This window comes from Aquarana catesbeiana, linkage group LG01 (assembly GCF_042186555.1).
Source record: "Aquarana catesbeiana isolate 2022-GZ linkage group LG01, ASM4218655v1, whole genome shotgun sequence".
Taxonomy (NCBI): Eukaryota; Metazoa; Chordata; class Amphibia; order Anura; family Ranidae; genus Aquarana; species Aquarana catesbeiana.
Genome location: NC_133324.1, coordinates 213,932,162 through 214,076,340, shown reverse-complemented (window position 1 = coordinate 214,076,340; position 144,179 = coordinate 213,932,162). Strand labels below are relative to the sequence as shown.

General features: G+C 45.2%; 1 protein-coding gene across 1 annotated transcript; it reads left to right on the top strand.

Annotated features, from left to right (window-relative positions):
- The first annotated feature begins 59,245 nt into the window (after positions 1-59,245).
- Positions 59,246-129,246, top strand: ALDH7A1 (aldehyde dehydrogenase 7 family member A1). Its single transcript, XM_073624791.1, has 18 exons — positions 59,246-59,497; positions 73,853-73,906; positions 83,448-83,513; positions 87,422-87,502; positions 101,029-101,152; positions 102,310-102,442; positions 104,542-104,586; positions 106,753-106,830; positions 109,741-109,838; positions 114,291-114,332; positions 115,241-115,335; positions 115,418-115,502; positions 116,358-116,464; positions 116,546-116,662; positions 124,474-124,571; positions 124,798-124,871; positions 127,298-127,373; positions 128,795-129,246. The coding sequence occupies exons 1-18, from the start codon at positions 59,306-59,308 to the stop codon at positions 128,847-128,849; spliced, it is 1,620 nt and encodes a 539-aa protein (XP_073480892.1). The 5' UTR covers positions 59,246-59,305; the 3' UTR covers positions 128,850-129,246.
- Positions 129,247-144,179: the final 14,933 nt, after the last annotated feature.

Here is a 144,179-nt window from a genome sequence, read left to right as displayed (position 1 = left end):
CCCATACACACTGAGCCTAGTCACTTAACAATGTATTTTGTCAGCTCCATAGTAGTGCTTTAACCTAAACACCCCCTAAAATGTGCACAAATGTTATTTGTGTCTTTAAATTCACGCAGAGTGCAAGAGGCTTTTTTTTGGGGTTCCAAAATCATTTTGAACCCTCCCTCCTCCCAACCGCTAAATCAACCGATACCAACCCTCTATCTGCTGACTTTGCCAAACCCATACACACTATATCTACCTCTTTTGTGGTCATATTTATGGATGAATTCACCAAAGCATGTAGTGCGAGCGCCTGCCTGAATACTTTCAAATGGTACTGTTTAAGGTTTTGTTCTCCTATTATCTTGATAGGTAATTGCAGAATGTAAAAAAGTGCTTCAGTTTGTACAGTGTGTATTCATATTTTTGTATTATGACACGTCTTACCTGTCCAGTGGACTGCCAATAGTGTAAGTAAGGAGGGCCTGGCCAAAGTAACACACATTATTATGTATGTATTCAGCTCTCAATGAAGTGGAGAGGGTGACCTGTCCAAAACACCCCCCCCCCCTAAAATTTTACAATGGACCATCAGAGGGGGTGATGAATCTAATAAGTGGACCTTCTTTTTTGTCTTTAAATACTTCTTCAAATAAATGTTAATACTGATTTTGGCCAAGAATGTTTGTGTTTAATCTGCTTGCAATGTTTATGTGCAAAATGACTAATTTTTTTTTCTTGTTTGACTCCCCAGTTTCTTTCAATGCCACAGGAATGGCAGACTGTGGCCTCCAAGTTTGCCCAGCGGTGGGACTTTCCCAACTACGGGGGGGAAATATATATATAGCAAAAGGGAGTACCAGAATCGTAGTCAAGCCAGGCCAGGGTCATATACAGGAGATCAGCAAATGGGGGGCCAGGAGTAAACAGACAGGGAACAAGATGGAAGGAATTAGGCTGCAGGGCAAGGATCCAGGGATACAGGAACAGAAAAAAACAGGTTCTGGGTTCAGAATACAGGATACAGGAATCAGGGTTAAGGTCCAGGATCAGGGTCACAGATAAACAGGCTGCAGGTCAGGGCACAAGGTCAATACCAGGGCAAGGTGTGTGTGCACTTGCCGGGTATTTATACTATAGCTGCTAACAAAGTCAGGTGATGCCTAATTGCAGAAGGTAATGCCTGCTCCACACTGCCAGGATCCATCCGTTGGTGGACGCCAGTACTGCGACCCAAAGATGACATATTACCAGCAGGAAAAAGCTCTGACAGTTCCAAACTGCCAGGAGATACCTGCTGGTGGACCTTAGTACTGCATGCCAAATGATGGATATAACCAGCGGAGGGAACCTTTCCTGACACAGACAATTAGTATGTCCAAACTGTGTTGATGTTGCCTTCATCAGATGGGGTGATGTCACCCCTGTAAAAGCCACATTTTGAAGATGCACACAAATTGTGATTCAAACTGGGGATTTCCCTCCTGATCCCATGCCTAATGTCAACATGTGCTAGCTCCCATCATGGGGGATCAATGGATGTGTTTTGGGGGTGCAACCCCTTCCTCTCACCTACTTGAGTTGCGAGGAATGGGTTGCACCCACAAAGCATGTACATTGATATCCCGTGATGGCAGATAGCACATGTTGACACACCGTGTGCATCTTCAAAATTTGGCTTTTAAAATACTTTCAAACTTGTTTTTAAAATCAAAAATACACGATAAAATGGTACAATTTTTGTGTGTTTTTATATTCTGCCTAAAACATCAATGATGTTCTTCATTTTTTTTTGAACATCATTGATGTTTTCCTTTATATTTTCTACAATTGTCTGTTTTGGCAGAGTTCCAAGCTTAAGAAATTTTTTGTTGCTTTTTAAAGCTGGAATACTTCCCTTTTTTGTACAATTTTCACACATGGAGACACCCCTAGTATCCACTGGAGCACCTGTGTAGGACACCCTAAAAAGTTTGTTATGGTGTCCCACACTAGTTCTCCTGCATCCAGATATGTAAACAGCTGCTGAGTGTCATCTCCTTACACTGAATCAAGTTTCCATTTCATTCTAATTACAAACCCATCTAGACAACAAATGTAGTTAACCTGCACCTGCCAAAAACATCTTATAAGTGGGCGAACGAACGATATTTCCTACGACCGATTACTGAGCCCATGAACATGAAAGTTGCCATTTTAAACTGTACAACAGTAAAGAAAAGCACATGGAGCAGCATGCAAGTAATAATAATAATAGGAACACACAACAACTACTTACTTTTTTGAAGAACTCTCTTGATTTTTCTGTACTGATCCTGCTCCCTCAATTTGAGGTCTGACCAGCGTTTCCTCAATTGATCCTTGGATTGTCGTACCCCAAAATTCCTATGCAGACGTTTCACAACTTTAGTCATGATCTTGGCCTTTTTCACATTTGGGTTTAGGTACGGTCCATACTTCTCATCATAGTCGGCCCTCTTCAAGATGTCCACCATCTCTTCAAAGGACATATTCGGGACGTTTGTGGCTCTGGGCTTTCGTTGTTGCTGCTCTCCTCTGCATGCACCTGTTGTGTCTCGCCCATGTTCTCTACCCACTGCGCTGAAAGACAAGGGGCGGGGAATAGACTAGAAAGAACGCCAGGGGCGGGCGGAGTTTCACGCATGCGCAGTGTATATAAAGTGTAACAAGTGTGCGTCGTACGTACGATCTGTGGACGGAGTAGCGGAAGCGACGATTGTTATAACGAAGGTACAGTTTTACGTTGGTGCATCAGTGGCCTATACTGCTTATAGATTGAGGCCTATATTGGGTCAAGATTCGGAGAGTTTTGCCTGACATTAGGGTTTGTCTTGTGTTGTGTCTTGCAGAGAAAATGGATGGGTTCAAAGACCACAGTTTCCTCCCAATATTGGTAGATAAATACAGGGAGCTTCCCTGTCTGTGGCAGGTCAAACACCCGCATTATAATAACAAAATAAAGAGGCATGCAGCGATGGAGAAACTGCTGGAGTTGGTGAAGCCACAGGTTCCCCACGGCAGACATCACCTATTTAAAAAAAAAATTGGTGGCCTGAGGAGCACATATAATCGTGAGCATACTAAGGTCCAGAAATCCATGAGATCAGGAGCAGCAGCAGATGACATTTATGTACCCAGGCTGTGGTACTATGAGAGACTTCATTTTCTGGCAGACCAGACTGAAGTCAGGGAATCCCTCTTAACCCTACCTTCCAGGCTTCCTTACACCCCAGCTGAGGCTTCCAACACCCACCCTGGGCCTTCCAGCCAGGAAGAAGTGGAGGAGCCCAGCTTGAGCCAGGTATAGCATTGTTTAACATATTTCTTGCCGTAAAATAAATGATGTGAAATAGATGTTATTATTGATCACTAATTGCTGATTTAATAAAGTGTTTTATATATCAATAGACAGTAGTGGCCAAAAATGTAACTACCGTATTTATAGGCGTATAACACGCACTTTTTTCCCTTGAAAATCAGGGGAAAATCGTGGGTGCATATTATACGCCGATCCCCCGCCGATTGTAAGCTTTTCGGCCGCTCTCAGGGCTTTTAGCTTTTCTCGGCGGCTTTGAAAATGGCGCCGCCGTTCTCGGCTGCTTTCGGCCATTCTCGGCGGCTCTCGGCCGCCTTCGGCCATTCACGGCGGCTCTCAGACGCTTTCGGCAATTCTCAGCCGAGTGCTTCCGAGAGCGGCCGAGAGCCGCCGAGAATGGCCGAAAGCGGCCGAGAATGGCGGCGCCATTTTCAAAGATGCACAGACTACAGATGGACACTAACAAGGCTGCAATGGGGGACAAGGCTGCAATGGGGGACAAGGCTGCAATGGGGGACAAGGCTGCAATGGGGGACAAGGCTGCAATGGGGGACAAGGCTGCAATGGGGGACAAGGCTGCAATGGGGGACAAGGCTGCAAAGGGGGACAAGGCTGCAAAGGGGGACAAGGCTGCAAAGGGGGACAAGGCTGCAATGGGGGACAAGGCTGCAATCAAGGACAACACTACAGATGGACATTGACAAGGCTGCAGATGGACACTGATGAGGCTACATTGATGGGCATTTAAATGTAAGTTTTTTTCCTTAAACTTTCCTCCTAAACTTGGGGTGCGTGTTATACGCCGGCGCGTGTTATACGCCGATAAAGACGGTAACAAGAATTTAAAATGCTGGGGTCCGAATGAAAGTCTTTTCTATTTCTTAAAATTCTATTTGCAACAGTCATGAGTTGAAAATTGTGTGTGATTGATGAACAGTAAACTAAAACTATGTCCCTTTTTTAGACACAGGAAAGCGTTTGTGCCGTTGCTTCAGCTAGTGTGCCATTACCGGTGGATCCCGCGCGCATGCGCGGGAGTGACATCATCGCGGCTCCGGCTAATCACAACACTGGAGCCCGCGATACCTGGAAGTAAAGCTGGCCATACACCTATAGATTATCTGCAGATTTTCTATGGTTAGATGGAAAAAGTGGGAGATTCCTCCATCCACACAGTTTAGCGAACATGGAGAAATCTGTTGCACTTTTTCCATCTAACCATAGAAAATCTGCAGATAATCTATAGGTGTATGGCCAGCTTAACTCCAAGCGATGTCGCCGGCCAGAGCGGTGTACGGGGACCACTACGGGGGGCTTCGATCTAAGGTGAGTATTTCATAATGAGCTAGTATGCTATGCATACTAGCTCATTATGCTTTTGTCTTACAAATTTTTTTATTTTTTTTATTTTTTTTTTATTGTGAGTTTACAACCACTTTAAGGTTTTGCAACCCATGCTCTAGTTAAATAATGCCTACTACAGCCTATTATTAATGCAATCCTTAATCCAGGTTACATAGTTAATCTGGTTACAAAAAGACATAAGTCCATCCAGTTCAACCAACTCAGGAAAAAAAAAAACACACACAAATAGAAAACCTCTTTATACACTATCCAATACCCACAGTTGCAGTATATTATTACTGCCTCGAGGTGGAGCTACTTACTGGTTTCAGTGCGTAGAAAAATGAAAATCAATAAAAATAGAGAACAAACTGAACCAAAATCAGATACAGCTCAACCGATAATCTATCAACAGTAGATAAACTTTACAGTTTCATTGTATCACTCACTGAGGTCTGTAAGCATTTTATTTTTAATGTAAATCTTTGGGCCTTTAAATTTAAAGCAGTTGTATACCTTTTTTTTCCCTAAAATAAAAAAAAATGTTATACTTACCTGCTCTGTGCCAATGGCTCCCACTGCTGTCAGAGTCTCCTGTGAATACAGAAAGAGGGGTGAAGAGCTGCTGCAGACTGCTAGACAGCGCTGGATCAAAAATGGACTCAGGTAAGGGCCCTTTTACATGGGACGGATCCGTGATGATCCACCCCATGAACATCTGCTTGCTCAGTGGGGATCGCTCCGTTGATCCCCGTTGAGGCGGCGGATGACAGGGCGGTCCCTGCACACTGTGCAGGGACCGCCCTGTCAGATCTCTGCTCTGCCCTATGGGGGATCGGATGAACACGGACCGTCTGTCCGTGTTCATCCGATCCGCTCTGCAGACAGATACAAAAATAGTATTTTCCTCCGTCTGCAGAATCGGACGATAGTGGGGACGGATGATATCGGGTGTCAGCGGATATTCATCCGCTGACACCCGCTATCCCATAGGAATGCATGTATGTCCGTATTTCATCCGAAAACAGATGGATGAGAAATACGGACATACTGTCCGCACATGTGAAAGGGGCCTTAGTGTTTAATGGGGGAGGGAGGTCTGCTATTGAAACTTTTTTTTAAACTTTAATGATGAGAATGCATTAAGGTAAAAACCCCTTTGCCTTTAGAACCACTTTAACTGCCGTTTGATCAAAAGCAGGTGCAAAGTTAGAAATAATGCAAAACAAAAAAAAAAAAGAGCACACATACACTGCACAATAATGCAGAACAGATTATGGAAGCTGCACAAACATGGACTCTTCACAGCAATGTACATTTGGCTCAACTGGGGTAGCATTTGGCTGCATAACACAGTTCAGGAAGATTTACTAAAACCTGGGCACTCAGAGTCTGGTGCAGCTGTGCCATGTAGCCAATCAGCTTTTAACTTCAGCTTGTTCGAATTAGTCTTTGGCAATAACACTTGGAAACTGATTGGTTTTTATGCAGAAATGCTGCAGATTTTGCTCTCCCCAGTTTTAATAAATAACCCTCATACTTTCTCTATGACTCTGTAACAGCTGGGAGTCTGGGTGAGAATCACGACTTCAGTAAAAGAGTCAGAACACAAACAGGAATTGTGCTTATCCTTAGAAACAGTAAATTCCAGGGTAGCTCTGGTAACACAGGTAAACAGCTGGAATTTAAAGCCCAAGTACATGAGGGGGCAACCCACTGGAACCGGAGTACACTGGTAGCTGGGTCTTCTGGAGAAGCTGTGTGCTATTAGGCTTCGGCCTGTCTGCCTGCACTCTGGATATGACAGTGGAGGGCTGTTCACCTGGTTGCAGATCACTTGCCCAGCTACCTCTGCCTCATTGGAAATGGCCTTTCTGTGCTGCTGAAGAAGGGAACCTGAGCAATGTATCATCCCTGGTTATGTCCAGGAAGCTAGGGATTTGTGGGGAAAGGAGTTAAAGGGGGCCTGAGCCTGCATTTTTCTGCTGCAGGGCCAGCTGTTTATTAATGCATAATCTGACTACCCTTAGGCTCAGTTCACACTGTACACGTCATGTGAGTCACACAGGAACCACACAGTTTTCCTGTGCAATTCACATGCGATTTAGTGTGGCGCAATTTGAGCCCAGTCATTTTGAATGGGCTCAAATCGTACTGCATCGTACCAAAGAAGGGTATGCACCTTTTTTGGACCTGCATTAAACCAGATTGCTTGGTTGCTTTGTACCATGTGACCCCGTGTGGCAAATGCACTGTATATGTGACTTATTTTGGCAATGTCGTTAACTTTGTATTGACACCCATAGCAGATCGCAAGGGCATTGCAATTGCAATGTGGTGCAGGAAATGCGCATGGATTGCGGCGTTTCCCGCACCACATAAGTGTAAACTTAGCCTCACAGCAAGCTGTATATATGGAATGCTCCACTATTGCTTTTTTCAGGTGAAACAATAGCAAACAGCATAGATTCTATAACCTATTCTATTAGTTCTTCCTCCTAACTGCAGGCATAAAATTGTTGCCTAATCTTGCTGTTGTGTGCCCTATGTCTACAGAGACCTTTAGGTATGCCCTATTATGCCTACAGGTACCTTTAGGTATGTCGTTTTATGTCTATTGGTACCACATATTCACACTCAATTCAATGTTAAGGCCCGGTTCACACTGGCGTGACATGCGCACCGTTCTAATAGCGACTTGAGTCGCTCTGACCTAGAAAAAGTTTCCTGCACTACTTTTGGTCCGACTTTGGCACGACTTGCATTGACTTCTGTTAAAGAAGTCATATGCAAGTTGTGCCGGAGTTGTGCTGGGATGTCAGCTTCAAGGTCACGCAACTTTGAAGTTGTGGTAGTGTGACCCGGGCCTATGTCATCCAGCCTACAGACAGATAATTAGCTACTGAGGGTATTATTGCAGCACATGACTCTTTTACAGAACAGCTATGGGTGTTTATGCTGCAAATTTCATAGGTCACAGTGCTTTCCATGGTCCACGCAATTTAAAATTTATACTCAAGCGATTTGCACTTTTTGTTGTTTGCTTTGTTGTAATAAAGAATAGTTAGTCAGCAAACAGAAAAACTCTGGTTACATATTCAAGAGAGAGTTGTATAATGCTTTACTCAAAATGTGTTGTCCTTTTAGACTTTGATTTTCCTTCCCCTTGATGTTACACAAGCGCCTTTTCACAGTCTCCTTTTTTACTTAGAGTGATACTAAAGGAGATTATATATATATATATGAGAGAGAGAGAGAGAGAGAGAGAGAGAGAGAGAGAGAGAGAGAGAGAGAGAGAGAACACACAACCACTTTAACTCTGTATGCCTTAAGCCAGCCATTGATGGATTGAATCTCGGCCAGTTTAGCAGGAGCCGGCTGAGATTCAATTAATCTATGGGCAGGCTGGTTGTAGTGAAGTCAATCCATTGATTGTTTTGAATATGAATACTTTCTGAGGCTATAGCCGCTAGCAGTAATCATTGTGTTCTGCTGGCAGGGAAGGCTCCCCACTGGCAGAACACAATAGCGCTGCTGGAGGGATTCCTCCATCAACAGACTGACTGTGTTGATAGGGGAATCAAGCAATTTTCTTTCCTGCAACCAAATAACATCGCATCATCTATGGCTTGCCTAATACAGATAAAAATCCCAGAGTTATACTAGCTTACCCACCATAGGACCTCATACCAGAGTAAATGGGAACAAGATGTGAATCAAAGTCTCACAGTTGAGCAAAGGGACTACATCTTCAATTTTGCTTTTCTATCTCAAATAGAGTATGAGAAATTGGCTGTTGTCAGGTTTCTGTGGTAGTGAGCTCTTGAAAAAAACACCAAATCGGGGTTCTCCTGGGCGTGGAGTCTAAGCCCCAGCCTGTTTCTTCACCAGGGCCCCTGATATTGTGAATGGACTTGACGCAAGCTGAAACCAGGTTGCAGCCCCCAGGTACGCCCAGCTGATTATACAGAGACCACTTGCGTATGCAGAGTACAGATGGCAAGAGACAGAAGAGGATTCAGGAGGAACAAGCTGAGGTCAGGGAGGGTGGCAGGCAAGCAAAAATGGTAGATAAAGCCAGGGTCGGTACATTGGAAGTCAGACACTGAATATAAGTGTAGTGCACGACCCCCGTAGGAGCTGCAATTTGTGTGTTCTATCCGTAAATCACATTCACCACCTAGCACATTGCAGTCCATAGAAATAGAAACTGTCCATATTGTACTTTTCGCTTGCTTTTTATTTGTATAACATGAACTGGGATAGGAAAAGGGGTTTTCTGAGCTGCTCTTTTGCTGCTTCATAATCTTTCCTTTGCTTTCTTATGCAAAGACTTAGAACAATGTGGATAATGGAAAGTTACTCTAAATAACTTCTCTTTGGGAAGACTGGAGTAGTCTGGTCTTTGAGAACAATGAAAGCGAATAGCAAAGAGCCACTCTGAATAACTCTTTGCATATAGACTTGGGTAGATTTACTAGAGAATACATAGGCTGTTGTAGTGAAGAGTCACTCTGAATAACCTCTTCACCCGTAGACCTTTTTAGTATCTCTATTTGTGCTCGGAGCTCTACCACCGCCTTTTGACCACTACTTCCCGTCTGTATAGTACTTCCAATTTGAGCTAAGGAAGAGATTACTCTGAATAATTCCTCCCGCCTGACTGATTGGAATCCTGGGGGTATTGTTGAACCCAGAGTCACAGGCCATCACCACCTGTTTCACTGACTTGTGTACCAACATCCCTCAGCCTCTGGTAGTACCGTTCCCCTGGGCTTTTACTCACTTGATCAACAGTCCATGTGCCACTCACAAACTGTCGATCGCCCAGTTTTCTTCCGCTTAGTTACTACTTCTTCCGAATGGTTTCTCCATCCCTTCTCTCCAGTCTGGCACGCTCCCCTCGCCGCAGGGGGCATCCAGCGACACCAGCGACTACATGCTGTCCGGTGTCTCTAACTCCTTTCCTCCATGTGACCTGGTCCCCCCCTTCCCCGTGGGCGGGGGGGGGCTCTGCTTGGCTCCCTGCAGGGGGCCCTCTCTCTGATCTCTCACTCTCTGAAACTCCCAAGCAGCATGTGACCCCAGCTTATATGGGAGTCCCCGCCTCCTGCCAAACAAATTAATGATTGGTAACAAGACACTGGTCACCGCCCACACCCATAACTGGCCTTCACAGTAAGGAGCACATGGAGGGCATATACATACAAGAAAAAGACAATTCCATAGCTCAACTCACCAACCAGTCTGCTGACCAACCAAATTTACCTGTCTAACCGTATGTTAAAAGCAGGGGTTTAGTTAGCACACATTTGCAAACGCATGTGAAAGCTGCAAGGCCTCGTCAAGGCACCCTGTATTACTTGCAGTCCTAACACTAAATTTATAAGTGTCTCCACAGTGGAAGCACATGCATTGAATGGATAGGTGTGAGACAGGTGAGCCAGGAGGCCGCCCTAGCCCCCTTAAAGGGACAGGACACACACTGGACACCCAGCAGTAGCAGCAGAGGCGTCCAGTGTGTCCCCGACCCAAATATACAAACGGTAACAAGACACTGGTCACCGCCCACACCCATAACTGGCCTTCACAGTAAGGAGCACATGGAGGGCATATACATACAAGAAAAAGACAATTCCATAGCTCAACTCACCAACCAGTCTGCTGACCAACCAAATTTACCTGTCTAACCGTATGTTAAAAGCAGGGGTTTAGTTAGCACACATTTGCAAACGCATGTGAAAGCTGCAAGGCCTCGTCAAGGCACCCTGTATTACTTGCAGTCCTAACACTAAATTTATAAGTGTCTCCACAGTGGAAGCACATGCATTGAATGGATAGGTGTGAGACAGGTGAGCCAGGAGGCCGCCCTAGCCCCCTTAAAGGGACAGGACACACACTGGACACCCCGCAGTAGCAGCAGAGGCGTCCAGTGTGTCCCCGACCCAAATATACAAACGGTAACAAGACACTGGTCACCGCCCACACCCATAACTGGCCTTCACAGTAAGGAGCACATGGAGGGCCAGAACTCCACACATGAGCTGCCTGTCACTCAGATCCCAAGTCCAACCTCTCTTCCAGAACCATTTCCACTGAAAGCAAGAAGAGGCATCTCTGGGTCCAAGCACAGGTGGCCACACCTTACACTACACTGACACTCCCAGTTCTCAAAATAAACAACCAGGCCTGGAATAACAATGCAAGTCTGCCTAAATTTACCTGAAACTGTACTTTGTCATTGTGACAGACTCACCCGGGATAGAGGCTTTTGGAGGGGACTGAATGCAAGCCTCTTGCCGACCGATTATGGGCCCTGGCATTTGGGGGAACGGTGCTCTTTGTGAGCTGTATGCCTGGGGACCCTTGAGGTGGTATTACTGTGGATTCGGGTCCTGGTCCCCCAGGACACACAGACTCTGGGGACCCTGTGTATGCCATATGGGAAATGGTGACTTGGAGGGTATGTCTTGGATTGCTTAAAATGGGACAGTAATAGTTATCCCCAATATCTCCCAGGATATATATGTAAAGACTATTATTGGTTTGTTTGATTCTGAACTCAACATGTTAATTGAGTGAGCTGATCACATTGGCCTCCAGGACTGGCTAGGAGATGAACAGTCTACTCCTACTATAGTTTATTGATGACTAGGCTGAGGAGGGGGATTCCTCCAGCAGCCCCCCTGCTGATAAGACTGATTCATACTGTTGGGACACATACTGTGAGGAGATGCTGGTGTCATCAACTCCAACTACCTCTCTTGTTGTCTGCTATAATATGTTTAATGTAAATGAGTCTAGTCTGGCTTACCACAGGTTCTAAGGGTATTCCACACATTGTTGTTTGTTCTAATTAACCCTGTGTTGATGGTTATGGTAATGTGTATTGAATAGTCACCTAGTCTGGGTAGATGATTTAGTAAACTAGCTCATGTTAATTAGGTTACAGTTGTATTGTTAAAGGAGGTTCCAACGGCATATAAAGTCTTGTAATTTTGATTCTAAATAAAACAGTCCATGTTAGCAATGAAACAAGTGTCGCCTTGTTTTGTGCTTGGGAGCAGTTGGAATATCTGATATCTGTATCCAGACTGGGAGGAAGTGGTATACTGGCGGAAACACTCAAGCGGAGTGTGGGACGTTCCGTGACATTGGCAAGCAGCGGGAAGCTTCCTGCAGTGTGGGAAATCTAAACTTCCACCTGGATCCAAGATCAGGATAGCAGACTTCAGTCACTTCAGATATGGACCTGGCATCAGAGATCCCGGGGCTGCTGCAGATCATCCTTTCAACATACACCAGGACTGTGTCGGAGGATGAATACCTGGAGCTCAGGCAGCAGATTCGGGTGGAGCTCTGGATTGAAGCCCCCCAGCTCGCTGGTATAAAACCGGGCAAGTGCTTTCCAACCCAAGAGCAACGAGCCAGTGACCAACGGGCATTGCGGATGGCATTCCTGGGAGAGCGGCTCCAGGAGCAATGGGTGACTGAGTTGGACAGGCTGGTCCAGCAGGAGATAGAGCTGGACAATCATTATCGTGCTCTGCAATGGCAAGCAGAGCAGGGATATTTAAGGGAGACAACAGAATGCTCTCTGGAGGGATATGACTTTGGAGGCCCTGGATTGCTGTGGGAGAGCCTTATAGATCGTTTTGTGTTTGGCGATGAAGGGGAACCTGCTCTTGAGGACCTGCGAGAATATAGAGAGGCTATGCTCGGTCTTGCAGGGGTCTCAGAGCTCAAACCTGATCTGGACTATTTGCTAAGGAAGGAACAGCATCTGGAAAGGGCATACAGGAAACTGCTAGAACACGTTCAGCAGCATGCCAGAGAATCGGCAGTGGAAAATCTGAAGATTGCCGTTCCCAAACCTGAAGTGCTGACAACAGGGCAGAGCTCTGCTAACCTCTGCTCAGCACTGATAGCATCTTCTGGGTTCCATGGACAGGAGATGGTGAACCTCTATCCCCAGACACCAGTTATAGAGGTAGGGGATTTAATAGACTTTTCTGCTGAGGAAGAACAACCTGATGAGCCTCCAGCTGAAGATCTGGTAACTGAACAGAGGGTCCAAGACCTCTGCCCCACACTTTTAGCAATTCCAGAGACTGTGGATTTAATAGACGTTTCTGTAGAGGAGGAACCACCTAGCAAACCCCCAGCAGAAGTGCTGGCAACCGGACAGAGGGTCCAAGACCTCTGCCCCACACCTGTGGCAGTTTCAGAGGCTCAAGGTGGCTCAAGGTGAGAAGGTGGCAATCACTTCCCAGCAGCAGATACAGGGGGAGAAGGGAGAGGAGGTGGTTGTTGTCCCTCCCCAACAGTTGGCCAGGGTGGAGGAAGCGGCCTTTCCTCCCCAGCAAAGATCCGTGCACCTGGGAGACAGTACCATAGACATGTCGCCCCAGCAGCCAGATGAGGGAATGGAAAAGGAAGCAGCCGGCTCACTTCCCCAATGGCAGCTACACAGTTTGGGAGTGGAGGAAGCCAGCCTCCTGCCCCAATGGTTAGCAAGAGCGGAGGATGCGGAGTCCCCAGCAGAAGTGCTGGCAACAGGGCAGAGTGCTCTCTCCAGCGACAAGCTGATGTTGTAAAGCTGTTACTCCCAGCTGAATCACTGGCAACAGGGCAGAGCGCCGCTGGCCTCTGCCTAGCACCTACAGTGTCTCTACAGTTTCAGAAAGCTGGGGCGATCGGCCCCTCTGCCCAGCAGCAGACCGAGCCCCGGAATGTTAAAAACCACCCAGCTGAAGCACTGGCAGCCGGACAGAGAGTAAATGACCTCTGCCCCACACCTACTGAGATCAATTATTCCTTGCAGCCAAGAAAGGAGATCATGCGGACAGACTATATGAGTTCACTCTGCCTGACTAATGCATGTCCAGACCAGGTGGAGGTCTGGGACCTTGTTAGTCAACCTTTGATGGGGGAGAAATGTGACAGACTCACCCGGGATAGAGGCTTTTGGAGGGGACTGAATGCAAGCCTCTTGCTGACCGATTATGGGCCCTGGCATTTGGGGGAACGGTGCTTTTTGTGAGCTGTATGCCTGGGGACCCTTGAGGTGGTATTACTGTGGATTCGGGTCCTGGTCCCCCAGGACACACAGACTCTGGAGACCCTGTGTATGGGAAATGGTGACTTGGAGGGTATGTCTTGGATTGCTTAACCACTTGACGACCGCCTCATGCCGATATACGTCGGTAGAATGGCACGGGCAGGCAGAATCACGTATATATACACGTGATCTGCCTCCCGCGGGCGGGGGGTCCAATCGGACCCCCCCCCCGTGCCCGAGGCGGTCGCCTTGTGACTGGGAGCGATGAGAGGTGAGGGGGAGACCATCTGTTCATGGGGCCCCCCCTCGTGATCGCTCCCAGCCAATGAGAATCTTCCTTTGCTGCTGTATACTAAACAGCAGCAAAGGAAATTGTGTCATCTCTCCTCGGCTCGGTATTTTCCGTTCCGGTGCCGAGGAGAGAAGACATCATTGTGAGTGCACAACACATACACACACAGTAGAACATGCCAGGCACACATTACACCCCCGATCCCCCCCCGATCGCCCCCCGATCACCCCCCAATCACCCCTCCCCCCCCACTGTCACACTGACACCAAGCAGTTTTTTTTTTTCTGATTACTGCATGGTGTCAGTTTATGACAGTTAGTGTGGTAGGGCAGTTATTGTTAGCCCCCTTTAGGTCTAGGGTACCCCCCTAACCCCCCCTAATAAAGTTTTAACCCCTTGATCACCCCCCATTGCCAGTGTCACTAAGCGATCATTTTTCTGATCGCTGTATTAGTGTCGCTGGTGACGCTAGTTAGGGAGCTAAATATTTAGGTTCGCCGTCAGCGTTTTATAGCGTCAGGGACCCCCATATACTACCTAATAAATGTTTTAACCCCTTGATTGCCCCCTAGTTAACCCTTTCACCACTGATCACCGTATAACTGTTACGGGTGACGCTGGTTAGTTCGTTTATTTTTCATAGTGTCAGGGCACCCGCCGTTTATTACATAATAAAGGTTTAGCCCCCTGATCGCCCGGCGGTGATATGCGTCGCCCCAGGCAGCGTCAGATTAGAGTCAGTACCGCTAACACCCATGCACGCAGCATACGCCTCCCTTAGTGGTATAGTATCTGAACGGATCAATATCTGATCCGATCAGATCTATACTAGCGTCCCCAGAAGTTTAGGGTTCCCAAAAACGCAGCGTTAGCGAGATCAGCCCAGATACCTGCTAGCACCTGCCTTTTGCCCCTCCGCCCGGCCCAGCCCAGCCCACCCAAGTGCAGTATCAATCGATCACTGTCACTTACAAAACACTAAACGCATAACTGCAGCGTTCGCAGAGTCAGGCCTGATCCCTGCGATCGCTAACAGTTTTTTGGTAGCATTTTGGTGAACTGGCAAGCACCAGCCCCAGGCAGCGTCAGGTTAGCGCCAGTACCGCTAACACCCACGCACGCACCGTACACCTCCCTTAGTGGTATAGTATCTGAACGGATCAATATCTGATCCGATCAGATTTATACTAGCGTCCCCAGCAGTTTAGGGTTCCCAATAACGCAGTGTTAGCGGGATCAGCCCAGATACCTGCTAGCACCTGCATTTTGCCCCTCCGCCCGGCCCAGCCCAGCCCACCCAAGTGCAGTATCGATCGATCACTGTCACTTACAAAACTCTAAACGCATAACTGCAGCATTCGCAGAGTCAGTCCTGATCCCTGCAATCGCTAACAGTTTTTTTTGGTAGCGTTTTGGTGAACTGGCAAGCACCAGCGGCCTAGTACACCCCGGTCATAGTCAAACCAGCACTGCAGTAACACTTGGTGACGTGGCGAGTCCCATAAGTGCAGTTCAAGCTGGTGAGGTGGCAAGCACAAGTAGTGTCCCGCTGCCACCAAAAAGACAAACATAGGCCTGTCGTGCCCATAGTGCCCTTCCTGCTGCATTCGCCAATCCTAATTTGTGAACCCACCACTTCTGCAGCGCCCGTACTTCCCCCATTCACATCCCCAACCAGTCGGCTGCATGAGAGGCATTTTTATGTCCTCCCGAGTACTCCTACCCAACGAACCCCCCCAAAAAAGATGTTGTGTCTGCAGCAAGCGCGGATATAGGCGTGACACCCGCTATTATTGTCCCTCCTGGTCTTTGCATTGGTGAATGTTTTGAACGCTACCATACAATAGTTGAGTATTAACGTAGGGTACAGCACTGCACAGACTAGGCACACTTTCACAGGGTCTCCCAAGATGCCATCGCATTTTGAGAGACCCGAACCTGGAACCGGTTACAGTAATAAAAGTTAGTTACAAAAAGAAGTGTAAAAAAAAAACACAAACAAAAATATAAAATAAAAAAAAATAGTTGTCGTTTTATTGTTCTCTCTCTCTATTCTCTCTCTATTGTTCTGCTCTTTTTTACTGTATTCTATTCTGTAATGTTTTATTGTTATTATGTTTTATCATGTTTGCTTTTCAGGTATGCAATTTTTTATACTTTACTGTTTACTGCGCTTTATTGTTAACCATTTTTTTGTCTTCAGGTACGCCATTCACGACTTTGAGTGGTTATACCAGAATGATGCCTGCAGGTTTAGGTATCATCTTGGTATCATTCTTTTCAGCCAGCGGTCGGCTTTCATGTAAAAGCAATCCTAGCGGCTAATTAGCCTCTAGACTGCTTTTACCAGCAGTGGGAGGGAATGCCCCCCCTCCCCCACCGTCTTCCGTGTTTTTCTCTGGCTCTCCTGTCTCAACAGGGAACCTGAGAATGCAGCCGGTGATTCAGCCAGCTGACCATAGAGCTGGTCAGAGACCAGAGTGGCTCCAAACATCTCTATGGCCTAAGAAACCGGAAGCTACGAGCGTTTTATGACTTAGATTTCGCCGGATGTAAACAGTGCCATTGGGAAATTGGGGAAGCATTTTATCACACCGATCTTGGTGTAGTCAGATGCTTTGAGGGCAGAGGAGAAATCTAGGGTCTAATAGACCCCATTTTTTTCAAAAAAGAGTACCTGTCACTACCTATTGCTATCATAGGGGATATTTACATTCCCTGAGATAACAATAAAAATGATTTAAAAAAAAAATGAAAGGAACAGTTTAAAAATAAGATAAAAAAGCAAAAAAATAATAAAGAAAAAAAAAAGCACCCCTGCCCCCCCTGCTCTCGCGCTAAGGCGAACGCAAGCGTCGGTCTGGCGTCAAATGTAAACAGCAATTGCACCATGCATGTGAGGTATCACCGCGAAGGTCAGATCGAGGGCAGTAATTTTAGCAGTAGACCTCCTCTGTAAATCTAAAGTGGTAACCTGTAAAGACTTTTAAAGGCTTTTAAAAATGTATTTATTTTGTTGCCACTGAACGTTTGTGCGCAATTTTAAAGCATGTTATGTTTGGTATCCATGTACTCGGCCTAAGATCATCTTTTTTATTTCAGCAAACATTTGGGCAATATAGTGTGTTTTAGTGCATTAAAATTTAAAGTGTGATTTTTCCCCAAAAAATGCGTTTGAAAAATCGCTGCGCAAATACTGTGTGAAAAAAAAAAAAAAATGAAACACCAACCATTTTAATATTTAGGGCATTTGCTTTAAAAAAATATATAATGTTTGGGGGTTCAAAGTAATTTTCTTGCAAAAAAAATATTTTTTTCATGTAAACAAAGTGTCAGAAAGGGCTTTGTCTTCAAGTGGTTAGAAGAGTGGGTGATGTGTGACATAAGCTTCTAAATGTTGTGCATAAAATGCCAGGACAGTTCAAACCCCCCCCAAATGACCCCATTTTGGAAAGTAGACACCCCAAGCTATTTGCTGAGAGGCATGTCGAGTCCATGGAATATTTTATATTGTGACACAAGTTGCGGAAAGAGACAAATTTTTTTTTTTTTTTTTTTTTGCACAAAGTTGTCACTAAATGATATATTGCTCAAACATGCCATGGGAATATGTGAAATTACACCCCAAAATACATTTTGTTGCTTCTCCTGAGTACGGGGATACCACATGTGTGAGACTTTTTTGGAGCCTAGCCTCGTACGGGACCCCGAAAACCAAGCACCGCCTTCAGGCTTTCTAAGGGCGTAAATTTTTGATTTCACTCTTCACTGCCTATCACAGTTTCGGAGGCCATGGAATGCCCAGGTGGCACAACCCCCCCCCCAAATTACCCAATTTTGGCAAGTAGACACCCCAAGCTATTTGCTGAGAGGTATAGTGAGTATTTTGCAGACCTCACTTTTTGTCACAAAGTTTTGAAAATTGAAAAAAGAAAAAAAAAAGTTTTTTCTTGTCTTTCTTCATTTTCAAAAACAAATGAGAGCTGCAAAATACTCACCATGCCTCTCAGCAATTTCCTTGGGGTGTCTACTTTCCAAAATGGGGTCATTTGTGGGGGTTTTGTACTGCCCTGCCATTTTAGCACCTCAAGAAATGACATAAGCAGTCACAAATTAAAGGCTGTGTAAATTCCAGAAAATGTACCCTAGTTTGTAGGCGCTATAACTTTTGCACAAACCAATAAATATACACTTATTGACATTTTTTTTACCAAAGACATGTGGCCGAATACATTTTGGCCTAAATGTATGACTAAAATTTAGTTTATTGGATTTTTTTTATAACAAAAAGTAGAAAATATTTTTTTTCAAAATTTTCGGTCTTTTTCTATTTAAAGCACAAAAAATAAAAACCGCAGAGGTGATCAAATACCATCAAAAGAAAGCTCTATTTGTGGGAAGAAAAGGATGCAAATTTCGTTTGGGTACAGCATTGCATGACCGCGCAATTAGCAGTTAAAGCGACGCAGTGCCAAATTGGAAAAAGTCCTCTGGTCTTTAGGCAGCCAAATGGTCCGGGGCTGAAGTGGTTAAAATGGGACAGTAATATTTATCCCCAATATCTCCCAGGATATATATGTAAAGACTATTATTGGTTTGTTTGATTTTGAAATCAACATGTTAATTAAGTGAGCTGATCACATTGGCCTCCAGGACTGGCTAGGAGACTAACAGTCTACTCCTACTATAGTTTATTGATGACTAGGCTGAGGAGGGGGGATTCCTCCAGCAGCCCACCTGCTGATAAGACTGATTCATACTGTTGGGACACATACTGTGGGGAGATGCTGGTGTTATCAACTCCAACTACCTGTCTTGTTGTCTGCTATAATGTGTTTAATGTAAATGAGTCTAGTCTGGCTTACCACAGGTTCTAAGGGTATTCCAAACATTGTTGTTTGTTCTAATTAACCCTGTGTTGATGTTTATGGTAATGTGTATTGAATAGTCACCTAGTCTGGGTAAATGATTTAGTAAACTAGTTCATGTTAATTAGGTTACAGTTGTATTGTTAGAGGAGGTTCCAACGGCATATAAAGGCTTGTAATTTTGATTCTAAATAAAACAGTCCATGTTAGCAGTGAAACAAGTGTCGCCTTGTTTTGTGCTTGGGAGCAGTTGGAATATCTGATATCTGTATCCAGACTGGGAGGAAGTGGTATACTGGCGGAAACACTCAAGCGGAGTGTGGGACGTTCCGTGACAGTCATTTAAACACAGAAAGCTCACCTACTTGAAAGTAGGTGACCGCTACATAAGTAATACTAGGCAAACAGGAGCTCAGAGAACTAGGAAGTTGCTCAGGCAACACGGGCTGTGCTGAGCCTGTCTTATGTAGGGAAGAAAACTGGGAGCAGTGTTGCCAACCGTCAGTATTTTTACTAGCAGCCAGTAAAAAACAGGCAATTTTCTCCTGCCAGTAAATGCCATTAAAAAGAAAAAGTTGCCAGTAAAAAATATGGCTGTGATGTTCGTTCGGTCCAGAGCTGGCCGAGACCATCCGAGTCCCTGCTACAGTGTGTTCGGCACTGCCTCGACCAGAGCTGCCTGAAGCGTGTCGTGTGATGTCATGGTGCAAGGGAGCCAAGCAGAGTGGCCAGAGCATGGTGTGCGGGTCTGCAGGACAGGAGCAGGGCAGGTCAGGAGCGGGACTGCCCAGGTTGTTTAGACTGGAGTGGACTGAAGGGACCAAGAGTCAACTTCGTGTGTGTGTGCCTTCCTATTCTAATTTCTTGCCCTCTTGAGTCCTGTCCCTGAGCTGCTTACTTACTATATCGAAAATAAAATAAGAAATATGTTTTTTGCCCTAATATCTACCTTAAATCACATTGCTAATTGCATATTGTACTTGTTTGTAGCCTAAATAGTAAAATTTGCACTTAAAAATGTAATTCTGTAACTTTTGGAAATGCCAGTAAAAACTTGGCTGTGCCAGGAAATTTTGGGTGTTGTGTCAGTAAACTTCAATCTGGTAGGTTGGCAACACTGACTGGGAGGTGGGCCAGGAAGTAATAGAAGGTAAAAGAATATACTGTAAATCCACAGCAGAGCAGGCCACACCCAAAAGTGAAGCCAGCAGCACATGTGAATGGAATCCCAGATCTTGGCAGAACAACTGCAGCAAGGAGATGGGAATTTCACAGGCTGGGAATGGCAGGCTAAACAGTGACAGTTATAAGATATTAACTAGGTGGTATTGGTAAAGACTCCACAAGATATTTTCTGCTGTTTCATGGCTGTGTTGGAGATATAGTCAATAAATAGGCACCCTTCTCCACATCTTCTGGTCATGCCCAATCCTGCAGTGCTTTTGCAGAACTGTGTCTGTAAAACAATACTGGATCTTCCTGGGATTAATTTAGTGGGCAGCCCTGCAGCTTTACCCTAGCTCTCATCTGTCCCTGATTTTGAGGGACTATCCCTGATTTGGAACAAAGTGCCTTTGTCTCTCTGTCCTCCTTATTTGTCTCTCATTTTGGTCTGATCTATATAGTTGTATATAAAACGCACTATTTATCTTTCAAAAAATGTTTCACAGTGCTAAACCTTTCATCCATTTTCTAAATTGCTGCACTTGTAAATGTCAAAAGTCAGTATAAAGGAATAATAGTGGTTAAAAAAAAAGCACTTGTGGATTTAACTAATTAATTTTTTTTTTGTATAATTCTCCTTTAAGGGGCCGTGGCATGGGGTGTATCCTATGCCTACATACTTTTGCTAATAGGTGTCCCTCTTTCCCATTTCAAAAAGTTGGGAGGTATGGCTTTACTCCTACATCTCAGCCCAATCCCAAGGAAACAATATACACATTACTTGCTAATTTGCTTAGTTAATGCAGCAAGGGCTTGCATACGGGTTAAACGGAAAAACAGTAACTCTCCCATGGTAGGTCAGTGGTTTTTAACAGTTGATGAGCTCATGAGAATGTTGGCCTTCACTCTCTCCCTCAGACACCAGGAGGATAAATTCAAAAAGACATGGTTTACTGACACTAATTCAGATTTTCTTCAGAATACAGGTACAAAGAAGCTATAGAAAATCATATCAATTCTTTATCAATTCTTTGCCCACTTTTGAGCCTATGCCATTCTTTCCGCCGCTCTTTTCCTGCTCTCCCTTCTCCCCTAAACTCCTACTTTCCCTATACAAACCTTAATATCTTCCCTCACTTTTTATCCCCTTCTTCCCAAGCCAAATTTGAACATAAAGGTGGAAATATTCAAATCAGGGTTCATAAATGTTTCCCGTACACATAGAGCTATGAATTCTTTGTGTGTGGGAATAACCCTATTTGGAGCTTATGAGACCATTGACCTTTGTTAAATATGTAGCCCAATGTTCTGGGCGTAAAGATACATATTTGATTCTCAACTTTTAAGTTCAAAAGTTACTGGGCCAGTGATAAATCAACAAGTCTTCTACAATATTCAACTTCAAGTTTCTCCTCTGCTAAAACCTTATAGGACATCTGATATCCTTATAGATATTAATATTGCTAATATAACTAAAACTTTTATCCATGACACTGGTCTCTTGAAGAGACCTGATTATGCTGACAGCTCTCCTGCTACCTGTCCTTGATTTAGGAATACTATATTAACCACTTGTTGACCACCTCACGTAAGAGTATGGCTGCAGAACTGCTCTCCGGTGCTGGATCACGTATCTAGTATGTGATCCAGCACTTCCGGGTAGGGCACGCTCAGTGGATGCCGGCCAATGATTGACCGCTGGCACCCGCTGATTGGAGAAGAGGATGACAAGACAGAGCTCTGTGAATATAAACGATACAGAGCTCTGTCCTGTCAGCGGGGATGTGCTGGTATTTGTTTCCCTCCAAAGCAAGGAATAAATACCGGCACATCACTTAGTGAAAGCACCTCACAGTGAATGCACCAAGCACTGTTAGGCACACATTTAATCCCCTTCCCAGCCATTGTCATTAATACAGTGACAGTGCATATTTTTAGCACCGATCACTGTATTAGTGTCACTGGTTCTCACAAAGGGGTTTATTTACTAAAGCTAGAGAGTGCAAAATTAGTCACACTTCTGCAGAGAAACCAATATAGTGCCAAAAGTGTCAGTTAGTGTCAGATAGCAAGCCATAATATCACAGTCTCACACTGCGAAAAAATGGCCTGGTCATGAAAGGGGGTAAATCTTCCAGATAGCAAGTGGTTAAGATTAGTGGCATGCATTGTCACAGTTGACACTGTCAGCTGCTACAGACAGATTTAGCCACAGGGCGCCCCATCAAAGCTTTGTTAGGGGGCCCCATAATTCATAGTTATGCCCCTGCTGTGAAGGCAGGACAAAGCAGGCAACATGACACTGCTGAATAGTGTAGAAAGGAGTGCAGAATGGACATGGTGCTGGAGGGACGAGGAAACCAGAAACATGGCACTACTAAATGGAGGAGGAAAGGGGGACATGGTACCTTGGAGGCAGGATGAGGCAAGGGACATGATACTGCTGAACAGTGAAGAAAGGTGGAAATGAGGGGCATGGTACTACCTGGAGAACAGAGGAGGCATAGGGCATGATACTGCTAAATTGTTGAGGATGGTGGATACATAGGTCATGGTATTGCAAGGAACTTTGCATGCACTGTGACAAAGAACATAATGCATCTGTTGGTTAAAGTGTTACTAAACCCAGGACCCTGCATTTACTATATCTGGTCTCCCACAGTACACAGAACATGGAAATGCAATTATTTTAGTAAATATAAACCGCTAAATACCTTTTCTCATCAGCAGTATATAGCACACTTGTGACTTCTATCAGTGTCTGGTTAAAGCTTGTAGGAGGAGTTTTCATTCTCCTCTGACTGTCCTTTGAGGCTGCATCACCCCTGACCCTCTGTCTGGACAGTGCTGATTGGCCATGTGCTGATCACATGCACCCTTCCAAAAAAAGAAAAAAAAAACTCTCTAGCTATACACACCAAACTGAGCATGTGCAGAGTAACTCCATAGCTCTGTACTATCAGGAGATGGATTGGGGAATGTGGAAGAAGGGAGAGAAGACAGGATCAAACAGCCTTTTTACACAATGCAGAGGATTAACTCTTCAGGTTGCACAGTGAGTATAACAAGCATGCTTTACTGCATATACAGACTGATTTTACTGCAGTGGGTTTAGTGACAATTTAACCACTTGCCGACCGCCTCACGCATATATACGTGAGCAGAGCGGCACGGGCAGGCAAAATCACGTACCTGGTACGTGATTGCCTTCCCGCGGGCGGGGGGTCCGATCGGACCCCCCCCCCGGTGCCATCGGCGGTCGGCGTTTTCTTGGAAGCGATCAGAGATGAGGGGGAGACCATCCGATCGTGGCCCCCCCCTCGCGATCGCTCCCAGCCAATGAGAAACATCCCCTGCCTCTGTATAGTACACACAGGCAGAGGATGTGATGTCATCTCTCCTCGGCTGGCCAGTTTCCGTTCCAGCGCCGAGGAGAGAAGACATGTAAGTGCACAACACTACACACAACACAGTAGAACATGCCAGGCACACTAAACACCCCCGATCCCCCCCCAATCACCCCCCAATCACCCCCCAATCACGCCCCCCCCCTGTCACAAACTGACACCAGCAGTTTTTTTGTTTTGTTTTGTTTTTTTCCTGATTACTGCATAGTGTCAGTTTGTGACAGTTAGCAGTGGTAGGGCAGTTAGTATCAGCCCCCTGTAGGTCTAGGGTACCCCCCTAACCCCCCCTAATAAAGTTTTAACCCCTTGATCACCCCCTGTCACCAGTGTCGCTAAGCGATCATTTTTCTGATCGCTGTATTAGTGTCGCTGGTGACGCTAGTTAGGGACGTAAATATTTAGGTTCGCTGTCAGCGTTTTATAGCGACAGGGACCCCCATATACTATCTAATAAATGTTTTAACCCCTTGATTGCCCCCTAGTTAACCCTTTCACCACTGATCACTGTATAACTGTTACGGGTGACGCTGGTTAGTTTGTTTATTTTATATAGTGTCAGGGCACCCGTCGTTTATTACCGAATAAAGGTTTAGCCCCCTGATCGCCCGGCGGTGATATGCGTCACCCCAGGCAGCGTCAGATTAGCGCCAGTACCGCGAACACCCACGCACGCACCGTACACCTCCCTTAGTGGTATAGTATCTGAACGCATCAATATCTGATCCGATCAGATCTATACTAGCGTCCCCAGCAGTTTAGGGTTCCCAAAAACGCAGTGTTAGCGGGATCAGCCCAGATACCTGCTAGCACCTGCGTTTTGCCCCTCCGCCCGGCCCAGCCCAGCCCACCCAAGTGCAGTATCGATCGATCACTGACACTTACAAAACACTAAACGCATAACTGCAGCGTTCGCAGAGTCAGGCCTGATCCCTGCGATCGCTAACAGTTTTTTTGGTAGCATTTTGGTGAACTGGCAAGCGCCAGCCCCAGGCAGCGTCAGGTTAGTGCCAGTACCGCTAACACCCAAGCACGCACCGTACACCTCCCTTAGTGGTATAGTATCTGATCGGATCAATATCTGATCCGATCAGATCTATACTAGCGTCCCCAGCAGTTTAGGGTTCCCAAAAACTCAGTGTTAGTGGGATCAGCCCAGATACCTGCTAGCACCTGCGTTTTGCCCCTCCGCCCGGCCCAGCCCAGCCCACCCAAGTGCAGTATCGATCGATCACTGTCACTTTTTTTTGTAGCGTTTTGGTGAACTGGCAAGCGCCAGCGGCCTAGTACACCCCGGTCGTAGTCAAACCAGCACTGCAGTAACACTTGGTGACGTGGCGAGTCCCATAAGTGCAGTTCAAGCTGGTGAGGTGGCAAGCACAAGTAGTGTCGCGCTGCCACCAAAAAGACAAACATAGGCCTGTCGTGCCCATAGTGCCCTTCCTGCTGCATTCGCCAATCCTAATTTGTGAACCCACCACTTCTGCAGCGCCCGTACTTCCCCCATTCACATCCCCAACCAAATGCAGTCGGCTGCATGAGAGGCATTTATATGTCCTCCCGAGTACCCCTACCCAACGAACCCCCCCAAAAAAGATGTTGTGTCTGCAGCAAGCGCGGATATAGACGTGACACCCGCTATTATTGTCCCTCCTGTCCTGACAATCCTGGTCTTTGCATTGGTGAATGTTTTGAACGCTACCATTCACTAGTTGAGTATTAGCGTAGGGTACAGCATTGCACAGACTAGGCACACTTTCACAGGGTCTCCCAAGATGCCATCGCATTTTGAGAGACCCGAACCTGGAACCGGTTACAGTTATAAAAGTTACAGTTACAAAAAAAAGTGTAAAAAAAAAAAAAAAAAAAAAAAACACAAACAAAAATAAAAAAAAATAGTTGTCGTTTTATTGTTCTCTCTCTCTCTATTCTCTCTCTATTGTTCTGCTCTTTTTTACTGTATTCTATTCTGCAATGTTTTATTGTTATTATGTTTTATCATGTTTGCTTTTCAGGTATGCAATTTTTTATACTTTACAGTTTACTGTGCTTTATTGTTAACCATTTTTTTGTCTTCAGGTACGCCATTCACGACTTTGAGTGGTTATACCAGAATGATGCCTGCAGGTTTAGGTATCATCTTGGTATCATTCTTTTTAGCCAGCCGTCGGCTTTCATGTAAAAGCAATCCTAGCGGCTAATTAGCCTCTAGACTGCTTTTACAAGCAGTGGGAGGGAATGCCCCCCCCCCACCGTCTTCCGTGTTTTTCTCTGGCTCTCCTGTCTCAACAGGGAACCCGAGAATGCAGCCGGTGATTCAGCCAGCTGACCATAGAGCTGATCAGAGACCAGAGTGGCTCCAAACATCTCTATGGCCTAAGAAACCGGAAGCTACAAGCATTTTATGACTTAGATTTCACCGGATGTAAACAGCGCCATTGGGAAATTGGGGGAGCATTTTATCACACCGATCTTGGTGTGGTCAGATGCTTTGAGGGCAGAGGAGAGATCTAGGGTCTAATAGACCCCAATTTTTTCAAAAAAGAGTACCTGTCACTACCTATTGCTATCATAGGGGATATTTACATTCCCTGAGATAACAATAAAAATGATTTAAAAAAAAAAAATGAAAGGAACAGTTTAAAAATAAGATAAAAAAGCAAAAAAATAATAAAGAAAAAAAAAAAAAAAAAAAAAAAAAGCACCCCTGTCCCCCCTGCTCTCGCGCTAAGGCGAACGCAAGCGTCGGTCTGGCGTCAAATGTAAACAGCAATTGCACTATGCATGTGAGGTATCACCGCGAAGGTCAGATCGAGGGCAGTAATTTTAGCAGTAGACCTCCTCTGTAAATCTAAAGTGGTAACCTGTAAAGGCTTTTAAAGGCTTTTAAAAATGTATTAATTTTGTTGCCACTGCACGTTTGTGCGCAATTTTAAAGCATGTCATGTTTGGTATCCATGTACTCGGCCTAAGATCATCTTTTTTATTTCATCAAACATTTGGGCAATATAGTGTGTTTTAGTGCATTAAAATTTAAAAAAGTGTGTTTTTTCCCCAAAAAATGTGTTTGAAAAATCGCTGCGCAATTACTGTGTGAAAAAAAAAAATGAAACACCCACCATTTTAATCTGTAGGGCATTTGCTTTAAAATAATATATAATGTTTGGGGGTTCAAAGTAATTTTCTTGCAAAAAAAAATAATTTTTTCATGTAATCAAAAAGTGTCAGAAAGGGCTTTGTCTTCAAGTGGTTAGAAGAGTGGGTGATGTGTGACATAAGCTTCTAAATGTTGTGCATAAAATGCCAGGACAGTTCAAAACCCCCCCAAATGACCCCATTTTGGAAAGTAGACACCCCAAGCTATTTGCTGAGAGTCATGTCGAGTCCATGGAATATTTTATATTGTGACACAAGTTGCGGGAAAGAGACAAATTTTTTTTTTTTTTTGCACAAAGTTGTCACTAAATGTTATATTGCTCAAACATGCCATGGGAATATGTGAAATTACACCCCAAAATAAATTCTGTTGCTTCTCCTGAGTACGGGGATACCACATGTGTGGGACTTTTTGGGAGCCTAGCCGCGCACGGGACCCCGAAAACCAAGCACCGCCTTCAGGCTTTCTAAGGCCGTAAATTTTTGATTTCACTCTTCACTGCCTATCACAGTTTCGGAGGCCATGGAATGCCCAGGTGGCACAAACCCCCCCCAAATGACCCAATTTTGGAAAGTAGACACCCCAAGCTATTTGCTGAGAGGTATAGTGAGTATTTTGCAGACCTCACTTTTTGTCACAAGGTTTTGAAAATTGAAAAAAGAAAAAAAAAAAAATTTTTTTCTGGTCTTTCTTCATTTTCAAAAACAAATGAGAGCTGCAAAATACTCCCCATGCCTCTCAGCAAATAGCTTAGGGTGTCTACTTTCCAAAATGGGGTCATTTGGGGGGGGGTTGTGCCATCTTGGCATTTTATGGCCTTCAAAACTGTGATAGGTAGTGAGGAGTGAAATCAAAAATGTGTGCCCTTAGAAATCCTGAAGGTGGTGCTGGGTTTTCGGGGCCCCGTACGCGGCTAGGCTCCCAAAAAGTGCCACACATGTGGTATCCTCGTACTCAGGAGAAGCAGCTGAATGTATTTTGGGGTGCAATTCCACATATGCCCATGGCCTATGTGAGCAATATATCATTTAGTGACAACTTTTTGTAAATTTTTTTTTTTTTTTTTTTTTTTTTGTCATTATTCAATCACTTGGGACAAAAAAAATAAATATTCAATGGGCTCAACATGCCTCTCAGCAATTTCCTTGGGGTGTCTACTTTCCAAAATGGGGTCATTTGGGGGGGGTTTGTACTGCCCTGCCATTTTAGCACCTCAAGAAATGACATAGGCAGTCATAAACTAAAAGCTGTGTAAATTCTAGAAAATGTACCCTAGTTTGTAGACGCTATAACTTTTGCGCAAACCAATAAATATACGTTTATTGACATTTTTTTTACCAAAGACATGTGGCCGAATACATTTTGGCCTAAATGTATGACTAAAATTTAGTTTATTCGATTTTTTTTATAACAAAAAGTAGAAAATATCATTTTTTTTCAAAATTTTCAGTCTTTTTCCGTTTATAGCGCAAAAAATAAAAACGGCAGAGGTGATCAAATACCATCAAAAGAAAGCTCTATTTGTGGGAAGAAAAGGACGCAAATTTCGTTTGGGTAGAGCATTGCATGACCGCGCAATTAGCAGTTAAAGCGACGCAGTGCCAAATTGTAAAAAGTGCTCTGGTCAGGAAGGGGGTAAATCCTTCCGGGGCTGAAGTGGTTAAGGAATAAAGTAAGGGACATGACACTGCTGAACACTGACAATGTTTCCTGCTTTTCATATAGTAGGTGTACTTTGTTATACTGCAAGAATAATACAGCTCTCTGGAGTTGCCAGTTTGCATGGGCAGCAATTAATATTTAGCTTTTTTTGGCAAACGTCTTTGTTCTGGGCTCCATTTGTTGAAATGCTGTGGCTGCAATGTTTAAGCCAATATGTCTGTTGGCTTATTTATTAAACTGTTTACAGCTTACTGCTAATAAAGCAAGTTCAATCCCTGGATAAATTATTTCCTTGGTAAATAATAATTTTTTTCAAGCTGTATGCAAATGCTTGCAGGTGAACTTAAAATATTTTAAGAAGTGTGATCTATTAGCATTTACTGTATATTTTACAGCATTTAGGGTGAAGGAGTAGTAGTCTAAGGTTAAATGGTAGCAGGACTACACTGATGTGGACATGTATTATAGCATAGATGGTCTGTTACGTCTTAAGTAGAGCCAAAGCAGCATATTTTAATAAACAAACTAAAATATTTTCTATACTATTTCACATTTAAAATCCCATTGAACAGTGGCGCCTGGTGCTCAAAATGGGGGGGTTTGCAAACAAACTGAAAGATTCTGAAAAATTCCGAAAAATACTGAAAAAAACCCATCAATTGCAGCCTCTCTGTGCCATCAATTGCAGACACTGTGCCCATCAAATGTAGCCACTGTGCCGTCAATAGCAGCCACTGTGCCCCATTAAATGCAGCCACTGTGCCTATCAAATGCAGGCATTGTGCCTCATCAAATGCAGCCCCTGTGCCCATCAAATGCAGCCACTGTGCCCATCAAATGTAGCCACTGTGCCCATCAATTGCAGCCACTGTGCCTATGAATTGCAGCCACTGTGCCCCATCAAATGCAGCCACTGTGCCCCATCAAATGCAGCCACTGTGCCCCATCAAATGCAGCCACTGTGCCCCATCAAATGCCGTCACTGTGCCCATCAAATGCTGCCACTGTGCCCATCAAATGCTGCCACTGTGTCCATCATATGCAGCCACTATGCCCATCAAATGCTGCCACTGTGCCCATCAAATGCTGTCAATGCGCCTCATCAAATGCAGCCACTGTGCTCATCAAATGCAGTCACTGTGCCCATCGAAAGTTGCCACTGTGACCCCCCGCTCACCCGCCGTCTGACCAACACTTACCCCATCCTGGTGGCGGGTGATGGCGACGAGCTGTGGGACCTTGCAGTGGGTCAGACAGCGGAGAGCTGTGTCCTCCATGCATCTCCTCCCCTCCTCCTGATAGGCGTCCAATAGCAGCGCCTGTCCTTTCAGCCAATCAGATGATGGGTAACAGACCTGCACTCTGTGATTGGTGGAGAGGCGGTTCACTTTTCTAACACACCTGGGTGGACTCCGAGCGCTATGCTTTGCGCTCCGAGTCCACTTTTTTAAAGCCTATTAGAGCCTATGGCTCTAATCAAGTGCTTCAAAAATACACCCCTGAAAAGGGGCCAGACGCCTGAGTAGGGGGTGGCTATGGTGGCGGCCACGGATAGATTCATGCTATGCATATAAGGCCGGAGCATCATATGCAGGTCTGCGGGATGGAAGCAAGGTGGGAGCTGGACTGTCAGTGCTCATTGGACTGAATTGACCACCTGGTGTGGCGAGAGACTGTCACTGTGACTGGAGGGGACGTGTCGTGTTGGTGATCTGTGCTGCTGCACACTGCTGTAAGTGTCAATGTGAGAGTCAATTTCATGTGTGTGCCCCCATCCTCATTTCTTGCCATCCTGAGTCCTGTCCCTGAGCTATTTACTTTCTATATTGCAAAAATATATGTTTTTTGCCTTATTATGTACCTTAAATCACATTGTTAATTGCATATTGTACTTGTTTGTAGCCTAAATACTGACATTTGCACTTAAAACTGTAATTCTGAAACTTTTGGAAACGCCAGTAAATTTTGGGTATTGTGTTAGTAAATTTCAATCTGGTAGGTTGGCAACACTGAGGGAGACCCAAGACTCCCATGCACATTGCTGGATAGAGAGGGGGCTCAGGTATGTATTAGGGGGTGGGGGCTGGGGGGGGAGCAGCACACAGAAGGTTTTTTACCTTCATGCATTAAAAAACCCTCGGCCGGTAAAACCACTTTAAACACATTGAAGAATATAGAGTGCTTTGTTCAGAGTGCATAGAGAGTGCTCTATTGTCTTTTATATATCTGGTCAGCAACTGCAAAAATCAGTTCTAAAATTAGTGTAAGCAGGCTTAGTAAGGCCTCACTTTGCATCACTTGTATTCTGCCACCTTTCCTGTATTGTAGTGGTGTGCGGGCGGTGTGCCATGAAAAAAGTTGTGCGTGCAGTGCAGTCACTACATGCTAGCCAACAGAAGTTTATGAAATATCACTGTGTGACATTTCAATAAGGTTTGATAAAAATGTTACAGTAATGGGGACGGGCAGCAAACATTGGCAGACAAGGGTAATCTGAAAGCAGGTCAGATGGAAGCCAAGTCAGTAACAAGTCAGTATAACTTTCAGGATCAGGAACACAGGTTTTTTAAAGATGTGCATGCTTACGCACACAAGCATGATTGAAATTCTTATTTGGACCTCATTCATAATAATTTGTTATATGTCAGAAACCATAAAATCAGACCGAGACAGAAGTACAGTTAAATCACACTTGTTTAATAATAAAAGTAAATAGAAGAAACATAGTCAAAACATAGCCAGAGTTCAGAAACCGGAGCCGATAGTCAGACAAGACAAACGTCAGGAAGCCGGAGATGAGCGTAGTAAAATAGCAAGCAGGATCTAGAGCCAGAAGGGATGTCAGCTAAGCTAGTCTTTTAACAGGATTGCAGGAGAGCGTCTCTATGATGTTGACTAAGGCAAAGGCAGAGATCATCTGGGCTGAACGGCTTAAGTAGGCAGGACTGATGAGCAGGATATCATCAACAGCTTTGTAACTGTGGAGAGATTGGAGCTGGCAATTAGCCAACAGCTGAGTGGCCAGCTCAGAGAAGGAACAGCTGAGCCCCGCCCTGACATTATATCCCTTTCAAAAGTCACATAATTACATAATCGGTAAAGTTGAATAAAGACACCAGTCCATCCAGTTCAACCTTAGTGTGTGTGAAGGCAAATTCTTAGAAAAAGAATGTACTGAGAAAGTTTGTTTGTTTTTGTAATCATTAGTGGGGTCAAACTGATGTTTGTGTTGGACCGCAGTGACAAATTCAAATTCAATGCGCTCAGGGATGAACAGACAGAAGGTGGTGGAAGAGGAGAATAAAGCAGGGAAAGTAAATGATGCAAAGACTACGAGGCAAAGAAGCACTGGGAACAACCCCCAGGGAAGTTTTAAGGCCCAAGATGGGGCACAGAGGAAAAGAGGAGGGGAGAACGAACCATTGGGGGAAAGATGCATGCAATCACCAACTCAGGAGGGAGTCCCGCAAATTAAAGAGATAATTAGCAGACATGCTGACAAAAATGGAAGTATCATTGAAAGTGGACATTGCCGCAGTAAGGGCAGACATCAGGCAAGTCCTTGGAAGGGTGGAAGAGATTGAGGGCAGATTGGATGACCACGACCAATGATTTGAGGACATAACAAATTAATTCCCTGCAAAGAGTAAATAGAAGTCTCCTCTACAAACTGGAGGACCAAGAGAATCGAGTCGACGCAAAAATTTGCGAATCAAAGGTCTCCCAGAGAAACATAGCAATGAGGAACTGATAAAAGTAATGCAGCAGTTATTTAATCCTCTGTTGGAGAGAGAAGTGACAGAGGCCCTGAAAGTAGCTACAGTCTATAGGATTACACGATACTCCACCCAAAGGACAGAGAACCCGAGAGATGTGATAGTGAGGTTTCACTATGTGGAAGAAAAATCCAAAATTATGGAAAAAATGCGAAATTTACCAGGAATGTCCTTCGAAGGAGCGGAACTATAGGTTTACTCAGATTTGTCTGCTGGGACTTTAACGAGAAGGAGACTTCTAAAACCCTTAACTGAGTTGATGAGGGCATCGGAGATATCTTATCAATGGGGGTTCCCAGCCTGCCTGATAGGAAAAAAAGATGGCCGAACTGCAGTCCTGAGATTCCCTGAAGATCTGGGGGACTTCTGTAGTAAACTGGACATTCCACCTCCTCCCATGCCAGGATGGGGAGAGGAGGAAGGAGTATTATTTCCTCAAAGGAATCTGAGATGGAATAAAGGGGGTGGAGGGGGTGTGAGAGGGGGAAGAGGCCCAAAAAAGCTGTAGTACTTAGTGTTAAAGGGAAAGAGTCAGGAAAAAGGGAGATTGGAAAGTTACTTAAGAATAGGAGCGGTGGGTATTGAAGGGAGGCGGGGGGGTTGAGGGTACTGGGGGGGGGCCTGGAGGGGTCTGAGGCAGGAGCCCACTGGGAGATATGGTGACGAGGCGACATCAGGATGATGTTAGCCAGGCCCATAAATTGAACAAAAAAAGGGATCTGCACAGCCTTTTTCAGGTGTTTTGTTCCAGAAAGAAGGGGGGATTTGGGGGGGTGGGGAAGGTTTCGGGGGTTTTTTTTCTCTCCTTGTTGGGTGCCCCCTCCGTTCAACCAGACGCTTCTTATGTGGTGAATTATGGTGGTGGTAAATTGGGTCACGTATAATGTAAGGGGACTAAATACAGCAAAAAAAAGTATAACGTAAACAACGAGCTGCAGTTCCTGGGTGCAAATGTGGTGTGCCTCCAGGAGACATATATTACGCATGCTTCGGGGGGTGGATTGGCATCACACCAGTTCCCTAAATGGTTTTATGGAGACACAACATCACTGCACTCAAGGGGCGTTGCCACTGGATTTGATAGGACGATGATGTTTGTGGATAAGGAGTGTCTGGCTGATCCGGAGGGAAGGTACCTCTTTATAAAAGGGAAATTGTTTAATATGATGTGTACAATAGCGAACATCTACTCTCCGAATAAGGACCCTGATAAATTTTTAAAGAAAGTACTGAAAAAACTTGAAGTTTTTAAGGAAGGTAAATTAATTATTGCAGGTGACTTAAACTGTAATATCGACCCAAGAGTAGATTCTTCAGGGGGTGTTCTTAGATCTATAGCTCAAAGGCAGAAGGCATTAAAAAAAGTATTGTTGGATTTTCAGTTATTGGATGCATGGAGGGTTAGCCACCCAAGGAAGCGAGGTTATACCTATTATTCTCGGTCATTCTCAAGGATTGACTATATCCTAATAGAACATCAATTAGTCCCTGTCAGAGGAGATCCTTGAATAGATTGGCTATTGGGCGCTCCAGTGTGCGCCGGTCCGCGCCGCTGTGCGGGTACGCACGGCGCTTGGCGCCAGCCGCCCTATTTAGTCTGCTGGAATCTTCTGCTCGGTGCTGTCCGATCTGCAGCTCCCAGTTCCTGACTTCCTGTTTCCTGTTTGCTTCCTGTTTGCTTCCTGTTTGCCTGTTTGATCGCCTAAGTGACCCCGGCCTGCCTTTGGACTTCTCTTGTTATCCGCCTGCACCTGACCACGGCTTTCCTTGACTACGACTCTGTCTACTCCTTTGTACCACGCTGCCCGCCTGCTGCCAACCCTGCCTGTGACCCGGACTTTGAGCCTGCCTGCTCCTCTGTACCTCGCTTACCGTTTATTGCCAACTCTGCCTGTGACCGGACCAGCCCACTTTGCTCCTGCTCTGCACCAGCTGCTTAGTCCCTTACTTTCTAGGACTTCCAGACCATACGCATCAGGATCCTGGGCCTTACCTCCGCAAGTCACCTGCCAGGCTCTCTTACCACTCTGCGCTCCTGTGCCTTCTGTTTACACTACCAGGAGCCAGGAACCAGATACGTACGGGAGGCCTCCCCTGCTATACCGGGTTCGTCAGTCAGGTACGTGTAAGTCTGACAGTATCGGACAGCCATGAGCAGGGATCCTCTCCCATGGAGGAGCTATGCAGACACCTGGCAGGTCTCACTCAAGCTGTAAAGAGCCTTCAGGAAGGCTACACTAGGCTGGAAGAAAGAGTCCAGGTGCTCTCCTCACCTGCCAGCCCTCTAACTGCTTCTGCTACCGGACTCTCATCTCCTCCCTCCGTGGTCATGCTTCCTCCTGAGGCAAGGGTTCCTACACCCGACAGATTTTCCGGTGATCGTAGCAAATATCGATCCTTCTGCAATGCCTGTGAATTATACTTTGCTCTGTTACCACGAAACTTCTCCTTGGAAGCAACGAAGGTGGGCTTTGTAATTCCTCTCCTATCCGGCGAACCACAGACCTGGGCCCACCGTCTCCTGGAACAGAAATCAGTATCTCTAGACAACCTGGATGCATTCTTTGCTGCCATGTCCCAATTGTATGAGGACCCCTAGTTGAAAGCCACCGCTGAGTCCGCTTTGCACGCTCTACAACAAGGGCGTAGACCCGCGGAAGATTACGTCCTGGAATTCAGGCGTTGGAGTTCAGACACGGATTGGAACGACGCGGCTCTGCGTTACCAATTTCGCATGGGTCTTTCTGATCCGCTTAAAGATGAGTTGGCGCGGGTTGGAGTACCACAAACATTGGAGGACCTTATCAACCTGTCCGTTCAGATAGACCGGCGCCTCAGAGAGCGCCGCTCCGAAAGAACCACCAGTCAGTTCCGTCCTACCTGGGTCCTCCCAAAGGTCCCTAGTGCCACCAGCTCTGTCGGCCCAAGCCCTCGTGTACCGCCTACTTCGGTCCTTGATGCCCCTGAGCCAATGCAGCTTGGCCTTCTCCGACCATCCCTCACGCCTGAAGAGCGACAGCGCCGACGGGTCAACAACCTATGCATGTACTGCGGAGTGTCAGGTCACTACGGGAGATCTTGCCCTAACAAGATATGTAAGTCTTTTTCAGCCTCTACTAAGTGTGCTCCTGTCATGCGTAATCCTGCTAATCATTTTGCTCTCCCCATTGTTCTACAGCTTCCAGGACAGGATCTTACAGTCTCGGTCATAATTGACTTCGTAGCTTGTAGCTATTTTATAGACCTAACCTTTGCCGCTAACCACCGCATTCCTCTCCAAGCAAAATCACAGGGACTTGCGGTCCATCTCGCTGATGGTTCCACTCTCAGCTCTGGTCCCGTCACCCAGGAGACTATTCCTCTCTTGGCCATCATGGGTACTCACCATCGAGAATTCCTTCGTTTTGATGCGATTGCTTCTCCACTTTTCCCAATTATTTTGGGAATGCCGTGGCTACAAGCCCATAACCCTAGTATTGATTGGGTGTCCGGGGAAATTAAGTTCTGCTCCTACTATTGTCAGCAATACTGTTTGCCCAGCACTCCTACTGATTCTTCTCAACTCATGTGTCTGGACGTGGACACCGAATTGCAGCAAGCGATTCCCACTCCGTATCGGGATTTTCTTGATGTCTTCAGTAAAAAGGGGGCGGAAACCCTTCCTCCTCACAGACCTTATGATTGCCCGATAGAACTTTTGCCTGGGTCTGAAGTTCCTTTTGGACGAATTTTCCTGTTAACAGAGCAGGAGCTGGGTACTCTCAAGACCTATATTGACGAGAACTTAAGGCGAGGATTCATCCGTCCTTCCACGTCACCGGCTGGGGCCGGCATTTTCTTTGTGGAAAAGAAGGACCACTCCCTTTGGCCTTGTATCGACTATAGAGAGTTAAACAAAATTACTATCAAGAATCGCTATCCCTTACCTCTGGTACCTGAACTCTTCCAAAGACTGGGTTCAGCAACAATCTTCACTAAACTCGATCTCAGTGGGGCCTATAACCTAATCCGCATCAGAGAGGGAGATGAATGGAAAACTGCCTTCCGTACCCGGTTCGGGCACTTCGAATATCTTGTTATGCCCTTTGGTCTGTGCAACGCACCTGCAACGTTTCAGCACTTCATTAATGATATTTTCCGTGACCTCCTGGACTTATACGTTATAGTATACCTAGATGATATTTTGATCTTCTCCTCCTCAGTCATCGAACATCGCAGGCATGTCCGAAATGTACTAACCCGGCTCAGGCAGCATGAACTTTATGCCAAATTAGAAAAGTGCAAAATTTGAACGCCAATGCATCCAGTTCCTCGGCCTAATCATTTCTAGTGACGGCATTGAAATGGATCCGCAAAAGTGGCAGCTATCCTCGACTGGCCCGCTCCCTCCGATTAAAAAAGGGGTCCAACGCTTCATTGGCTTCGCCAACTTTTATTGCAAATTTATTAAAGGCTTCTCTGCAATTATTACACCAATTACCGAAATAACCAAGCAAGGGAACCGTTTCTGTTGGTCTACCGAGGTGCAATCTGCCTTTGACAAACTTAAAAAGTTGTTTATCTCCGCCTCCATCCTGAAGCATCCAAACCCTGCCTTACCTTTTGTCCTTGAAGTGGACGCTTCAGAGGTTACAGTGGGGGCAGTACTCTCTAAGCGGCAAGGTGCCGAGTCTCTGCTTTATCCAGTGGCTTTTTTTTCTCGGAAACTCTCCACTGCGGAAAGGAACTACGACGTTGGAGACAGAGAGCTTCTAGCTATTAAGACCACATTGGAAGAGTGGCGTTATCTCCTAGAGGGTGCTGCACATCCCATTTTGGTCTATACCGACCATAAGAACCTTGAATACTTGAGAACAGCCAAGAGACTGAGACCTCGGCAGGCAAGGTGGGCTCTGTTCTTCTCTAGGTTCCAGTTTAACATCACGTACAGACCTGGCTCCAAGAACACTAAGTCGGACGCATTATCCCGCATGTTCCAGGATTCCGAGGAACCTTTACCTTTTGACACCATCCTTCCTGCTGGAAATTTTCTGTTGCTACAGGGGGATATCATATCCCAAATTAAACAGGCCTCCAGGAATCTGTTTCCACCTAGGGAAGTCGACGTAAGCTTGCAAAATGGGTTGTTCCGGTACAAAGACAAGATCTTGGTCCCAGAGAGTCTAAGAGTGGCAGTACTGGAACTTTGCCATGATCATAAGTTAGCGGGGCATTTTGGCGTACTGAAGACGACAGAGCTGGTGCAACGTACATTTTGGTGGCCCCAACTGGTAAAGGATTGTAAAAGTTATGTGGAGTCTTCCACCACCTGTGCTCGGAGCAAGAATAGTCGGACAAAGGCTTGGGGTCTACTAAAACCTCTACCCGTTCCAGAAAGACCCTGGAAAATGATTGCGATGGACTTCATCGTAGAACTCCCCCTGGCAGAGGATTTTTCCACCAGTTTTGTCATTGTAGATAGACTGTCTAAGATGGCTCATTTTTTACCCATGAAAGGTACACCTTCTGCCGTGGAAACTGCAAAAATTTTTGTCAGAGAAATCGTAAGATTACATGGAGTACCATCAAGTATAGTCTCCGATAGAGGTGTGCAGTTCACTTCCAGGTTCTGGAAGGCTCTCTATGGGTCACTTGAAATTGAGTTGGTGTTCTCATCTGCCTATCACCCCCAGACAAACGGGCAGACAGAGAGAACTAACCAAACCCTGGAGCAATACCTCCGATGCTTTTCCACCTTCTCACAGAACGATTGGGTCTCTCTTCTGCCTATTGCTGAGTTTGCATACAACAACTCTGTGCACTCAGCTATTAAACAGAAACCATTCTTCGCCAATTATGGCTTTCACCCATCATTCCTGCCTGAAACCTTACCCGAGTGCTCTATTCCTGCAGCTTCTGAAACAATAGACTTCTTTGTCACCAATAATAAATTACTACGCGAAACCATGGCTAAAACCCAAGAATATAATAAAAGGTTGTTCGATAGGAAGAAACGTGGAGAACTAATTCTGGAACCTGGCAACCAGGTTTGGTTGTCCACCCTCAACTTAAAGTTGGCCTGTCCCTCAAAGAAGTTGGGTCCCAAATTCATGGGTCCCTTTCCAATCAAAAGGAAAATTAATGATGTGACCTATGAACTGGATCTACCCAATACATTAAAAGTTCACCCAGTCTTCCACGTATCCTTGCTGAAACCTGCTATTCCCAATTCCTTTTCGGGTCGTAATACCGGCCCACCTGAACCTGTAATTGTGGACATCGAGACAGAGTTTGAGGTGGGAGCAATCCTGGACTGCAGGAAGAGAGATGATCAAATCCAATATTTGATCAAATGGAGGGGGTATGGAACAGAAGATAACTCCTGGGAACCAGAAGGCAATCTGCACGCTAAGGAACTTTTAAGAGACTTCTGGAATGCTCACGCTGATAGACTGGCCCAGATGGGCGTCTGGAGGCCGCCCTTTAGGAGGGGGCACTGTCAGAGGAGTTCCTTGAATAGATTGGCTATTGGGCACTCCAGTGTGCGCCGGTTCGCGCCGGTCCACGACGCTGTGCGGGCACGCACGGCGCTTGGCGCCAGCCGCCCTATTTAGTCTGCTGGAATCTTCTGCTTGGTGCTGTCCGATCTGCAGCTCCCAGTTCCTGACTTCCTGTTTCCTGTTTGCTTCCTGTTTGCCTGTTTGATCGCCTAAGTGACCCCGGCCTGCCTTTGGACTTCTCTTGTTATCCGCCTGCACCTGACCACGGCTTTCCTTGACGACTCTGTCTACTCCTTTGTACCACGCTGCCCGCCTGCTGCCAACCCTGCCTGTGACCCGGACTTTGAGCCTGCCTGCTCCTCTGTACCTCGCTTACCGTTTGTTGCCAACTCTGCCTGTGACTGGACCAGCCCACTTTGCTCCTGCTCTGCACCAGCTGCCTAGTCCCTTACTTTCTAGGACTTCCAGACCATACGCATCAGGATCCTGGGCCTTACCTCCGCAAGTCACCTGCCAGGCTCTCTTACCACTCTACGCTCCTGTGCCTTCTGTTTACACTACCAATGGCCAGGAACCAGATACGTACGGGAGGCCTCCCCTATATACCGGGTTCGTCAGTCAGGTACGTGTAAGTCTGACAGTTCCATCCCTTAAGGGAGCAGAAATTAAAGCAATTACTTTGTCCGACCATGCCCCAGTGAAAATCCAACTGGAAATACTGGGGGATGCTTTGACGGGGAGAAATTGGAACCTGAATGATTCCTTTATTCAGGACCTGGAATCAATTAAAAGGATAGAGCAGGAACTGGCCTTTTTTGAGATCAATGATATGGTAGAAATATCCAAGGCAACTCTCTGGGAAACACACAAAGCCTTTATAAGGGGGATCTTGATTGGGATGGGAGCAGGGAAAAAGAAAGAAAGGGGAAAAAAAGATGGCCCTCTTATATAGAGAGATTCAGGAACTCGAACAAAGAACGAGACCTAAAGGGATCCCAGAAAGGCAAGAGTTAACAGTAAAAAGAAGAGAGATAAAAGAGCTGTTAGAACAGGAGAGGAAATGTGCCTTCCACTCAATAAATAAGGAAAGATACCAGTGGGGAAACAAATTAGGAAAATGGATGTCGAGAAGTGTTAAAGAAAAAAAGAATAGGGCTTTCATACCTAAGATAAGAGATAATAGGGGAGGGATAGAATTCTCTTCTCCTAATATCGCAAAAATATTCCACTCCTATTACAGTGCTTTATATAATGTGAATCAGAGAGGGGATGATAGGGAGAAGCGGAAGGAAGCAGTGATGGATTATCTGCAGGACCTAGACCTTCCCAGGCAGAGAAGGAAGAGATGGAACTTCTTGAAGCCCCTATCTCGCAGGAGGAGGTGGATAGAGAGATAAAGAATACAGCCCTGGGAAAGAGCCCAGGCCCTGATAGATACTCCATTCTATACTATAAAAAGTTCTCTAAGTTTTTGGTTCCTAAATTGTGCGACTATTTGAATGCACTGGGAGAAGGAGAGATGCTCCATGAGGAGTCATTATTGGCACATATCACTCTTATTCTGAAAGAAGGGAAGGATTCAGCATCCCCAGGCAGTTATAGGCCAATATCGCTTTTAAATACAGATATAAAGATTATTGCCAAAATAATAGCAGAAAGATTGAAATCATGGCTACCAAAGTGGATACATAACGATCAAGCGGGGTGGTTTGTGCCTGGGAGGGAAGGGAGAGATAACTCTCTAAAATCTATTTTTCTGATTCAGGAAGTAATTAGGAGGAGCACCCTGGCAATTCTTATCTCAATTGATGCCGAAAAGGCTTTTGACAGAGCCGAATGGGGGTTCATGTTCAAAAGTTCCCTTTTGCGTGGTGTAAGGAGGAGTTTTTTGGGCATAAAATTGACACCAGCCCTGGATGATATGTTTAAAGCTAATTACATCCCTTTGCTCAATAAGGACCAATTGAATATGATGAAATATAAAACTCTCTCATGGATTGGCAGGATAAATGCAATAAAAATGTTTATACTCCCAATGTTAATTTATATCTTTCAAATGATCCCAATAGCACTCCCCCAAGATTATTTAAGAAAATTAAAACCTATGGTATTAAAATACATTTGGGCATGTAAACGCCCCCGGATTGCATATGATACACTTGTTAAAGGAAAAGAGTGGGGGGGATTAGCAGCGCCAGATTTTAAAAAATATTATCAAGCGATCTCTATTTCTAGAATCGCAGATTGGATATATAGTAAAAAGGAGAAAAGTTGGGTTAACTTATAAATTTCACAAAGTAGAACATATAGGGAAAAACATATAGATACCACCACAATTTTGTGATTTAGGACCTAGCACAAATTCCTTGACGAGGAACACTTTTTTTAGGGTATGTTCTGTGTGTTTGGGTGTCAGATTTGGGATGGATTAGGTAGGAGATACCACTGGAACTATAACTCACCACTAATGTCACTAATAGACACACATTATTTTAAGCCAGGGATGGAGGAGCACATATATTTCATTAGGTAGGCTAAAAAGGAGGTGATATTACTGCAGGATGTGATGAAGGGGAATAGACTATACACTTACACAGAAATCACACGGGAATGGGGAAATAAACCACTAAACAAATGGAGGTAGACAAATGTTCTTGTCCTACCCTTGTGTCTCCCTTTCCTATAGTTTTAGGCAAACATGATTACTCTGTGATCAGTGTTACCTAAAATATCCCTCACTTCCACATCATCCATTTAGGGATGTCGGTGTCTATTCGAAATCGCCAGTAAATATGCTTCGTGCTGAAGAGGAATAGCCATCCTCCCCTCCGACAGGACTATATACTCTTTTAATATTTTGTACCCTAAAGGATTCTATATTGGACTTGTATGTCATTCCATAAAATATCTTGCTAAAATAGTATTTTTATTTGTATGAATATTAAATGGGTGGCCTTTCATCCTGTTGAACGGCATTGGCTGTCCCGGGGGAGGGGCAGGGGTATTCACGTATATAGGCAGGTTAGAGGTAGTGAGGTCGTGACCTGAAGAAGGAGGCCGCGCCTCCGAAACATGTAGTCGTGGCAACCATTTGTTTTGTGAGATAGAGGAAGAGACTGCACTCGCCTCGATTCCCCTTTCCGGCCGCGAGTGACATCACACCGCCCCGGCTGGACCGTGTGTGTGTCTAACAATAACACAGCCTGATGAGATGAGGAAGGAAGATTAATCTACACCCCTCATCATTACCACTCATTTTTGGCAGTTCATTCAGTGATACAGACCAGGAAAGGAGGCACCCACCGAGCTGTACATGCGATCTATAGCCTATGTCTGTGAGTGCAATACCTCTACTGGTATCTTCATTTTAAATCATTAAACGGTATTACACTAGGGCAGTCGTGCGCTCTCTTTCCTTTTATATCTTTCATACAACTGCATAGCTGGTTGTCCTTACAACACATTGTTTAAAAAAGTGCAAGATATGACATATATTACATACAGTATCTTTATCTGAAATTGACGGACTTGCCTTTGGCAGAAGACACAACCATATGGGGATCTCCTAGAACAGTGGTGCTCAACCTTTTGAAGAGCGAGGGCCACTTAAGTGATTTGGTAGCTGGACCGGTCGCAGGCCACAATGGACTATGGGGGTTTACTGTTCACCAAACTGCAGCAGCCCCTATAAGGTTGCTTTCACATTAAGGCTGCTTTCACATGAATGCGCTTCGGCGCTTCGGCTTACCCATACCTCCCAACTGTCCCTGATTTGGAGGGACTGTCCCGGATTTGGAGCAATGTCCCTCTGTCCCTCATTCCTCCTCATTTTGGTCTGATCTATATAGTTGTATATAAAATGCACTTTTTATCTTTTAAAAAGTGTTTCCCAGTGCTAAACCTTTCATCCAATTCCTAAATTGCTGCATTTGTACATTTTAAAAGCCAACATAAAGGAATAGTAGTGGTAAAAAAAAGCACTTGTGGATTTGATTAACCTTTTTTTGGGGGGTTATTTCACCTTTAGGGGGTGTGGCAGGGGGAGTGTCCTATGCCTACATACATTTTCTAGTAGGTGTCCCTCATTCCCATCTCATGTTGGGAGGTATGGCTTACCTGTCCCGTGGGTGCAGCGCAGTGCACCTGCAGGTTAGCTGCACTGAGCCATACATTTCTATTACATCTTGTGGGTGTGGTGCACTTTCTGGGCGCACACCAAACCCGCAGGATATAATATAGAAATGGCACAATGGCTAAGTGAAGCTAACCCACAGGAAAGCCACAGGTGCACTGTTCTGCACCTGCAAATCAATGTTACATAGTTACATAGTTACATAGTAGGTGAGGTTAAAAAAAGACACAAGTCCATCAAGTCCAACCTATGTGTGTGATTATGTGTCAGTATTACATTACATATCCCTGTATATTGTGGTCATTCAGGTGATTATCTAATAGTTTCTTGAAGCTATCAATGCTCCCCGCTGAGACCACCGCCTGTGGAAGGGAATTCCACATCCTTGCCGCTCTTACAGTAAAGAACCCTCTACGTAGTTTAAGGTTAAACCTCTTTTCTTCTAATTGTAATGAGTGGCCACAAGTCTTATTAAACTCTCTTCTGCGAAAAAGTTTTATCCCTATTGTGGGGTCACCAGTACAGTATTTGTAAATTGAAATCATATCCCCTCTCAAGCGTCTCTTCTCCAGAGAGAATAAGTTCAGTGCTCGCAACCTTTCCTCATAACTAAGATCCTCCAGACCTTTTATTAGCTTTGTTGCCCTTCTTTGTACTCGCTCCATTTCCAGTACGTCCCTCCTGAGGACTGGTGCCCAGAACTGGACAGCATACTCCAGGTGCGGCCGGACCAGAGTCTTGTAGAGCGGGAGAATTATCGTTTTATCTCTGCAGTTGATCCCCCTTTTAATGCATGCCAATATTCTGTTTGCTTTATTAGCAGCAGCTTGGCATTGCATGCCATTGCTGAGCCTATCATCTACTAGGACCCCCAGGTCCTTTTCCATCCTAGATTCCCCCAGAGGTTCTCCCCCCAGTGTATAGATTGCATTCATATTTTTGCCACCCAAATGCATTATTTTACATTTTTCTACATTGAACCTCATTTGCCATGTAGTCGCCCACCCCATTAATTTGTTCAGGTCTTTTTGCAAGATTTCCACATCCTGCGGAGAAGTTATTGCCCTGCTTAGCTTAGTATCGTCTGCAAATACAGAGATTGAACTGTTTATCCCATCCTCCAGGTCGTTTATGAACAAATTAAATAGGATTGGTCCCAGCACAGAACCCTGGGGAACCCCACTACCCACCCCTGACCATTCTGAGTACTCCCCATTTATCACCACCCTCTGAACACGCCCTTGTAACCAGTTTTCAATCCATGTACTCACCCTATGGTCCATGCCAACGCACCTTATTTTGTACAGTAAACGTTTCTGGGGAACTGTGTCAAATGCTTTTGCAAAATCCAGATACACCACGTCTACGGGCCTTCCTTTATCTAGATGGCAACTCACCTCCTCATAGAAGGTTAATAGATTTGGCAAGAACGATTCTTCATGAATCCATGCTGATTACTGCTAATGATATCATTCTTATTACTAAAATCTTGTATATAGTCCCTTATCATCCCCTCCAAGAGTTTACATACTATTGATGTTAGGCTAACTGGTCTGTAATTCCCAGGGATGTTTTTTGGGCCCTTTTTAAATATTGGTGCTACATTGGCTTTTCTCCAATCAGCTGGTACCATTCCAGTCAATAGACTGTCTGTAAAAATTAGGAACAACGGTCTGGCAATCACCTGACTGAGTTCCCTAAGTACCCTCGGATGCAAGCCATCTGGTCCCGTTGATTTATTAATGTTAAGTTTCTCAAGTCTAATTTTAATTCCGTCCTCTGTTAACCATGTAGGTGCTTCCTGTGTTGTGTCATGAGGATAAACACTGCAGTTTTGGTTACTGAAGCCCCCCGATTCACTCATGAAGACTGAGGAGAAGAATAAATTCAATACTTTTGCCATCTCCCCATCCTTTGTAACCAGATGTCCATCCTCATTCTTTATGGGGCCAATATGGTCTGTCCTCCCTTTTTTACTGTTTACATACTTAAAGAATTTCTTGGGATTTTTTTTGCTCTCCTCCGCTATGTGTCTTTCATGTTCTATCTTAGCCATCCTAATTGCACCCTTACATTTCTTATTGCATTCTTTATAAATTCTGAATGCTGAGGATGATCCCTCAACCTTGTATTTTTTGAAGGCCTTCTCCTTTGCTTTTATATGCATTTTTACATTGGAGTTAATCCATCCAGGATGTTTGTTCGCTCTTTTAAATTTATTACCCAATGGGATACATTAGCTAATGCCCTTATTTAATATGCTCTTAAAGCAAACCCATCTCTCCTCCGTATTCTTTGTTCCTAATATTTTATCCCAATTTATGCCTTTTAGCAAGGTTTGTAGTTTAGGGAAGTTGGCTCTTTTGAAATTCAGTGTCTTTGTGTTCCCTTCATGTTTCCTATTTGTGTGATTTATACTGAAACTAATTGACCTGTGATCGCTGTTACCTAAATTGCCCCGTATTTCCACATCTGTTATCAGGTCTGTATTGTTGGTAATCAGTAGATCTAGTAATGTTTTATTTCTAGTTGGTGCGTCTACCATCTGACCCATAAAATTGTCCTGCAAGACACTAAGGAACTGGCGAGCCTTAAATGAATGCGTGGTTCCCTCCGCCCAGTCTATGTCTGGATAATTAAAATCCCCCATTATGATAACACTTCCCATCCTTGCTGCTAATCCAATTTGTGATAGGAGATCCGTCTCCACTTCCTCCCTCAGGTTAGGGGGCCTATAGCATACTCCCAGTATTATTTTCCCCTTAGCTTCATCCCTTTGGAGCTCTACCCATAAAGATTCCACCTCCTCCCTAGCCCCCTCAGTGATGTCATCTCTTACATTCACTTGTACATTATTCTTGATATATAGGCATACTAGACATGTGCACACTGAAATATTTCGTTTCGGAATTTCGTTTTCGTCCCAAAATAAATTTATTTAGTTACTCCCGAAATTCATTTTTATTTATTTCGTTTTTCGTTAAAAATTGCATTCGTCCGAAAATCCAAATTAGGGTTGAATCCGTCATTGAAGGCTTATGGTGTCTGTCGAATGTTCAAAGAAGATTCGACAGAGCAGCTAAACTGTATGACGCTTTATAGTTTACCTGCTCCGTCGAATCTTCTTAGAACTTTCAACAGACACCATAAGCCAAAGTATGTGTGTACTTAGTTCTAGCTATTTTACTGCTCCTCCTCTTTGGTTACAATTAGCCAATAACATTCATCATCATCATTATTTTTATTTATCTTTTCTCCCCTACGTCGAATCTTTTCTCCCCTACGTCAAATCTTTTCTCCCCTACGTCAAATCTTTTCTCCCCTACGTCAAATCTTTTCTCCCCTACGTCAAATCTTTTCTCCTCTACGTCAAATCTTTTCTCTCCTACGTCAAATCTTTTCTCCCCTACATCGAATCTTTTCTCTCTATGTAGAATAATCTTGGACTAATAGAGCTTAGGTTAGGCACATTCGACAACAGGTTTGATGGACACAGATTGTTATTGTCATCATCATGTCGAATCTCCTATCTATATCGAACTGTTGTAGCAACGAAAACGAAAAAAAAGCATTTGTTTGTGTCGGATCTTTCGTTTTTCGGATTATGCACTTTCGTTATCGTTTGTTAAAGGGATAACGAAAATACCTGAAATTCGGACGAAAATGCATTCGGACGAAAACGAATGCACATGTCTAAGGCATACCCCTCCCCCTTTTTTACCCTCTCTATCCTTGCGGTATAGGGTATACCCTTGAATGTTTGCCAGCCAATCATGAGAGCTGTTGAACCAGGTCTCTGAAATTCCCACAAAATCCAAATCCTCCTTGTACAACAGTATCTCTAGTTCACCCATCTTGTCCGCCATGCTCCTGGCATTAGTGAACATGCCACATAGTTTAGACCGGTCGCATATTGTCCTCGTATTCGGTGTTTCAAGATTGCAACTAGGACTTGCTACTATACTCAACTTGTGTTTTTGTGCTTTGGTTAACCTACCACTAATGCCCCCAATACTACCCTCTGGAATATCTTCCGCGCTGGCTATCACTGTCTCTGGACCCTCCCCCCCATCGCCTAGTTTAAAAACCCCTCTAACTTTTTGGCCATCTTCATTCCCAGAAGATCTGCACCCTCCTCATTTAGGTGCAGTCCGTCCCTTCTATAGTACCGGTTACCGACTGAGAAGTCGGCCCAGTCCTCCAGGAACCCAAACCCCTCCTTACTACACCAGCTCTTCAGCCACTTGTTTATTTCCCTAATCTTCCTCTGCCTTTCTGGTGTGGCTTGATGTACCGGTAGTATTCCTGAGAACACTACCTTGGAGGTCCTTTTCCTCAATTTAGCTCCTAAGTCCCTAAAATCGTTCTTTAGGACACTCCATCTGCCTCTGACTTTGTCATTGGTGCCAACGCGCACCATGACAGCCGGGTCTTCCCCAGCCCCTCCCAGTAATCTGTCCACAAGATCCGTGATGTGCCAAACCTGAGCTCCCGGTAGACAACATACTGTTCAGCGCTTCAGGTCTTGGTTACAGATTGCCCTCTCTGTCCTTCTAAGAACTGAGTCCCCTACCACCAGAATCTGTCTTTCCTTTCCCTTTGCTGCCCCCCCACTCTCACTGGAGGAGTTCTTCCCCTGGCAGCTAGGAGAGTCCCTTATCTCCAGCAGTGCTGGTCCCTGACTGGTTTCACCAATGTCACTCAATGGAGCGTACTTATTGGGATGCTCCAGTCCTGGATCGGCCTCTCTCGCACTTCCCCCTCTACCCCTCCTGACTGTCACCCATCTACTCTTTGCTAGTGCTTGCACCTCTTTGTCTCCACCCGCCTCTGTGCTGGCCCCTGCCGGCACCTGCCGTGTACGTTCCTGGCTCACCTTTAGTATGGAGGGACTTCTCAGTGCTGACAGTTGCTTCCCCAGATTCAGAACCTGGGCTTCCAGGGAAACAATGTGCTTACATTTTGCACAGCAGTATTCGCCCTTGATCGGATGATACATGCGGCAAGATGTACAAAGAGTCGCCTCTCCACACCCACCGGGCATTGTACCTATTAAATTTAGTGAGGATTTGGGGATTTTACCCTGTCCAAATTACCTAACAGCTAGCTTCCTGGCACTAATACTCAAGACAATACACAGGTACACGACAATACACAGGTACACAACAAGACAATACACAGGTACTCACAGACCTACGTGCACTCGCAATACACAAGCATACAGTACACACTACACAAGTACTAACGATCCACACACACTACTCAGACAACACTCAGATACTCACACTACACAGGTACTATGACCCCTGTTATAACCTCCTGTTTTAAACTCTGGTTTTTAACTCCCACTTATTCCAGCTCCACTTACACCAAGCTCCACAGCTTCAGACTGAGCACGCTCAGACTGAGTCCTACAACCAGTTAAATAGGCACCTGTGAGCAATTAACCACACCCCTTAATTGATAGACTGATGAAACCAGAGAAGAAAAAAAAAAAAAAAAAGCTATTTAAAAAGAGAAAGCAAAAGGCAAATTAAAAACTAAAAGGAAAAGCCCCAAAAATGCAACCCAGCAAACAGACAGCAAACAGACAGCAGACAGCAGACAGCAAACAGCAAACAGCAAACAGCAGACAGCAAACAGCCAGCAAACAGACAGCAAACAGACAGCAAGCAGCAAACAGACAGCAAACAGACAGCAAGACTTGTATACTCTAACTCTGGTTTTTAACTCCCACTTATTCCAGCTCCACTTACACCAAGCTCCACAGCTTCAGACTGAGCACGCTCAGACTGAGTCCTACAACCAGTTAAATAGGCACCTGTGAGCAATTAACCACACCCCTTAATTGATAGACTGATGAAACCAGAGAAAAAAAAAAGCTATTTAAAAAGAGACAGCAAAAGGCAAATTAAAAACTAAAAGGAAAAGCCCCAAAAATGCAACCCAGCAAACAGACAGCAAACAGCAAACAGACAGCAGACAGCAGACAGACAGCAAACAGCAAGCAGACAGCAAGCAGACAGCAGACAGCAGACAGCAAACAGACAGCAAACAGCAAACAGACAGCAAGACTTGTATACTCTAACTCTGGTTTTTAACTCCCACTTATTCCAGCTCCACTTACACCAAGCTCCACAGCTTCAGACTGAGCACACTCAGACTGAGTCCTACAACCAGTTAAATAGGCACCTGTGAGCAATTAACCACACCCCTTAATTGATAGACTGATGAAACCAGAGAAGAAAAAAAAAAAAAAAAAGCTATTTAAAAAGAGACAGCAAAAGGCAAATTAAAAACTAAAAGGAAAAGCCCCCAAAATGCAACCCAGCAAACAGACAGCAAACAGCAAACAGACAGCAAACAGCAGACAGCAAACAGCAGACAGCAAACAGACAGCAAACAGCCAGCAAACAGACAGCAAACAGCCAGCAAACAGACAGTAGACAGCAAACAGACAGTAGACAGCAAACAGACAGCAAACAGCAAACAGACAGCAGACAGCAAACAGACAGCAAACAGACAGCAAGACTTGTATACTCTAACTCTGGTTTTTAACTCCCACTTATTCCAGCTCCACTTACACCAAGCTCCACAGCTTCAGACTGAGCACACTCAGACTGAGTCCTACAACCAGTTAAATAGGCACCTGTGAGCAATTAACCACACCCCTTAATTGATAGACTGATGAAACCAGAGAAGAAAAAAAAAAAAAAAAAGCTATTTAAAAAGAGACAGCAAAAGGCAAATTAAAAACTAAAAGGAAAAGCCCCCAAAATGCAACCCAGCAAACAGACAGCAAACAGCAAACAGACAGCAAACAGACAGCAAACAGCAGACAGCAAACAGCAGACAGCAAACAGCAGACAGCAAACAGCAGACAGCAAACAGCCAGCAAACAGACAGCAAACAGCCAGCAAACAGACAGTAGACAGCAAACAGACAGCAAACAGACAGCAGACAGCAAACAGACAGCAAACAGACAGCAAGACTTGTATACTCTAACTCTGGTTTTTAACTCCCACTTATTCCAGCTCCACTTACACCAAGCTCCACAGCTGCAGACTGAGCACGCTCAGACTGAGTCCTACAACCAGTTAAATAGGCACCTGTGAGCAATTAACCACACCCCTTAATTGATAGACTGATGAAACCAGAGAAGAAAAAAAAAAAAGCTATTTAAAAAGAGACAGCAAAAGGCAAATTAAAAACTAAAAGGAAAAGCCCCAAAAATGCAACCCAGCAAACAGACAGCAAACAGACAGCAAACAGCAGACAGCAAACAGACAGAAAACAGCAAACAGACAGCAAACAGCCAACAGACAGCAAACAGCAAACAGACAGCAAACAGACAGCAAGACTTGTATACTCTAACTCTGGTTTTTAACTCCCACTTATTCCAGCTCCACTTACACCAAGCTCCACAGCTTCAGACTGAGCACGCTCAGACTGAGTCCTACAACCAGTTAAATAGGCACCTGTGAGCAATTAACCACACCCCTTAATTGATAGACTGTAGAAACCAGAAAAAAAAAAAGCTATTTAAAAAGAGACAGCAAAAGGCAAATTAAAAACTAAAAGGAAAAGCCCCAAAAATGCAACCCAGCAAACAGACAGCAAACAGCAAACAGACAGTAAACAGACAGCAAACAGCAAACAGACAGCCAGCAAACAGCCAGCAAACAGACAGCAAACAGTCAGCAAACAGCAAACAGACAGCAAACAGACAGCAAGACTTGTATACTCTAATGCCCCGTACACACGGTCCGACATTGATCGGACATTCCGACAACAAAATCCTAGGATTTTTTCCGACGGATGTTGGCTCAAACTTGTCTTGCATACACACGGTCACGCAAAGTTGTCGGAAAATTCGATCATTCTGAACGCGGTGCCGTAAAACACGTACGTCGGGACTATAAACGGGGCAGTAGCCAATAGCTTTCATCTCTTTATTTATTCTGAGCATGCATGGCACTTTGTGCGTCGGATTTGTGTACACACGATCGGAAATTCCGACAACGGATTTTGTTGTTGGAAAATTTTATAGCCTGCTCTCAAACTTTGTGTGTCGGAAAATCTGATGGAAAATGTGTGATGGAGCCTACACACGGTCGGAATTTCCGACAACAAGGTCCTATCACACATTTTCCGTCGGAAAATCCGACCGTGTGTACGGGGCATAACTCTGGTTTTTAACTCCCACTTATTCCAGCTCCACTTACACCAAGCTCCACAGCTTCAGACTGAACACGCTCAGACTGAGTCCTACAACCAGTTAAATAGGCACCTGTGAGCAATTAACCACACCCCTTAATTGATAGAATGATGAAACCAGAGAAAAAAAAAAAAAAGCTATTTAAAAAGAGACAACTGAAAGCAACTTAACCCTTTTTTAAAGTGGTTGTAAACCCTTTACAACCAGTTTAGAATACAGGCAAGCCTATAATTAGGCTTACCTGTAGCTACACTGGATATCTCCTAAACCTGCACGGTTTAGGAAATATCCCTGTATAGGCATGTGCCGACATCATCAGCACATGCGCACTTAAGCAAACTGAAGCAATGGCATGTACGTGCCGTTGTTTCAGTTGTACTGTGCTGTTACCGGCGGCTCCTGCGTGCATGCGCGGGAGTAACGTTATCGCTGCTCTGGCCAATCACAGCGATGGGAAAAGTAACCCCCCGGGGAGATGGCAGCCGCCGGAGCGGTGAACGAGGACCGCTGTGGGAGCTTCGATCTCAGGTAAGTAATTCATAATGAGCTAGTATGCATACTACCTTTGCCTTTGTCTTGTAGGTTTTTATTTTTTTTAAATGGTTTACAACCAGTTTAAGTGCTAATAGTCCCGTTGCAAAAGTGCAGTGTATGTGATGTTTAATACACTGACCTTTTTCTCTTCCAGCTTCTGCTGGCATCACTCTCCAGGCTGCTAGAAAGTTCCCAGGTGAAGTACACTTGGTATCACTCCGCCTTGGACTGGAGCAGGTGCTACAGAGGAAGCATTGGCTTATGATCCAGCTCCCTACGTGATCGCCTGCTTCCTCCACTGCCGGCATAGGCTCCATGCACTCTGATGCTCTGGGATGGTGGGTCGGCAACTCGTTGATTGTAATCTGGGCTTGCTGACCTGCCATCCCGCCGACAAGTCGCCCTCAATGCACTGTCTAATTGGGCGACTATTATTATTATTATACATTAAACAGGATTTATATAGCGCCAACAGTTTTTTTTTTTTTACAAAACAAAGGTGCTTTATTGTTGTCAAAAAGATTGAATAAAACAGCATATCCATAGGTACAGTACATAGCATCACATGGAATACATCTGTACGCATACAGGTCCAGAAAAAACAGGGTATACAAGTATAACATGCAGCAAGAGCTTGCAGTCAGGGGGGCATGTAGACAATGTTAATACAATCTGCTCAGGTGTCTAGTAGTATACCTTTACAGTTATTTAGCTTAGGATGTGTAGTCCTTACCATTACACTAGTCAGCGGTCCATGGGGCCCAAACTTTTTCATATTTCCACTGACAGCCTCTGTTCAAATATGTAATCCTATACATAGGTAGTGCCGCTTTAATTAGTGCCTTCCAGGAGGAGATGGAGGGGGGGTCCGGTAAGATCCATTTGAGAAGTATTTCTTTTTTAGCATAAAAGAATAGGTATGAAATTAACAATTTTATATGATGGGATCGTTGCTGGTCATCGTGAACCCCCAGTAACACCAACTCAGGTGACATTGGGAGTGATAGTTGCAATCTGGAGTTTACTTCCTTAAAAACCTTCGTCCAGTAGGTGGAAATAACAGGACAGTCCCAAAACATGTGGAAGAAGGTTCCCATGTGTGCTTTACATCTGGGACAGTCAGGGTCTTTGTCTGGGTACATCCTTTGTAGTCTTTGGGGTGTATAATACACCCTATGCAAAAATTTTACCTGTATTAGTTTATCTCTAGAGGAGATAACTATTTTGGGGCCATATTCCAAGCAGCGTTGTTAAGGTATAGTAGCGCGTCTTCTGTGTACAGGGACAGCTGCTCTTCCAGCTTACCCAGCCTCAAGCCCAGCACATCTGGAGCACACCTGACCAAAATAGCCAGGGGCTCCAGGGCCAAGGGAAAGAGGCCGGGGGAGAGCGGGCATCCCTGTCTTGTACCACGGAAAAGGGCGAATGGCTCTGACAACCAGCTGTTCGTGCGAACCCGTGCCCTCGGCGCCCGATAAAGGAGCTGGATGCTGTGTATAAATTTGGGGCTGAAGCTGAATCGACGCAGGACCTCCCACAGATAGGTCCATTCGACAGAGTCGAATGCCTTTTCAGCATTTAATGAGGCAATTACCGTGGTACCTTGATTATCATGTGTTATGGAAGTATTCAGAAAAAGCCTTCTAATATTGATGTCAGTCCCCTTACCAGGCATGAACCCTGTCTGATCAATAGCTACCAGATCCTCTATCACCTGGGAGAGCCTATTATCAAGAATTTTCGCAAAAATCTTGGCATCTACATTTAAAAGGGAGATAGGCCTATATGATGAGCAGTCTAGAGGGTCCTTACCAGGCTTAGGGACAAGAACTATGACAGCCTCATTCATTGAGTCTGGCAAGGCCTCGAGGGAGTCAATGTTGGTGAACAGTGTTTTTAATTTGGGAGCTAGGAGTTCTGCGAAATTAGAATAGAACTCAGAGGGCAACCCGTCTGCCCCCGGAGCCTCCCCACCCTTCAGACCACCCATGGCTATTTGAACCTCTTCCAACGTAACACTATCCTCCAACTTCTCTCTGGCACCCTCAGACAAGGCAGGAAAGGACACTGAATCTAGAAAGGCCAGAAGGTCAGATTCTGTATAGTCTACTTTAGATGTATATAGTCCTTCAAAAAAGTCTTTGAATCTAGTATTGATGTCGGGGGGGGGGGGGGGGTGAAAAGCTGATCCTGGCTGTCCCTAATGGACCCAATAGGAGTAGAGGGGATGCTACCCCTTGCTAACCATGCCAGGAGCTTCCCATTCTTCCCTCCAAACTCAAACACCCGTTGGGCCGAGTACAGGAGGGCTTTATTCGTGCCTCTCAGTCTAGCGTCAGATAAATTACGTAAGGCCTGTTGCCAGGCCTGATATTGATCCTCAGTCTGGTTAGATATATAGTCAGCTTCTAATTTGATAGATCTACCCTCCAGCTCCTCCAGAGCCTGGGCTCTTTCACGTTTAGTGCGTGATATTTTGGAGATAAATTCTCCTCTAGCCCAGGCCTTAAAAGAATCCCAGTGTAGTGGGGGGGGGGGGGGGGGGGGCTGAGTCAATATTTTCAGTCCAGAAGTTGCATATGGATGCAGTAATAGGCTCCTGAAGCCTCTCCTCTGATTCCCAATAGCTAGATAGTCGCCATAGGCGGGATCCATTGGGAACAGTTAGTGCTAAAGAAAGACAGAGGGGAGCGGGATCAGAGATCCCTCTGGGAAGCACAGAGATATCTTGGACACACTGTAAGGCCGATCTAGACCCAAACACCAGGTCAATTCTAGATAGCGTTTTAAAAGTGGAGGAGTGGCAGGTATATTCTCTATGTGTCGGGTGCGTGTGTCTCCAGACATCCGTAAGGGCGAACGTGTCTGCATACTGCCGGAGGTGAGGGGAGTCACGAGTCGACGCACACATCCTGTCTACATCAGAGCATGGGACCATATTAAATCTCCCAGCAGTAGTACTAAGCTGGTGTCCATCTGAACTAGTTCCTGCATAATTTCATGGAGGATTGGGACTGAGGCCGGCGGGGGAAGACACAACCCAACCAATAAAATATCTCTATCATAAATGTTTGCGTGTACAATAACATACCTGCCTTCTGTATCAGTCTTGATAGCTATGGGTTTAAAAAAGCAGAGATTTCCGGACCAAGATGCTGACCCCACGAGCATAGGTAGAATAAGTAGTATGGTAGTTTAACCCCACCCATGGTTTTTTCAAGGAGATTGTTTTATGGCCCTGAAGGTGGGTCTCCTGCAGAATGCAAATATGAGGATTATGTTTCTGCAAAAACCGGAACACCAGGGATCGCTTGACCGCCGAGTTTCCCTAACGTTCCATGAAATTACTGTAATTGGAGCCATTTGAGGTATGTGGGAAAAATCAATGTAGGGGTAGGACACTCGCAGGGCAGCATCTTGGCCCCATATATGAGAAACACTATATCACATATGACACTGCACCAAATTTCTTCACGTATAGACATCGCAAAGCACCTGAGGTAACAAAAAAACACCTTTAACATTCCCAACTCAACCCCTAACCCTCCCCCTCCCCGCATCCCAATCCCCAACCTAGGAATGCTTAGAACCCCAAACATTAAACACCCAATGCTAGGGGGCGTGTACCAGTGGGTGTATACACACACTGAGGGGGAAACGTCCTTGCATATCTGGAGCAGCTCCACCGCCAGTGTAGGAGAATATCCACAGAAATGTTAGGTTTCATCCACTTCCGGTGAGCGTGCAACATTAAATAAGAAAGCATATACCCATAGTGCATATAAACAAGGGGGGAATAATATGAGATTAGATTTACAGAGCAAAAAATCCCCCCCCCCCCCCCCTTGAATATTAGCCTTTTAGAATGAGAGTAGGGAATAGACATTCTGCAGCTAATGTTTACAGTCTGTGCAGGAAGAGAGGGCTGCAGTGCCTTTTACCTGACATTAGCGACCGCCACAAAGTCAGAAGTTAGTGCAAAGGAAGTCTTTCCAATTTGGTCACTCTGCAGCAGAAGGAGTGAGAATTTGTGCTGGCGAAAAATCAACATAAAGGGCAAACTCTGCAGCAAGAAATGTCATTTCAGCATGATCAACAAAAATGGGTGCATAGCGGCACAAGTTCACCTGGTCTAACCAGGGGCACATTCCTTCAAACGTGGCAAACAAATAAGTTAGGTACAACAGGTGCAACAGAGGTATTAATCGCTTGGGATAGAGCCTCATACATGGAGGGTGATCACCCCCCCACAGCCACCCCAAAGGTCTTCCCGCCAAGCAGTTCATGAACAGTAGGGGGGGGGGGCTGGGGCTGCAGTATTGAGGTATGATATTGCCAAATGTGAGGAGGCCAACAGCCATCAGCGGTGCGGGGGGAGGGAATCCAGCCAGGCAGATGCATCCCTGGGGGAAGTGAAGAATCTTGACGTTTCACCATCCTGAACCCGCAGTCGTGCCGGGAACAGGATACTAAATTTGATGGCCTTCACCCGCATAGCACCTTTAACCTGGTCAAATGAGCGCCTCATTTTTTGCATTTTGACTGAGTAGTCTGGAGAAATCAAAAGCTTGCTGTTTTGATATACTTTAGTGGTTAGCGAGGGTAACAGATGACAGTTTGTGATGGCAGCCAGAACCTCCGAGAGGCCCGTTGCAGGTGGTGAGGGCTACTCCTGGCTCTCCGTCTGGGATGCCATGTTTGTGAATGGGCGCTTTCCAGGCCCCACGCAGTGCCCACAGACCAGGATGGATTCCTCTGGCACGGGGGGAAGGTGTATTTCCTACCCCGTCCTTTCGATGCCCGGGATGAACAGCGTCTCATGGATAGGTCTGATGTCGCTGTGAGTGCACTCTATCCACCAGGAGAAGGGCAAAAAGCCTCGGATGCCGGCGGAGCTCACTCAGAGACATCCGCTCAGTGCTCCATCTTGGACACGCCCCCTAGCACCAACAGTTTACGCAGCGCTTTACAACATGAGGGCAGACAGGAATCAGAGGGCCCTGCTCGTTAGAGCTTACAATCTAGAAGGGAGGGTCAAGTGGAAACAAAAGGTAATAACTGTGGGGGGTGAGCCTGATGGAGAAAATTAAAAAACAGGTGTGGGTAGGGTAGGCCTTTTTCAGGGTTTTCAGGGATCGTCTAAAAGCTAGTAAAGTAGGAGATAAGCGGACAGATTGGGGTAAGGCATTCCATAGGATTGGAGAGGCTTTGGAAAAGTCCTGGAGGCGAGCATGAGAGGAGGTGATGAGGAAGCTAGAGAGCAGAAGGTCTTGAGAGGAATAAGTAGGTTGGTATTTAGAGACTAGGCTAGTGATGTATCTGGGGGCTAAATTGTGGATGGCTTTGTACGTAGTTGTTAGTATTTTGAATTCAATTATCTGGCCGACCGTAAGCCAATGGAGGGATTGACAGAGAGGGGTAGCAGTAACAGAGCGATTGGTAAGGTGGATGAGTCTGGCAGCAGCATTCATGATGGATTGAAGAGGTGATAGACTATGTAGAGGTAAACCAATGAGAAGGGAGTTGCAGTAGTCGAGGTGAGAGATGACCAGCGAGTGAAGTAAGAGCTTTGTTGTGTCATTGGTTAGAAAGGGGCGTATTTTGGAGATTTTGCGGAGGTTGAGGCGGCAGGATTTGCACAGTAATTGGATGTGGTGCTTGAATATACAGTTCAGAGTCCAGGACTACACCTAGAACCTTGGCATGTGGGGATGGGCTTATAGTTGTGCCATCGATTTAACCGAGAGATCAGGGGAAGGGGCATATGGGGGAGGAAAAATTATAAAAGTTCGGTTTTGGATAGATTGAGTTTGAGGAAGTGGTGTGACATCCACATTGATGTGGCAGATGAGGTTTAATGTTGAGAAATGTAAAGTTATGCACTTGGGGGGCTAAGAATATGCATGCATCATACATGCTAGGGGGAGTACAACTGGGGGAATCCATAGTGGAGAAGGATCTGGGGGTTTTGGTAGATCATAAGCTCAATAATAGCATGCAATACCAAGCTGCGGTTTCCAAAGCGAGCAAAGTCCTTTCTTGTATTAAGATAGGTATGGACTCGAGAGAGAGAGATATCATTTTGCCCCTGTTCAAATCATTAGTAAGACCTCATATGGAATATGCAGTTCAGTTTTGGGCACCAGTTCTCAAAAAGGATATCGGGGAACTGGAGAAAGTGCAGAGAAGGGCAACCAAACTGATAAGAGGCATGGAGGAACTCAGCTATGAGGAAAGATTAGAGGAACTGAATTTATTCACTCTTGAGAAGAGGAGAATAAGGGGGGATATGATCAACATGTTCAAATATATAAGGGGTCCATATAGTGAACTTGGTGTTGAGTTATTCTCTTTACGGTCAACCCAGAGGACACGGGGGCACTCTTTATGTCTAGAGGAAAAGAGATTTCATCTCCAAATACGGAAAGCTTTCTTCACAGTAAGAGCTGTGAAAATGTGGAATAGACTCCACCAGAGGTGGTTCTGGCCAGCTCAGTAGATTGCTTTAAGAAAGGCCTGGATACTTTCCTAAATGTACATAATATAACTGGGTACTAACATTTATAGGTAAAATTGATCCAGGGAGAATCCGATTGCCTCCTGGGGGATCAGGAAGGAATTTTTTCCCCTGCTGTAGCAAATTGGAGCATGCTCTGCTGGGGTTTTTTTGCCTTCTTCTGGATCACCTGTGGGTATAAAATTTGGGTATATTGGATTGTACGATATTTTTTATTTTATTTATTGTTTTTAAGGTTGAACTGGATGGACTTGTGTCTTTTTTCAACCTGACTAACTATGTAACTATCCCAGTTCAAGGGCATTCGCTTCTCTTGTTTGTGGTTGCAGGTCGCAGGCCACAGAGGGCTCCGAAGGCCACATGTAGCTTGTGGGCCACAGGTTGAGCACCCCTGTCCTAGAAGGATGCAACTCAAACAAGATCAAGCACCACACCTGAACATACCTGTAGTGCTCATCCAGGTGTTTTCTTTCCATCTATATGACTGAAATAAGCTTGGAAATAGAATATTGCCTACTGTTGGTGTACTCCTAGCTACAAACCTAACCTCAGACAGGACAACCCCATTATCTGCCCCCCCCCCCCCCCCCCCTGTGTAAAACAGGTAAATATTTGTGCAATTTGTTGGATTTTATCAAACTCCAAGCTTAATCTAGGGTTGATTAACAAATACTGTAGCTGATAACTTTAATTATAAGGACACTTACCTGTCCAGGGATCCAGCGACGTTGGCACCCTGAGCCGCTTTGTCAGTCGGCTTCGGGTGCAGGCGCCGGCATTGTAAGTAAAGGAAACTAGCAGTGAAGCCTTCAGGCGTGAGTCGCTCTGCACGTTCTGAATGTTCCCGCCGTCTTCTCAGACCTGTGTGTGTCCCAGAAGGCAGCGGGGGGAAGGAGGAGGGTCGGAAATGCTCATCGATCGCCGTGGCAATCTTACCTGGAACTTCCCCTTTTGGGTCAGCCAGGTCAGCTCTGGCAAGTTCTCACCTATGGGCACAAGTATTTCGGGGGGCTTTCATTATTCAATTATTTTAAATAGGAGAGGAACAAAACTAAATAAAGTACTTAGAAAAGGTGAAGGTGGACTTTAATCCCACATTCAGGCTTTGCCACTACTCTGCTGAATGAAGATTTGTTTGGCTGGAGGACTGAACAATGATACTTCTAATGGTTCTATGAACTCAAGAAGAAGGTAGGCAGGATATGTCCAGCAGGTGGCAGTGCTCCGGAGCTGTGACTCATATCAGCAATCCGTGCTGATATGACATGTGTGGGCCGACCCTTGGTCTGACCAATCAGGACGCTCGGAAAGCTGGAGGTGGGTCTCCTATCCTAATTCTTATTAGCAGTCCCAGCTGCCAGGCTGACTTCCCACCATGCTGCACTTCACCTTTCCTCTTTCCAGGCAGATTTTACTGAAAAGAAGAATCTTGTCCCCGTGCTGTAGGCGGCTGGCGGCGATGTCTTCTCTACTCATAAACCAGCCGCAGTATTCCTGGCTGAAGGAGCTGGGACTGGGAGAAGACAACGACGGGGTGTACAATGGGACATGGGGAGGAAGAGGAGAGGTAGGTGCACGTTGTGTCCCCCCCTGACAGTGTACACAGCATATTGGGTGCATGTCTACAACTCGCCCTCAGAGACTATTGTATGGGGGATGTGATGGCAGAGAACATTGTGAGGAGCAGGCATGTAATCATCTGGGGATCATACATGGACTGGCCTCTGTACACATACATGTCCCTTCTGCACATAGATCCCCCGGAGACTGAATCATAGGAGAGCCAACAACATGTTCTTCCATCAGAGGACTACATCTTATTGTGCCAGGATTATATCAGGTGTCCCCATTGGAGTGCCGCCCCCTCCCCCTTTGCATCAGGTGTCCCTATCAGAGCACCTTCTTACATTGGTTGTCCGCATAGGCATGCCTCCCCGTCGGAACGTCCCCCCCCCCCCCCCGTGCATTGGGTGTCCCTCCCCATCGTAGTGTCCCCCATTCCCCCCCCCTGTGCATTGGGTGTCCCCCGTCGGAGCGCCCCCCCCCCTGTGCATTGGGTGTCCCCGTCGGAGCGTCCCCCCCCTGTGCATTGGGTGTCCCCGTCAGAGCGTCCCCTCCCCCTGTGCATTGGGTGTCCCCGTCGGAGCGTCCCCCCCCTTGTGCATTGGGTGTCCCCGTCGGAGCCTCCCCCCCCCCCCTGTGCATTGGGTGTCCCCGTCGGAGCGCCCCCCCCCTGTGCATTGGGTGTCCCCGTCGGAGCGTCCCCCCCCCCTGTGCATTGGGTGTCCCCGTCGGAGCGTCCCCCCCCCCCTGTGCATTGGGGTGTCCCCGTCGGAGCGTCCCCCCCCTGTGCATTGGGTGTCCCCGTCGGAGCGTCCCCCCCCTGTGCATTGGGTGTCCCCGTCAGAGCGTCCCCTCCCCCTGTGCATTGGGTGTCCCCGTCGGAGCGTCCCCCCCCCCTTGTGCATTGGGTGTCCCCGTCGGAGCCTCCCCCCCCCTGTGCATTGGGTGTCCCCGTCGGAGCGCCCCCCCCCCTGTGCATTGGGTGTCCCCGTCGGAGCGTCCCCCCCCCCCCCTGTGCATTGGGTGTCCCCGTCGGAGCGCCCCCCCCCTGTGCATTGGGTGTCCCCGTCGGAGCGTTCCCCCCCCCCCCTGTGCATTGGGTGTCCCTGTCGGAGCGTCCCCCCCCCCCCCTGTGCATTGGGTGTCCCCGTCGGAGCGTCCCCCCCCCCCCTGTGCATTGGGTGTCCCCGTCGGAGCGTCCCCCCCCTGTGCATTGGGTGTCCCCGTCGGAGCGTCCCCCCCCCCCTGTGCATTGGGTGTCCCCGTCCGGAGCGTCCCCCCCCCCCCCGTGCATTGGGTGTCCCCGTCGGAGCGTCCCCCCCCCCCCCCCGTGCATTGGGTGTCCCCGTCGGAGCGTCCCCCCCCCCCCCGTGCATTGGGTGTCCCCGTCGGAGCGTCCCCCCCCCCCCCCCCCCGTGCATTGGGTGTCCCCGTCGGAGCGTCCCCCCCCCCCCCCGTGCATTGGGTGTCCCCGTCGGAGCGTCCCCCCCCCCCGTGCATTGGGTGTCCCCGTCGGAGCGTGTCCCCCCCCCCCCCGTGCATTGGGTGTCCCCGTCGGAGCGTCCCCCCCCCCCCCCCCGTGCATTGGGTGTCCCCGTCGGGGTGTCCCCGTCGGAGCGTCCCCCCCCCCCCCCGTGCATTGGGTGTCCCCGTCGGGGTGTCCCCGTCGGAGCGTCCCCCCCCCCCGTGCATTGGGTGTCCCCGTCGGAGCGTCCCCCCCCCCCGTGCATTGGGTGTCCCCGTCGGAGCGTCCCCCCCCCGTGCATTGGGTGTCCCCGTCGGAGCGTTCCCCCCCCCCCCCGCGCATCGGCTGCCCCCGTCGGGGCGTGTCCCCCCCCCGCTCATCGGCTGCCCCCATCGGAGCCAAGCCCCCCCCCCGCGCATCGGCTGCCCCCGTCGGAGCCAAGCCCCCCCCCCTGCGCATCGGCTGCCCCCGTCGGAGCCAAGCCCCCCCCCCCCGCGCATCGGCTGCCCCCGTCGGAGCCAAGCCCCCCCCCCCGCGCATCGGCTGCCCCCGTCGGAGCCAAGCCCCCCCCCCCCCGCGCATCGGCTGCCCCCGTCGGAGCCAAGCCCCCCCCCCCCCCCCGCGCATCGGCTGCCCCCGTCGGAGCCAAGCCCCCCCCCCCCCCGCGCATCGGCTGCCCCCGTCGGAGCCAAGCCCCCCCCGCGCATCGGCTGCCCCCGTCGGAGCCAAGCCCCCCCCCGCGCATCGGCTGCCCCCGTCGGAGCCAAGCCCCCCCCCCCGCGCATCGGCTGCCCCCGTCGGAGCCAAGCCCCCCCCCCCCCCCGCGCAATCGGCTGCCCCCGTCGGAGCAAGCCCCCCCCCCCCCCGCGCATCGGCTGCCCCCGTCGGAGCCAAGCCCCCCCCCCCCCGCGCATCGGCTGCCCCCGTCGGAGCCAAGCCCCCCCCCCCCGCGCATCGGCTGCCCCCGTCGGAGCCAAGCCCCCCCCCCCGCGCATCGGCTGCCCCCGTCGGAGCCAAGCCCCCCCCCCCCCGCGCATCGGCTGCCCCCGTCGGAGCCAAGCCCCCCCCCGCGCATCGGCTGCCCCCGTCGGAGCCAAGCCCCCCCCCCCCGCGCATCGGCTGCCCCCCGTCGGAGCCAAGCCCCCCCCCCCCCCGCCGCATCGGCTGCCCCCGTCGGAGCCAAGCCCCCCCCCCCCCCCGCGCATCGGCTGCCCCCCGTCGGAGCCAAGCCCCCCCCCCCGCCGCGCATCGGCTGCCCCCGTCGGAGCCAAGCCCCCCCCCCCGCGCATCGGCTGCCCCCGTCGGAGCCAAGCCCCCCCCCCCCGCGCATCGGCTGCCCCCGTCGGAGCCAAGCCCCCCCCCGCGCATCGGCTGCCCCCCGTCGGAGCCAAGCCCCCCCCCGCGCATCGGCTTCCCCGTCGGAGCCAAGCCCCCCCCCGCGCATCGGCTTGCCCCCCGTCGGAGCCAAGCCCCCCCCCGCGCATCGGCTGCCCCCGTCGGAGCCAAGCCCCCCCCCCGCGCATCGGCTGCCCCCGTCGGAGCCAAGCCCCCCCCCCCGCGCATCGGCTGCCCCCGTCGGAGCCAAGCCCCCCCCCCGCGGCATCGGCTGCCCCCCGTCGGAGCCAAGCCCCCCCCCCCGCGCATCGGCTGCCCCCGTCGGAGCCAAGCCCCCCCCCCCCCGCGCATCGGCTGCCCCCGTCGGAGCCAAGCCCCCCCCCCCCCCGCGCATCGGCTGCCCCCGTCGGAGCCAAGCCCCCCCCCCCCCCCGCGCATCGGCTGCCCCCCGTCGGAGCCAAGCCCCCCCCCCGCGCAATCGGCTGCCCCCCGTCGGAGCCAAGCTCCCCCCCGCGCATCGGCTGCCCCCGTCGGAGCCAAGCCCCCCCCCGCGCATCGGCTGCCCCCGTCGGAGCCAAGCCCCCCCCCCGCGCATCGGCTGCCCCCGTCGGAGCCAAGCCCCCCCCCCGCGCATCGGCTGCCCCCGTCGGAGCCAAGCCCCCCCCCGCGCATCGGCTGCCCCCCGTCGGAGCCAAGCCCCCCCCCCCCCCGCGCATCGGCTGCCCCCGTCGGAGCCAAGCCCCCCCCCCCCGCGCATCGGCTGCCCCCGTCGGAGCCAAGCCCCCCCCCCCCCGCGCATCGGCTGCCCCCGTCGGAGCCAAGCCCCCCCCCCCCCGCGCATCGGCTGCCCCCATCGGAGCCAAGCCCCCCCCCCGCGCATCGGCTGCCCCCATCGGAGCCAAGCCCCCCCCCCCGCGCATCGGCTGCCCCCATCGGAGCCAAGCCCCCCCCCCCCGCGCATCGGCTGCCCCCATCGGAGCCAAGCCCCCCCCCCCCGCGCATCGGCTGCCCCCATCGGAGCCAAGCCCCCCCCCGCGCATCGGCTGCCCCCATCGGAGCCAAGCCCCCCCCCCGCGCATCGGCTGCCCCCATCGGAGCCAAGCCCCCCCCACCGCGCATCGGCTGCCCCCATCGGAGCCAAGCCCCCCCCGCGCATCGGCTGCCCCATCGGAGCCAAGCCCCCCCCCCCCCCCCCGCGCATCGGCTGCCCCCATCGGAGCCAAGCCCCCCCCCCCACGTGCATCGGGCATGTCTATCGGTGCATCCCCCCCACTCACCGGGCGTGTCTATCGGTGCACCCCCCTTTTGTATCGGGTGTCATCATTACAGGAGGAAGTTTAACTATGTCCTTCTGTGATGCTCTGTTGTGCGGCATGCACATGACATCAATTGATGTTAGGTCACCGGTGGCCATAGAGGGAGGATCCTGGTTTGGGGACTGTTTGGCTGGTGCTCCGCATAGTGCTGTCGCTCAGTCCGGGTCCAGTCTACAGTTTAACATATGGCTACTTTAAAGGTTTAGGCAGAGAGTGCAATGCCAATGTGGAATGTGCAGTAACCCATAGCAACCAAATAGTCTTGGTGTCTTATTGTTGCAAGAACAGCAGAGATTATTTGTAACTGGTTTGCTGAAAGTAAACATAAACTCTAACTGGGTAACAGTGGTTTTCCAGAAAAAAAAAAAACTTTATATATATATAATTTTTTTTTTAATATGCTTTGTTGCATCTTAGTTTTGCTAATCCTTTGCAGCCACATTTTTTCTACATGCAGACACTAGCAATGGCTGCATGGTATTTCTCAGGATGGGTTTCCTGATGGTGACAGTAGTGGGCTGTGCCTTCATCATGGGCACTAAAGCAGCCACTTGTAATTTTTATGGGAAACCTAATTGACAACACAGGAGAACTAAGGTGTACACATGGTTGGACTTTTCAGCTACAAAAGTCCGACAGTCCGTCAGACGGACTTTCGACAGACTTTCTAACGACCGGACTTGCCTACACACGATCACACCAAAGTCCGACGGATTCGTACGTGATGGCGTACACCGGACTAAAATAAGGAAGTTGATAGCCAGTAGCCAATAGCTGCCTTAGCGTGGGTTTTTGTCCATCGGACTAGCATACAGACGAGCGGATTTCTGGGTCTGGCGGAGTTACGACGTAAAGATTTGAAGCATGTTCCAAATCTAAAGTCCGTCAGATTTGTGGCTGGAAAAGTCAGCTGAAGGTCCAGTGAAGCCCATACACGATCAGATTGTCTGCCGGATTTGGTCCGTCGGACAAGTCCGGTCGAAAAGTCCGACCGTGTGTACGCGGCATTAGAGATGAGGACAGAGCGTTGTCCCCCTATAGCAGGAAGTGTCTGAACCTTTTGTTGCAAGATCACCAGGAATTAAATGAAAGCTGCAGATGATGTTTCTATTCATGAGCTTGTATAAGGCCCCTTTTCATATAAGCCCAGACAGGTGGATCCGAACGGGTCACCCACTGACTCCTATGGGCAGGCGGATGTCAGCGGAGATGTGTCTGCTGACACCCGTCTGCCATCTGATCCGCTCAAAACGGATGTATGGCGATATGTTCGCGATCCGTCTTGGCTTATCGGATCCATAGAGGAGAGTGGGGCACTGACATATCCCTCCCTGCTCAATGAGCACAGACGGACCTGTCATCTGCCGGCTCAGCGGAGATCAATGGAGCCATACCTGCTGAGCGGACCTGCCCCGTGTGAAAGGGACCTAAGACTTGGGTAATTGGGTTTGCATATACTTGAGTATGCACATCAGCATTGCTGTTTCCATGGCCCTACTCCATAAGCTAATAGGCTTTGCTTTGATCTTTACAGTTTGTACTGATCCACCATGGAATCTAACCTTCTAACCATGTAACTCAAACCTTCAGCTCCCTCCACATATTTTCTATGGGATTAATCACTGCTGTATCACTGCTAATGGAGCCCTGGATGCAGCAGCTAGGCTTTTTTTTTTTTTTTTTTTTTTTGTAGTGGTCCCAACTTCATTTTATTTTATTCAGCCCCTTAAGAAATCCATGTTTAGTCAGTTGGATAATACAGATGCAGAGGGGTTATTATGCAGCAATGACTCATTGTATCTAGATGAGTCACTTGTACCACTGTCTTAGACTAATGAGACCAGGCATTTTGTTGTGTTCTTTTTATATGGCTCATGCATTTTTGAATGCTTGACCCCCCCATAAGCTTCTCCTTGTGATTCTTTGATACATTGAATTGGAATAGATATTTTGTAGGGATTCAAATTGTTACACTGTGATCTATTCTGTCTTGTAGGCTTAGTCTTTTTTCAAAGGGCACCGGAAGCTGTGGACTGGTTACAGAAGCACTTTGAACGTTTTCATGAATAATTCTAGGTCGAACAGACTAATGAATATTTTTAATTCACAATTTTTGCACGTTTGCTACTACATGCTCCACCATGCCTAGAAGTACTGGGTATTTTGTTTGCTCAGGTGACTGAACAATACAATGAAGAGTGAGGAATACTAAGCAGGATACCAAATTTGCAAATGCAAGTTATGGTCTCTGCCTTTTCTATCCCTATCCCCATATGCTCAGCTAGTGTAAATATTGCTTGTGTACATTCAGCTTGTCTGTGTGTGCACTTTAAATGCAGACACAAGGAGCATGAAAAATGAAAGTATCTACTCAACATACCTTTTTAGGCTGGGTACACATATATGCAAATTGGATGTGTTTTACACCGCATCCAAGTCGCATTACATGTGACTTTCAATGGAACCGATTCACATGTCCGGGGTGGCTGCGGTGCGAATTTGAAAAGGGTCCTGTGTGTTTTTGGGGTCCGGTTCAGATGCAAATTCAGGGAAAAATTTGCACCTGAATCGGTGAACACAAACGCACAGGTAACCGGACTACAAACTGCAGCCAAACCTGTGTGAACCCAGCCTAAGTCAGTGTCCATACAGTGAGGGGGAAAAAGTATTTGATCCCCTACTGACTTTGTACGTTTGCCCACTGACAGTCTACAGTCAGGTCCATAAATATTGGGACAGATTAACAATCATCCTTTCACTTTTTAACACTTGGTTGCAAATCCTTCGCAGTCAATTACAGCCTGAAGTCTGGAAAGCATAGACATCACTAGACGCTGGGTTTCATCCCTGGTGATGCTCTGCTAGGCCTCTACTGCAACTGTCTTCAGTTCCTGCTTGTTCTTGGGGCATTTTCCCTTCAGTTTTGTCTTCAGCAAGTGAAATGCATGCTCAATCAGATTCAGGTCAGGTGATTGACTTGGCCATTGCATAACATTCCACTTCTTTACCTTAAAAAACTCTTTGGTTGCTTTCGCAGTATGCTTTGGGTCATTGTCCATCTGCACTGTGAAGCGCCGTCCAATGAGTTCTGAAGCATTTTGCTGAATATGAGCAGATAATATTGCACCAGTCACATCATCAATAAATACAAGAGAACCAGTTCCATTGGCAGTCATACATGCCCACGTCATGACACTACCACCACTATGCTTCACTGATGAGGTGGTATGCTTTGGATCATGACCAGTTCGTTTGCTTCTCCTTACTCTTCTCATCACTCTGGTACAAGTTGATCTTGGTCTCATCTGTCCATAGGATGTTGTTCCAGAACTGTAAAGGCTTTTTTAGATGTTGTTTGGCAAACTCTAATCTGGCCTTCCTGTTTTTGAGGCTCACCAATGGTTTACATCTTGTGGTGAACCCTCTGTATTCACTCTGGTGAAGCCTTCTCTTGATTGTTGACTTTGACACACATACACCTACCTCCTGGAGAGTGTTCTTGATCTGGCCAACTGTTGTGAAGGGTGTTTTCTTCATCAGGGAAAGAATTCTTCGGTCATCCACCACAGTTGTTTTCCGTGGTCTTTTGGTGTTGCTGAGCTCACCGGTACATTTTAAGGGTGTTCCAAACAGTTGATTTGGCCACACCTAATGTTTTTGCTATCTCTCTGATAGGTTTGTTTTGTTTTTTTTCAGCCTAATGATGGCTTGCTTCACTAATAGTGACAGCTCTTTGGATCTCATATTGAGAGTTGACAGCAACAGATTCCAAATGCAAATAGCACACTTGAAATGAACTCTGGACCTTTTTATCTCCTCCTTGTAAATGGGATAATGAGGGAATAAGACACACCTGGTCGTGGAACAGCTGAGCAGCCAATTGTCCCATTATATTTGGTCCCTTAAAAAGTGGGAGGCACATATACAAACTGTTGTAATTCCTACACCGTTCACCTGATTTGGATGTAAATACCCTCAAATTAAAGCTGAAAGTCTGCAGTTAAAGCCCATCATCTTAGTTTCTTTTCAAATCCATTTTGGTGGTGTATAGAGCCAATAAGATTAGAATTGTGTCGATGTCCCAATATTTATGGACTTGACTGTATATAATTTTAATGGTAGGTTTATGTTAACAGTGAGAGACAGAATAACAACAAAAATCCAGAAAAAAACGTTATAAATTGAATTGCATTTTAATGAGTGAAATAATTTGAGCCCTTCGCAAAACATGACTTGGTAGCAAAACCCTTGTTGGTAATCACAGATGTTAGACGTTTCTTGCAGTTGGCCACCAAGTTTGCACACATCTCAGGAGAGATCTTGTCCCACTCATCTTTGCAGATCCTCTCCAAGTCATTAAGGTTTCAAAGGCTGACGTTTGGTAACTCAAACCTTCAGCTCCCTCCACATATTTTCTATGGGATTAAGGTCTGGAGACTGGCTAGGCCACTCCAGGATCTTAATGTGCTTCTTCTTGAGCCACTCCTTTGTTGCATTGGCCGTGTGTTTTGGGTCATTGTCATGCTGGAATACCCATCCACGACCCATTTTCAATTCCCTGGCTGAGGGAAGGAGGTTCTCGCCCAAGATTTGACGGTACATGGCCCTGTCCATCCCTTTGAAGACACGGTGAAGTTGTCCTGTCCCCTTAGCAGAAAAACCTCCAAAGCATAATGTTTCCACCTCCATGCTTGACGGTGGGGGGGGGGATGGTGTTCTTGGGGTCATAGGCAGCATTCCTCCTCCTCCAAACGTTGCGTTAATGCCAAATAGCTTGATTTTGGCCTCATCTGACCACAACACTTTCACCCAGTTCACCTCTGAATCGTTCAGATGTACATTATGTAGCCATGAGGAGTGGCCATCTGACGACCTCGCCCGGCAAGCCTGCCCCTTGTGACGTCACAAGAGACGGGCTCTCCAGGTGATGCCGTTGGATGGCCACTCCCCATGGCTATATAAGAGATGCCACACAGTGGGTGACAACACCAAGGAGGAAGACGGCCACAAAAGAAGAGCAGCTCTTCTTCATATTTTTTTTTTTTTAATATTCTGCTGACAGCTGATGACTCATCGGTTGTTAAGGACGCAGCGGCCGACTTCCCAGCCCCCTGCTTAGCAACCAGCTATATACAGTGTTACAATAAAAACTGCAAAACACATCAAAAACTACATCACAAACGCAACACTTGCATTTCTGGTGTGGTTCCGTTTTAAGTCTATTACCCGCAAATCGTGGGAAAAAAGTCCCCGACCCTTTCCAAAAACGCACCGGCCGCAAAGCGCATAGGTGTGAACGTGTACCATAGGAAACTGTTAAATGGACTGTAGTGATTTCTGCAAACCGCACTAAAAAACGCATAGGTGTGAGCCTGGGGTAAAGCTGGCCATACACCTATAGATTATCTGCAGATTTTCTATGGTTAAATGGAAAAAGTGCAACAGATTTCTCCAAGTTCGCTAAACTGTGTGGATGGAGGAATCTCTCACTTTTTCCATCTAACCATAGAAAATCTGCAGATAATCTATAGGTGTATGGCCAGCTTAAGTTCTCCTAATCTCAGCTCGTTACTGTCAGGGCTGGGCTCAGCCCTACCTTCTCTGAGCTGGCCGCTCAGCTGTCAGCTAATTGCCAGCTCCCATCTCTCTCCACAGTTACTCAGCTGTTGATCCTGCTCGTCAGTCCTGCCTACTTAAGCCGTTCAGTCCAGAGGAGCTCTGCCTTCGCCTTGGTCACATCTCTAGAGATGCTCTCCTGTGTTCCTGTTAAAGACTTGCTTGGCTGACATGCCTTCTGGCTCCAGATCCTGCTTGCTGTTCTACTACACTCATCTCTGTCTCCCTGCCGTTTTGCCTTTTCTGACTATCCATTCTGGTTCCTGAACTCTGGCTATGTTTTCACTACGTTTACTCTGTTTACCTTTTTTTTTTTTTTTTTTTTCTTTTTATTATTATTATTAAACAAGTGAGATTTAAGGCCCCTTTCACACATACGGACCGTTCAGAGCCGCCTCTCGTTTTTTTCAGGCGGATCTGAACGGTCGCTCCATACAGCTCTATGAAGCGTCAGATGTCAGCTGTGACATCTCCGCTGACATCCGATCTGCTACGCAAAATCCAGACGGATGGATGTCCTATTTTCCATTCGTCTGGTGGATCGGATCAGATGAAAACGGACAGGCGGTCCGTAATCATCCGATTCACCCCCATAGGGGAGAGCAGTCTCTCTGACAGGTCCGTCCCGTCCAGTTGACTAATACAATCAGCAAGATTTCTGGCTCCCAGGTGTCTTCTATACAGGTAACTGTCAGAAATCCTGAATCAGACAGACCAAAGTACAGTTAGGCCCCCCTTTCACACAGGGCTGTCCATTTTTACTACTCCGCTTGCTCAGCAGGGATCGCTCCCTTGATCCCCGCTGAGCCGACGGACTTGCCATCCTTTCTCAAAGTCACTGTGACTTGAGTCGCAACAATTTGAAAGGTTCCATTGCCGGCAATGGGATGCAACTGAGAGTTAAAAAGTGAGGGGGGAGGAGCTGTGGCACTCTGTCGGCTCTGTGAAGACTTCAGATCCCCACCCCCTGCTCCTAGATTAAAGGATAAGTTCACATTTGGGAACATGGTAAATATTTGACACAGCCTTGTCATTCATTCAGTTCTCTGTGCATGAATGAACTACAAGTACTGTCAGTGTTTGGGGATGTTGGCTTGTAGTTATCATTGAACTTCCATGGCGCTGTTGAGCTCTATGGTAGTCCATTGACTCTTCCTGTCAGCATGAAACTGCCTGGCTATAAGACATTAAGTACGGGGCAGACAGCTCACACTTACTGTGCAGGAGACATGCATGCGGGGCTGCTGTTAGAAATCATAAGGATCTGTACAGCCTTCCTGATGGGGCCTGCCCTACCCTGACTCCACCCTCCCCCCCCCCCCCAGTGGCACTGACTTTATCCGCCTATGCCCAAAAAAGGAAAAAAAAAAAAGCCCCCCCTTTGCTCCCACCTCCTGGGCCCATCTGTCGACATGACGGGGCTCAGGGAAATGTAATTTAAGCCCTGGTAAGCAAGTAGGAGTAGGGGTCTGGCAAAAAAAATGAACAATAAAGCTGCCCTGGCCCCCCTGTTTAGCTGACGAGGCCTGGGCCCAGTACAACAGGACCATTGTACTGCCTTATCAGCAGCCCTGCATGAATGGTCTACTATTAGCTGGTGCAATCCTTTCCAAGCTCACAATAACCCCCACCCCCAAAAAAAGAAGTAATTGGTAAATGCACCTTTTTCCTGTAAAAAGGGCATTTATTTTTTAAGTGAACTTCTTCTTTTAGGCCTGGTTCACACTGGTGCGACATTTGGGAGCACATGTCGCATGACGTGATTAAATCAATGGCTCCCTATTAGAGCCGTCTTAACTTTTCTGACACAAATCGATCTGACTTTAAAAAAAAAAAAAAAAGGTTCCTGTACTACTTTGGTCTGACTTGGGCACGATTTCAGCCCATTGATTCGAATAGGCTGAAAGTCGCATCATCACCTTCACTGATCAGACTTGTGGAATACGACTTATGCTCTGCGGATCTTGAAGGGGAACCTCCCGCCAAAATAAAAAAACTGTGTGGCCCCCCCCCCTCTCCAAGATCCACACCAGACCCTTAACCACTTCCCGCCCGGCCTATAACAGAATGATGGCCGAGAAGTGGTTCTGTTATTCTGTTATCCTGACTGGGCGTCATATGACGTCCAGCAGGACAACATGCAGGCGCGCGCCTGCGGGGGCGCGCATCTCCGATCGTGATAAGAAGCCTCTGTTAAAGGCTTCTTACCACGTGATCAGCTGTGACCAATCACAGCTGATCATTGCGAGAACCAGGAAGTGCTGGTAAACGTCATTCCTCGGTTCGCGCTGACAGGGAGAGCCGATTGGCGGCTCTCCCTGTCAGAGAGGGGATCTGTGCTGATAATCAGCACAGCCCCATTAGATGTGCCAATCCGTGCCCAGCAGTGCCCCAATAATAATAATAGTCTGCCAGTGCCCATCACAGTGCCAATTAGTGCCCATCACAGTGCCAATCAGTGCCCAGCATTAATACCTGTCCGTACCTGCCCAATCATTGCTGCCCATCAGTGCCATCTATTAGTGTTCATCAGTGCCTATCAGTTCTACATATTGGTGTCTCCTCATCAGTGTCACCTTATCAGTGCCCATTGGTGCCGACTCATCAGTGCCAGTCAGTGAAGGAGAAAACAAAATTTTATAACAAACAAAAACTTTTTTTTTTTTTTTTTTTTTTTTTTTTTTTCAAAAATGTTGTTTTTTTTTTTAGTTTGTTTTGCAAAAAATAAAAACCACAGAGGTGATCAAATACCACCAAAAGAGAGCTCTATTTGTGGGAAGAAAATTATAAAAATTTAGTTTGGGTACAGTGTTGTATGACCGCGCAATTGTCATTCAAAATGCGACAGCACTGAAAGCTCAAAATTGTCCTGGGCAGGAAGGGGCGAAAGTGCCTGGTATTGAAGTGGTTAATTGGAAAAGGGCCTTTTCCCGAAACCACCCTGGGCGGTGGTTGTGGGGGTCTTAACAAGGGCCCCCCCCATTCAAAAAAAAAAGTGTCACAAGTAAATAAAAAAAGTACACAGTTTTTTTGTCCTATTAAGAATGTCCACCGACTTAGCCCCAACGTGTCTTCTCTCTCTGGTTCTTCTCCCTCCGCTGCTGTCTTGTTCTTCTCCCGGAGCTAGCTCCCGCTGTTGTGTCGGCTCCGAGTGTCTGCAGTTTCTCATTATAGACATGGGGCGTGGCATCCGGTGACCCCACCCCCTTATGATGTCACCATCCCACCATGCCCCCAGGCGTTGACGTCATAAGGGTAAGGGGTATCTGGGTGACGTTATGGGATGGTCACGCCCCATGTCTATATAAGAAAAGGCAGACAGTGGGAGCTGGAGGAAGAGGACACAGCGCTACAACAGGGGACTTTTGTCAAAAACCTGTGTACTGTTTATTTTTGAACCTTTTTTTGTGAATGGGTAGGGGTACAATGTACCCCATACTCATTCACATAGGGGGGGAGGGATCTGGGGGCCCCCTTGTTAAAGTGGGGTTTCCAGATTCTGATTAGCCCCCTGCCCGCAGACCCCCACAACCACTGCCCAGAGCTGTTGGGAAGAGGCCCTTGTCTCCATCAACATGGGAGGTGCTTTGGGGTGGGGGGCGCAGAGCCCCCATTTTGAGGGCATGTGGCCTGGTATGGTCCGGGGGTGGGGGGGGGCCCGCTCATCTCCCTCCCGCTTCCTAACCTGCCAGGCTGCATACTCGGATAAGGGTCTGGTGTGGATTTTGGGGCGGATCTCATGCTTTTTTTTGCACGGGGTTCTCCCCTCAAGATTCATACCAGAATCAAAGGGCCTGGTATTGCCGGATCCCGTTCGTTGAAATTGGACATGAAGTTGTAGGGCAAAGTCGGATTGGAAGTCGCCGGACTTCCATGTCGGAGCAGTTTGAACCCGGCCTTAAAGAAGAAATCCTTTCCTCTTTTTGTGTTTTTAGAACGATCTACAGAAGGAATTAAACAGATACACAGCTAAGGAGATTTTTGTGTACCATATTCTTGCACAGGATTTTGATTGCTGAGGACTGTCGCACAACCATGGGGTAGAGACCATCCATATAGAAAATAAAGAATGCAGTGATCTTCCTTGTAATTGTGAAATACATGAACTGTCATTTGGCAATGTGCAGTAATGATTTTGAGGGCTAAAATGGCTATGGAACCTTTTGAGATGGTTTTAGTTTAGGTGGAACTCCAGGCAAATGGTTGCATGCAGCTCAAATACATAAATGACTGCACTGTATTACCTACTAACAGATATTGTGTATGTGATTTCTATGCCTTTTGCCACAATGCATAGTCTGTTGAACCCCTTCACTGTTTTCTGGTTCAGCCTAACAACTCCCTTGGTCAATTTTCTTCTTGTGCTGATCTATTGTCCAGCGAGCAGGCTGGAGGCAGAGAGGTGACATAGGAAGTTGTATTGCTGAACTAGGGAATAAGCCTGTCATTGGCCCGGCTACATGGTGTGGCAGAGGTGTCTGAATCCTAGAATTGACAATTACAATTTTTTATATTTTTTATGGGTAGCTTGATTGCTTAGTGTAGCCCTTTTTTTGTTTCATGCTAGTTTTCCAGTGAAATTTGCTTAATATCTGTTTTTGCTAATCCTGTACGATTTTTCTTTCAGGTGGTAACATCATACTGCCCTGCAAACAATTTCCCCATCGCTCGAGTTAGACAGGTAAGAATTAATGTAATGTGTGTGGTGTTTTTTTTTTGTTTTTTTTTTTTTAATTTTTATTTTTTTCCCCCATATTTAACAATGTAATGTGGAATTTACGTGTGTGAGTTTTTCCACTACTCTGGGCATACTATATAGGACATGAGATATATCTCTATATATCTAATCTCTCAAAGTCTCAGCAGCCGAAATATATCGGCTGAAAATTGTGTTTTTTGGCATTTTGCCAATAGTGGAACCGAAAATTCACGTGATTTTCATAGGTGACTCAGAACGTAACACAAGTGCGTTATTGATGCGTTTTCAATGACATTCAACGGATAGGTGTGGGGTTTTTTTTTTATTATTTATTTATTTTTTTCTGACCAAAAATGCAGCAAGCAAGATTTTTAACACCACAATGGAAGCTCAATGGGCCAGTGTGAGGACATGGATAGAATTTATGAATGAGTTTTTTTTGCACTGACGGTATTGATTTTTGGCCGACAAATTCATATTCATTTATGATATTAAAGTCAAATAGAATACAATTATATATAAAATTTATATATAAAAATATTTTTTTTAAATAACTGTAATTTTTCATTTTCGGCCAAGTGCATCCTGAATTTTTTGGGTTTGGCATCAAAATTGCCATTCCTTGCACCTCTAGCTATATAGGGTCTACAGGTTTTGCCCTTAGGAGACCAACCCAAAAAATTCCTGTTGGGCTGCATTAACACCTGAGCGTTTAGTTTTCAGGCAGAAAGTTGCGATTTTTTTTTTTTTTTTTTTTTTTTTTTTACAGCATTTTTGCTGTGACTGATGCGTTTTTTTTTGCCGTGATAAAATGCTTTAGGAGTAAAAATCTATTACAATTTGATAAAAATCAAAAAAATCCAATTCAACCACTTCCCTACCCACTCATAGTCATGTGACGTCCGCAGGTGGGAGCTCCCATCCTGGGCGGGCATCATATGACGTCGTCGGGCTTCCCGGCAGCATAGGGGGTGCGCGCCGTCGGCGTCAGATCGTTTGTTCCTAGTATATAGGAACACCGATCGGTCTCCTCCCCTAGTCAGTCCTATCCCCCCACAGTTATGCCGCGTACACACGACCGGACTTTCCGGCAAACTAGGTCCGACGGGATTAGTCCGTCGGACAACCCGATCGTGTGTGGGCTAGTCCGATCGTTTTTTTGGGAAAAAATCAGACGGACCTAGAAATAGAACATGTTTCAAATCTGTCCGACGGACTGAAAATCGGGAAAACCTTTCGTCTGTGTGCTGGTCCGATGGACCAAATACGACGCAAGGGAAGCTACTGGCTATTGAACTTCCTTTTTTTTTTTGTTTTTTTTGTCCCGTTTACGTCATCACGTACAAAACAAACGGACTTTTCGACCGGACTTAGTCCGTTCGTGTGTGGCCAAGTCCATTCGTTCTGAAAGTCCGTCGGGAAGTCCGTCGGACCTAGTTTGCCGGAAAGTCCGGTCGTGTGTACGCGACATTAGAGTCGCTCCCTAGGTAACACATTTAACCCTTTGATCACCCCCTAGTGTTAACTCCCGTCAGTGACATTTACACACTAATTGGTGCATATTTATAGCACCAATCGCTGTAAAAATGTCAATGGTCCCAAAATAGTGTCAAGTGACCGATTTGTCCGCCGCAATGTCAGTCACAACAAAATAGCAGATCACCACCATTACTAGTAAAAATAAATAAATAAAAATGCCATAAATCTATCCCCTTTTTTGTAGGCGCTATAACTTTTGCGCAAACCAATCAATATACGCTTATGGCGATTTTTGCGCAAAAAAAAACAAAAAAAAAACATTTTAGGGTACAGTGTTGCATAACCGCAATTGCCATCCAAAATGTTAGTGCTGAAAGCTGAAAATTGGCCTGGGCAGGAAGGGAGTGAAAATGGCCTGTATTAGAGTGGTTAAATAAAAAAAAATCTTTAAAAAAAATAAATCATTGATTGTTATCCACCCTGGCTGCAAGCAGCACTTCAAGGAGGGTATTCATTAATAGTCTGTCTCTTTGAAGCTGCACTATATGAGACATAATTTTGTAATTTAGTATTTGTTATAATTTATGGTTGATGGTTTAAGACTTAAACCATCAACCACAAATTATAACAAATACTAAATTACAAATTATGTAGTGTTTCGAAGTGTTACAATGATTCTGTTTATCTCCATCTAAGTGGTGGTTGTTCAGGATTTATATAGCGCCAACAATTTACGCAGCACCTTAACTTTAGGGTAGACAGTACAAATACAATACACTTTTTAATACAGTAGGAATTAGATGGCCCTGCTCCTTCGAGTCTACAATCTAATGCCCTGTACACACGATAGGATTTTCCGATGGAAAATGTGTGATAGGACCTTGTCGGAAATTCCGACCGTGTGTAGGCTCCATCACACATTTTCCATCGGAATTTCTGACACAAAGTTTGAGAGCTTGCTATAAAATTTTCCGACAACAAAAACCGTTGTCGGAAATTCCGATCGTGTGTACTCAAATCCGACACACAAAATGCCACACATGCTCAGAATAAATTAAGAGACGAAAGCTATTGGCTACTGCCTCGTTTATAGTCCTGACGTACGTGTTTTACGTCACCACGTTCAGGGCGATCGGATTTTCCGACAACTTTGTGTGACCGTGTGTATGCAAGACAAGTTTGAGCCAACATCCGTTGGAAAAAATCCATGGATTTTGTTGTTGGAATGTCCGATCAATGTCTGATCAATGTCCGATCGTGTGTACGGGGCATTAGAGGGACGGTCAAGAGATACAATAGGCAATAACTGTGGGGGATGTGCTGATGGAGAAAATAAATGTACAGTTGTTAGATGTGGGCCTGCTAGGCTTCTCTGAAGAGATGAATTTTCAGGGATCGTCTGAATGTGGATAAAGTAGGAGAAAGTCGGACAGATTGGGGTAGAGCATTCCAGAGGATGGGAGAGGCTCTGGAGAAGTCCTTAAGGGCGAGCATGGGATGAAGTGACAAGGGAGTTTGAGAGCAGGAGGTCTTGGGAGGAGCAAAGAGAACGATTAGGTTAGTGATGTAGCTGGGGGCCAGGTTGTGGATGGCTTTGTAAGTTTATAGTTGGTATCTGGAATTTAATTTGTTGGCTGAATGGCAGCCAATGGAGGGATTGGCAGAGGGGTATAGCAGACACTGAGCAGTCTGTGAGGTGGATGAGCCTGGCAGCAGCGTTCATGATGGACTGAAGTGGCGATAGCCTCTTTAGAGGTAAGCCAATAAGGAGGGCGTTGCAGTAGTCGAGGCCGGGAGATGACCAGGGAGTGGATTAGAAGCTTTGTGGTGACATTGGTTAGGAAGGGGCATATCTTGGAAATGTTGAGGAGGCAAATTTTGGATAGCGACAGGATCTGGGGACGAAAGGTTGGTTCTGAGTCCAGGATTACACCTAGGACCTTGGTGTGGGGGGACAAGTTGATATTGACAGAGATATCAGGGGAAGTGGCACCTGGGGGAAGAAATATCATGAGCTTGCTTTTGGATAGGTTGAGTTTTAGGAAGTGATAACATCAAGGCTGATATGTCTGCTAGTAAGTTGGTGATGCGTGAGGAGACAGATATAGAGAGCTGGGGGGTGGAGAGATAGATTTGGGTGTCGTCAGCATAGAGATGATATTGAAAGCCATGGGAGGCAATCAACTGACCCAGGGAGGTGGTGTAGTTTGAGAAAAGGAGAGGTCCAAGAACAGAACCTTTGGGGAGCCCAACGGAGAAATGAAGAGGAGAGGAGGAAGTAGAGTTGTAAGTGACACTGAAGGAGCGGTGGGATAGGTAGGATGAGAATCAGTGAAGAGTACAGTCTTGGAGGCCAAAGGAGTAGAGTTTGAGGAGGAGGAGGGGGTGGTCCACTGTGTCAAAGGCAGCAGAGAGATCCAGGAGCAGTAGTACAGAATAGTGTTCATTGGTTTTAGCTGTTAGTAGGTCATTTGAGGGTTTAAGAGCAGTTTCTGTGGAGTGTTGAGGGCAAAACCCAGACTGAAGGGGATCAAGAAGTTTGTTCATGGTCAGATGGACACTCAGTCGGTTGTAGACCAGTCTTTCAAGAAGTTTTGGAGGTGAAGGTGAGTAAGGAGATGGGACGTAGGTTAAGATTGGTAGGATCCAGTGAGGGCTTTTTAAGTATGTGTGTGACTAGCGCATTTTTTAGAGTTTGGGAAGATGCCACAAGAAAGGGAGAGGTTGAAAACGCGATCGGACTTTATACAAACTTTTTCATGGATTTCTGTACAAAGGGCGTTGGCCGTGAACTTGTTAAGCATACACATGGCAAGACTTTTTAGGCAACAAACCCGAACAGAGTGACGTTTCAACATACTGATGACACTTCAAAAGAGGATGTTCAATTCTCCGACGCCACCCTTTGGTCAACTTCTGTATTGTTGTCTGATCTTTTGCATTGGTTCTGAGTAGGGTTGTCCCGATACCGCTCCTAGTATCAGTATCGGCACCAATATCGAGCATTTGCCCAAGTACTTGTACTCGGGCAAATGCTCCCGATGCTTCCCCCGATACCTTGACAGTCAGCAGTGATCGGCGCGTGGGGGAGTTACAAGCTTCTCCCCCCGCGGCTTTCAGCTGCTTAGTGACATTCAGCGGTGTTCGGTGCTTGTAACTCCCCCACACGCGATCGCTGCTGACTGTCACCGCATCCTCCATGCCCTCTCCGTTCCGCTGTCCCTCTCCGTTCCGCTGTCCCTCTCCGTTCCGCTGTCCCTCTCCGTTCCGCTGTCCCTCTCCGTTCCGCTGTCCCTCTCCGTTCCGCTGTCCCTCTCCGTTCCGCTGTCCCTCTCCGTTCCGCTGTCCCTCTCCGTTCCGCTGTCCCTCTCCGTTCCGCTGTCCCTCTCCGTTCCGCTGTCCCTCTCCGTTCCGCTGTCCCTCTCCGTTCCGCTGTCCCTCTCCGTTCCGCTGTCCCTCTCCGTTCCGCTGTCCCTCTCTCTCTCCATGTCCTCCTCCTTCATTTGTGAATGGACAGAGTCAGCTGACTCTGTTGATTCACATAACTGAAACATTGTAATCTCCTGTGATTACGATGTGTCAGTTTATGAATGGAGAGATGCCGCTGTCTTCTCTCCATTCATTCTCAGTGCAGCTGAGGCTGCAGAGAAAGGGACTGGGGAATCTCTATCCTCTGTCTTTCTCTGTCTCAAGGGGGAGATATCAGGGGTCTGTTAAGACCCCTGATATCTCACCAAAGCCCCCCAACAGGGCTGGTTAAAAAAAAAGCATTGTTAAAAAAAAACAAACACTGTCACGTGACATTAAAAAAAATCGGTAATCGGTATCGGCGAGTACTTGAAAAAAGTATCGGTACTTGTACTCGGTCCTAAAAAAGTGGTATCGGGACAACCCTAGTTCTGAGCATGCATGTTTGTACTTTGTACTAAAGTCTGATGGTTTTGTGTACACACGATTGGCTTGCCAACGTAGGACTTTTGTTGCCACCAAGTTTGTCTGTTCGCACAGCCAACATTTGTCCAATGGAGCGTACACACGGTCGGATGTTGCCTTAAAACGGCTAATTTGCATGTTTGTTGTCAAAAAGTCTGATCGTGTGTATGGGCCTTTTTAGAGTGTAGAATTGAGTCAAAAGCCCCATACACACTATCAGATTTTCTGCTGATTTTTGTCTTCAGATTTACCAAAACTATGTAGTGCAAGGGCCTGCCTGATTGCATACAAGTTGATACTCCTAAGGTTTGACCTCATATTATATGGTTTTGATAAATCTGAAGGAAAAAAATCAGCAGAAAATCTGATAGTGTGTATGGGGCTAAAGGGTGAGCGTTAGCATTTGCGAGGGAGCAGGATCCAGGGGGCAGGTGGTTAGATGAGTGTTTATATAAGTTTAGCAACCTCATTAATACTAGCAGGGTTGAATGAGGGAAGTAATAATTTTATCTGTGGACATGGTGTGTTGCATGGGGGAGGGTCCTGTGTGTCGGAAATCTCCTCATGAATTGTATCAATCTTATTTTTAAGCGATAGGCTATCTCCTGGGCAGTGAGTGAATTAGAGGATGGAGGACAGAGTAGAGTGTTGAAGGTAGAGAAGAGTTGACGTGGACTGGATGAGAAGGTGTTGATGTGTGATAAAGTAGGTCTGTTTGTCAGTGTGGAGGCAGGAATAGTATTTTAGGAGGGCAGTTTTATATTGTATGAAGTGTTCCTGGAACTTGGTCTTATGCCACAGACGCTCAAGAGCATGGCTACGTTTTCTGGTGTCGTCTGTTTGCCAGGGTGGTAGCAGTCAGGGCCTGATTCTGTGTGTAGTGAGGGGGGCAAGCTTGTCTAGGGAGTAAGACAGTGAGCTGTTGTAGACAAGTGGCTAGGTTAGAGCAGGACAGGGGTGAGATTTTATCATAGAGGCGATCAGTAGCAGAGTAGTGAAGAGAGGGGTTGAGGTGGCGAAGGTTTCTACGGGTAACTGTTAGGCGGTTGGAGGGAGAGGAGGTAGAAGCCTGGGAGAGAGAAAAACTAATAAGGTGGTGACCAGAGAGTGGGAGAGTATTGTTTGAGAGTTTGCACAGAGTGCACAGATTGAAGATCAGGTCAAGGGTGTTGCGGTTTGAGTTAGTAGGAGCCTGTATCCATTGCCAAGTTTAGACATAATAGTAGTGTTAATGTTAACAGGGATGTTGAAGTCACCGAGAATAATTGTGTGGATTTCAGAAGAGAGAAAGTAGGGTAGCCAGGTAGAGAAGTCATCAAGGAAGGCTGATACTGGTCCAGGGGGCCGGTAGATGACAGCAATTTTTAGAGAAATGGGAGAGAAAAGACAATGCAATGTGCCTCAAAAGAGGAGAGTGTCAGAGAGGGAGGTGGGTGAAGTACCTGATAGGTGCTGCATGGGGCTAGAAGGATTCCCACTCCACCTCCCTTCCGTCCACATGGTCTGGGGGAGTGAGAATGAGAGAATGCCACCATGGGAGAGGGTCCTTTCCTTTCCCCTTGACATAGTCACGTGACCTGTGCTGCAACGTGTCGGAAGGGGCTTGTGAGGACACTTTGGGTGTCTCGTTACCCTGGATGTGTAGCGAGAAGACGACCTGTCCCAATACTAAACTGATCTTCCAGCGGTTTTATTTCTGCCCAAGTATGAGTGTATACAATAGAGCTGCACAATTCTGGTTAAAATGAGAATCACGATTTTTTTAAGCTTAGAAGATAGATCACGATTCTCGCGGCGTCAACATAATTTTTTACATTAAACAAAAAAATTGAGCTAACTTGACTTTTTTTTTTCCATTCATTGAAGTTTTTTTCCCCCAAAAAATTGCGTTTGAAAGACCACTGTGCAAATACAGTGTGACATAAAATATTGCAACAGACAGGGGTTGCGCCTCTAAGTGTAGTATTAAAACAGTATAATTTATTGCATAAGATTAAAAACACTTACAAAATATATGTGGGAGTAATTCTCATCATAAGTATGTAGTCCTGACAGTTCTACTGCGTCCCACAGGCAGGCAGACAGATGTACAGCTACTCAGCAAAACCTCACACCAGAACCTCTCCCAGCTACCCGGATACTACTCCCACTTATATCTTGTATGTGTTTTTAATCTTGTGCAATAAATTATACTGTTTTAATACTAAACCTTGAGATGCCTTCCCCCCATTTCTTTTACATGTTTTGCACAGTTGCTGGACACACTCTGTGGATGTCTGCCTCTTTTTAAATCACCCCCTTACCATGGGTCAACCTGGTTTTCACCTAAAGACCTCCTGGAGCGCCAGATACCCAATTTACCTCCACTAGAATATTGCAACAATCGCCATATTATTCCCTAGGGTCTCTGCTAAAAAAAAAAATATATAATGTTTGGGGGTTCCAAGTAATTTTCTAGCAAAAAATACTGATTTTAACTTTGTAAGAAACAAGAGTTAGATAAAGGTTTAGACTTTAAGTGTTAAACTTCCTGCATTTACACACAGAAGTTTATCCCTTTTGATCTAAGAAGGAAGAGTTACAATGTTTCTAGTTAACTACTAGCACAGACAAATTTTTACAAACTTGGCAGACTGCCCAGTTTTTTCTTTTGACAGCTGAGTGAGCAGAGAAGTCTCTACATTTGTTACACTTTACAGGAAAGCATCTGGAAACTCTGCTATAGAGATTGTGAGGGGTGTTTAATTGAGACCCCATTTAACGATTAATTGTGCAGCTCTAGTATACAATGTTATTTATTAAAAGCAAGCACTTTTTAAGCAATCTTGCGCGATGATTATGTTTTATTTGCTCTGAGAAATTGTTAACTTGGAGAAAGAAATTGTCTATGGATAAGTCCTGGTATTCCTGGAGCCATTAGCTGAAAACCAGTGTACGATCGATCGGATCCGTGTGTGGATTTTTATTAAAAGTGCCAATAGACTCAAGGGGGTCTTTAATTAAGGTGAGCAGACATTGCACACGGAGGTGGTGGTGGTCACTTGTCAGCACGTATTTTCTGCAGAGACCAACACAGCGCATGGATTGAGTTTATTCACATTTCTTCAGCAATCAAGAGTTTTTTTTTTTTTTTTTTTTTTAATATTTATTATTATAATTGTGCATGTGGACTTTTTTTTTTTAAGATCAAGGCCTGTCACATTCACTGGAGTTTAATATGAAGTTTATCATTGAATTTTAGTGCACTATCAATTTTTGCTATTCTATATTATATGTGGTACCAGAACACATTTTAAATGGTTGCGGCTGTTTTTCATTTAATATATTTCACAAACGTATAACATGTTTGTTATGGTGTGTCCTCTTCTTTTTTTTTTTTTTTAACAAGACTTTACAATCACTTTTAAGGACAAAATTTTATGCAAACACATTAGGTGTTACACACTGCAGCTGATATTTTTGGTCATTGAGTTAAATATTTTTTTGGTCACTAAGCGCAGGTGTTTAATAGGTATTCATAGTATAGATCTATGGCTGCAATCATGTTTGACTATTGTTTCTGATCATGCGCAGTCTTTTGTATCCAATTTTTCTTGTACAAAAACATTACACGTTAAACGAAAGTTGTTAGTTTTGTTCATGTACGAGAAATATTTTGCAGTTTGTCCCTTTGGAAATTTTCATTTGGAAAGTCTGAAGCGGATGTGGAAAGCTGCGTCCACACTATACGGAAATCAAACGATTGTTTCTCGTACAAAACTTTTATTGCCATTTTCTCATGTGTATCCCACTTAATTTAGTGAACTGTTTCAGGCTTTGTATACATAAGATACAGTAGCTATATTTGCATATGTCCAAATAAAAGCCACACAAGGCTGACAAAAAGGTGGAAACATCCTGCTTTACATTCAGTGGGTTAAGATATGGCCTTGGTGGGCTTCTTCATTTAGTAGAGCCTACATTTTGATTTGCAGTTTTTTTATTTAGGAATGGCACCTGATACATTTGCCTGATTAACACCAACCTAGGAGTTTGTAAATGATGAGAGCATGCATAGGGCAGAAATGACTTGCTGCTTATTTTTCTGCTTTTGTGTCCTTGTTAATTTCAGGCCACTCTTGAAGAGTACAATGAAACGGTTATCAAGGCTAAGGAGGCCTGGCAGGTCTGGGCTGATGTAAGTATAACAGACCTTGCTACACCTACAAAATATTTTCTGATGATTTGAATATGTCATGAATGGATGCCTTTGGTCATTTGTAGTGGAACAGTGTGTCCTCATAGACCTTATTCCATCAATCGTTCCCCTTAGATAATTCTTAAGGTATATGTGAACCCTTGCCTTGTAAAACAACCCATTCAGTTTAAAATAGAAATAAAAGGCAAAGTGTGTGTGTGTGTGTGTGTGTGTGTATGCATATTATATTAGTGTATATAAATACCACTTATTTTATAAGTGATCACATAATTGTTCTCAGCTGCATGAAAGGCTTAGCGACCTGGGGGTGGAGAAACAGTGATACACCGCTCTTCCCATTAAATGCCTTGCGGGGGGGGGGGGGGGGGGTGTTGTGTGTGTCAGCAGAAGTCTGATCTTTGGAAGACAAGCAGGCTTTTCTCCCAGCACAGCCAGAAAACTGACCATGCTGGGATAGATATGCTCTCATGTCTAGCGTGGTCAGTTTGAAATAGGAAAGCAGAGGGACTGGCAGAACATCAGGGATTTTGCACACAGGAAGCAATACAAAGAGAACAGTATACTTTTTAATACAAATACATGGTACAGCAGGCACATATTGGGAGTATGACATTTTGGGCTAACCTATTCTAAGTGCGGTAGTCCATGACAGACAATTAGAATCAGTCTTGTACTGGTCTAACTTCAGCAACATGAATTATGATACCTTAGTATGGTTTACTGTACAAAGAAACCCTGTCACCAGACCATTAAGTTCAACCTCAACTTTCACATGAGTTTTTATATGCACATTTTAATATATTTTAGGCATGTTCTTTACCTGTAAAAGCCTCCCTTGTGTAGATCTCCAAAATCTCTGAGACTGCTACTGAGCAATGACATGGCAGGAGGGAGGAAGCTGTGTCCCGGGATTGACCAGTCAATATTGGTAGCTTGTTCAGAGGCACATTGCAACTGAATATAAATGTGTTTATTAAAAGGAAAACAATTCTGCAAGAAGACCTTTTTAAATTCTAGACTGGTTGAGCGTTTTCCTGCAATTTTTGTTGACTATTGACATGACAACACATGTCCGCTCATAGATACTATTGAACTAACAGTATACAGTAGTTATATCTGTAAAAAGAGGTCCTGTATCTTCCTAATACAGGGTAAGGCCTCTTGCACACGACACACCTGTTTGAGCATTTACTTTATCAGACTTTTTTTTGTTTTGTTTTTTGGATTTGTGCAGTTTCGCGCAAAAACATATTCTCTGGTTCTGCACAACATGTAAATGGGCATTTGCGCGCATGAGATGTGAGTTACTGACCAAAAATGCAGATTTTTATTTATTTATTTATTTATTTTTTCTGAAGAATGCATGCTTGTTTGCACGCCTGTGTGCATGCATAGGCACATTACAATTAATGGGCTGTATTTTAGCTCAGTAAAAAAGAAAAAAAAAAACAAAACTACTGAGCTTTTTCAAGCTGCTGTGTGCAAGAGGCCTAATAAGGCACACCACTGTATGTATTGAACATCTAAAGATATAGAAAATGGCATTTTGTAACTTTTGTATAGTTTAAAGTGGTTGTTAACCCAGTACAAAAAAAACCCCACTCCCTCTGTAACATAACCTTATGTGTCCCTGTGCCTGTTATATAAAAAAAAAAATGCTGAACAGATATACCTCTATCAGAGCGTCTCCCAGGCACTCGCTTGACTTCTCGGCTGACAGCTACAGCGGGCGGGGCCGAGTACTCCCGCTGACCTCACCCGCGGAGGAGGAAAGGAGAGAGGGAGCCGAGGAGTCACATGCGTGCCGGGAGATGCACTGATATAGGTACAGAGATATATATATATATATATATATATATATATATATATATATATATATATATATATATTACCGTTCAAAAGTTTGGGGTCACATTGAAATGTCCTTATTTTTGAAGGAAAAGCACTGTACTTTTAAATGAAGCTAACTTTAAACTAGTCCTAACTTTAAACAAATATACTCTATACATTGCTAATGTGGTAAATGACTATTCTAACTGCAAATGTCTAGTTTTTGGTGCAATATCTACATAGGTGTATAGAGGCCCATTTCCAGCAACTATCACTCCAGTGTTCTAATGGTACAATGTGTTTGCTCATTGGCTCAGAAGGCTAATTGATGATTAGCAAACCCTTGTGCAATCATGTTCACACATCTAAAAACAGTCTAGCTCCTTCCAGAAGCTACAAAACTGACCTTCCTGTGAGCAGATTGAGTTTCTGGAGCATCACATTTGTGGGGTCAATTAAACGCTCAAAATGGCCAGAAAAAGAGAACTTTCATCTGAAACTCGACAGTCTATTCTTGTTCTTAGAAATGAAGGCTATTCCATGCGAGAAATTGCAAAGAAATTGAAGATTTCCTACAACGGTGTGTACTACTCCCTTCAGAGGACAGCACAAACAGGCTCTAACCAGAGTAGAAAAAGAAGTGGGAGGCCGCGTTGCACAACTAAGCAAGAAGATAAGCACATTAGAGTCTCTAGTTTGAGAAACAGACGCCTCACAGGTCCCCAACTGGCATCTTCATTAAACAGTACCCGCAAAACACCAGTGTCAACATCTACAGTGAAGAGGCGGCTGCGGGATTTTGGGCTTCAGGGCAGAGTGGCAAAGAAAAAGCCATATCTGAGACTGGCCAATAAAAGAAAAAGATTAAGATGGGCAAAAGAACACAGACATTGGACAGAGGAAGACTGGAAAAAAGTGTTGTGGACGGATGAATCCAAGTTTGAGGTGTTTGGATCACAAAGAAGAACGTTTGTGAGACGCAGAACAAATGAAAAGATGCTGGAAGAATGCCTGACGCCATCTGTTAAGCATGGTGGAGGTAATGTGATGGTCTGGAGTTGCTTTGGTGCTGGTAAGGTGGGAGCTTTGTACAGGGTAAAAGGGATTCTGAATAAGGAAGGCTATCACTCCATTTTGCAACGCCATGCCATACCCAGTGGACAGCGCTTGATTGGAGCCAATTTCATCCTACAACAGGACAATGACCCTAAACACACCTCCAAATTGTGCAAGAACTATTTACAGCAGAAGCAGGCAGCTGGTATTCTATCGGTAATGGAGTGGCCAGCACAGTCACCAGATCTGAACCCCATTGAGCTGTTGTGGGAGCAGCTTGACCGTATGGTACGCCAGAAGTGCCCATCCAACCAATCCAACTTGTGGGAGCTGCTTCTAGAAGCGCGGGGTGCAATTTCTCCAGCTTACCTCAATAAATTAACAGCTAGAATGCCAAAGGTGTGCAATGCTGTAATTGCTGCAAAAGGAGGATTCTTTGATGAAAGCAAAGTTTGATGTAAAAACAATGTTATTTCAAATACAAATCATTATTTCTAACCTTGTCAATGTCTTGACTCTATTTTCTATTCATTTCACAACGTATGGTGGTGAATAAGTGTGACTTTTCATGGAAAACACAAAATTGTTTGGGTGACCCCAAACTTTTGAACGGTAGTGTATATGTTACAAAAAGGAAGAGTATTTTTTTTTTTTTTTTTGTAGTTATGATAGCAGCAGGAGGGGAGGGGTGGAGAGGAGGACAGAGAAGGACCGAGCAGGGCTGCAGATGACGGAGGCACATAAACTGGCCACAATGTCAGTGCTCAGCAGCCATGATAAACCATGGTCAGTTTACTGGGGGGTGGGTTTATCCAGGCAGGATCAGGATAGAAGTAGCCAAATTACACAGCACGAGCACTGTGCTGTATAACATGCTTTAAGGGCGCAGGATCTATGTGTGGGGTGTTTTTTATTTTTCTTATGTAAGCAACTTTTTATTCATGTGGTACATTTTTTTTTTTTTTTTTTTTTTTTTTTTTTTTTTTTATTTTTTTTTTTAGGTCCCTGCTCCAAAACGTGGAGAAATAGTGAGACAGATCGGTGATGCACTCCGACAAAAGATCAACGTTCTTGGAAATCTGGTATAGTAAATAAAGCAGTGCACTGTCCTGCTTAACTGCATAGTATGAAGTTATGTAATCGTTAGACCCATGGAATTGGAATCTGAGAAAAAATATATATAATTATGTTGTCACTGATAGTGGGGATTGTGGTTTGAGGAACCCACGTTAGACTGCAGATGTACTAATGGCCGCTTATCACGATCATTAGCTTGTCTAAAGCATTCAATTTTCCTATAGCTGTTGTGCAGTACTGAGAAAAACTGAAGCAGTAAGTAAAAAAACCAACCATTTAGTTACTAGCTTTCATTTTTTAACCATTCCAGAAAGATGGCACCTGGAACATGGTATAGACTTACAGCCTGGACTTCTTCCCTCAGTCTTTAGAAAGTCCTCTTTTCTTCTGTAGTGTACCTTGCTAAAAATGCATGTTGCCTGAAGAAAAGGCCTGGGCACTTCAAAAGCTTACGCTACAGTCTTAGTAAGGCAATAAACTGTATTGCCCTAGATCCAAACTTCTAAAAACAATTACTTGGAGAGAGTTATATTACAGGGACTTTCTGTACATTTTGAAAAAAAAATAATAAAAAAAAAAATAATAAAAACAATAAAAATGTATTCTGTAGAAAATTCTGCTTACCTTTTAATTTAAAGTGATTAACTCTTTTATTGCCAGGCCCTGTGCTCCAGTTTTAAACTCGGGTGGCCAGATCATGTTTGCAATTTTTCCTTTGCTTTTTTATTTTTCACTTACAGCTTTCAGAGTTTGTAAAAGACCCCCAGAACCATATATTTCCTGAATGCGCATGACCAGCAGAACAAAAAATAAGGTGCTACTGATTTTGAGGGCCCCATGATATTTGCGCAAATGTTTCTCAAAACAATTTTTGCTAAAAATACACAAAAATCATTTATTCGCAGACACAAACACAGCAAATTTGACAAAATCCTTGCTAAATTCCTACTAAATATAAAAGTTTAACCTGTATTGAGTTAATAAATAACAAATATTTGTAAATTTCAAACTGCCTTTATGCAAAATTGTGAAAATCAACGTATGCAAAACTGTAATTAACCAAATTTTTCTAAATATCTGGAGGTTTTCATTTTTCACCTACAGCTTTCAGAGATTGTAAAAATGCCCCCAAAACCATATATTTTTTTAAACCAAATGAGCAGTAGAATAAAAAAGGGGTGCTGCTGTCGGGGCACAATAGATGCGCAACGCAAATGTTTATCAAATTGCTGTTTTAACTCAAATACTTCCTTATTTGCAGTCGATGTGCGATGCAGTTATAGTAGTTATTCCCAAACCGGGCAAAGACCCTACCTTATGTTCCTCCTACCGTCCTATTTCCCTCCTAAATGTGGACACCAAGCTATTCGCCAAAGTCAAATCGCCTAAACGCCGTTATCGCAGCCCTGGTTCACCCAGACCAGACAGGCTTCATGCCGGGTCGCGGCCCGGACATAAACATCCGTCGGCTGCATACCCATATAGCTGCTGCTAACCCTGATAGCCCTGGGGTGGTGGCCTCGCTCGACGCCGAGAAGGCATTCGACTCGGTCGAGTGGGGCTACCCATGGGCGGTCCTCTCCAGATTTGGCTTCGGCCCTCAATTTTTATCATGGCTAAAGATGCTATATGCACACCCTAGGGCCCGGATACGTACCAATGGGACCCCGTCGGCTCCCTTCTCCTTATGGAGGGGGACCCAGCAGGGATGTCCGTTGTCCCCGTCACTGTTTGCCCTCGCCTTGGAGCCGCTGGCTGCCCACATTAGGAAGGACTCTGGAGTCAAAGGTATAAAGGTTGGTCCATTAGAAGAAAAATTGTCCTTGTATGCGGATGACTCCCTGACGCCTCCACCTCCCTAAGGGCTGCCTTGACCCAGTTCGATACCTTCAGCCGTTATTCAGGAGTCCGTTTCAACTGGGACAAATCGGTTCTGTTCCCGCTCCATCCATCATTGCCTCCTGCTGACTCTCGCACTCCTTTACGATGGGTGGAAGAATTTACATATTTGGGAGTAAAAATTGGTCCCACAACGGGAGGCTACCTGATTAGGAATGTCCTCCCGGTGTTGGAACAACTGTCCAAGAAATGTGCTACTTGGCACAATCTCCCCCTCACTCTGGTGGGAAGGGGAAACTTAATCAAAATGATATACCTGCCCAAACTATTATATTTCTTCCTCATATACTATTGGGCGGCGGTCTTGGTGATGGTCAGATGGTGGTTCTCCCAGCCTAGACAGAACCCGGCCGTCACGCTGGAGGCCGCACTCCTGGGTTCATATGCGGCGCTCTCCAACCTGGTTTTCAGGGGCTGCAAAGCTCATCCTTGTGTAACGGGGCCTATGAAGACCATTCGGGTGTGGCAGTGCTCCAGAGCGTCTGGGATCAAGCCAACAACTGTCTCCCCCCACACTCCTCTATGGGGCAATCCCCTCCTTTCTCATTTAAATACAATACCTGACCCAGCGACGTGGGCTAAACTGGGAATTCTGACACTAAAGCATGTAATGCCGAATGGCAAGGCCATGACATTTCAGGAAATGAGACAGACGTATGACGTTCCCGGCACCTTTCACTTTAATATTGCCAGATCCGGCATGCCCTTACATCAGTTTCCTAACCCCGTCACACTGGAGTCGGACTCGATTGTGCTGTTTCTGCCACCCGCCAATTATCCCCTTTTAAGGTGCAATAGGCAGCAGACGGGCATTTACATGCTGCAATGCGTCGCTTTACACCCGCTGAACGCTACACATTCAAGTCAATGGGGAAGACCCGCAAATGCTCTGCAACCATGTGCAATACATGTGGTTGCGGCGCATTTGTCAGTTAAAACAGGTAGTGAGGAAGTAGAAGGTAGCATCTTCAATGCCTATCCATAGCTTTTGGAATGTGAACCTAATGCAGATCAGGCTTTAGAGGCAAGAGGGGCTTGGATGCATGTCTAAATCTACCCTTAGCCTTCTTCCACATGCTTGCTCCGCGGGGAATCTGTGCATTGTCAAATGATATGCCGCTCTGGTGGTTTCCCTTGCAGTCTAGGCTTAGCTGGGTTTTTACTGCCCCTTTAGAGGAGGCCTTCTCCTTTTTGGTGTCCTTCAGACAGGATGGCAAAACACGTGTGTCAAAGTACGCAGTTTGAGGGCTTATCCATCAAGTTCTTAGCTCTGGTATCCTGGTTGCTAGGGGCCTCTCACACCGATGCTCTTTTGATGCATTCCCCTTGACTTACAATGAAAGGTGCCTATTTGGTGTGCTTTTGAAAAATTGCACCAAAAAGGCACCTTTCCTTGTAGGTCCATGGAGCATGCAGGGCCTTTCACAGCGCAGCTCACCTGCAGTGTGAACAGTTACAAAGTATTTAATGGGGAAAGTTTTCATGCATTTTTGGCACCCTGGAAAAGTGTGGGAAAATGCTTACTATGCCAAGGTTGGTTTGGAATAAACCCTGCCTACGTTGCATTGGCGGGTCAGTTGCTCCGGGGCCTTAATGTTTGGGAAAGCATTTCTATATTCCAGACTGTTTGTTTATTTTTGTCTGCCTGTCTCAGCCATTTTACGATATTTGTTCTGCCTTTCGGCTGGTCCGCAGATATACTTAGAAAAAGGTCCTTGCCAAAATGCCCTTGCAGGCACTTGTCCTTTTGCCACTCCACTGGATGCGATCATTAAGCTCAGGCCTGGAAGGGATACTTGGCACAAGCAGGACCATCCTCTGTATACAAATGTCTTTTTAGGGCTGCTCCTCTTAAGACGAGTTCACAAACCCTCTGCTTCCTCTGCAGTCATACATTCCTGGCTGCCTAGGAACCCCAAGCCTGCTGCAGACAGTCTTGACCTCTTTGCAACCAGGCTCAATCTGAAGGTTCCCAAGTTTGTTCAGGAACCCATAAGCATCTCTGCATATTATCAGTTGCCTACATTCTGGCCTTTCTTCAGAGGTGCATGGATCGCTGGTTGCCTTGGCCTCCCTTTCTCTAGTTTGTTCCTTTTTTAACCAACGGGTCTCTCTGATGGTTTTGCCTGCTAGGACCTCTTTACCAGCTTGGAACCTGAATCTTGTCTTACCAGCCTTACTAAAGCATCCTTTTGTAAATGTCTGAGAATATTCCCATCTCGAGCTTGTCGCAAAGGGTGGCCTTCTCTGTGGTCATCGCTTCAGCTTGTTGGGTGTCCAAGATCGTGTCTCTTTCCGAGAAGCAGTCTATTTTGACGTTGTTTAGGGACAAGGTGGTTCTTCGCCCTAGGCTGTGGTTTTGTACCAAGGCTGGTGTTGGGCTTTGACGTAACGAAGATGTTGTCTTGTGTTCACATCCCTCTCATTTTGAAAAAAGCAGCTCTTCATTGCCTGGATGTGGTTAGGGCAGGTAAAGTCTGTCTCTTGGCCACAGCTTCCATTTGTAAGTCTGATGCTCTGTTCATCAATCTGGGGGGCCTAGAAAAGCTCAAGCTGCCTTGTCTTCCACTCTTTCCAGATGGATTTGTAGAACTGTAATCCAAAGCTTTTTTGGGCTGCAAGCTTCCACCAGGGGGCTTAGTGCAGCCTGTGCTTTACATTATTCTGCTAATGCCTTTAAGTTTGCAAAGCAGCTACTTGGTCGTCAGTTCATACTTTTTTACCAAGTTTTACATGGTTTCCTCAGCTCGTTCCAGCTTTGACTAGACATTTTTGCAGACAGCAGTTTGAGTTCCTCCTGGGTTGGTTCCCTGTCCTGGTATTTTGGTTATGAGCCCACCCCTTTCTTTCTTTCTGTGTTTCTGACACTGCTTTGGGACATTCAATCTGTGAAGAAGCAAAGCAGCGTACTTCAATGAACTCTGAGGAAAAGATTTTATGGTGATTACAAAAATCCATTTGCCAAAAAATCCTTTCCCCAGTTGTCTTCCAGGTTAGTCCTTGAGAGATGGAGTCCCTCCCATCGACCCAGGAAACACATTGCCAAAACAGTTCAAAAGGCGGTCCCTCAGGTCCCTGGCCAGTCATTTGTGTTTCCTCCGTCGGAGGAACATGTTGCCAGGAACCAGGAGAAGGACTCTATCTCTCAGGGGCTGCCTGAGGAGAGCGGAGCCGCACAGGGAGACCGGGTCCTATCCAGCGGCTCCAAAGTTAGTCCTACCTTAAATCCTTGGGGCTCGGGTACCGTCCGGCTGACAGGAGCAGACCCGTTACCCCCCCCTCTTTCCAGTGCCGAGGTGTGCCAGGGGCAGGTTGGTGAAGGTTCCCCCCAGGAGCAGTACAGATGGATTCTTCCATCACAGCTCCTTGCTACAATAGCGGTGGGGGTTGGAGATGCCGAGCGTCATCACGTCATCCTGTGTGCCGAGACTTCTGGTTCCGGGTCTCTAGAGGCACAAGGAGGAGGGAAAAGCCCACGCTGGGCCTACAAATCCCGACCAGCGTCCAGCTATACTGGACTAGCGGCGGGATCCAGAGTTCGTGAGGGGGACCATGGAGGCTATTTCCTAGGACACTCCGGTGGATGCAGGCACCAGCCAAACCCAGGTAGGCTGCAGGGTAAGCCCTTACTGTGTTTTTTTCTGGGGTTTTGTTGTAAGGCTGGGATTTGTAGTACCCCATGGTGGTGGTTACCTCACAGTCCCGGGTTTATGCAGTGGTGGCTGCAGCACAGGTGTTTTTAATGAGAGTTAATAAGGTTCTCTGATGCTAAGATAGTTTATTCTTTATTTCAGGGTAAGGAAGCCCGAAGGGAAGACAAGTCAGGCCACAAAAAATGCCCTAATTGTGGAAATAAGTTGTCCTCAGGCTGTAACAAAGCCTTATGCAGACGGTGTATTGCAGGCTTACTTAAAACAGAGGCAGACTCTCCCTTGGTAAAATTCCTTGGCTCCTTTAAAGATGAAATGGCATCAACCTTTAAATCTCTTCGGAAGTTAATCGCAGATGTAAACACGTCTGCTTCCACCAGAAAAGCAGCTGCGATTCCCTCCTCACCATGCCTTACAACACCCAGTTCTGGGGAGCCCTGTATAGTCAGGGAGCATAGCCCCATGTTAGTTAGCCCAGAATCCTCTGACGCAGACTCAGATCAGGATGAGGATCAGGCTGTAGCTAACAAAGCAGCAAAATATAAGCTGTCCTCGGAGGATGTAGACGAGCTGTTGAGCGCTATTTATGATACGCTGGAAATTGATGAGGAAGAAACTCAATTGACCAGACATGATAAAATGTATGAGGCTCTGGGGAAAAAGAAAGCTAAGGTATTCCCTATACATAATGTGCTTTCTGACCTTGTCCGCAGGGAGTGGGCCGAGCCAGACAAAAAAGTCTTCTTTCCTAATTCACTCAAAAGAAGATTCCCCTTTGATGAGAGCCCAGAGGCGGTCTGGAATAAGAATCCTAAACTAGACGCCCCTCTGTCCAAAGTCTCAAAACAGTCTGACCTTGCTTTTGAGGATATGGGTCATTTAAAGGTCCCAATGGACAGAAAAACAGACATAGTCTGTTGCTTCTATGGCAGGTCTAAAACCAGCTCTAGCCACTTCTTGTGTTGCTAGGGATCTGGAGTTCTGGTTGTCTCAACTAGAGGAACACTTAAAAGCAGGCACGCCTAGGGGTGAGCTCTTGCAAACCTTCCCTATGCTTTTCAAGGCAACAAGTTTCATTTCTGACGCTTCCACCGACTCCGTAAAATTTACAGCTAAAACCGCGGCGCTTTCTGTCGCAGCCAGGAGGTCAGTATGGATGAAAACTTGGGGGGGAGACACGGCGTCCAAAACATGCCTGTGTAGTGTCCCCTTTACAGGAGACCTAGTCTTCGGGCCTGAATTAGATACTGCCTTAGAAAGAACGGCGGATAAAAAGAAAACCTTTCCCATTAAAAAGAAAAATTTTCAAAAAAAATTTTTTCGTCCTGCAAAGGAACCCTCCAAGTCAGAGAAGGAGTTCAAACCCAAAAAGCACTGGACAGGACAAAAAGGGAAAAGGAAAAGGGGGCATACTTTTTAACCACCCCAATTAAAACCCTAAACCCCAGTGACATCAGGGTTCCCGTGGGAGGAAGGTTAGTGAATTTTCTCCCACAGTGGGAAAAGATAACCTCAAACGAGTTTGTCTTAAACATTATAAAAAGAGGGTATGCGCTGGAATTTCACAGCGATCCACCCTCAAAGTTTCTTGTGACAAAGCTTCCAAGACACTCAGAGAAGGCCAAGGCCTTACCTCTGTTAATAGGGGAAATGGTGGATCAAGAGGTATTGACACCAGTCCCTATTCAGGAACAGGGGGACAGTTTTTACTCGCACATTTTTGTGGTAAAAAAGCCGTCTGGGAAGTTCAGACTAATCATGAACCTCTGAACCGCTCCATCCGATACAAAAAATTCTGGATGGAGTCCATTTACTCTATAAGGAATCTTCTCCAAAAAGAGGTGTTCATGGCTACCCTGGATTTAAGGGACGCCTATCTGCATATCCCAATAAGGAAGGAATGCCAGAAATTTCTTCGGATGGCGATCCAGATAGACACCAAAATTTATCATTTCCAGTGCAGAGCACTTCCCTTCGGACTGTCGTCCTCCCCGAGAATCTTTACCAAGGTTCTCAGGGAGGCATTAGTTCCGTTAAGACTACAGTCGATCTCGATTATTCCGTATCTAGACGACTTACTCCTCACGGCCCATTCGGAGAAAAAAACTTCGTCGGGACCTAGAATTGACACAGCTCAGCCTGAGGCAGTTGGGGTGGATAGTCAGTCTGGAAAAGTCCAACACTACCCCAACACAGGAAATTCTGTACTTGGGGTACAAGATCCTGTCAGTAGAGCAGAGGATAGTCCTTCCGGAAGAAAAGATATTGAATCTGCGGCAGAGAATGTCTTTTCTTCAAAGCAGTGCCAAATGTACAGTGAGGGAGGTGATGTCGGTCTTAGGACTTATGACAGCAGCCATTCCAGCTGTACAATGGGCCAGGTTCCACCAAAGAGACCTTCAGAGGTTTCTGTTGGAACAATTAAAAGACAAGGATCTGGAAGAAGAGATTTCAATCCCCACCAGAGTAAAGCGCTCCCTCTGGTGGTGGAAGGAGACAGAGAATTTAAACAAAGGGGTTCTCTGGATCTCTCCTGTTACATCCATACTAACTACGGATGCGAGCAGCTGGGGCTGGGGAGCCCACCTCAACACTTCTCTCGTCCAATTGGAAGGAGCTAACAGCTGCCCTCAGGGCTCTGTTATTCTTTCAGAATACAATACAAGGTCATCATCTACAGGTCCGTTCAGACAATATGACGGCTGTAGCTTATATAAACAAGCAAGGAGGCACCAGAAGTCATCGACTAATGTTGGTGGCCAGTCGCATTTTTCAATGGGCAGAATCCAATCTAGCATCCATCTCTGCAATTCACCTGAAAGAGGAGCTGAACAACACTGCAGATTTCTTGAGTCGACAACGAGTGTCGAATCAAGAATGGTCTCTACACCCGGAAGTGTTCAACTACATAGCAGCTTACTGGGGAAAACCAGTAGTGGACCTATTTGCAAACAAGGAGAATGCAAAAGTTCCAAATTTTTGCTCGTTACACCCAGGAGATCAGCCCTGGGCAGTAGACGCCTTACAGACCCCATGGACCTTCAGCTTAGCGTATGGGTTTCCTCCGCTTCACCTCATCCCGAGGGTTTTAGCGAAGTTTCTAGTGGAGGAAACATGTTTAATCTTAGTGGCACCGTTTTGGTCCAAGAGACCATGGTTCACAACGTTGCTACGGTTGACAGACCAACCTCCTCTGAGGCTTCCCTGCAGACCAGACCTTCTGTCTCAGGGACCTCTCTTTCATCCACAAGTATCCATGCTGAACTTCTCAGCGTGGTTACTGAGGAGGAAATATTGAGGAGCAAGGGCCTGACTGATAGAGTGATTCAGACCCTGCTACAGAGTAGAAAACCTGTCACTCAAGCCATTTACAGGAAGGTATTGAGAAAATTTAACAGCTGGTTGAACAGCCAACGTGAGGTAAACATGGATACAGCAAATATCCTACAGTTTCTCCAGGAGGGGATAAACAAAGGACTAACTCCTAGTACTATTAAGGTCCAGATAGGAGCCTTAAGTGTGTACTTAGAGAAAAGGTTGCAAGAAGATCCTTTCATTGCTAGGTTCTGTAAAGCAATCTCCAGACGCAAACCAGTTAGAGTTAACATCGCCCCATCCTGGGATCTATCAGTCATTCTAAAGGCATTTTTGGGGTCACCTTTTGAACCTATCTCAGAGGCCTCTCTAAGACTGGTCACTTTCAAGACAGTACTACTTGTGGCAATCACTTCAGCACGCAGAGTTAGTGAAATCCAAGCTCTCTCTGTCAGAGAGCCATTCCTCCAAATTCTAGAAGACATCTAAAGACAGACCCTGGGTTCTTACCAAAGGTGGCATCTAATTTCCATAGGTCACAAGATATTGTCCTCCCTTCTTTCTGTCAGAATGCTTCAAACGAGAAAGAAAAGCGTTTTCATTTATTAGATGTGAGGAGGTGTATCCTAGAGTATCTTAGGGTAAGCAATCCATTCAGAATCTTAGATTCACTTTTTGTTCTTTTTTCCGGACAACGTAAGGGGCAAAAAGCTTCTAAAGTCACCATAGCTAGGTGGATTAGGCTAGCTATAGCAGAGGGTTATAAGACAGTAAACAAGGATCCTCCTGGGGGTATTAAAGCCCACTCCACAAGGACATTATCAGCATCCTGGGCAGAAAGAGCTGGTGCCACCCCGGAGCAAATATGTAAAGCAGCCACGTGGTCAAGCTTTTCCACCTTTACAAGGCATTATCGACTAGACTTAATGTCCAGTCAGGATCAGGCTTTTGGGAGAAAAGTTCTCCAAGCCGTGGTCCCCCCCTAATCTGGTGAGTACTTGGGGATCCTCTCAAGGGCTGTCCTGGAAGACAACTGGGGAAAACTGGAGTTGGACTTACCAGTAACTCCTTTTCCAGTGGTCTTCCAGAACAGCACGATCCCACCCTTTTTTGATTGTGTTAATGTACTAACATTATTACCTGTTATGGTTATGTTTTTGCAGTTCCATCCTTCGGTTCTTGGTAAATGACTTGCCAGGGACCTGAGGGACCGCCTTTTGAACTGTTTTGGCAATGTGTTTCCTGGGTCGATGGGAGGGACTCCATCTCTCAAGGGCTGCCCTGGAAGACCACTGGAAAAGGAGTTACCGGTAAGTCTAACTCCAGTTTTTCTGAGTTCATTAAAGGACACAGCACCCGCCCAAGTGTTTTTACTTTTTTTCTTTTTTAGCAAAACAACCCAATGGTGAAAAAATACCACCAAAAGAAAGCTCTATCAGTCTCAAACATGATCAGAAACAAATTTGGGTAGTGTTGCATGACTGACCAATTGTCCTTGAAAGTATGGCATCATTGAAAACGGTCTGGTCTTCAAGTGGTTCTAAAGTTTTTAAAGTTGTTACCCTGAGGCTGCATTCACACCTGAGCGTTTTCAGCTCATAAAACGCCCAACAAGCAAAATCCCATTCATTTCAATTGCACCTGTTCACATCTGAGCGTTTTTTTCACCTGAAGCAAATGCCTGAGAACATGAGCTTCTTTGGGGCAGACTATAGACATTTTTCTGCTTTTTACATTGGTGACCTGTACAAAACCTGGGCAAACAAAAGTGGAAAAAACACATGACTTTGAGATGCTCAGGTGTGAATGCAGCCTAAAGCATTCTCCGTATTCAGGTAAAAAAACTCCCCACTACTTGTTTCTCCCCTTCCCCCACTAGTCCCTAAACACTTACCTGCCTCCTCTCACAATCTACCGCTATCCTGGCTGCAGCACCGTTCTCCCCTTGTCACAGTCGGAGCAATAGGCTCCTGCTGCTGTCAAACTCCTGTGAGGAGTGAGGGTCTCTTAAGGATGTGCACAGCCCAGAACCGGAATGTGCCTGTATAAGTATCTGAACGCTCTGTGCAATGCCAAAGTTGGTAGGCAGAGGCGGCTCTAAACTTTGTGAGGCCTTAGGCAAAACTTAGACATGAGGCCCCACTCATGCTCATAATGGGGGAAAAATAATTCAAGCGATAAAAAGATAACTATGTCCCCCCCACAGCACTGTTTGCTTCCCTCCTCTTCTCTTCCGCTGACTGCTGTGGGAGATCTTCAGGAAAAGAAGCTGGTAAATGTTGTTTACCAGCCCCTTTCTTTTCTAAATGAACACAGTGAGTGTGTGACTGTGTTTACTATGCTTCGGTTTATGAATTAACAGGAGCCTCGGTCTCCTGTTCATTCATCTGCAGTGCAGCTGAGGCTGCAGAGAAAGGGACTGGGGAATCTGTGTCCTTTAGTCCCTTTCCCTGTCTCAAAAGTGAGGCTTCAGGGGTCTGTTTAGACCTCTTTATCTCATCAAAGAAACCAAAATACGTAAAACAAAACAAAAACAATTGTGTGTATGGTGGGGGGTAGTATGTGCATGAGAGGGGTGCAGAGTGTATAGTGGTGGGTAGTACGCACATGAGAGGGGTGCAGAGTGTATAGTGGTGGGTAGTATGTACATGAGAGGGGTGCACATGGTAGAAAAGTGGCATATGGTATGAATGAGCCCTAATTTATTGCTCCATCACTGCAGAGGCCACCTTGCAGTGGCATGCATAGAGCAACTGAAGTTAGCGACACAGCACCAGAATTGACCTCCCAGCCTGCTGCAGACACTGCTCTCACCGCCCCTCCCCCATATCAAGTCCCTGCATATTGCACACAAGTCTCACACGAGTCTGTTAGCTCGCCTCCCTCCACACATCCGGTGTCATCCTGTAGCAGAATGAACTCCTGCATGTACATGCATCCCTCCTGGGTTCAGCAGCGGCCGGCAGCTTCCGTCTCACCTCGATAATCTGTCTGCAGGTGGTACTACCTGGAGGAGACTGAGAGGCGGCACTGGAGAATGCCGAGAGTGGCAGAGGGAACAGGAAGAGACTTCAGGTGGGTGCAGCGCTAATGATATAGCAGCGTTGCGGCTGCATACTAGTAGAGACCCTCTCTCATCCATCCGGCTCGCTCAGTGGGGACCCTGACAGGGGGACATTCCCTCCAACATACATGTTGGGCAGATTAGGCGGCCGCGAGGTCCCTGGGAGTGCAAGGCCTAAGGCGACTGCCTAATTAGAAAGCCGCCTCTGTGGATAGGTATAACCTCTTTTATTTTAATGAAGAAAAAAATGTAGCCTTTACAATCACTTTAACTTAAAACAGTAGAATTTTGGTTTATCTTTCAGCACAGGAAGGGTTGGCCCAGAGCATACAGCACAGGAGAGGTGACAGGGGGTTGAGTTCAGATTATGAAAGGTTAATATTGGGGTTGAAAAGAGGGTTAGTTGGGGTAAGTGTTGAGGTTAGTATGTTGGATTATCTTGTTGACAGCAGTAAGGTTAGTGTTAGAGAATCATAGGGTATTACATTGTACTTGGCAAACTTTTATTTTTTTATTTTTTTTTTCTGTGGCAAAAACTACAATGTCCAGTCTTCTGGCATTAAAAGCTACCATATTGTAACTTGTAAAAAGGACAAATCGCTGTTGCTCAAAACTGATATGAAATGAATAATGAAAGTCCACAAAAAGTCACCAAGGAGAACCACTATAGATGGTTGCTGTACATCGAGCAGGTAGAGTTTTCTAATGCACATAAAGTAAACACCAGAGGACACCAGCATCAAAGTGTAGACCGTTTATTAAAAACAATAGTTAAAAAACAGGTTGCACTCACTGCATTAAAGGGTTGATCAGCATGTCACCAAGTCCAAGGTTGAACCCTCTATGGAGCTGCCATGAATGCAGAGATTGGCAAGGAAGCTGCTGGTGTGAGGCGGGCTGGGACACGAGCACTACTGTAATGCTGGGTGGCTTCTGAGATGCATTTCACCTGCTAGGCTGACTTTCAGCTGAGCTCTGGTCCACTTTGGGTGTGCTTGGAGGTGTTTGGCTGGACGTCACTGTGACCTGTATCAACAAGGTGTGTGGGGGAGGGGGTGGGACATGGCAGTCAGAGATCAAGATGAAAATTTAAAATAAAACCATACCTTTACAAAGTGTTTCTCCGTGTTTGCATGGGGTGGGGTTATCCAGAAAATTATAAACTTCCAATGTAGTTTTTTTTTTTTTTTTTTACTAGCCATGCTTTTTCCTTATGAGAGGCAGTTGAAGTTCCCACATGACAACTGTTTTTTTTGTTGCCATGTAGAAACTGTAGCCAGGTGCAAGGCAGGGTCTGCACAAGGTTTTCATTATTTCACAGGTAAACATTCTAATTCAGTCTCTAAAATGTGATACTTTCTCTTTTTAAGGCATTTTCTTTATCACCTACTTTTGTGAATTTTACTGGCTGTCACAGGAGACTGAGCACACAAAACAGCCTATAAAACCCACCTCCTTTATAGCTGTCAGGCATGTACAGGACACTTTGTAGCTGTCTTAGTAGAGAAACAGGATATGTTAGGAAACCCTAAACACTTTGTTCTTGCCTTGGCTTATATCATCACTTTTTTTTTTTTTTTTTTTGTATTTGTTTCCATTTTAGGTTTCCCTAGAAATGGGAAAGATTCTGGTAGAAGGTGTTGGAGAAGTCCAGGAATATGTTGACATCTGTGACTATGCAGTTGGCCTTTCCCGTATTGTTGGAGGACCCATATTACCTTCAGAAAGTAAATGAGGTTTTTATACTCTTGGTTGCGTCAAAACATTTTTCTTGTTCAAAAATGTCATTTTTTTTCAAAAGGCTAATGTGCCTAGCCTAGATGTGAAAGAACTGATTTGGCAAAACTGTAGCTTTTACACAGAGTATCCAGGCTTCATATTTTTAATTACCCCCTTTCCTCCCACGCTATAGCCGAAAGACAGCTACAGCTCGGGCTTACTTTGCCAGGTGGGTGTCCATGGACATCCTCCCGTAATAATGCTGTCCTTCAGACTCAGCTGATCACAGATCAAGGTAAAAGGCCAACTACGGTGGCCCTTTACCACGTGATCAGCTGTGTCCAATGACGGCTGATCACAGATGTAAACACAAGCCTGTTATCGGCTTTCTATTCCTCACGCTGACAGCGTGAAGAAGGGACATAAGAGCCGATAACCAGCATGTGTTAAAGGGACATCTACACTGATCATCGGGGCACTGATAAAAAGGTAAAAGTGCCCAGTAGGCAAGTGGTTAAAGTGATTGTAAAGGCTGTTTGTTATTTTTAAAAAAAGCATGTTATACTTGCCTCCTCTGTGCAGTTGATCCTCCTCTTTTCGGCTCCCTCTTTAATGCTCCTAGCCCCTCCCTCCTTTTGTGTGCCCTTCTGCGAGCAGCTTGCTACAGGGGACACCCAAGCCAAGTCAGAGCTCCATGTATCCATTCAGACACGGAACCCTGTCCTGGCCCCCACCCCCTCTTTCCCCTGATTGGCTGACTGACTTTGACAGCCACGGGAGCCAATGGAACCACTGCTCTGACAATCGGGGGAGAGTCCTGGATGGCTGAGGGGATCGTGGACATCGCTGGAGAGAGAAGGGGCTCAGGTAGGTAATGGGGCGGGGGAGTTTGCTACACACAGGTTTTTTTTTTATTTTAATGCATAGAATGCATTAAGATATTAAAAAAAAGAAACCTTCTGTCTTTAAGCAAGGAACCGAAGACTGGCTGGCTCATAAAATGTATACTGGGACTTGTAAGTGCTTAATTGTACATATTGTTACCCGGACTCGGGACGCCAATTTGTTAAACTGCTTTTATTTAAACTTAACTGAAATTGTTGGTACAAACTAAAAGCTCTGTATGTTCTCACATGCTCATAAATGTCATATCTCATGTCTTTAGGACCTGGGCATGCCCTGATTGAACAATGGAATCCTGTGGGTTTGGTTGGAATTATCACTGCCTTTAATTTTCCAGTTGCCGTCTATGGCTGGAATAATGCTCTTGCTTTGGTCTGTGGGGATGTCTGTCTATGGTAAGCAATATAATAAGTAATCAACAGTAGCTTCACCCACAAGGCAAGCAGCCGTGTGCATTGTGCAGTAACCTAGAGGACCAATTGGCAATCACTTGGAAATCCTCCATTGTCTGAAAGTCAGCTTAGTATGTGTGTATATATGTATGTATGTGTAAGGAAGGAAGAAAAGATACCATTTCAAACTGGCACCTGTGATCATGAGAACTTCCAGGCCATTTCAAAGTTATATTTTGGAGATGAATCCAGGTGGCTGCTTCTTCTATAGGGATAAATGTTAAAATCTATGTGTGTAAAACGTATTGCAGAGACAGAGAGCTCTAGCAGCGTAGCAGTGCCTTTTTTAGCTGGTGCAATGTTCTCTTGAGATTTGCATGAAGTTTGAGGGCTATGATTATTTCAGACAATGCTGCAGGTGTGGCAGAATGTGACCCTAACCTCGTTAAAGGATTATTTTCGTCTGTAACATTTCCTGGTAATTGTATCTTTAAATGACTAAATTTCCCACAAAGTGTAGTAAAGTTACAACTTGTTCTGTTAAGTCAAAACTTTTTATGGCATGTCACACTGGTACAGGGCAGGAGGGGAGTGTTCAGATAACATGATAAAGCTTTTGTACATAGTTTGTTACTGTTTTCGGTACTGGAGAGCTGCTAATTTTCCCCAATTTTTTATTTTTCCCAGTCAGATTGCGAGGGACAATGTTGGAACCTTAGTCAGCTTTTTATTGTCTGTAGCCCCAAATTGGAAGTTTGCCCTACCTTCCTGCACTTGTGACAACATTGTCAGTGGTACAGGTGGTAAGCATTAATTTGATGTTTACAGCGATCTTTGAGGGTTAGAACCTATTGTTAAATTTGCTTTAAGTATTCTCTTGTAAATTCCCCTCATTTTCTTTTTTGAAGACCAGGCTGTGAAGGGAATTTTTCACCAATGTGTTCAGACAACTAAGAGGTTCTCAACCAAAATAAAGAGCAGTTCTACAGAGTTTTATAGTTTAATATAAAACAAAAGCCTGACTAGTATATGGAATTGTTTTATTGTTGGAGGTAAGCAACTTCACCAAACGGCAATGTAATTACTCATAAATCGTGAATGAAGATGAATGTATTTATGGAGATGAGGCGTTTGTTCGATTGTAATAATTAATATAGTTTACATATTGTAGGCTTTGGCTTATTAGGGTTGCATTTACACCTTTAATGTGGTGCATTCTAACATTTTGCATTGTGGTGCACTGCATCAGAATTTTATTTTTTTGAGGTTGGTGGTCTCCTGGTAGGAAAAAGCAGATTGAAAAAATGTGGCGAACGCCACATACTGCACACTTGTTTAGGCACATCAGGCACTTGAACATTCATTCCAATGGCAGAATAAATATTCTCTTCAATGGAATCCATAGAAGCTCAAGTGCTAAATGTGTGTAGCGTTTAGATATGTTGACCCACATCAAGTGGTTTTTCTGCCCAAAAGCTCCTCTCTTGAACGCACTGGCAATAGTTTGTGTTTTTTTTTTTTTATGTTTTTGTTTTTAAGAATGCATGTACAAAGGTCAGCAAAATTTAATATATTTTGCTACGTCTTTGTCTATTGTATGGGTCCTGACCAGATTCCTTAGGCTGGAGCACCCCACACCCCCAGTGACCACAAGCGGATGTCTCTTAGAGGCCAGCAGGCCTCAGTAATCTGTTCCAAATTAGCTCCTCTTCTAATATGCCTGTAAGCGCATATGGTGGCACATAGGCCACCATAGAGGTGCTTTTGCAGGTTGGAAAAACCTGTCAAACACTTGTAAAAGTGGCATTTTTGTAAGCCCTGTGTGCATGAAGCCTAGTGGTTGCTGCTACTACAGTGATCTCCAATGTCTTCCAGTCAGCTGTCCTGCTGAATAGTAACCCAGGGGGTCTCCTGGTCAGCATTGATGTCTTTCACAGAACGTATTGAATCGTTTTCAATGAATGCTTGGTGTTTTCTGATTGAACAAGGCTGGGTGGTGACGCCATGGATCTGTATTTCATAGTGAAATGTAATTTCATTATTTTCAAGGACCAGATTTTGTTTGGTTGCTAAGACTGTATATTTGTGATTCTTTTATTTAGGAAGGGAGCACCAACCACATCGCTTACTAGTGTGGCAGTAACAAAGTAAGTTTCCTTGTAATACTAATGTCTGTCATATTTGTAGGCTATTAAAATCATCAAAGAGGAACTGCAGTCTGCTCATATAATTTGTAATAAAAACATATTTGCCATTCTCAAGTGTCACTCCAACCACTTTGCATATTTTATATATACTGTGATTCTGTACTTGCCAAATATGCTGCAGAAATCTCCCTCCACTAAGTCTGGCTGCAGCCATTTTAACTGAAAGCAGCTGAAGCTTCCTCGATTTACACACAGAGGCACACCTCCTCCAGCTCTGCAGCCCTGCAGCTTTCATTGGCCCTCTCATGACTCATCCACCCTCCCTTCCTGACAAACTCTCACGAGAGAGAGCTGTGCATGATGTCATTTGCCTAGGCTAATAACCAGACAAGAAACAGGAAGTGGGCTGTATAAGGTATTTACTGGCATTAAAAACTGAGCTTCCCAGTGAATGGCTGTGCAGTGCAGATGTGCCAGGACAAGTCCGATCATTGGAGGAGAGCATACTGAGTTTCCAGCATAGCTAGAGGATCACGGTGTGTTCTCCTACTTGGTGTGGTCATGTTTTTCTTAGGAAAGCAGAGGGACTGGCAGGAACAGCAGGGATTTCACATAGAGGAAGCAATACAAAGAGAAAAGGATACTGACTCGTATAAGTACATGGTACAGAAGGCACCTATCAGGAATATGAAGTATTGGGGTAACAAGCGCTTTTAAAGGATCTGCTACTGACTGAAGAATGTAGTGGTATCTGCCACAAATCAGAGGTCTAGTGGTGTCTGTGCCTCGATGGGTCAGTCATGTTTTTGTGGTAAAACGGGGGACCTACTCAATTAGGTGGGGGCTTTCTTATTAAAAAAAAATAAAAATTAGGTGGGTGCTCATAAATTTGAGGCTGATGCATGTGTTAATTTACAAAATGCAAAGTCAGCGAGCTGTAGAAAAATCTAAAACAATCAATATTTTGTATATGATGCTTCAAACCAGCATCAATTCTTACACTTGCACACTTTGTAAACTTGCACAAACAGCCAAACTTTGCTACTAAGGTGAGGTTGTGAAAGACTGTTTCAGGTCACAGGTCATACACCGTGGCAAGGCTGAGCACAGCAACAAGACAGAAGGTAGTTATACTGCATCGGTCTCTCCCAGGCAAAGATTTCAAAGTAGATTGGGGTTTCAAGATGTGCTGTTCAAGTTTATGTGAAGAAGCACAAAGAAACGGACAGTGTTAAGGACTGTATACACAGTGGTCAGCCAAGGACCCTCAATGCAGCAAATTAAAGACACGTCATGCTTGCTTGCTTCTGACACTGAAAGATGTCCAGCAGTGCCATCTGCACATAAAGTCCAGAGAAGTCTGGCCAGAAGTCGTCTTAATGGAAGAATTGCCACCAAAAGCCATGCCTCTGACGTGGCAACGAGGCTAAGCGGCTTAGTTAGTCAAAATCTGAAATATTTGGCTGTAGCAGGATGCAGTTTGTTTACTGAAGGGCTGCATAGTGGTATAATGAGTGTCTGCAAGCAACAGTGAAGCATGGTGGAGGTTCCTTGCACGTTTGGGGCTGCGTTTCTGCAAATTGAGTTGAGATCAATGGTGTCCTTAATTGAGGCAGATAGATATCTCTCATGCCTTTGGCCCCAAACTTATTCTGTAGCAGGACAGGCCATAACATACAACCAATGCCATTAAGAACTATCTTCAGTGTAAAGAAGAACAAGGAGCTGTGAAAGTGATGGTTTGCCTCTCACAGAGCCCTGATCTCAAAATCAAGTTTGTCTGGAATTACATGAAGAGATAGGATTTGAGGCAGCTTACATCCACAGAAGATATGAGGTTAGTTCTCAGATGTTTGGAGCAACCTACCTGCTGAGTTCCTTCAAAAACTGTGTGCAAGTGTACCTAGAAGAATTGATGTTTTGAAGGCAAAGGGTGGTCACACCAAATATTGATTTGGATTTCTCTTCTGTTCATTTGCTTTCCGTTTTTGTGTTTGATAAAAGTAAAATATTAACACTTCTGAAAGCATTTTTAATTGGTGTACCAATCGTATAGTGCCAGTTTTTGATTTGGTCGTTTTTAATAGTTGCCATAATTGATTTAAGTTTAGTCTGCTGACACAAACTTTAAATAATTTAACATTTTTTTTTTTTTGCACTTCATAGGATAATTGCTCAAGTTCTAGAAGACAATAAATTGCCTGGTGCAATCTGCTCCTTGACCTGTGGTGGTGCTGACATTGGGTAAGTTAATCTTTTCTGATGTAATTTCTAGACTGGTCATCCTTCTTTTACGACAAACTAGGAGCCTGGGGCTCAGAAGAAGCACATAGGTTCAGCATGCTAACTAGACATTTTTCAGGCAGTAAGCACATACACTGCTTACATTTAACCTCTCATAAGTAATAGGTAGGTGATTATTGAATGCATAAGTATAGTCTAATATTCAGTTATACAACACAAAAAATAGATGGTATTGGATGGAAGATGGCATTTTACCTCCCAACAGGTATTCTCATCGGGCCCTGCTTTGTAATGATAGGCATCTCCTGCTAAGTTCTCCATTTAATCCTAATGACTGTCCAAATGAAGCTCAGCAAAAGGTACGTAGTTGTCTTGTTCGGCTGAAAGCACGAAGCGTGGCAGATAAATAATTTGGAATACCTTGCTGAAAGAGGCCCAGAGAGAGATGCTACCAGCATAATATGTCCATTACCCACTGACTCGATTTCACCATCACTTATCCATTAGATCAGGTGACATTCATAGTTTTTGAGGACAGTGTCATAACTTTTTTTTTTTTTTTTTTTTTGGATGTTTTATTCTATAGCAGACAGGTGTTTGCATGCTTTGCTATGTTATAAATGTGCCTTCTTGTGTAGCAATACTCAACCACTTGACCTCCTGGAAGGTTTTACCCCCTTCATGACCAGTGCATTTTTTTGGTGACCAAGCGGCAAATAAGCATTTAAATAACTCTTTTCAGCAGTTATAGCCTACCTACATACAGTATCTCTCAAAAGTGATTACACCCCTCACATTGTTGTAAATGTTTCATTATATCTTTTCATGTGACAACACTGAAGAAATTACACTAATGTCTAAACTGCTGGCAACAAAAGTGAGTACACCCCTAAGTGAAAATGTCCAAATTGGGCCCAAAGTGTCAATATTTTGTGTTGCCACCATTATTTTTCAGCACTTCCTTAACTCTCTTGGGCATGGAGTTCACCAGAGCTTCACAGATTGCCACTGGAGTCCTCTTCCACTCCTCCATGACGACATCACAGAGCTGGTGGATGTTAGAGACCTTGCGCTCCTCCACCTTCCGTTTGAGGATAACCTTGGCTTCTTTAGCAAGGCAGTGGTCGTCTTGGAGGTGTGTTTGGGGTCATTATCCTGTTTGAATACTACCCTTCGGCCCAGTCTCCGAAGGGAGGGGACCATGTTCTGCTTCAGTATGTCACAGTACATGTTGGTATTCGTGGTTTCCTCAATGAACTGTAGCTCCCCAATGCCGGCAGCACCCGTGAAGCCCCAGACCATGACACTCCCACCACCAAGCTTGACTGTAGGCAAGACACGCTTGTCTTTGTACTCCTCACCTGGTTGCCGCCACACACGCTTGACACCATCTGAACCAAATAAATTCATCTTGGTCTCTCATCAGACCACAGGACATGGTTCCAGTAATCCATGTCCTTAGTCTGCTTGTCTTCAGCAAACTGTTTGCTGGCCTTCTTGTGCATCATCTTTAGAAGAGGGTTGCTTTTGGGATGACAGCCATGCAGAAAAATTGGATGCAGTGTATGGTGTATGAGTCTTAGCACTGACAGGCTGACCACCCCCAGCCCTTCAACCTCTGCAGCAATGCTGGCAGCACTCAAACGTCCATTTCCCAAAGATAACCTCTGGATATGACGCTGGGCACGTGCACTCAACTTCTTTTGTCGACTATGGCGAGGCCTGTTCTGAGTGGAACCTGTCCTGTTAAACCGCTGTATGGTCTTGGCCACCGTGCTGCAGCTCAGTCTCAGGATTTTGGCGATCATTTTTTATAGCCTAGGCATCTTTATGTAGAGCAACAATTCTTCTTTTTTTTTTTTTTTTTTTCAGGTCCTCAGAGTTTCTCTGCCATGAGGTGCCATGTTGAACTTCCAGTGATCAGTGTGAGAGAGAACACCAAATTTAACAAACCTGCTCCCCATTCCCCTTGTAACACTAATGAGTCACATGACACCAGGGAGGGAAAATGACTAACTGGGCCCAATTTGGACATTTTACTTTAGGGGCGTACTCACTTTTGTTGCCAGCGGTTTAGACATTAATGGCTGTGTGTTGTTATTTTGAGGGGACAGCAAATTTACACAGGTTATACAAGCTGTACACTCACTACTTTACATTGTAGCAAAGTGTCATTTTGTCAGTGTTGTCACATGAAAAGATATAATACATTTACAAAAATGTGAGGGGTGTACTCACTTTTGTGAGATACTGTATGTTCTCACCATCTATTCTTCAAAGCATGGAACTTAAAAAGTTCTAGTGGAAGTTTTGATAGTTAGATGTACCTGTCAAACGAAAGGTAAAAGTAATGTTGCTTCACAACTTTGATGTCCTTTCTGTACTGTTTGTCTTCCAGAAAAAAAAAAATTCTGTAAGATGTCATCTGTGGTTGATTTATTGCTTTATTGTACTTTTACTGCCTGGCGAACTGGGAATGGGTATCCACTCGGCATTCTGCACTATGTGTTCCTGGTATGGAATTTACAAGAATGTAGAGAAGATGCTACTGTATATAAATATCCTTGCTAAATTAAATCTATTGCAAGGCTAAAGGGATTGATCGCCTCCTTTTTTCAAGTAATATGCCTAAAAAAAAAAAATCTTGATTCTGTGTAAAAGTGCACTCGATCTCAAATGCAAGCAACTCATGTAAAGTATTCAAACTCAGCCCAGTTTTTTCCTCAATCATTTTTCCACTAGTCACATCAGCCACTAACCAACTGAAGGACTTTCCCATTTCATATAGGTGGTCATTTTGCTCAGTCTGATATCTGCCATATCTAGTATATTCCCACCTTCTCTTGCAAAACGTTTCATATATCATACCTGTTTTCAGATGCAGTTTGTGACACTTCTTTGTTTTCCTAGCAATGCTATAGCGAAGGATGAGCGTGTGGGTTTGGTTTCTTTCACTGGCAGCACAAACGTGGGGAAACAAGTGGCTTTGAAGGTTCAAGAAAGGTTTGGTGAGTCCCATTTTATAGGAAGCTGTCTTTTTCCTTTTTGGAATGCACCTATGTGTACACACAGGCGATATGCTTCGGTATGCACATATTAGGTTTGTGTATATACTTATACTTTTTTTTTTTGAGATGGGAGGCTTCACTGGGCTGAAACTCCAACCCCCAACCCCCCCTCCCCCTCCAACGGTCACAGAGTTATCTTACGTTTCCCCTCATTTATAACAGAAAGCAGTTATAGATACATGCTTTTTGTTGTACAGCACTTTGCTGTACATGTGGCCTAGCCATTCATGAAAATCGGGCAACTGAGAGAAGCCAGTTGTGGGACTATGACTGGTCACATGAATAGGCTCTCCTCCCAGCTATTATTTACCTAGAGAGCATCTGTATTTTTATTAAGCTCTGCTTGCTCTGAAGTCAGCAGAGAATGTTTGTTTAGAACCTTAAAGTGGTTGTAGACCCCATTCATTAAATTTGATGTAAGCACATACAGAGGCGTTGCTAGGGGGTGGCTGTTGAGGCTATAGCCCGAATCTGGGGCCCATAGCCCTGAGTCTCTTGCCGCAGGGTCCCTGCCTAACCAGTGGGCCACGGCTACAGCTGCGGCGGGCAGGCTGACTGCATGAGAGAGGTGGAGAAGAGGAAAGAAGCAAGTGGGCAGACGAGCAGAGATGACATCTCTCTCCGACTGCTCCACATCAGCGTTCTTCACAGCCGGGCCTCTTCAATGTGGGAGCGAGGTGCAGAGAGATGACATCATCTCTCACTGCCCACAACACATCAGTGCTCTTCTGCCATCATAGCGTGGTGGAGTGGAGGTCATGTGCTTCTTGTCATCGGTGAAGCTTTACTCTGCAGCCAGACCCCCTTGCTTCAGTGTTGGAGTTGCGGCGGGGAGCAGCGAGATTACATCATCTCTCATTGCTTGCCCTGCATCACCGCTCTCCTGCCCCCACTAAATGGACCAGTGCTGCCAGCCTGCCACCAATGCAGAGACAATGCACATTTGGTGGCACTGGCTGGCATGGCAAGTTACAATCCACATCAGTTGGCAAGTGACAATCCACATCTGGTGCCAGGTGACGTGGCATGTCACAATCCACATCTGGTGGCAGGTGATGTGGCAAGTGACAATCTACAAATGGTGGCAGGTGACGTGGCAATCTGCAAATGGTGGCAGGAGACGTGGCAAGTGATAATCTGCAAATGGTGGCAGGTGACGTGGCAATCTGCAAATGGTGGCAGGTGACGTGGCAATCTGCAAATGATGGCAGATGATGTGGCAAGTGACAATCTGCAAATGGTGCCAGGTGACGTGGCAATCAGCAAATGGTGGCAGGAGATGTGGCAAGTGATAATCTGCAAATGGTGGCAGGTGACGTGGCAATCTGCAAATGGTGGCAGGTGACGTGGCAATCTGCAAATGGTGGCAGGTGACGTGGCAATCTGCAAATGGTGGCAGGTGACGTGGCAATCTGCAAATGGTGGCAGGTGACGTGGCAATCTGCAAATGGTGGCAGGTGACGTGGCAATCTGCAAATGGTGGCAGGTGACGTGGCAATCTGCAAATGGTGGCAGGTGACGTGGCAATCTGCAAATGGTGGCAGGTGACGTGGCAATCTGCAAATGGTGGCAGGTGACGTGGCAATCTGCAAATGGTGGCAGGTGACGTGGCAATCTGCAAATGGTGGCAGGTGACGTGGCAATCTGCAAATGGTGGCAGGTGACGTGGCAAGTGATAATCTGGAAATAGTGGCAAGTGACAATCTGCAAATAGTGGCAGGTGACGTGGCAAGTGACAATCCACATCTCGTGCCAGATGACAGTGGCAAGTGACAATCCACATCTGGTGGCAGGCGACATGGCAAGTGACAATCCACATCTAGTGACAGGTGACGGTGGCAAGTAACAAGCTGCATCTGGTGAGAGGTGACGGTGGCAAGTGACACGCTGCATCTGGTGGCAGGAGATGTGGCAAGTGACACGTCCAGGGCTCCCACTGATTCTGCGTTATGGTGAGTTGAACCACTTGCTTACCACCGGTGTGCCCCCCCCCCCCCCCCCCCCAAAAAAAAGGTTGGTGATCGCTGCTATGGGCTCTAGCCCAGATCTTTTGCAGACCTAGCAACGCCCCTGAGCACATATCTTTAGTGTTTACTCTCCCCAAAGCTCTGTGTAGTTTTTCTCTGGTGCATGCCTCTGTTATCAGCATGAGTCACTTCTGACAAGTTCTCCAACACATGAGATAACATGAGCTCAAAATTTTGTGTCAGGGATGGTGCTTAGAGGTAGATGAGCAGAGAGCTTGTCTATTCAGAATACAAATCTGCATGTTCCTTCTTCTGCCTATGTGGGGGGGGGGTCCCCTTTCTTCCAATCAGCTCTCACACAGTGTAAGTGCAGTGTCCCCACCCACCCCTATGAACTGCTGAAACATGAAGAAAGATTTTTTAACAAGATCTGTACTTTTCAAAGAGTATAGAAAGGGGAAGACCACAGATATACATGTAAAACTTTATATAAGATCATTTGTTTCATCTCTTTATCATCTGAGGCGATTCACTTCATTGGGTATATATGAGGGTTTACAACACAGATGTCAAACTGGCGGCCCACACTCTGTTGCGGAACTACAAGTCCCATGAGGCATTGCAAGGCTGACAGTTACAGGAATCACTGCCACAGGCAGAGGCATGATGAGACTTGTAGTGCTGCAACAGCTGGCAGGCTTCCAGTTTGACACCCCTGGTTTACAACCACTTTAAAAGCTTGCCATAGAGTGATTTTCATTTTCATTTTTCATTTTTATCTCCCTCCTGAGGAACTATTGTGTTATCACGGCGGGGGGAACCTTAGTGATTATTGCGAAATTGCATGAAAAATTTGACAGGCTTCTTGTACCCATGTTGATCTATCGATCAACTTGGGTAGATTAGCCTGCCTGTACAACCATACCAAACTGTCTGGCTGGTGTAAGTTACAGCTTTGTTACAGGCAAGAAAATATTAATTAAATAGTGCTCATTAAATATTAGACCTAAAAATTACAGAGAGAGATTAACCGCAGTACCAAGAAATCATTCCACAAATATTACAAAACCAATTCTAAGTGGCATATCGATATAGGCACGGAAAATCGGCAATAATACTCAATACTACTAAGAATACAACTTCTGCACTATGGAAGACAACCAAAGACCATATTTAAAGTGGCTCTAAAGGCTGAAGATTTTTTTTTTTACCTTCCTGCTTTTTATGCATGAAGATAAAAAAAAAACCTGTGTGCAGCCCCCCAATCCTTACCTGAGCCCCCTCTGATCCAGCAATGTTCACGATGGCCTCGGCTGCCTGGGACTCTCCCTCATTGGCTGAGGCAACAGCAGGAGCCCTTTTGGCTCAGTCGCAGCCAGTGGGAGGGGGGGGGGGGGGGGGGGGGATGCATAGAGCAGTGGCTCGGAAGCAAGCGGCTTTCTCTGGGGGCTCTGTTGGGGGGAGGGGCCAGGAGCGTGAGCAGTGGACCCAAAAAGAAGAGGATCGGTGCTGCCTCCTTAGTCAAGGTCTCCTTAAGTGTTCCCTTTATGGTAGTAGTATTATTATTTATTATTATTATTATACTAGTTCTTTCCATTTTGCTAACCTTTAGGAATTTGATTGGTCCAAATATCACAACCATAGCTTTTTCATGAAAGCGATTGGATGGAACTCAAGTGCCTCTGATGTGAGGACTCTTTCAGACTAATTATCTCTAATCGCTATTTCAGTGACTTGATGTCTAGAACATGCATTGAAGATCTCCAAGTTCGTTAAGCTTATCGCCTGACATAAGCAGTCAGCCAACTTAGTCCATAAACAAATCAAAATTCAGCTGATTCAGTAGGAATTTTGATCGGTCTATGGGCAGGCTGTTTGTACTGAAGACCGTCAAGGTGGTGTGTTTTTTTTGTTTTTTGTTTTTTTTTTTACTTTCGATCAATAGCTATAGCTGCCAGCAGTGATCATTGTATTTTGCAGGTGGGGACGGTTCCCCACTGGGAGAATACAGTAGAGCTGTGAAAGAGATTCTCCCCATCAAAACAGTCTGTGTAGGGCATTTTTTTTTTACTGTATGGCTAAGGCCCATAGCTCATGATCAATAAAAATATATTATTTGCATATATTTCCTAAAAAAAAAAAAAAAAAAAAAAAAAAAAATTATATATATATATATTTTACCAAATTTTAGCACTGCTCGAAACCTGCTCTCATTAAGATCTGTGTACCACACATACAGACTGGAGCTGAAGGGTGCTTTTAAAGGCTTTGAAAAAGCTGCCTAATTTCTAAAAGTTCTGTTGTATGCATTACTCTTCAGATTAGATATCACATGGTTAAGCACTAGTAAGTCATTTCCTCTCAAAACAGAAGAATTCTTCTAGGGCCACGCTGGGGAGACTAATATTCTATTTGTATTCTGTAGGACGCAAGTTACTTGAGCTTGGTGGAAACAATGCAATCATTGGTGAGTATAAAACAAAAATATATTGAATCCACAGTGTATTGTTCATAAGGTTTTGTCCATATTTTAGTTTTATCCATATGGGCAAGCAGTAATATTAAAGAAAATAAACATTAACTGTACACAATAAGTATGTGCACATCTGTGTTCACTAAGCTGTAGCTCATTGGATCATTATTCAATCTCATTTCTTCAAAATTTAGTGTAAATCATTGGTTTTACCATGCTTAACTCATTGTGGTTACATGGTGGTACAGGGTGATAGAGTAATTTTGTAGCTTGATCTTATGCCCAGGAGCTGATCAGGTCTGTGTCTTTTGGGAAGTGCTACCAGCTATCAATGACATCTACAGCACCCCTAGGAGGCCCATTCACACCATGTGCATTGGGCTGTGCTGAAAAGCCCTGCCTAACAAGCTCAATGCATAAACTAAAAAAAAAGTAAGATACGTTCTACGTTTTTTATTTTTTATTTCTTGTTTGGGTTTTTTTTTTTTTTTTTCAGTGCAGCATGTTGCCACACACTGCACATTTTGTGACATTTCAATTAAGATGGAGAAAAAGGAAAAACAAAGTGGGATGTGATCAACAGCATGGCCTCCACAGGAGCTTCCACATCACCTTTGTCAAAGGGTACTGTGCCTAAAATGGTTAATATTGGCACATTTTACACACAATAAAGGTTAAAAGAAAAAAATAAACAGAGGGTGTTACTTAAAGGTTTACAATTGTAACAGTATTCTATACTGTTCTGGGTACAGAAAAATCAGACCTGGAAACTTTATTTGTTTATTGCCTTTATATTTTTAACTGTAGACTTTTTTTAAAAATTTTTATGATCATATGCTATTTGTAGGTCACAAATCTGTTTATACTAATCTGTAATGCGGTAATCTGTCATCTAATTGTAGTGTTTGAAGATGCTGATCTTAATTTGGTCACCCCATCTGTCTTGTTTGCTGCTGTGGGTACTGCAGGTCAGAGATGCACCACAGCCAGACGCCTGGTAAGAAATAATTACCTTTTATGTGACTCATGGCTGTTATTGGTATTGTATTATGTCCTTATCCAGTATTCTTTCTCTGTAGTTCTTGCATGAAAGCATCCATGATGACATTGTTCAGAAACTCTCCAAAGCCTATGAGCAAGTGCGTATCGGGGACCCCTGGGAATGTGAGTAGTGTTTTAAGGGGAACATGTATTAATAATAATAAGAACTTAGTGGTTGTAAACCTCAGATATGAACAAGGCATATCCCTCTATACTGTGTGTACTTGTCTCAATCCAGAACACTAAGTGTCATTTCTCTTTGCTCCTCTGCTATCAGCATGAATCACTTCTGACAAGTTTTCCTGACCCCAAGAGAAAGAAGGTTACAGTGAAGGGAGCTCCAGCACAGAGTCTGTGATTGATGGCCTCAGTTCTGTTCCTGTGTGCTGTGTTAAGGGGGTGTTGTGTCCCTTTCCTCCAATCAGCTGTCAGAGCTCTCCTCAATGAGCTCTGGTAGTGTAATTTTAGCTCTGTCCCTGTTTTCTGACAGCTTAGAAAAATGTTCTCTCTTCCTGTACATATATCTAAAATGAGAGATTTGAGGGGTTGTTATGCTGGGCATAACATTTTTACAGTTGAGTTACTTTAAAAGTGCATGTAAAAACAAATTTTAGTTTTTTGGTAGACTGGTAACTTATGTTAGTTTTGTTTTGTTTTTTTTTTTTTGTTTTTTTGCTGTCTTTGTCTTCACTGGGGAGATTCACCCCTCTGTTTGTCCTAATGCCTAGCACAGAAAGTGAGGGGAAATCACCCAGTGAAGATGGAAGTTTTGGTTACAATTGTCTAAGACAGAAATTCCCCTCACTTTGGTTTGTGGTTGAAAGCTACTTGGAAGCAAGACTGCCTAATGAAAACTTAAAAAAAAAATAAAATGTTATGGGTTACCATATGACATATCTCCAATTCCTTGTGGGTCTTTATATGGCAGGTCTTCACTGACTTTTCTGAGTATTTTAAACCATGTCTGTCTCTTTTCAGCTGACACATTATGTGGACCTCTACACACTAAGCAGGCTGTGGAAATGTTCCTTTCCGCCATCGAGCAAGCAAAATGTGAAGGTGGCACCGTTGTGTGTGGTGGTAAGGTAAGTTGAAGAGGGATACGTATTAGTGAAGAGATAACTGCTTCATTATCAATAACTTTTTTTCTGTAATATTTGACAAAGGTAATTGATCGTCCAGGAAATTTTGTTGAACCAACCATCATGACGGGCCTTGCTCATGACTCCCCAATCGTTCACAAGGAAACATTTGCTCCGATACTTTACATTCTAAAATTCAAGGTAAAATTATATATTTTACTATTTAGCTTTTATTAAAGCAGATTTCTACTTAAAGCTGTACTCCAGGTAAGGAGCTTTAGGGTCCTATTGGAACTTTGTTACATGATTGTTACCACTACATTAATCATGTGGTTTGTGCATTAGGGGATAAAACATCTGCTTATTTGGTGGCTCTGCACACTGATTCTCCCTTATTAGCTGACTTGATCAGTGCTAACGCACTGATATCTTGGTCTGCCACAAGAGGGCAGCTTTCTTCAGTAATGGTAATTTAATTTAACCACTTAAAGACCGGAAGAATTTCCCCCTTAACCACTTCAGCCCTGGAAGAATTTACCCCCTTCCTGACCAAGCCCTTTTTTGCGATATGGCACCGTGTCATTTTAACTAACAATTGCGTGGTCGTGCGACTTTGTACCCAAACAAAATTAATGTCCTCTGCGGTTTTTATTTTTTGTGCCATAAACAAAAAAGCAATATTTTTTGCTATAATATCCCCAAAAAATATAAAAAAACAAATTTCTTCCACAGTTTAGGCCAATATGTATTCTACATATTTTTGTTAAAATCGCAATAAGCGTATACTGATTAGTTTGAGCAAAAGTTATAGCTTCTACAAAATAGGGAATAGATTTATGGCATTTTTATTTTATTTTTTTTCTCTAGTCGTCTGTCCAGGACAGCACTAGAGAGATAGGCTCCACCTCTGGAGGCAGGAAACACAAAATTTAGATTCATAAAGGGCGGCTCCCATCTTTTGTGTCTCCTCCACCGGAGGAGGAGGCTGAATGGGAGCTCTCCTTCCCCTGAGCCTAGGCAGGGCTGCCTAAGGAGAAGGGGGAAGGAAGTCGGCAGGTATCTGTAAGCAGGGATGGCAGGCATCTAAGTCCCCCGGTCAGGCTGCGGGGTGCTGACACCAGCGTCATCCTCCATGGATAGGGATGGTGCTCCACAAGGCTCACAGCAGTCTGCTTGCCGGATACTGTGGTATCCCGGCGTGAGAACAGCGGGGGGCAGGCGTAGGCCTCGTTCTGGCCTGTGGAATGCAGGAGGAGGGCGGGGACTTCCGGGAGCCATGGCGGTTTAAAATGAAGGCTATAAAGTCTATGCTTGAAATTTGAAACCCCAAAACAATCAGCCGTAATCCCCCCCCCCTTTCAGCTCCAGAGGAGGGTGACGAATTGGAGGGGGGGGAAATCTGATCCTTTGGATGTGCTAAGTGAGACATCGTCGTCCAAAGATACTCCGAGCCAAGGGACAAGGTCACCCAGATACAGGCTCTCGCTCGAGGAGGTGGCTGCCTTATTGAGGGTGATTTACGAGACACTAGAAATTGAAGAGCAGGCCTCTTTGTCCCTACATGACCAGATGTATCAGACCCTGAAAAAAGACCAAAACAGGGTATTTCCCCCAGTTGTCTTCTGGGACAGCCCTTGAGAGGTAGAGCTCCTCCCCTGGACAGGAAACACATTGCCTCCAGCTCTTTAAAAGGCGTTCCCTTAGTCGGAGGAGACATATTGCCTGAAGGAACCGCCTTCTTAAAGGGAGATGGGGTTGGAGAGCATCCATCAAGGGCTGTCGAGAACCGGCCATATATTCCCCTCACCTTTTCTCTGCAGACGGGTTCCCTCTGCATTGGTATAAAGTTCCCGTTACCCCTCTCTATGGTGCTCAGCGAGGGAGCGGGCAGTGATGGCGGAGCGGCGGCATCGGCAGTGAGAGAGACTCCTCGCTGTAGGACGCCGTGACCTGGAAAACGCCGGGCGTTACTTCCGGCGGATATGTCATCACTGAGCACTGGAGGTTATTGCCTGCGGCGCAGAGAGCAAGGGGAAGGCCGAGCCAGTGTATAAAGATGCAATAGCTTGGGCTTTAGATGCCAGCAAAGGAGCATCATGGAGGCATCCCACGCTCCGGGGGAGTCAAACGCTGGCTCATCACAGGTAGGCTGGCCTGGCCAGAACCTTTTTCCTGTGTATCAATGTTCACAAAGGGGAGCTAGAAGACCCTGGGGGAACCACCTTATTAGCTCGGTTTGGCACCTTTAGCAGGGACACTGGGAGGAGGACTAGATGGTTGTTAAACCCCCCTCTCCTTTCTTGTCCCCCTCTCAGAAAGAATCATCCAGATCAGAAAAATCTACTACCAAGACCAGAAAAGATGTCCTTCTTGTAATGCAAGACTGTCATCTAGCTACACAAAAACCTTGTGTACCACTTGCATCACAGCCATGTTAAAAAGCAAGGAGGATTACCCTTTTTCAAAATTCCTCTGCTCCTTCAAGGATGAAATGCAATCTACTTCTCAATAATCTAGAAAATTTATCTCCGATACACAAGTCCCAGGCAAGGTCGTTGGCAAACCCAAAGAGGTGCCCACCTCCCCTACTCCAGTAGGTTCAGGAGAGCCTTTAGAGAGTGGGGAGAATTCCCTTTAAAAATACCGACCCTTATTCCTCCCAATCAGATTCAGGACAGGAGGAAGGCCAGGAAGATTCAGGAATACCCACAAGTTTCAAACTTTCCTAGGAGGAAGTGGATGAACTAGTGGGGGCAATCCTATGAAACCTTGGAGATGGAGGGAAAAAAAGCTCAAGGCATGACAAAACGTACCAAGGATTGAATAAAAAGAAACCCAGAGTATTCCCGGTGCACAAAATCACGACAGATTTAGTGTTTAGCGAGTGGTCAGAACCAGACAAGACACCCTTCTTTCAAGTAGCTTGAAAAGATTTCCCTTCGATGAGGACCCAAACTCAATAGTAGAAGACGAGGACACCTCGTGGAAAGAGATTCCAATCCACTGAATGTTCTGAGTAACAGACCCTCCACCAGCAAGTCAATATTCTGACCAGATATGGTGGACCTCTGAGCTAACAGAAGGTCAAATACGCTTGTATCCACAGTGGGATGGAGATGGTTGGCCGGTGCAGCAATGGAACCAGATCATCCAGGGCGAATGGATAGATAAAATAAACATGATCTAAGTGCTCTCCGTCAAGTTCTTTTATTTAAATAATCCACAATATAAAAGCTCTTGTAGCAGTAACATAAAATGACGCTACGTGTAGCGATTGTATGACCAATATAAAAAACAGCAGAATGCCAGAGATGGCAACGGGTGACGTCCGCAAGATGGCTCCTCTCCCTGTACATGTTACATTCTACGGGACTTTGTCAGCGAGGGCGGGGTTATCACGTCGCCTGGATGCTTAAATACACAACTGGTCACCCTGGAGAGCGCAAAGGACTGGAAATCCAGGAACCGGAAGTCAGTCTACCCCAGCGAGCTCAATATCCTCTGGGGACACAGGCTAGCAAAATAAAAAATAATGTATATTCTCTGCAAATGCAAAACTCCACCTTAGCTTATAGCAACATCAAATCTTATTATAAAAACCGCGGCCATCTCTTCACATATAACCAGGCACATATAAAAAACTTAAACAACCTGAACTCTTAACTATATAAAACAATTCAAGTCGAATTCAACGTTTAACCCTCCCGGAACCAAAACCTGTGTTTCATGGATCCAGAAGGATTCCCGCTGACTTAAATGGTGTATGAAATTACCTCCCCTCCAGTGTTTATTTACCCTCTCCAATCCCCAGAATCTGAGACATTTGGGATCCCTATTGTGAAGATTTCTAAAATGTTTAGGAACATTATGTGTTCTTAAGCCTCTTTTGATATTAACGTGTTCAACAGTGCAAACACTCAGGGGTCTCGAAGTCCTCCCCACATACTGGAGTCCACAATCGCACTCCAGCATGTACACGACCCCCATTGTGTTAAACGTAATAAGATTTTTTTTTTTATAGGGTATGTTCTGTTGGTGGCAGAGGACACAAAATCCTTGCATCTTTTCAAGTTATGCTTACATTGCCTGCACGGAGGACATTTTCTGCAAGCATAAAAGCCAGACAAAAAAGACCATATTCTATTCTTAATCACGGGGGGGAGGGGTCCACAACACTTGGGGCTAGAACAGGGGTCTTCAAACTATGGCCCTCCAGTTGTTCAGGAACTACAATTCCCATTATGCCTTGTCATGTCCGTGAATGGCAGAGCTTTACAATGCCTCATGTGATGTGTAGTTCCACAACAGCTGGAGGGCCGTAGTTTGAAGATCCCTGGGCTAGAACATCTCTAAGGGTTGGACCTCGCCTGTAGATAAACCTCGGGCGTGGGGGATAAAACTGTACCTAAAACCCTATCTTCATTTCCCAATGTTTTAAAATTATTTTTTTCAAATTGTTTGTGTTGTATGTTATCCAAAATTTTATATTAAAACTTGTTTCTTTTATTTTTACTTTTATTGAAGTCTATTACTAACAAGGTTCGATCCAGGTTCCCAATACTCTGAATCTCACTAGCGATCTGTTCCTTTTTGTATCCTTTTTTTTAAAAAAAAAACACTCAGTACGTTAGGCTGCGCATAATAGTCAGATTCAAGAGTACAGTTCCGCGAATGAACTGGCCTCTTGGGATATTGCACAGCCAGGATTGGTGATGGCAACTATCGTACTGGGGGGGTTTCCACTGTGTTTTTTTATATTGCTCATATGATCGCTACATGTAGCGTCATTTTATGTTACGGCTACAAGATATATTGTGGATTATTTGAATAAATGAACTTGACGGAGAGCACTTAGATCGTGTTTATTTTTATCTATTCACCCTGGATGATCTGGTTCCATTGCTGCACCGGCCAACCATCTCCGTCCCACTGTGGATATAAGCGTATTTGACCTTCTGTTAGCTCAGAGGTCCACCATATCTGGTAAGAATATTGACTTGCTGGTGGAGGGTCTGTCACTCAGAACATTCAGTGGATTGGAATCTTTCTTCCCACGAGGTGTCTTCGACTTCTACTATTGGAAATCCATTGGTCCGTTTTTATGCTTGTTTATGGACTTACCGTGTTTTATTGCGCTGCACTAATTATATCTTTTAATATACCTTGGAGGTGTTGTGATCAGCCTATAGTGTACAGCTTGCATTTTTCTCGTACCCAATAATTGTTTGAGCTGATTGTTTCTTTATTTCATAGAATCCAAACTCAGTCTAAAATCAATCCCCAAAATTAGATGCCCCCCTAGCAAAAGTGTCAAAACACTCAGATCTGGTCTTTGAGGACATGGTGCACTTGGGGGACCCCATGGACAAAAGAGGTGACATAATCCTAAAAAGATCATGGGACACTGCTATGGCAAACCTCAGACCAGCTCTGGCAACAACTTGCGTAGCCTGAAATTTTGAATTTTGGTTTAAGCAGCTGCAAGAGCACCTGACGGCGGGTACCCTTGGGGAGAGCTGTTAAAATCTTTCCCCATGCTCTTTAAAGCAGTAGGCTTTATTGTGGACGCATTGGCTGAGTCTGTAAAACTATCAGCCAGAGCAGCCTCATTATCTGTAGCAGCCAGGAAGAACCCTTGCTGCACACAGGTTTTTTTACCTTCATGCATGAAGGTAAAAAACCTTGTACCTTTTACAACCACCTTAGTAAGCAATGGCCATTTCCAAGCATGGTTATTTAAATTTTTGTTTGCATGTACCACCCTGGACACAGACATGTCCTACCTTTTTTGTATGCTGTTAAAACGTAGTGCAAGTTTATAGATAAAACCACTGCACAGAGCAGGCAAGTATGATATTTTTTTTTTTTTTTAAGGCTTTAATATCTCTTTAAGAGCAGACTATACTAGCTGTGAAGGCTTACAGTACTTTTTAACTTGTTTGTGGCATTTTGCGTAATTGTGTTGTAACTGTAGCTTTGGATTATGTCTTGTACAATGACATCTCGACATATACACTGCCCTTGTTGATTTACGAGAAACGTCATTGCAGTATAAAGAATTAAAAAAAAAAAAAGTCTAAGCATACATGCCTAAAGCTTCACGTCTAATCACTGTATGTGTCTAAATGCAAGTACTTTAGGTGCATGTTTTAATGCAGGCGTTTCTGCTAACTATGCCAGAACCATGCGTATGCTCCTGTGAATTAGCCCTTCTCCTTTACATCAGCTGTTTCTATATGCGTGCCTTGTGTTTATATAGCCACTAGAGGGAGAATTGTGTGTGTGCGTGTGTCTCTGGCAATAAAGTAAACAAGGTAAAACCAGAAGGAAAAAGTATTGCCATCAGATATCATGAGTTGTGTGATCCCCTTTGGATAACCTGTAACTATCCTTTAAGCTAGTGAATTAACCTACAGCATACAATGTATTAACATGTAGTAATTGCCCAGCTGGACTGGGAAATATATTAAAGAATAACCATCACACACAATGACTGCACACTTTGTTCTCTATAACAGTGGTCATCAACCCCGTCCTCAGGGCCCACTAACAGGCCAGGTTTTATGTATTACCTTGGGGAGATGCAGACTAGAATACTGCAATCACTGAGCAGCAAATGATATCACCTGTGATGTATTTCAGTTATCCTGCAAACCTGGCCTGTTGGTGGGCCCTGAGGACAGGGTTGATGACCACTGCTCTATAATACAGGCAGTAACCGTGTCATTATGTTCACTATTGCATTGCTGGGATATTTCTTTGATTTCATTGTTTAGACAAGCAGAGAAATACTTTTATTTATTTTTAATTCAGTGTTCCCATTCTTAAAAACTGCACAGATGCAAATACCTGGGTTACTGTAATGTAATAAGGGGGTCTAAAGTAAACCTCAGACTACATGGTTCCCCTCTTTACCTGGATCATTTCTTTAGCTGGTCTGCCTGGAGGTGAGAGATCCCAAAGTCTTGTCTGGCATTTAGGGGTTTTCAATATAAATAAATTGGTGGTTATTGTGAATGAGAGGAACCAGCTACAGATTTGTAAGACCTGAGCTGCTCAGTTATCTAGGAGACTTTGTTGGTTTGTATATGCAGTTCAACATTAATCTGGTCATTGGGTACCCTCCTGCCTAACAACCAGTCTGCCGGACATCCTGTATGCTAGACATGTACACATGATGACTGGCTATACTGATCTGGGTGTGCAGCATGCATAGTCCAACAGGCTGACCTATAAATAGTATGTGGGAGCTTTTAGAACTGATACTGTGATTTGACTTTTAATAATAAAGGAGCTCTCTGGGTTTATACAAGGATGCATGGGAGCATAAAACAAATCCAACAACCAAATTGTGCAGTAAGTGCACGAGAAGATTAGTATAGCTGCTTGGATTTGGATGTTTGCCTTCTGTTACATCATTCAGAATGCAATCCAATTTGCTGGATTGTCATTAATTTGTTGTGTCTATGCTGCCTTGGTTTTAGTCTTGGACATTAAAAATAACAGGTGGAGCTTCCATCCTGTGTAGATCACAGCTAAAGAGATGGGACTTGTGGAGGAGGGGGGGGGGGGGGGGGGATTTACGTAGAGGCATTAACTCACTCATGTGGATAATCAAATAAAAGGTTTAGGTTTAGAATCTCATTAATGTAGGCAGATCAGCTAGAGAGGCAGAAGTACAAGCATAACTAACTTCAAAATACCAGATCCTACTGCCTAATTGTAGTAGTCTTGTGCTTCAAACATTTTTATTACAATATGTGGAAGATTTGAGGCTAGTGAACTACTGAGCTGCAAAAAGATTTAGCAGCGTTGACTCCTAAATTTTATATTGGTTTTGGCAGGACTTTAAAATAAGGCAGGCAAAGAGCAATAATGTGCAGTAACCCACAGCAAGCAGATTTTGCTTTTAGAGCAGTCAAAATAATCAACGTTCTCACACCAGTAAAAGGTTTCTGAGATTTTGGTATACCTTTTCTACTCTTGCATTCATTCACCCTCTTTCTCCTTAGACTGAAGAAGAAGCTTTTGCGTGGAATAATGAGGTTAAGCAAGGCCTGTCAAGCAGCATCTTTACAAAGGATTTGGGAAGGATTTTCCGCTGGCTTGGGTAAAATTTTATGATTTTAGAGAAAAAGTTACTGTTGTACAAATGGGGGGTCATACTTGGGAGTGCTCATTCTGTCGAACTACACTTTTAATTTAGGGGCTCCCCTGCAATTTTCAACTAAGCTGCAACAGAATTAATTGACGTTCAGCAGATTTTTGAAAACTTACAAGCATGTGATTCAAGGTTGAATTGGATCTGGTTACCAAGTGAATGATTTTCTTCCTAGGCCAAAAGGATCAGACTGTGGTATAGTAAACGTCAATATTCCAACCAGTGGAGCAGAAATTGGTGGAGCTTTTGGTGAGTAATAAGATCGGTTGGAATATGCATATATCTTGTATGTCTCTAAGCCAAAAGTAGGTCATGGAATTGTAGTATTATTCTTTCCATATTCTGGAAGAACCTAGTCCTTTGGGTTGTGAAAAACATTCCTGCTTTTTAGAAAGTTCTGATTTTGGTCACATTATTGTAACTATATCTGTCATGCCTGCCAGAACTGTATGGAAACATGCACACAGAGCATAAAATGTCGCTGTTTACAGAATTTTTACAAAAAAAAACCCCACCTCCTACATTGTATATAAAAAGTCTAAGCGCTGCGTAAACTGTTGGCGCTATATAAATCCTGTTTAATAATAATAATACACACCCCTGTTTAAAATGTCCAGTTTCTGTGATGTAAAAAAATGATACAAGGATAACTCATTTCAGATTTTTTTTTTTTTTCCACCTTTTTAATGTGACCTATAAACTGTACAACTCAGTTGAACAACAAACAAACTGAAATCTTTTAAATGGAGGAAAATAAAAATAAACTAAAATAAAATGGTTGCACAAGTGTGCACACCCTTACACTAATATTTTGAAGCACCTTTTGATTTTATTACAGCACTCGGTCTTTTTGGGTATGAGTCTATCAGCATGGCACATCTTGACATGGCAATATTTGCCCACTCTTTTTTGCAAAAATATTCCAAATCTGTCCGATTGTGAGGGCATCGCCTGTGCACAGCCCTCGTCAGATCACCCCACAGATTTTCAATCGATTCAGTTCTGGGCTCTGGCTGGGCCATTCCAAAACTTAAATCTTCTTCTGGTGAAGCCATGCCTTTGTGGATTTGGATGTATGTTTTGGGTCATTCTAATGCTGAAAGATGAAGTTCCCCTTCATGTTCAGCTTTCTAGCAGAAACCTGAAGGTTTTGTGCCAATATTGACTGGTGTTTGGAACTGGTCATAATTCCCTCTACCTTGACTAAGGCCCCTGTTCCAGCTGAAGAAAAACAGCCCCAAAGCATGATGCTGCCACTACAATGCTTCAGGGTGGGTATGGTGTTCTTTTGGTGATGTGTAGTGTTGTTTTTGCTCCAAACCTATCTTTTGGAATTATAGCCAAAAAAGTTCAACCTTGGTTTCATCAGACCATAACATATTTTCCCACATGCTTTTGAGAGACTTCAGGTGTGTTTTTGCTAAATTTAGCCGGGCTTGGATGTTTTTCTTCGTAAGAAGAAAAAGCTTCTGTCTTGCCACTCTACCCCATAGCCCAGACATATGAAGAATATGGGAGATTGTTGTCAAATGTACCACACAGCCAATACTTGCCACATATTCCTGCAGCTTCTTTAACGTTGCTGTAGGCCTCTTGGCAGCCTCCCTGGCCAGTTTTCTTCTTGTCTTTTTATCAATTTTGGAGGGAAGTCCAGTTCTTGGTAATGTCACTGTTGTGCCACAATTTCTCCACTTGATGACTATCTTCATTGTGTTCTATGGTATATCTAATGCCTTGGGAATTATTTTGTACCCTTCTCCTGACTGATACCTCTTAACAATGAGATCCTTCTGATGCATTGGAAGCTCTCTGTGGACCATAGCTTTTGCTGTAGGATGCGACTAAGAAAAAGTCAGGAAAGGCCTACTAAAACAGCTGAACTTTATTTGGGGGTTAATCAGAGGCACTCTAAATGATGGCAGGTGTGTACTGACTCCTATTTAACATCAGTTTGAATGTGATTGCTTAATTCTGAACACAACTACATCCCCAGTTATAAGAGGGTGTGCACACTTATGCAACCACATTATTTTATTTTTACTTCCCCTCCCTAAAAGATTTCAGTTTGTTTTTCAATTGAGTTGTACAGTTTATAGGTCACATTAAAGGTGGAAAAAGTTCTGAAATGATTTATCTTTGTCTCTCTTTTTTTTTTTTTTTTAATATATCACAGAAACCTGACTTAACAGGGGTGTGTAGACTTATTATATCCACTGGTATATGTCCATGCATGCATAGGTGTTTACAGGCATATTAGAGGAGCGTTTATAGGCTGAAAAAACACCAAAGGCAAGTTTTGAGATGAGTTAAAGAGCAGAAAAATTGATGGATGTGGCTAAACGAGGCAAAAAGCTAGACGCATCTAGGATTTGATTGTGAATGCATTCCAGTGGCCAAAATTATTATTGGAATCCATTAACACTCAAATTGACATCCTTAAACACACCTAAATGCATGAGCTGTATGCTACTGTGTTTTTTCTTTAACCACTTAAAGACCGCCCCATATCAGTTTTACTGAGTTTTGGTGTTCAGAAGGGCTAAACATAACCCATGTGCACGAAGTCTAATAGTAATGACAGTACAGTTTGTTTTCTTTTAGCCAAAGTTTGGTTGGTTGTTATTCTTTGCTAATATGCTGTGGGGTTTTTTATTATTTATTTTTTATATAAAAAGGTGGTGAAAAACACACAGGTGGTGGAAGAGAGTCTGGAAGTGATTCCTGGAAACATTATATGAGAAGGTCAACATGGTAAGTAAACAGGCAAGAATCTGTGATCATGTCTTTTATTTACACTACAATACATTTTAAGAGTCTTTATAAGCATTGACAAACAGTAGAACAAAAAAACACAAAAAAGATTTGTTAGTCATTATTGAATACATATAGCTAGCTTATTGTAGTGTCTAATCGCACTCCTCCAAATACAGCTCTTTACTTATCCACTATTCTGTTTCATCAGTACTGGATGAATAAACAAAACCTTTTCCAAAGAGCGTTCAATCACGCTACACAGAGCAGATATGGAGGTGTGGATAAAAGCCACAATAAAAACAGGAAAAAACACTATATAGAGGGTAATGGAAAAAACGCACACGCTCTCTAATAAACCTGTACAAACACATGTATCCTTTTTAGAGGGTAAGCACCTGACATTAACCTCCTGTGAGGCAGCAGGCCCCCCAGATCCCACCTTTTACTTACCTGATCCTGGTCTTTCCAGCGATGAGGATGAGCGCTCCAGCTGGTGTCTCGGATCCTGATTGGATAGATTGATAGCGCAGCCATTGGCTCCCGCTGCTGTCAATCAAATCTGATGACGTGGGGGGCGGGGCCCGGTCCTACTGCCTGTCAATGGACGCAGGACACAGAAGGGCGCCCGCACGAGTGCCCCTGAGGAAGAGCAGCTCTCCAACGGGGCACTCGAGAGGAGGAGCCAGGAACTCCGCTGAGGGACCCCAGAAGAGACGGATCGGGGCCACTCTGTGCAAAACCAACTGCACAGAGGACGTAAGTATGACATCTTTGTTTTTGTTTTTTTAAACGCAAACTTTTACATATCCTTTTAACTAGAGACCCAGTGCAGCCAGTTTTGCTTGGAGAGCTCCCAAATTACTGCAAAAGAGAAGCAGCGCAAAAAGGGCTATAGTGTGTTAGAATAAAATTTGAAATGATAAAACAAAACGCACCCGCAAAGATTAGATCACTGGTGTCATGGCAGTCAAAGGTTAAGGGGATCTGCTTATAGGTGCTCCTGCCCGGGGCTGAGTTCATGCCGGTTGAGCAGCTTCAGGTAGAGAGAAGTAGTGCTGGAGATCCAAAGAAACTATTGTAAAGAATCAAGTCCAGTCCAATGATTAAAGGTCCCACTTATGGTATTTAGACCATGCAGAGACTAGACCTTCTTAGTACGTGTTTTTGTTTAATTGTTAATCAAAAAAAAAAAAATATATATATATATATATATATATATATATATATATATATATATATATATATATATATATATATATATTATTTTTTGGCCAATTGGCAACTTTCTGCTTTTAAAAACTATCCATAGTATAATCGATATAAGCAGTGGAAATGCTGACCTACGTTATCCTGTAATACACCATAATAATTTTTACTAAAAGTGTCTCATTAAGTAATCCTATATTTTATCATTTCAGTACCATCAACTACAGCAAGAATTTGCCATTGGCACAAGGCATAAAGTTCCAGTAAATGTCCACTAGGTGGCTGTCTAGTTATAGAACAATGTGGTGGAAAGCATCAAGGTCAATCATTGCAGATTGCAGACATTTATAGAAAACGTCTTCATCTTTTCACAATGAGAAATTTCCCTAATAAAATGTGGCAGAAGTGTTTATTACTTAAACTTTTGCAGAAAAAAAAAAGAGTGTAGTCATTTTCACTACAGAAGACAGACTGTGTCACCCTTGCTACAGCAGACATTCACAGAGGATCCTGTCAGGCTGCTGAAAATGACCATCTCCTGTGTCTGGTCATTAATGTTTTAGCAGCTGAACACTGGATATGGAAACAAAGCCTTATGTTCTGGAGCTGACACAAAGTTTGTACTTTACTTGTTTAGTAAAATACAATAAAAAAATTCTGCTTACGTGTGCATTTGCATGTTTCACCTTTGGGGTACCATGAAGCACTTTGTAGAATTCTTAGCAGTGGACACGAGACACGTATGTGTCTTTATAAAATAGATTTTTCTCTTTTTCTCTTTCTTTCTCTCTCTCTCTCTCTCTCTCTCTCTCTCTCTCTCTCTCTCTCTCTCTCTCTCTCTCTCTCTCTCTCCTCTCTCTCTCTCTCTCTCTCTCTCTCTCTCTCTCTCTCTCTCTCTCTCTCTCTCTCTCTCTCTCTCTCTCTCTCTCTCTCTCTCTCTCTCTCTCTCTCACAAAAGTGAGTACACCTCTGACATTTTTGTAAATATTTTATGTCTTTTCATGTGACAATGAAGAAATGACACTTTGCTACAACTACAATGTAAAGTAGTGAGTGTACAGTTTGTATAACAGTGTAAATTTGCTGTCCCCTCAAAATAACTTAACACACAGCCATTAATGTCTAAACCTCTGGCAACAAAAGTGAGTACACCCCTAAGTGAATATGTTCAAATTGGGCCCAATTAGCCAACTCGTTAGTGTTACAAGGTCTCGGGTGTGCATGGGGAGCAGGTGTGTTCAATTTGGTGTTATCGCTCTCACTCGGCTATAAGAAGATTGCCAAGACCCTGAAACTGAGCAGCAGCACAGTGGCCAAGGCCATACAGTGGTTTAGCAGGACAGGTTCCACTCCGAACAGGCCTCACCGTGGTTGACCAAAGAAGTTGAGTGCACATGCTCAGCGTCCTATCCAGAGGTTGTCTTTGGGAAATAGATGTATGATTGCTGCCAGCATTGCTGCAAAGGTTGAAGGGGTGGGGGTCAGCCTGTCAGTGCTCAGACCATATGCTGCACACTGTATCAAATTGGTCTGCATCGTCCCAGAAGGAAGCCTCTTCTAAAGATGATGCACAAAGCCCACAGCAGTTTGCTAGATTACTGAAACCATGTCCTGTGGTCTCATGAGACCAAGATAAACTTATTTAGCTCAGATGGTGTCAAGTGTGTATGGTGGCAACCAGGTGAGTACAAAGACAAGTGTGTCTTGCCTATAGTCAAGCATGGTGGTGGAAGTGTCATGATCTGGGGCTGCATGATTGCTGCCGGCACTGGGGAGCTACAGTTCATTGAGGGAATCATAAATGCCAACATGTACTGTGACAAACTGAAGCAGAGCATGATCCCCTCCCTTAGGAGACTGGGCCGCAGGGCAGTATTCCAACATAACGACCCCAAACAACACACCTGCTAGTGTAGTATCCCAAGGGGTTGGACACCTTTCCTCAGTTCTAAGGAGGATGTTAAAAGAAATCACCTTTTCACACACACAAAAAAAAAAAATATTCATTTGATATTGCTGACCTCAGACAGTAAGAAAACTTATAAACATTGAAATCCATTTGAATGAAGTGTCAGCTTATACCACAAAACCTCTATATCTAAACAATTTAAGTACAAAATTATTATTTTTTTATGAATATATATGGTTAAAAAAAAAAAAAGTGAAAGCTGTGTTTTTATATAGAGCATATTCCCAAATATAAAAAAAAAAAAACTCATGATTTGTATATCCAACTCATTTGATGGCTCTACATATATTGCCTTCTTGCAACAGCATCAATTCTTGAAAGTCCACAAGATGGCATGGATGTTACCAGGTTTGTCTACTGTATGTACACAGAATACATTTAACAACTTGCTTACTGGGCACTTAAACCCCCATCCTGCCCAGACCAATTTTCAGCTTTCAGCGCTCACACTTTGAATGGCAATTACTCAGTGATGTAATACTGTACCCAAATGAATTTTTGTCCTTTTTTTCATACAAATAGAACTTTCTTTTGGTGGTATTTGATCACCTCACCCAACGTGCAGGGAGCGCCATCAGGCGTTCTAGGAGCATAAATTACACATCTAACTTGTTGACTACCTATTACACTTTTGAAGGCCCTGGAGCACCAGGAAAATGACACGTGACACTGATGTGGCACTGATACGTGGCACTGATGACAGATGGCACTGATATGTGGCACAGATGGCACTGATACGTGGCGCTGATGACAGATGCCACTGATACGTGGCGCTGATGACAGATGCCACTGATACGTGGCGCTGATGACAGATGCCACTGATACGTGGCACTGATGACAGATGCCACTGATACGTGGCACTGATGACAGATGCCACTGATACGTGGCACTGATGACAGATGCCACTGATACGTGGCACTGATGACAGATGCCACTGATACGTGGCACTGATGACAGATGCCACTGATACGTGGCACTGATGACAGATGCCACTGATAACAGATGGCACGTGGCACTGATGACAGATGACAGTGGGGACAGATGGCAGTGGGGATGGATGGCACAGATGGCAGTGGGGACGGATGCCAGTGGGGACAGATGGCAGATGACAGTGGGGATGGATGGCAGTGAGGACAGATGGCAGATGACAGTGGGGACGGATGGCAGTGAGGACGGATGACAGTGGGGACGGATGACAGTGGGGACGGATGCCACTGATGACAGAGGACAGTGGGGACGGATGGCACTGATGACAGAGGACAGTGGGGACGGATGGCAGTGGGGACAGATGACAGTGGGGACAGATGGCAGGGACAGGACAGTGGGGACAGATGGCAGTGATGTGACTTTTTTTCGTTTTTTACACTCACCGCTGCAGCGGTTCGCTCTCCCTCCTCACACGCTATCTCTTTGTGAGGAGGGAGAGCCGGCAATGAGAAATGATCTCATATGTTTACATATGAGATCATCTCTCATTGGCACGGCCGATCGCACTGTAAACGGCCATTGTGATTGGCCGTTTATGGCGATCTGTGACTGGCTGTGTCCAAGGGACACGGCCAGCACAGAACTTCCCCCGATGTGCGCCCGCGGGAGCGAGCATCGCGGAAGTAAACAGCAGGACGGCCACCCGGCAGTTAGCGTCCGTGCTGCAGCCGTCTTTCGGCTATAGCGTGGGCCGAAGTGGTCAAGTGACTTTGAACATGGCATGGTTGTTGGTGCCAGATAGGCTGGTTGGAGTATTTCAAAAACTGCTGATTATCTGGGTTTACAGAGAATGGCCCAAAAAATAGAAAAAAAAATCCAGTGAGTGGCAGTTGTGTGGACAAAAATGCTTTGATGTTGGAGAATGGGCGGACTGCTTCGAGGTGATAGGCCACAGTAACTCAAATAACCACTCGATACAATCCAGCTATGCAGAATTCCATCTCTGAACACACAATACATTGAACTTTGAAGCAGATGGGCTACAGCAGCAGAAGACCACTCCGGGTGCCACTGCTGTCAGCTAAGAACTGGAAACTGAGGCTACAATTTGCACAGGCTCACCAAAATTGGACAATAGAAGATTGGAAAAACATTGCCTGTTCTGATGGGTCTCGATTTCAGCTGCGACTTTCAAATGGTAGGGTCAGAATTTGGCATGAAAGCATGGATCCATCCTGCCTTGTATCAACAGTTCAGGCTGATGTTGTGGGGGATATTTTATTGGTACGCTTTGGGGTAGAGCTGCACAATAAATCGTTAAGAATCGAGATCGTGATTTTTTTTTCCCCCTCTCGTGATCTAAAAGCATTTTCCTGATTCTCTGCAGAGTTCTCTGCTCAATCCGACAGCTGTAAAAATAAAACAAAAAAAAAAAACAGGCAGTTTGCCAAGTTTCACAACATTCCTCAGCTGCTGAGCTAACTATAAACATTGTAACGTTTTGTTCTTTAGCTCAAAGGCATGAACTTCAGTCTGTAAGTGAGGGAAGTTTAACCACTTAAAGAGGAAGTAAACCCTGATGTTTTTTTACTTCCTCTTTGTTCCCCTGCAAAGTTAAAGCATAATGATGGGCTAGTATGCATCGCATACTAGCCCATTATGTGGCACTTACCTGCAAACGAAGCCCGCGCTGTGGCCGCATCCATCTTTGCCCCTCTTTCTTCCGGGACTGCGGACTCCAGCTCTGTGACTGGCTAGAGTCGCGTGATGTCACTCCCGTGCATGCGCATGGGAGCTGTCATTTACGGCACTTGTGAGTGAAGAAATGACAACGAGGGCCATTTCTTCAGAGCGCATGTGCCAATTACATCATCGGCGCAGTGTACAGCAAATATCTCCTAAACTGCGCACGTTTAGGAGATATTTCCACTACCTATATGTAAGCCTTATTCTAGACTTACTATGTGGGTTATAGGCCACCTTCAGGTGATGGATACTGGCACGCCCTGAATCAAAAAGTGCGCTCCCTATATAGCCTCTCCCACTGGTGGGAGTACCTATTTTTTCGCCAGTGTCTAAGGCAAGGGTCTTCAAACTATGGCCCTCCAGTTGTTCAAGAACTACAATTCCCATCATGCCTAGCCATGTCTGTGAATGTCAGAGTTTTACAATGCCTCATGGGATGTGTAGTTCCGCAACAGCTGGAGGGCTGTAGTTTGAGGATCCCTGGTCTAAGGTGTTGGTCACAAGTAAAGATGTGCTGTGCTGTGCTGAGCTCCACTGGAGCAATCCTTGCTGGGGCTAGCCATGCAGCCAGATCCATTCAAAGTGTCTCTTTTGGCCAAATTAAGTGGTACCCGAGCATCGTATCCGAAGAAACGAGGTCTTGCCTGTAACGCTTCTCTTTTAGAGATCTGGAGCCCGAGATCCAGTACTTTTTGGTATTAAGGCCATAAAGTTTTTACTGGCGGTGGTGCTATTACAGGTCCAGGATTGTGGGTTTCCTCGAGGATCCCCAGCTCCTGATGACTTAACGGGACCCACCGTGAAGGGTGAAGATTGGGTCTGTTGGTTTACCACAGAAAACCCTGCAGCGGGAAAGGTAAGTGGAGTTTTCTAAGAAATTTTTAAAATTTTCTTATGAATGTCTCCTTTAATTTAGTAAATGCTGTCATGCCTGTGTGTCACCACTGGGGGCTGTATTGAGCACTCACTGTCTCATGCTTTTCAGCGAGCCCACGCTGTGTCTTGAAAGCTGCAGATGCTTCTTCCTCCAGCCAAACAGCAGACCTCCGGTAAGTCTGGTAAGTTCCCTCTCCCCACCAGACGCCCCCCTTTGCTGGTTTTCTTCCCCTCTTCAGTGGAGAAAGAGCACTGCAAGATTTGAAAAAAAAAAAAAAAAAAGATGCGCCGCTCAGCGTCTTCCAGACCCCCCTCGCCATTTCTGCTTCCCGCCCTTGATCACATGGGATCAGAAGCCCGCGCGGGAAAAAGCTGTTTTCAAAAAAAGAGGGGAAGGGCCGTAGGCGACGCAGGGGGCAGGGCTTAGTGAGGCGTTGGCGTCCTCCAACGTCCAGCGCGGGATGGTATGTTTGTAAAAGGCACCATGTGTGTTGTTGCAAGCTGCGGAGGGGCACAAGAGCAAAGGTAAAACAGATGTTTTGTTTGCATAGAGTTTGGTGACACAGGCATTCCTTTAACATATTTACTACTGCATCAGGCTGCGCATTAATAGCAGTGACAGAGTTGGACTATTGCTCAAGCAGTGGATGCGTTCTTCTGATGGTACCTCTGCTTTGTGCATCGGGCTATGTTCAGAAGGGGGGGGTGAAAAACACCTCCAAAAAGGGCTCTAGAAAGACTTTTACAAGTCACATGGAAGCCTAGATCCATCCCAGTAAAGATGGCATCCTCCCCTGAGAGGGGAGGCTGGTCAGAGTGAGCCATCAGGAGGGGCAAGTGTTGCAGCTGCTCTTAAACACTGCAGCCCCTGTGTGTATATTACTAAGGAGGTTTTTTCTTCAACCATTTTAAGTTTGAAGCAAAAGATTGATCGCTTAATCGCATCCCAGAGTGGGACTAAGCGTAGCAGGTCCCCATCCATTGCTCAGGACCCTCTTACTAAGAAACATGGAGCAAGAGATGACAAATTTCTTTCAAAGGACCAGGAAGAGGCTGATGTCTCCTCTTCCGAAGAACCTGATATGGAAGTGTCGGGCTTGCAGGAAAGATTGTTGGTACAGTCTCTCACTGAATTGGTCCGCTCCACATTTTTACTGCCAGTAACGCAGTCAGTGGATGAGCCCACTTCTGGTTTGGGTTCACTAAAGCCTCCCCAATCTGATTCATGTTTTTCCTATCCATTCTTGGCTAAGGAAGCTAATGTATTCTGAGTGGGAGCACCCAGATAAATAGTTTTTTCCTCCTAAAAAGTTTTTAATACTTTATCCTATGGAGGAAGAGTTTTATAATGGGGAAGTCCAGCAATTGATGCTGCTATATCCTCTGTAAACAAAATCATGACTTGTCCAGTAGACAATGTTCACATACTAAAGGATCCAACAGATAAGAAGTTGGAGTTCCTTTTTAAAAAAAACAAAACAAACTATTTCGCTTGCAGGTTCAGTCAGCGCTGGCTCGGAGTATCTCAGTCCTTATAGGACCAGTTTATAGAGGTACTCAAAGTTATTCCTGATCAGCAGGCCCAGGATTTGGCCGGGATATCGGAAGCATTGTGTTTTACAGTAGATGCTATGAAAGATTCTATTCTCCAGGCCTCACGGCTTATGCTAGGGCTGGTACATGTGCGTAGAATCCTATGGTTGAAACATTGGTCAGCCGAAGCGCCATGCACAAAGCTCTTGGCTAGTTTCCCTTTTTATGGTGAACGGTCATTTGGAGACTATCTGGATAAGCATATCCAAAGAATTTCTAATGGGAAAAGTTTCCCTTTCACCGGTTAAGAAGCTTTTTTTCTTTTAAAAGTGCTTCTCCAGTGCCAGGGACGTCCGCCTCCAGGCAGTCACGACGGCCTCCACTGTCAGGTGCAAGAGGTAAACCTCAGGGTCAGTCCCAAGTTCAAAGGAGGACCTGGGGAAGGAAACCCACAAAACAGAATATTAAAGCCTCCTTAAGAAGGAGCGCCCCCGCTCACTCGAGTGGGGGGAAGGCTTCTACAGTTTTCAAGGGTCTGGCAGGAACAATGTCAGGACAGATGGATGGCCTCCTCAATTTCTCTAGGTGACAAACTAGAGTTCCGAGAGTTTCCGTTTCCTCGTTTTCTCAGATCAAACGTTCCCAGAGATCCAGTGAAAAAAGTCCCCCTTTCTAGCTTTGGATCATCTCTTGTCTCAAAGAGTGATATCAATGGTCCCCTTGGAAGAAGCAAGGTTTAGGGTTTTATTCAAACCTGTTCACGGTTCCAAAACCAAACGGGGATGTCAGACCCATTTTAGGTATCAAAGATCTAAACCGGTTTTCGAATATCCCCCGATGTGCGTCAGAGCCTCAGTTGGTGGTTGATATCCAAGAACCTTCAAAAAGGAAAAATCCTTTCTACCAGTTACCTGGAAAGTGGGAACAACAGATGTCAGCCTTCTGGGCTGAGGAGCAGTCCTGGAAGAAGCATCTGTCCAAAGGAAATGGTCCAGATCAGAGATGACCTTGCCCATCAATATTGTAGAGATTCGGGCAGTACGCCTGGCCCTCGAGGACGCCCAGACTACGGAATTGTCCTGTCAGGATCCAATCCGACACTGCCACAGCTGTGGCCTATATCAATCAACAAGGGGGCACGAGAAGTCGTGTGGCCCAGAAAGAGGTGAATCATATTCTATCTTGGGCAGAAAACAACACTCCTTGCCTATCAGCAATTTTTTTTATTTCAGGGATAGTGAATTGACAGGCGGACTACTTGAATCACCAGTTGTTCCCGGGAGAATGATCCCTTCACCCCGACATCTTTCTGTCCAAAGATGGGCAATTCCAGATGTGGATCTGTTTGCATCCAGGTTCAACAACAAGATCAGCAACTTTGTGTCAAGGACAAGGGATCCGATGGCATACGGAACAGATGCCTTGGTTTTTCCATGGGATCAGTTTTTCACTGATCTATGCGTTCCCTCCTGTTCTGCTACTTCGGCGCCTTCTCGCTGGATCAAGCAAGAAGGGAAGGAGGCGATTCTTGTGGCCCAGGAGATCTTGGTTTGCCGAGATCATAAAGATAGCGGTAGGGGACCCTTGGACCCTACCACTATGGCCAGACCTTCTCTCGCAAGGTCCGGTATTCCATCCTACCTCACAAACACTAAAATTAGCAGTTTGGCTATTGAGACCCACATTCTGAAAGATTGTGGGCTGTTAGCTTCAGTAGTTTCTACTTGGTTAATGCTAGGAAGCTGGCCTCCAGAGTCCTATACTATAGAATTTGGAAAGCATGTGTCTCCTAGTGTGAATCCAGGGGTTGGCACCCCAGGAAATATGTCATAGGTAGGATCCTTGAATTCCTACAGATAGTACTCAAGGCCAGCTTCATTCCTAATCCTATCAAAGGGCAGATGTCAGCCCTGTCTGTCTTTTTTCAATGACCACTTGCTTCACTCTCTCCGGTTCGTAACTTTGTTCAGGGGGTAACGCAGATTAATCCTCCAGTTTGGTCACCCCTGAACCCTTGGGACTTAATTTTAGTCCTGTCGGCTTACAGAAGCAGCCTTTTCAGCCAGCATGAGATATTCCCTTGGTCCTCTTGACGGGGAAATTTTTTTTTTTTGGTTTCCATATCTTCTGCAAGAAGAATATCAGAGTGGGCTGCTCTTTTTAGTAAAGAGCCATATTGGTTTATTCATGAGGATGAGGTTGTATTGCGGCCTCATCCTGAATTCCTACCGAAGGTAGTATCAGGTTTTTATTTATTTATTTTTTTTTTTATATCAGGTTTTTATTTAAACCAGGATATTTTTTTCCCCAGAACCTCGTTTCTATGGAAGAAAGGTCACTACATTCTCTTGATGTGGTGAGAGCGGTCAAGGTCTATTGAAAGTGACCGCTCAGATTCATAAAACAGATGTTTTGTTTGTGTTTCCAGACGGTCCTAAAAGAGGACAGGCAGTGTCGAAATCTACCACTCCTAAACGGATTTGTCAAGTGATTGTTCAAGCTTATGGTTTAAAGAGGAAAATTCCTCCTTTTCATATTAAAGCTCACTCCACCAGGGCTGTTAGTGCTTTTTGGGCAGTGCATCACCAAGCCTCCATGGCTCAGATCTGCAAGGCCGCCTCCATACATTTATCAGATTCTATCAAGTAGATGTAAAAGATCATGAGGATATCGCCTTTAGATGTAATGTACTGCAGGCTGCAGTAAGAGTCCTTTAGTCTCTTGGTGCCCTACTTTGTTGTGTCTCCCTCCCTTCAGTTGGCATTGCTATGGGACATCCCACATAGTAACTACTATGGCTCTGTGTCCCGTTATGTACGATAAGAAATACTTTTCTTTGAGGTACATCACGGGACACAGAGGTCCCTCCCTTCTTGGTACACGTGTATTGCTTTGCTACAATACAGGCACTCCCACCAGTGGGAGGGGTTATATAGGGAGTGCACTTTTTAATTTAGGGTGTGCCAGTGTCCATCACCTAAAGGTGGCCTATAACCCACATAGTAACTACTATGGCTCTGTGTCCTGTGATGTACCTCAAAGAAAAGGATTTTTACAGGTAGACTGTTATAAAAAATCCTATTTTTATCATTTTGTTCCCACAAATAGAGCTTTCTTTTGGTGGTATTTGATCACCTCCTGCATTTTTTGTTTAGCACAAAAAAAAAAAAAAAAAAACTAAAATTTTGAAGAAAAAAAAAGTTTTTATTTGTTTCTGTTTTATAAAATGTTGTAAATAAGTAAGTTTTCTCCTGCACTGATGGGTACTTATGGGTGACACTGATAGATGGCACTGGCAGGCATTGCCGATGGGCACTGATTTTCATCATGTCTGGGCACTGACTGGCATACCTGTTGGCCATCCATGATCAGCATACCTGGCGGGCATCTGCATGGGGGCTGTGCTAATAATCAGCGCAGACCCACCCCTTGTCAGGAGAGCAGCCGATCAGCTCTCCTCTACTTGCGTCTATCAGACGCAAGTGAGGAATAGCCAATAAATGGCTTTTCCTGTTTACACTGCTCAGCCGTGTCACGTCGTAAAGAGCCTCAGTTAGAGGCTCTTTACTGAGATCGGTGTTGCGGTGTGTCACGCTCCCATGGGTGTGTGCAGGCTGTTGTCCTGAAAGACTTCTTATGACATCCAGTCAGGATCACTGAACCACTGCCCGGCTGTCATTCTGTTATAGGCCGGGCGGGAAGTGGCTAAAGACTAAACCTTTTTCTGACACTTGTTGGGTTCAAGTTAGTCATTCTTTTTTGCTAGAAAATTACTTGGAACCCCCAAACATTCTATATATTTTTTTAGCAGAGATCCTAGAGTATAAAATGGTGGTTGTTGCAATATGTCACACTGTATTTGCGCAGCGGTCTTTCAAATGCAATTTTTTTGTTTTTTTGGAAAAAAAAAAAAAATACACTTTAATGAATAAAAAAAAAAACACAAAACCATAAGGTTAGCACAATATTTTTGTATAATATGAAAGAATGTTATGCTGCAAAAATCGTGATCTTTTTTTCTAAGCAAAAAAAAATTGTGATTCTCATTTTTCCCAGAATCGTGCAGCTCTAACTTTGGGCCCCTTGTTATCAATTGAGCATCATTTAAATGCCACGGCCTACCTGAGTATTGTTGCTGGCCATCCCTTTATGACTAATGTATACTGTATCTTCTGATGACTACTTCTAGCAGGGTAATGCACCATGTCACAAAGCTCAAATCATCTCAAACTGGTTTCTTGAACATGACAATGAGTTCATTGTACTCCACACTCACCAGATCTCAATCCAATAGAGCACCCTTGGGATGTGGTGTAATGGAGATTCTCATCATGGATGTGCAGCTGACAAATCTGCAGCAACTGCGTGATGCTATCATGTCAATGTGGACCAATTTCCAACACCTTGATGAATCATTGCAATGAAGAATCAAGGCAGTTCTGAAGGCAAAAGGGGGTTCAACTTGGTACTAGCAAGGTGTACCTAATAAAGTGTCCGATGAGTGTATATCTTAAGGGAAAGCCAAGGGGTGCTTTCTAGATCTATAGCCACTGCACAGCCCCAGTGGGGTACTTTGTGAGCAAGGGCATTTGAGCTAAAATTCTAGGAGCTACCTCACTTTTTGCACGTTAGGGCGCCTTTTCTAATTTTCGACCACCGCTGGTTGTACCACAGTAGGGGTTAAGACTGAGTGATTGAACGTGCCTGGGTTGAGCGGGGAGTGCCTTGCACTTTATTACACACACACACACACACACACTATTCAGGCTGAAAGAAGCATAATGTATGTAGCGCTGGTAGATTTGCAATCTACCGCATGTTAGGTAAATTTAGTAAATTGTGTGTTAGGAAGGTTAAAGTTTGCCTCTGTTCCAGCTTGGCTGACGTTGTGTGTGTTTCCGTGCTGACCGGTGGGTGTCGCTGTTGCCACTGGTCAGGGTTGGAAAGGCAGCGCGTTGAAGCGAATGGATGCTCCTCTGTCCCGGAGGCATGCTCGGTGGAGGTGGTCCTCCGAGTTGCATTCTGGGCGAGGGTATTTATGGGACAGACGCCATATTTTGGGGTTCGTTTTACAGCCACCTGCTGGCCCTCCTGGCCGACAGGTATGCATTAAGGAGCTACCTCGTGATCCTCCGTTCGGGAGGCCCACGATACAGCGGCGCAGGGGTGGGTCCTGAGGCTTGTCTGGAGCCTACCACTGCGGCCGAGGAATGGTCCTGAGCTGTCGGTCCTGTGTGACAAAGCTGGACAGCTGAGGAGATCCCAGGGGGGGACCCGTCTTGGAGAGATCATGCGGCGTGCTGGTCTATAGAGGGGCCTGGTGACTCGGTTGGAGGACGTATCCAAAAGTAACTATACAGCATAGGGTTGCCGGCTCTGCTTAAAGGTTCAAGCACTGTGACTGTCTTTCACTATAGAAAAACCTATACATCCTGTGGCAGAGGATTGTACGGATTTTGTTCCCAAACAAGTCTGTGGCAGAGACTTTGATTCGTGCTGTGTGCTGGCTGCTAGACTGGTGAGAGAGGCCTATCCAGACGAGCAAGGAGTGTGTCCCATGAGGGGAGCGCATTTCAAATAGTATTTGAATTCTACCAGGACATTTTGTCAAGAGAACCCTACCAGAGAATATTTGAGTTTCTTCTGCAAGTTTCCTTTCTACCTCTTTCCTGCTACTTCCTAAGTCGTTTGTTTAATAAAGCATTGAAAACGTACTCCAGTGTTGGTGCGTGTGTTGTCCAGGAGTAAACTCAACGGAACCCTAGACCCGGTGCTGGTGAAACAGAGGGAAGCAGAGTGAAGGTAACAGACCCGCTTAAACCAGCAGCTCCACCGTGAGTTAGTGCTACATGTAGATTTCCACTGTTAGCCTACGTTGACCTGGTCTCCTCTGGCTGCCTGAAACTCTTATCGGCACCAGCTTCCCTTATGCTTGCCCCTCATTGAGCCTAATCATATAACTGCTGTATTGCAATACAATCAAAAAATATATAATTAATATATTAAAACAAATATGCTAAAATACAATCCAGAATTGGCAGCGCTCAAAATCCATTTAACAAGAGTCCATGATAGAAAAGTATTTAAAACAAGAGTTACAATGTAAGCAGTCCTGTCACATTTGTTTTTTTTGCTCTCACCACCTAATAGATTCCTCTCACGGCGGTGTACCTGGGTTGAGCTTGACCGTTGATAGACTGACTGGATAGCTGTGTAGTTATGCCCTGACGTACGTTTCGTTATTCCTTTGTCAGATGCCCTCTGACGAAGGAATAACGAAACGTACGTCAGGGCATGGCTACACAGCTATCCAGTCAGTCTATCAACGCTCAAGCTCAACCCAAGTACACTGCCGTGAGAGCAAAAAACCGAATGCGACAAGACTGCTTACATTATACGCTCGTCTTAAAACTTGAGTGCAACTTGTAAGGCGGGGGGGGGGGGTTAATTGATTGAATGCATTTTGAGTTTTATGGAATTACGCTATGTATGTGTGCTTTCTTGCCATGAGTGACACATAGATGGAAGGACCAGTGTTTGCTGCTCCGTGAAGGGATCATCATACGGGCTTACTATCACCATTCATCTGGTGAGTTCACGACCATAGGGGGTGTTAATTCACGACGTGTGGTGACGGTCGAAATATAAGATACAGATCGTATGGATGAACTTTCATTGATATTTATTTACTTTTCATATATGATTAAGTCCTTTGAATATTTGGACGGCTTCTATCATGGACTCTTGTTAAATGGATTTTGAGTGCTGCAAATGCTGGTTTGTATTTAAGCATATCTGTTTAATGTTTAATGTGATTATAGTAGCTGCCAGATCATATTATAATATTGGATGCTTTTTTCCCATCAGCGCTAGGGGTGGCTTGGTGCGTTTTACTTTTGTATTCTTTCTATTCCACAGATATTTTATATAATCAATATAGTTAGTATAGTGAACTTGATATGAAATCAAGTGTCTGTCAAAAGACTGTCTATGCAGTGCTCCATGCTCTTTTGTATTATTTTGGTAAAACAAATCTTCAATGAAGATAAAATCACCCTTGGGCCACCACTTTTTAACACAAGCTAATCACTGGACCACCATGACCCCCTATTCAATGTGGGCCATGCAGTGCTTTTTCCCTTTTTAAAGGAGGGGAACCCCAGTCCAGCTGCTCTTTCTCCTCCAAAAGGACTCTCTTATGATTCCCTTAAGGTGGTGGTAGTGTACTCACCATGCAGTGACTGTAAGACCCACAGGAACTTCTCATGCCCATAGTTCCTTGAGTGATACAGTTGCATTGAATTGTAGGTTCCCTGTATTCTTCTCAGCACACCTTAAGCTGGGTACACACTAAGAAAATCAGGAAAATGATCATCTGGTTTTCCTCAATGTTTCACAGCAAGTTGGAAACGAGGAAGGAAATAATAATAAATAAAAGTTCTCGTACGACAATGGCTTTTTTTTTTTTTGCTTATTGTTTCTGATCATGCGCAGTCTTTTGTATCTAATTTTTCTCGTATGAAAACCATATAACAGTACACGTTAAATGAAAATCATTCACTCTGTTCACACGTCCCTTTAGAAATTTTCATTTGGAAAGTCTGAATCGGATGTCCAAAGTTATGTACATTCTATACGAAAATCAAACGATCGTGCTTTGCATGGAAGTTTTCTTACATTTTTTCATAGTGTGTAACCAGCTTTAGAGGAGCTTGAGAACAATAGCTACTTTTTGCGTTAAGAATATATACTTGAATAGAAGCGGTTGGTGTCACTTAAGGTCCATTTCACATGGGCTGTCCCATCGCATCCGCCTGTCAGTTTTTCAGGTAGACCTGCTCGGACCCTCCATTCACCCCTATGGAGCAGTGGATGTCAGCGGTGACATGTCTGCTGACATCCGCCACTATTCCGTCCGATCCTTTCCACAAAATCCAGTTGGATGGTGGTCCTGTTTTCCATCTGCCTGGCGGATCGGATGTAAAAGGACAGGTGTTCGATCCGTTTTTACACAATCTCCCCATAGAGGAGAGCGGGACTGGGTCCAGTATTAGCGAAATGATCCCCTGCCAAGCAAGCAGAGTCTTTCCAACGGTGGTGCCTGTGTGAAAGGAGCCTTAATGTGAAAAAGGCTTCTAACGCCTGATATATGCTTATGGTATATCCAAACCCAAGGTCAAAAACCCATCCTTAGAAGTGGCTGTATAAGTGTGTTCTTTACAGGATTACCACAGGAAGTAAAGAAAAGAAAACTAAAATTAATTCAGACACCTGATCTAAGGAGTGATGAGCCACATGCCATTTTTCTTTTTAGGTATACATAAGATTTAAAGTGTAACTAAAGGCAAAACTTTATATATATTTATTTATTTTAATTTTGGATAGAATGGAGAGGGAATAGAACACCTATCCGTTTTTATTGCTGTCTGTGCTCCCTGTTGGGAAAATTCACTCTATTTGTCCCATTTACCATTCGTGAGAGCATCCTGACTGAAATGAACCCGAGTTGCCTTTTGCAAAAGGATCATTAGAATTCATATGACCCT

Excerpts from the sequence above, each read along its gene's own strand:
- ALDH7A1 (XM_073624791.1), top strand. The coding sequence starts at position 59,306 with ATGCTGCACTTCACCTTTCCTCTTTCCAGGCAGATTTTACTGAAAAGA. Across the intron at positions 115,503-116,357 it reads TATCGGGGACCCCTGGGAAT|CTGACACATTATGTGGACCT; the intron begins GTGAGTAGTGTT and ends GTCTCTTTTCAG. Across the intron at positions 116,465-116,545 it reads CCGTTGTGTGTGGTGGTAAG|GTAATTGATCGTCCAGGAAA; the intron begins GTAAGTTGAAGA and ends TATTTGACAAAG.